We start from the raw sequence: 144,179 nt of genomic DNA on the forward strand, positions 1-144,179 counted from the left end.
ATCTGATCCTAAGCTATTTATGAATATAAATCCATGTCTTTGTGTAGTTTTCTTCTTCTGTGATCTTACAGGAACTTGGTGAAGCTGGGCAAGTAAGGGAGCAGGTAGCTGGAAGCTGTCAAAGAGGAGAGAGATTGGATCAAAAGACTAGCGCAAGACACAGGTTGGTTCATCCTATTCCTCTTCGTTTATAGTTCATAAAGAAGAATACAAAAGTAGTTTTCCTTGTTTGTTTCTAAGGTACTGTCACACCTTAGTGGGATAGGGTCGTTCTGAATAAACACTTTTCCCGTTAACAAAATGGCGACTCCGCTGGGGATCGTGTCTAGTTAGTTTGTTTGTGTTTCTCTTGTTGTTTGTTTCATAAACATAGAAGTAGCAATCGAACTGCGTTTGCCATTAACAAATGCAAAGTAGACATCTGCTACTTCAATCCATTCACTGGATCTGTTTATGATTTGAACAGCTGATTCACAAATGATCTGATTTCCCTTTGTGATAGCTCTTAGACCTCTTTTAAATCTACCCTCTGATTGTGCATTACTGATTGCTTTTACTCAGCCAAAAACCATAGATTAAACTGCAAACCGTGACCCAGAACCCGGATAGAATTCTTGTTTCTGCCCCAGTGCAGGCTCTGTGAAGAGATTCTGCATTTCAACGCAGTTCCCGAGAGGGCTACCTGCGCTGCAATCCAGTTTCTCTGTGTAACAGGTGCGCTGATCAGCCTAGCCCTGTGCAGCTGAGGTTCTTTGCTTCATTTTTTCAGTTTTGTCTCTGATTTTTGCAGCCTGTGATCAGTGTGTGTCTGTTTAAAAACCCATTTTCTTTGCCTTAATTCCGCCTCCTTTGTACAAAAAGATTGTAGATGTTCTTTGTGTGTTTGTTACATCATTTACAGTTTTCCATTGAAAAGTAGAATAGTCATACTGTCGTCCTTTGATTTAGATCTGTCGCAAGTGTCGATTTTGATCATAGGAGAAAGTTTATTTGCTGTTGACAGTCGATTATGCTTTTACTTTTGCCTTTGGTTTGAATTTGTCACTTTCTAGTGTCGAAACGAGTGTTTATTTCAAAATCATAAAGTGTCGTAATCATCTCTACCTTTTGATTTCGAAAAGAAGCTTGTTTGTGTTTTTCACTTGAAAGCGAATTCAGATTTGTACAACAACTTTCTTTTTAGGCATCAATATTAAGAAAGTGAAAAACAAAACACATGCATGTGCATTTGCATATTGACAGTATGTTTGGCTTGATTTAGGAAAAGTGCATTTACAGTGTGCTCTTTGCTCTTTGCGAAAAGATTGTGTCTTTCTTTTCCCTTGTAGCTAGGATTTTCATTGCTGAAAAGAGATAAAAGCTTGTTTATCATCTTTAGATTGCATTTTAGGAATTACATCTACATCTCGTGGTGAACCCAAAAAGGCAAACTTCTAAGAAAGATCAACTTAAAATAAATTGAATGAATCTAACAACGCTTTGGAACTTAACGCACAACATTTAGAGGTCTAGGCTAGAGACGTATTCCAGCGTCGTAAAGCCTGGTAACTGTTGTCCTCACTGATGGTTGGGTGATTCCTCCACTTTGAGACGATAAGTGCCAGTACGGACTTGTGCTCCCACGTACCGTCGAGTATATGTTGGGAGACCCCTATAGGCTTAAAACCTTTTATCCATAGGAAGCCGTGTCGGCCGCCCTACTGATCGCAATGCACCGAACACAGCATTCGGGAAGATTGACTGCCGTACCATAAAAAGTATTCTGCAGTTTTGCGATTGGTTTGGTACTCCCTCTACCTAGATCTCCAGAGCAGTCCCTTTCGTTCCTTTTCAGACTCCTTAACAGAAAAGGTCCATATGAGCACTTGTCACTTCAGGCTCATTAAAAATCGAAGGAGACTAGAGTCATCTTTTGTTTTTTCTCGACTCTTAAAAACTGAAAAAACAAGTTGTGTCAAAAGCGTCTAAAATTCATTTAATTCGGAAACATACTTCCCCTTTTTATTTTAGTTGATCGAGTAATCTGCAATCGTGGAAGAAAGTCAATTGAAACCCCGTCGTTCGCGGAGGCTTACAAGTCAACCGTCTTTGTCTCCGGAATCGAAACCAGTACGGACAAAGCGAACTCGTTTAACCAGTTCAAAATCTCCTATTAAAGTTAGAACAAGTGTTCCAACAACATCCGAGATTCCGGTTACTCCAAACATTTCTGGAATCCCTGCCTCTACAGAAGAAGTTCAACAGCCACAGAAGGACAGTGATACTGATCCTGATCTGAGAGTAAACACTCGTGTTACCGAACCAGTTCCATCTACAACCGGTTCGGAGAGTCTTACTCTTCAAACATCTGTCGCTGTCGATTCCAAACCTTCTTCGGCACCAGAAATATTTTACGGACCTGATGGTCTTCCCCTTCCACCTGGTCTAATTGCAATTGAAGAAATTGTAGAAGATCCTCAAACAAGTACTCCAACGCACTTTGGAGTCGGGATCACTCTATCAGAAGTTAGTCTACCACCAGCGAAAGTTCCTGTAGAATCGCTAGGTAATCTTTTGGATAGACTCCAAATGTCTGAACAACCGTCAACATCTAGGACTGTGTCGTCTGACACAGCGACAGCAGAACTCCCTGCTGTCACTCCGACAATGTTCGCCGGCATACCATCTGTCCCAACTAGCTCTCAACCGCTAGAAGGAGCCCACCCAGGGGCTATTACGACAGTATGGTCTGTTCCTGTTTGTTCATCCGGAATAATACCCGGAAACTCTTATGTTGAGTCTCAACAAATTGATCCATTTGGAGGTCAATTTGGGCAGTCTGGTCCCCAAGGGCAAATAATTCCCTTGAGTTCTGGGTTACCACCGTATGGGGGGCAGTATGCCCTTTCATTATCCCCTCCGGGAGGATATCCATACGGGAGTTCGCAACAATATTCAGGTTATACTGGAATTACCTCAAGTGGTTGGGTACCTATACTACCTCAACAACCAAGGGTTGTGTATTCGATGCAACAATGTGTACCTATGTCGAATATCCCGACTACACCGGCTATTGTGACGGTGTCACAAGTTCAAACGTTGCCTGTTGTATGCCAACCTCAGATTTCTCAGGTTGTAATGCAACAGCCCCTTGACCCTGCGACTCAACCACAATCGCCAACTAGTGGGGCGACACAGGTCCAGACGGGTACAATTACCCCACACCTTGGTCCAACGGTTAGTATAGCGCAACAGCATATGGCTTCACAACCATGGCTGGTGCAATACCAACAACCACAATTCCAACAAGTATACCAAGGTTCTAAGCAGCAAATCTTTGCGAACAGTGGACAGCCGTACATTCAAAATGGTCAAAATCAACCATTTTACAATGGTCATGTCCACCAACCTTATCAGTCATACCAGCATCAAATGCATTATGCTGGCATGCAAAGACCAACTGCTCAGGCAATCCCATCTTACCCTGGGTATGCTTCACCTAATCTGAATCAGCAGTTACCATTCGTGGCAACTTTAGAGTTACCTGATTTAAACCGGTTAACAAACGATCCAATTGCTTACGCCCCTTGGTGGCCAGCAATTCCACATAAACTTCCATCAGATATTCCTAAATTTAATGGAAATCCGGGTGAAGATCCATCGAATCACGTGATGACATTTCATCTATGGTGTTCATCAAACACCCTAAATGATGATTTGATAAGGCTTCGCCTCTTTCAGAGGACGTTAACGGGTCCAGCGGCAAAATGGTACATTGAATTGCCTAGAGCTTCGTTCGACAACTTCAGTACCTTAGCCACAACCTTTTTAACCCATTTTCAATTACCAATAAGGTATGAAACGGGAACAGAACTCCTTACCAACTTCAAACAGACAACGACCACTCACATATCTGATCATATACATTAGTGGCGACGTCGTCGTAGGATGGTAAAAACATACGTTCCCGATCAGCTATTAGCTGAATGGTTTATCAAGTCATTACTACCTTCCATCACGGAAGATGTGGCAAAGGGGGGAGTCGTAACGGAAGAGCGAGTTATCGCTCGTGCACAATATCTGGACTTGATCTATACTCAGTCTGGCACGCTCTACGACAAAATACCTAACGCCCCTAGACCGGAATTCTCAATTCCTCCTCCTCCTAAATCGAACAATGACTCTCACGCCGGCGATGGCGTGATTGGCAAAACAGACACGAAATCGACAAAGGCTACATCCAAGAAGGCCCGTAAGATTTCAGATCAAAATGCAAAAGATGAACTTCTTGCTTCGGAAGTAAATGCCGTGTCGACAGATAAGGGCAAAGAAACCAAACAACCAGGAAGCAAGAAGAAAGGCAAAGGGAAAAAGAAGAAACAGGATGAGTCATCTCCTGAAAAATCTTCTTCAAACCCTCCTGGAAATAGGAAACCCCCTGCAGGGTGTCATATATGCGATGAGGATCATCGGACGAGAGAATGTCCCTACAAAGCTGAGCTTAAAAGATTCTTTAAAAGTTCGAAAACCTCAGCAGTGTTAACTGATTCGTTTCCAAATCCAGGAACAAATATGGTTGAAAGTGGAAATGCTTCCTCGTCTCAAGTGCTAATGTTGTCGATTTCAAAACAACAGAATGATGCTTTGATTTCGACAAGGAACAAAGATTACGGGAATCCGCAACTGTCGAACGACAAGGATAAAGATCAACCAAGTAGTTCGACAACAACTTCGACAGAAGTTTTACCACCCACCATTCCTGAATTGACAATAAAACCGCCGAAGGGAGTAGTACACAAGTCGACATTTAATCCCCGCGCTAGAGCGGCGCAACATTATAACATAGTGGAAGATTTGGCCCAATCGCCATCCGCTATGTCGACTCTTGAATTACTACAAAATTGCCCATCCCAAAGGCAGGTTTTATTATCGGCCATTGGTGGGATTGATCCAAAGGATTCCAATCTTGTATCCTTCGACCACAAAGGATACGATCCTCAGTTACCAGCTCAACTAGCTTTCCTTATTCAAGTGAAAACCCTCAACAAAATTGTGCATCGAACAATAATTGATGAGGGGGCATCTACATGTATCATGTCGATGAGTTGCTAGAAAAATTTAGGGTCACCACCCTTGTCGAGATCGTCAACGACATTAAAAGCATTTGATGGACGATCATACACTCCATATGGGATTTTAAGTAACTTGCAAGTTGAACTGGGGGGCAAAACAGTAGAAATTGATGTTGAAGTAATCGACGGAAACCTCGATTACAACATCCTACTGGGAAGACCATGGATATATGCTATGGTTGTTGTTGTGTCGACCTATTTTAGAAAGATTGCATTTCCCTTCCAAGGAGGAATTACAATCGTCGACCAACAAACATTTATCCCCAACAGTTCACAAGTTACGGGAAGCATTCCAATGATCCATGGAAGCAATCATTCGCTTCAAAATATTGGAGTACGCCTCCTAAAAGACCCTGCCTTAATGGGTACTTTTGCCCTACCGCCTCCGAGCAATTTGGCGGAAGTGGCCACAATGGAAACCTGCAATATGAAATCTTCTATATCTAATGGATTCGGAAGATTCCTAAACAGTTTGTCAGCATGGACCATCGCCATTTTAGAAATATTGTAACAATCAATTTTCTTGGCTTGGGTGGAAAACCCAAATCAACACTCATCGAGTGTTTGGATAGATAGGTCTAAGGAATATGGCACCTCTTCAGATCCTTGGTCGCATGTACATTCTACAGATGAAGGAATCATTCAATCAATGATGATAGGAGAGGCACCATGGGAAGATTACCACCATCCCTCCCATCTTCCGAATTACCACGAAGATTATTCCAGCAACCTTAATCATCCATCAGTTTTTTATTTTCTATCAAATACTGTAAATACGGTGGACTTCGAGGATGGTTCTTATCTCGTGTCGACCTCGTTAAAAAATGAAACAAGGATTCATGAGGATAGTTCTTTTACTGTGTCAACCTCATTAAAAAATGAAACAAATCCCCTTTCCAAATCTCAAAGGTAAACCTTCATTCCAACCACCGAGTTGAATATAATGAAGCTTGGGGGGCATGCACCTCGATTTGCGTTATTATGCTGGGGGCATGCAAACTTATCACGAGCAGTGTTACTGTAGGGTTCAAGCTCGTTAAAAAATAAACCCGCCACGAGCAGTGTTACTGCAGGGTTCAAGCTCATTAAAAAATAAACCCGCATCGAGCAGTTTTAGCGCATAGTTCAAGCTCGTTAAAAAATAAACATAAGGCATGAGCAAATGTTTCCACCCACGTTTAAGCTCGTTAAAAAATGAACTATTCCCCGGTAAATAACCACCGTGAATGAAGCATTTCAACCATTAAAGCCTTGGTCGTGTTTGCACCGTCACCTCCACTTTTCCATTGGCCGATCATTCACCTCCATTTGATTGTTTACCCATTTTGAGGAACAGTTGCGAAGAGTGATTCCACTAGCCATCCTTGTGACACTGCCGTGATTAGAAAATTCCAACCCTTACTTGGAATCAGCTGCTACCCATTTTATCACTCGTTCCTCAAAAGACGAGTCTTCTTTAAGCTCTTTTCAACTGACTCGTAAAATATGAAAAGATTGCCGAGTTTTGGCCTTCCAGCTCGTTAAAGCGACCGGAAGCGCTATCCCTCCTCTAGATTTTAATCTTTTTGGACCTGAGGGATTATTGCACAAAAAGATCGAGCGCTTGTTTTGTTCGGCTCGTTAAAACTATCGAAAATTCATCCCTTTTGTATTGTTTTATACTTTTTCGGACTTAAGGGATTAGATGATGAAAAAGGAATTTCGGAGTTACCTTTACGTACCTTTTCAGACTCTCTAAAAATGAAAAGGACCGAGTTATCTTTGTCGTTAGACTCGTTAAAAAGATTAATAGCGACAAACTTGTCTTTAGACGAAAACGAGCTTCACTATCGCTAGGCTCGTTAAAACATAGCGATGGGTTTGCCCGAAGGGCAAATTATAGAACAAGCATATGTTATCCTCCTCAAGCTTGACAAAAATAAAGAGGTACTGGTCAGCAATGACTGGGGAAAAATTGGGAAGAAAACTCAAAGAAGCTTTGATGGTAGCAAGTCGCTCTTGAACATGACACTTCCACTCCGTGCCTGAATCGGGTTGGGTTGTTTCATTCACCGGTCACATCACCATGGTCACGCCATACCATCCACATTTTGGGTAAATGCTACCAATCCATCACATAAGTGTCGCCGACATGTTCAAGAGAAGTCATCCAGAGAAGTCACCCGTGTCCCATCCACTACCATACATTATACTTCATTCTTTCATGACCGCCATCCTGAACCGTATATCATCAGATTGTTTTCACCTCCATCAAAATCATTTGCTCTGTTCCGTGTCATTGATGTGGGATTCATTAAGGCCCTCCTTTGACGGATCGCTTCTTGTCGACACCAGCTCATTATCCAAGAAGTTGATCTAGGAACACCCCCTTCAGTACTTTGAAGCTTGCATGCCTCAATGGCAAGTTTCTCACTTCCGGCGATAGGTATACATCAATGACCTTCGACCGAAAGATTTTGCGTGGTGTTCGACGCCAAGTCCTTTATTCACACCACGTGAATTGTACTGCAGTACCTTGAGGGTCATCATCATTATCGGTGATTCCTCTCGCACTTGTTAACAGTTTACATCATTCAATGGTAATCAAGCGATGTCTTTCCATGTTCGACTTCAAAACATTTCTCACATGGATCGACTTGTACTTCGAGTGAAGATCAGACGAGATTGAAGACCCCGGATCTAGTTTCATCCATCCGGGCTGCGATATATATTCAGGAAAATAAAGACATGGAAATGTACAGCATTGCAGCACAGATAATCATCCTACCAAAAGGATGATGGCTCTATCAGAATCATCAGTCTACCATCAGACGATTGTCTGTCCTATGTACGTGAAAATGAATTTATAAAGCTGAGCATGGGAATTCCCGCCTCAGCTAGACCATGAAAATAGTATGAAGATAATGTATTGTATTGTATCTTATTACAGGTCTCCTCCCAGCATTGAAAGAACTTCGGATCCTCCTAATAAAGCATTTCACCCGATAAACGGCCTCATACTTTAGGGGGAAACTGTTATAGACATTTTTGTGCCTTACAGCTCTAAGCATGAAATGTCCATAAACCAAGGGATCCTAAGTCCTTAAAAGTGTTGTTATTACTCCTAAAGGAACAAGGTCAACAAATTACAGCTTCTCCCAGAAGTTCTCCACCAGAAACTGCTCAGAACTGGTCAAATCAGGATCATTTCAGCTGCTCCACTAGCTAGCTGCGTTGCAAAGCACCCAAATACACTAGCTAGGTGTGGTGCAACACACCTAAATGCACTACTAGGGTGCGTTGAGCGGGAAATGACAAGTGGCAGAGTCATTCCACGAGGTGGAGAGACAATAGAAGCTTCCAGAATCTTCTCCAATGACACTTGCCTCACTGAATTCGACCAGCGATGAGTAAGAGGCTCTCAGTCTCCAAGTGGAAGCAAGAAATGACAGAGAGAAGCCACTAATCAATTCATGAGCTGACTCATCCTCTTTGCATACATCTATATATGGATCCCTCATCCCAGAGATCCGGGGGCTGGAATTTTGTACATTGCAGAGAATTGCTGTTGGTTTTGAGATAGATATCAGAGTATTGGGTGATTTATGCTTTGTTAGAGGTGAAGAGGGGACTTCTATGCTGGGAGGTTGATGCTGGATCAGGAATCATCGGTTGTAACTCCTCCTGGACCTTCTTGTTATATCAATAAAACTATTTGAGTTTCTCCTACATGCTTGTGTATCATTGATGTTTATTACATTTGTATGTTTAGCTTAAATCTGATCCTAAGCTATTTATGAATATAAATCCATGTCTTTGTGTAGTTTTCTTCTTCTGTGATCTTACAGGAACTTGGTGAAGCTGGGCAAGTAAGGGAGCAGGTAGCTGGAAGCTGTCAAAGAGGAGAGAGATTGGATCAAAAGACTAGCTCAAGACACAGGTTGGTTCATCCTATTCCTCTTCGTTTATAGTTCATAAAGAAGAATACGAAAGTAGTTTTCCTTGTTTGTTTCTAAGGTATTGTCACACCTTAGTGGGATAGGGTCGTTCTGAATAGACACTTTTCCCGTTAACAATGGCCCATTTGCAACTAACTGTGGTCCCTTCTTTAAATGCAGGTCAACCACTTACAATTATTAATATGGGCTTTATTGACTATTTAACTAACTATAACTATGACTCGACCTTATTACATAAATAAGGGGGTTAAGGTTGGACCCTAACATTCTGACCATATTGCAAGCATGGGCAAAAGTTTGCAGCATACAAGGCTCCTAGAATTGGAAGAGATGAATTCATCTCTTCAAGTGGAGAACATGGAATTAAGAAAATTGCTAGAAGCAGTAGAGGATGAGCAGAAGAAGTTTCTCTTGATGTTGCAGAATGTCATTGAAGAGAAAATTGGGGAATGTTTAGCTACCGAAGCTTCCCCCAAGACTCGACAAGTTTGTGGTCATGGGATGACTGATGTTTGTACCCTTTGTCAGTTGAAGAACATTACTTATATTTTAAATCACAAGAGTGGTTTTCTTGAATCTTCATCTACCACTTCATCTACAAAAGAGAAGAAGGAGGAGATGGCTAAGCTTTAGGAAGAGGACCAAGAGTCGCAAGCAGAAAAGGAGGTAAAAGATACTTCATGTTCAATTCATTCTCTTAACAATGATAATGCTTCTTTTGCATCATTTGAGAAACATACCAAGGGTATTGGTATGAAATTGTTGACCAAAATGGGATACAATGGTAAGGGTCTTGGAATTCATAGCCACAATATCATTAATCCTATTGATGTGAAAACACAACCTCGCCATGAAGGATTGGGATATGTTCAAGAAGAAGTTTGAGAATACTCCAAAACTGCAAAGTTAAGGAATTCTTCAAGTGTGAAATTCGTGAAGAAGGAACTCCTACAAGTTGAAGGAGTATCATATCATGATGATGGCGATGATGGCAAAACATCTCCAAAGAGAGATGAGCATTTCAAAGGAAGAACTAAGTCAAGTTCTCCTCGTTGGACTCATAATTCAAAGGACAATCATAAAAGGTATAAACGTCCTGATTATTCAACAGCCTTCTATGACTATAAGCGACATGATGATTTGAATAAAATTTTGTGGAATGTGTTTCCTTGTACTTTTTGTCATGCACCTAACCATTCTGTAGCCAAGTGCCAAAAAAGGAAAGCATTGGTTGAGAAAGTGAATATGTCAATTAGAAGTGAGACCATGAAGGAAGATCATCTTCCAAGTTGAAAGACATTTTTGCCAAGAAATGCTCACAAAAACTTTCATACTCATTGCAATATAAGTGGGCATTAGATCGAGAAATGTTGGAAGTTGCATCCACATCTTCATCCAAAGAAGAAAAAACCAGTTATGAAATCACTCGAGGAAGAAAAGTCAGATGAAATTGGTAGGCACATTGTACCCATCCTTGAAGCAACTCCAGAAGAAAGGGAAATGCAAAAAGAAAACTCCCTAGCCTGGTTGGGTAAGAAATGGCTAGACTATTTGTCCAGTTAAATACTGCATTTCTTTTGTATTGCACATGACTCATATCCCAACAGCTGGGTATTTTGTAAAAGTGATGTTATGAATAAATAACTTATATGCAGTAATGTTTACTTTGGCATTTTATACTATTTTGGCTTGTTGTTGAGTCAATTTGTATGGGAATTCGAGAGTCAAATTTATTACATATTGTAAAAAAAATGCATCTCCTTTGTGGATATTGTGGTAAGCATCCTAAACTTTGAGATGCGCATTTGCATTACATCCATCATGCCTACAATCGTGCCAAGCACTCATCTACACAAGTATCTCCATTTGAAGCTTGTTTGGGTTATTTTCCAAAGTCTCCTTTGGATTTCATATTTGGCAAAAAAATTGCAATAGATGTACATAGTGATGTGGACTGATCTAGGAGGATTCCGTTGATTCAATTGTACAGGTGTTCAAGTGTCATCATCAGTGTTCAGTGTCGTCATCGCTTCAGTTCAGCTTCGACAAATCGACAGTGTTGGTTGTGGATCAGGTTGTTCAGGTAATGTTCATAGTTTTCATGGCATTCAGTTGATACGGGTTATACCTGGCTGTCGACTTGAGTTCATCAACAGTTCCGCCAGGAATGGTCGACAACATGTGTTTTGTCGTTCGACTCGCAGGATTAGTGTCGACATGGGTGTCGTCGTGGAAAAGGATCGATATCGTCGTTTGTCAATGATAGGCATATGGTTTCATGTCGCTTTGTGACAATGATGGAGAAGGGTGTTTTACACCTAATGTAAAATCTCAAATCCTAATGCTAAAACCTAACCCTAAAGACCTAAATCCTTTACGTATCACATTCAAAAAATGTAATAAACATGTATTAATCCTATGTTCCAAACTTATTGCATTTAACCTAAGTCTTAACCAAAGCTATGTGTTAAATAAACCTAAAACCTAGCTCTAATAACCCTCGGCCTATATTAATACAATGCAAAACATTATAATATAATACACAATCCCCTAACTGCCAACTGCTAATCCATGTCGGGGCTGTGTCATGTGAGCGGGCAGAGTCAACAGGTGGAGGCTAGCAGTTAACCGCAGTCAACCTTCACCGCGCGGGGAGTTAACCGGGGACTGTGACATGTGACAGAGGTTATGTAGCCGCCAGAGTCTTAGTTGAAACCGCAACCGTGACGGAAATTCAACATGTGAACAGGAAGTGGTTAGGTCAGTGGATAACCGTCGGCAGGTCTAGCAGATGGCAGTTCACATGTGAACACTCAAACCGGAATCGTCAACTGTAACCGCCGGGGTAGACCGTGGAGGTGGCAACTGGTGGTTAGGCCGTTGCCTATTCACATGGGTGGTCAACCTCCTCCGCCCGGTCAGTAAAACCGCCAACGGTTTGCTGTTTAATATATGGTCGAATTTGGGTTTTGTATTAAAATTTTGGATATTTAATTACACCTAGTTGCCTAATGTCACAATGTGACATAAATTCTTCAACTAAACCCTAAATTTAACCCTACACATCAGCACAAACATTCTAAAGGTGGGCAGCAAAGGTTAGGATGCATTTGCAAGCTTATAAAAGGAAAATTGGCCTTCATGGATAAAGGAGGAGTGGTTTTTTACTTTTGTATGCAAATTTTGGAGGACAAAGGCGGTTTTTGTTTTCAGTGTTATGGGAGCATCCAGGGTCGGTTTTGGAAACTATAAGAAGCGTTGGAAAGCTGGTTCAGAGGGCTATCTTATGACAGTGATCAGAAGTGCCCACATGCACATTCAGTCTGGTCTTTTCTCTGTGTAATCAACACTTTCTTCTCATTCCTAATAAAAACGGTCGCCCATCTTGAAAGCGGACCTGGAGACGTAGTCCATCAGGGACGAACTCCGTCATCAATTTGTTGTCTGGTATCATTGTGTTTTTATTGTTTTCACTTCTGTTATGCATCGATTTTATGTTTAATCAGTTGTCATAAAGTGTTCTATTCAAGCAGTTTTTCCTCGGTTTGCGTGCTTCAGCTAACATTCAAATCACTAATGGTTAATCAATTCTACATCAATTTTTAGCTTATGGTAATTTCAGATCATATAATTTGGTATCAAAGCAGGTTGCATTTGTAGAATGTGCCATTGAATGTTAACAAGGTCAAAGTCGCAACGAGGAGAAGGAATCCTTGAGCAGATCAATCCAGAGATTGGAAAGCGATGAGTCGTTCAGAAATCGACCATGTCAGGACCTTATGCAGGTGAAAACACTGAAACCTAGATGAGTTAAGAACAGTTTCAGCAGGCGTTCTTAACCATGCAGTAGATGTTGGGAGAATTGTACGAAGACAATAAGGCAAGAGATGCAGCTTCTCCTTCAAAACCATCGAAGAAGGACAAAGGTAAAGGGAAGACTGATAAACCACCTTCACCTCCATCATCTCCATCATCCTCTTCTTCTTCTTCTAGTGTAGAATCTCAATCGGAAAAGAAACCTAAGTAAACATCTCTTTTGAAACTTGATGTTAAATTTGAGTTACATGTTTATGATGGCGAAGTGAATCTTGAAAAACTAGATAACTGGATAAAGTAGTTAGAAGTGTATTGTCGCATTCAGAACATTTCTAGCGATAAAACTAAAATTCAGTTAGATACACTTAGAATGGGGGGGACAACTTTAATCTGGTGGGAAAGTAAAACTTAGCTAGATGTAAAGCGTAAAGGAAAAGTCATCTCTTCATGGTCTAAGTTTTTAAAATCTCTTAGGAAACAGTTCTATCCTTTCGGATACATGCAACAAGCTATTATTGATTGGTAGCATCTGAGGCAAGGTAAAGGGCAGAGTATTCAGGAGTTTACTTAGGAGTTCAGAAAGAAAGCATTTGCGCTTGGTATTTCATTGGATACACATGAAACTTTGTTAAAATACATCAGTAGTTTACATTCATATTTGCAACATACTTTATTGATGTTTAATCCCGATGATTTTGATGAGGTGTGTGTTCAGGCCATACATATTGAATCAGGTGGCATAACATTCAAGTTTTCATCGCAGTCATCCAAAGAGTTGGAAACCAAAGATTCCAGTGACAGTAAGGGAAAGAACAATATGAAGAGAAAGAAATCAGCTATCGTTCAGAAGGAAAGACCTACTTGTTCTCATTGCCAGAGAATCAGTCATGATGAATTGAAGTGTTGGAAACTTCATCTAGAACTTAAGCCCAAAAAGTTCCAGAAGGCGAAGGACGAAAAGAAGGCCATTGCGGTAGTCCAGCAAGATCTGGGTTCAGATTCAGGTGATGAAAGGAGAATAACCACCATGGTTACGACTGGTAAAACTTCTGATACTGGTTCAAGCTCGAAAACTATTGTATCTTCTTCAAACATAAATCCTTCACATGAGGATAAAAGAGTTGAACTCTTCCACATAAGGATAACTTCTAAGCATACAAAGATAGACACAATGTTTGACAGTGGATCACAGGAAAATTTAATATCTGAACATATAGTTAATCAATTGGGATTGGAGACACAGAATCATCCAAGACCATACCCATTAGGTTGGATTAATAAATCAACTCAGATACATGTCACAAAGTAGTGTCGGTTAAAATTTGTAATTACATCTAAGTACATTGATGAAGTGGAGTTAGATGTGGTCCCAGTAGACATATGTGGAGTTGTCTTAGGAAGTCCTTATCTTTATGATAGAGATGCAATGTTTTACAGAAGAGAACATAAATATCACCTAAAGAAAGAAGGGGCTGAATTTATTGTTAGGGCACATAAAGTCAAAACAAAATTGGATTTAATTGTTACAAATCAAGTTAAGAAGTTAATAAGTTCAAGTAAATATGTACTCATGTTTATTAAGGAACAACATAAGGATGATTGTTTGAAATGCGAGATTCAGTTTATAGATCAATTGGTCAAGGTGGTTAATTCTTTTCCAAGAAATCTTATTCATAAATGGGATAAGAAACATGAGATACATTTAATGTCCTATGAACATCTTCTTAAAGAGAGAATGACTCTCAACTCATTCATTCAACTGAATTCTAGAAACTATCATCATCAGTAGTGTATTGCAGGGAATGGTACATGTGAGTCTAATCAGAGACTTGTTTCAGATGGTATGTTTATTTTCAGTTTCAGGGGTGCAGGTTAGTATTGGGGAAAGTCAAAGTTACATTTCTTTGGTATTGCATCATCATTTCATGATTTAAAAAGTAATGAAGCCTCTTTTCAAGTGGAGAGGAAGTCTATAAGTTTTCATGACAAAGCATTTCGAAAGCATATCTAAAGTTTCCTTATCATGATTTGAAAAATGCATTAAGTGAAAGTGTTAGTCAATGGAGATATCAGTTGATAAATGAAGAAATAGTGATTCAAGTAAATCAACAATTACTTAGATACTTTAAAATTCAAACTAAGTTGCAGCAGTCTTTACATCACAGCTAGATGAGTTCTGTGCAGCAAGTTCACTTAGTAATCAGTCAACAGGAAAGTAAAGCAAGTCAAGTAATTGATATGAAGTCAAACTCAAAGGAGTCTTTGAATATTTAAGTTATTCCAGAAAGTAGATTGTTAATACCCATCAGATGTATTGAACAAAGTTCTACAAATACTATTTTCAAAGATTGTGAATCACTAACTCATGATTCATGGAAAGAATTCAATTGCCATGTTGATAACAGGTTGTTTTCCCATTGTCGCAAGTTGTTCATACTACAGATGGAAGAAACAGGTCACCGAATCAAAAAGTGCCATGGTCAGCATCATCAGGGTCATCACTTACAGGTGATTGATCGAATGTATTGGTACATCGTCAGGTCAAGGTGGAAAGAGAGGGAGTTCTACCCTCATCGACTAATTGTTTAGTCAAACTTTTGTGGTCCAAAAGCTTTCAAGTGGAGAGGAATGATCCAGGAGGATTCCATTGATTCAATTGTACAGGTGTTCAAGTGTCGTCATTAGTGTTCAGTGTCATCATTGCTTCAGTTCAGCTTCGATAGATCGACATTGTTGGTTGTGGATCAGGTTGTTCAGGTAATGTTCATAGTTTTCATGGCGTTCAGTTGATATGGGTTGTACCTGGCTGTCAACTTGAGTTCATCGACGGTTCCTCCAGGAATGGTCGACGACATGTGTTTTTTTGTTCAACTCACAGGATTAGTGTCGACATGGTTGTCATTATGGCAAAGGATCGATATCGTCGTTAGTTAACGATAGGCATATGGTTTCATGTCACTTTGTGACAACGATGGAGAAGGGTGTTTTACACCTAATGTAAAATCTCAAATCCTAATGCTAAAACCTAACCCTAAAGACCTAAATCCTTTACCTATCACATTCAAAAAATGTAAGAAACATGTATTAATCCCATGTTCCAAACCTATTGCATTTAACCTAATTCCTAACCAAAGCTATGTGCTAAATAAACCTAAAACCTAGCTCTAACAACCCTCGACCTATATTAATACAATGCAAAACATTATAATATAATACACAGTCCCCTAACCGCCAACTGCTAAACCGTGTCAGGGCTGTGTCATGTGAGCGGGCAAAGTCAACAGGAGGAGGCTAGCAGTTAACCACAGTCAGCCTTCACTGCGCAAAGAGTTAAACGGGGACTGTGCCATGTGACAGAGGTTCTGTAGCTGCCGAAGTCTTAGCCAGAACCGCAACTGTGACATAAATTCAACATGTGAATAGGAAGCGGTTAGGTCAGTGGATAACCGTCGGCGGGTCCAGAGGATGGCAATTCACATGTGAACACTCAAACCGGAACCATCAACCGTAACCGCTGGGGTAGACCGCGGAGGTGGCAACTAGTGGTTAGGCCGCCACCTATTCACATGGGTGGTCAACCTCCTCCGCCCGGTCAGTAAAACTGCTAACGGTTTACTATTTAATATATGGTCGAATTTGGGTTTTGTATTAAAATTCTGGATATTTAATTACACCCAGTTGCCTAATATCACAATGTGAAATAAATTCTTCAACTAAACATTAAATTTAACTCTAAACATCAACTCAAACATTCTAAAGGTGGGCAGTAGAGGTTAGGATGTATTTGCAGGCTTATAAAAAGCGGATTGGCCTTCATAGATAAAGGAGGAGTGGTTTTTTACTTTTGTATGCAGATTCTAGAGGACGTAGGCAACTTTTGTTTTCAGTGTTATGGGAGCATCAAGGGTCGGTTTTGGAAACCATAAGAAGCGTTGGAAAGCTGGTTCAGACGGCTATCTGATGACAGTGATCAGAAGTGCCTGCATGCACATTCAGTCTGGTATTTTCTCTGTGTAATCAACACTTTATTCTCATTCCTACTAAAAATGGTCGCCCATTTTGAAAGCAAACCCAGAGACGTAGTCCATCAGGGACGAACTCCGTCATCAATTTGTTGTCTGGTATCATTGTGTTTTTACTATTTTCTCTTCTGTTATGCATCGATTTTATGTTTAATCAGTTGTCATAAAGTGTTATATTCAAATAGTTTGTCCTCAGTTTGTGTGTTTCAACTAACATTCAAACCATTAATGGTTAATCAATTCTACATCAGTTTTTAGTTTATGGTCATTTTAGATCATGGACAAAGCCAATAATTTCTTTGAAAAAACTCAGCTAGTGCATCAAAGAGTACAAGAGTAGTTTGAGAAAAGAAAAGCCAACTACAAAGCAAGGCATGACAAGCATCAAATTGATCATGATTTCCAAGTGGTAGATCAAGTTTGGTTGTATATCAGCAAGGAAAGACTTCAAGGCGAAGGTAAAAAGATCAAGCCAATCATATACAATCCTTTCAAAATTTTGGAGAAGATTGGTAGCAAAGATTTTTTATTAGATTCGCCACCTTATATGCAAATTTATTTTATTGTGAATGTGGAAAACTTGAGATTTTATGAGCCTCCAATGATTGATGATCATGAAGAGAATGTTCAGATTCTATCTATTGAATATTTTGCTCATGAATATTTAGATGAGTTGCAGGAAGACTCAATTCTTGACACGATGATTAGGCCTTCACATAGAGACAATGTGGAGTATCTTCAAGTGGGGCTTAAAGGTACCAATCCAAGTAAATCAAAGTGTATTGAGATCGGGAAGGTGAGGGAGTTGTACCCTCACTTACTTGATGAGTAAAAGCAAAATTTTGGTGGTCCAAAAGGTTCCAGTTGGGAGGAATGATCTAGGGGATAAAAAAATAGGCTCAAAAATTAGAGTGCTCAAAATTTCCCGAAACCAATGCCAAATTGTATATCTCGTTGTTCTGAATCCAACAACGCTTGAATTGCCTCAATCTGGCATTGTATGTGAAAGTTATCGCGTTCTAGAGTTTTGGGCAAACAACTAAAAAGTCAGCATGCAGGGTTGATTCGGCAAGCCATTCAATGACATATCGGTGACGTCAACAGGTTGAATGGGTAGGTACAATGGTCAGACAAGTCAATCCCATGTTGACACGTAGCAGGTCGTATAGGCATGGGGAGTGACATTTTATTTATTATTGATCTTTGGGTGGACCAATCAGGCGGCGCCACGTGGCCCTCGGGTCTCGTGCAAAATTTGGTTTGGGGTTCGACCCCCCGATCTCTGTTTGAACGACACATCATCTTACTTCCATACCACTTCATTGGTTCTTGTTATATTATGAGTGTCATTTATATTTGACGTGAAGTGGTCGACGCATTTGGGGGGAGACTGGTGGGCTAGCCCAATCGGACTAGCCCTGGGTCATATCACACAAAACGTGACCACAACGCGGAGGAAAGGCAGAGGGGGTGGCAGGCATGTGGCCCTAGCCCCGAGCCACATGATATACCCATGACCACAGTTAATGTAACACCCTCCTCCCACATCTACCCAAGCAACCGGCCAGCCAGGGTAAACATGCGACAAGAGGCCACGATGATATGATTCGACCTCCTAAGTCATGTTAAGGAAGTGGAACCAACGGAAAAACACCATATAGAGATTCAACATTAGCTACAGGACCCTCAGGAACCAATCCAATACTTTAGACAACTTTCCCTTGTGTCCCACTTAACTTTTGTACAACTTAAGCCTCAGTCGCTCTCGTGCCATAGGCATGACAGCATACAAAAACCCAATGTCACTCTCACAGGCTTGCCTGCCAGCGCCTAGAGACTAAATTGTCAGTGCTATGTCAGCATCCTTGGGATTTTATCCACTTTTTCAGGCCCATTGCCTAGGTCATTGCCAAAAATTGAACCATCTCTTCAGAACAGTAAAATAACATGGAAATAACAATACTAAATCAAATGCTTGAATGAAACCTTGACTGCACCCCTACTAGCCATGACAGACATTTTGTCAAACATATCACGAATATGTAATCTATAGGTATAAATAACATTTCTGAACATAGGGGTCTCATACTTAGCTAAGAATCGCTAAGAACCATTGATGTCTCAACACATCAACTGTCATTCCATCGATTAGGTCATAGATACATTGATCATTCAATTACAAGTAAAAACATGATGAAACCATACATGGTTGTTGTCATAAAACACATACATAACCAACATAATAACAACAGAAATACTCATGAAAGTACAACCATATATACCACATATAATCCATAAAAATGCTCATAGAAATACAAGGAGAAATAACCTTTCATTAATGATGTAAAATCCAAACCCGGGATGGGACTTCCACATTCCACCTGACTATAGAATGGTTGAGCCAAATCTCTCTTCAGCCATTTACCCATGTGCCATATTCCAAGCATGAATGTGGGATCTCATAGAACACAACAATCAAAACTGATGCAGGAGCATTAGCTCGGGAAAAATACCTTGTATTTTTATTAAACCTAGGGGTCTCATATTTTTGAGAATTTATTAATTTCATGTAAATATTAATATTATTTTTGAGTGATTAATTATGTTTTTAATTAATTATATGTGAGAATTTGTAAATGTTTCCAAACAACTGGAAACATGAGAGAAATTAGCCTTGAGATAATTTAGAATTAATGATGGAGCCTAAGTTAGATTTAGTTTCAAGATTTTAGGGATAAAATCTAGATTGTAGGGGTGTTGAGATATTCGAGGACTTTGTTGAGTGATTAAAGGGATTTGAACCTAAATTGGTTCAATTCAATTTGTATAAATTTATGAGCCTCAAAGGCAAATTAGAGTAGGTAGAATAGAACAGAGAGGAGAGGTGAGGCTTGGACAGCCAAAGTTTGTAAGCCTCCGGGTAATTGGAAGGGCCATGACTATTGAATATCTGGCCAAAGACAAAGTTTGTAAGTATTTTCCTTGTTAATATGAAAAGTGTGTTTTTAGAACTACATTGGTTGATTTAGAAATTGTGTATTTAATTTCTGTAACTGGGGCTTGAATTGTAAACCCATGTGAACGAATGAGAGATCAAAGAGCGATGGATAAATCGTTGATTTAAACCTCTGTTTTCCGAATTGATGGAATTAAAAGGGCGCAGAGTTGTTTTTAAGCTCTGTCTATTTTGAATAAGATCGATTCATATTTCATATTACTGAGCAGTGATATAATTCTGGTTTGAAAAGTGCAAGTTCTCTGTAGGAAGAGAGTTTTGCAATCAATGCTTGAATAGAGGTTAAATCTCTGTTGCTGGAGTAATGAAATTGAATGTAGTTGATTTATTATTGAAGAGAGAATCGATTTGAATTAACATCGATTCATGTTTTGAAGTGAATTAAATCTGCAATTGTGAAAAGGACGCAGATCGATCATCCTAAAGGAGGACTGGATCGAATTGATATGTCGGCTTTGGAAGTCGATTTCAAGGTTGGCGCAGTTCAATTGAAACGCAGAAGAACTTATTTAAAGATCGATGCAGAGGAAGAGCACTGAGTTGTAGCATACATGAGGAGTTACAGCGTTAAAGGCAGAATGTTAATGGAATCGATTTATTATAGTTGCAGCTGAGGTGGTTTAAATTCTGTCTATTTGAATCGATGGAATAGTAATCGATCAATACCGGAGGTGCATAGGGAAGGTTTAAAAGTCGACCTGTGTGTTAATAGAAATGCCGGGGATGTGTGTGAAGTTTTGGAGCGGAAATTAAGGAAAGGCAGAGTTTGGGAAGAAACGCACAATCCAAATAATTAATGGTTTGGAATCGAATCAGTGGCAATATTGCAGTGGGTTAACCAAAGCAAAGCGCGTGGAGTTCCTTCAGTTGAATCCTGGTCGTGGTCGAATTTTGCAGAGTCGTGCTGTGCGATTGACATAAATTAAAGTCGATTTTAAATTGCAGATAGGTGCTCGGCTTTGGAAGGGTAGGCGTTGCATTGAGTAGCGGACTGGACGGATGGTGATCAGTTGAAGAACGAAGAACATTGAATGCATGAATCGATATGGATCCGGGGTCAACCTCCAAACAGAAGTGCGATGAACCAGCGAATTGGGAAAAGTTTATGGCGGCATTGTAGTATGTGAAAACTGTTTGAATTAAAACAGAAATTAAACGACAATAAACGGATGGAGAATGCACATATGGTGTAGCGCTGGAACGAAGGCGCGGAGGAATGGTAAGCATGGGCACATTGTTTTTATAGAATTCTGATTGAAAAATACGATATTAAAAGCCATATATGAATGTTGAGATTTAAATGGAATTTTTAAAATGAGAGGTATTGGGTTTGGTTTATGGGAGCATTCGAATGTTGATTTGATTGAGAGTTTGATATATGATTTTGTTGTGCAATGGTTTTATAACCATAATGAGGGATTTAAAAAGAAGCTTCCGCATATGATAATGATGAAATTGCCAGACTTCGAGTCATAAATGGGATTTTGAATATGGAGATGCATTTTATATATGCATGAGAGGGAAAGATTCTGGGGTTGCAGGGTTTTCCTGTGTCAAAAACTCATACAGGGCTTCCAGATGCCATGCACCTCAACCCATCAAACATTGATTCCACCACCCTGTCAGACATCACCAAAACCATTATCAGATTGGTCTCCATCCAAGCCTTCCAGGGCTTCTAGAGTGTTTGTCCAACTAAGGCTTCCAGGACTAGTATCTCAACCCACAACTTATACAGGGCTTCCAGAGCATTTGTCCAACCAAGGCTTTGAGGACTAGTAACTCAACCCACAAAGGACTTCCAGAGCGTTTGTCCAACAAAGGCTTCAAGGACTAGTAACTCAATCGAAGTTGTTACAGGGCTTCTAGAGCGTTTGTCCAACCAGGGCTTCTAGGACTAGTAACTCAACCCAAGCTAAGGAAACATGAGAACTAACCAAAACAAAAAATGAAAGTAAACCCACAATCACCATGGCTATCCAGGAAATGGAAAGGCTAGGAAATCCACTGCCAATCCCGGCCATCCTCCATGCCAATGATAGATCACAACAAAAAATCCACATGCATATGTCATGCATACAAAAATTAGTGTAGGAAACATACATGCAACTCGATACCTGCAAGAAAATCTGATGTAGTTGCTGATCCTGATGCCTTCTTGCACTTTCTTGCTCTTCCTTTTCCTTCTTGCTACAATAATCCAAGTATGCCACACCCTCCAAGAGTGCTCCAAGAAAACTCCAAGTCTCCAAGAGTATGAGAGAGAGGAAGAGAATAATGAGAGAGCTCCAAAGCTGAACTCACAAAAGGTTACCAACTGATCCTCATAATCCTTTTTATGAATGAGGCCTCTACTTCCTTCATTTTCCACTATTTTCCTTCAATTTCCTCCTCACATGAAACCTATGACCTTTCACCTCTCTTTTCTCCTAATTTCCATTATTTTCATAAATAAATGTGTCAAAAATTCCATTTTGCCTTTCCAAAGCCTTAGCCATTACCTTTGTGAATTTCCTTAGCCATTAATCAACCACAAGTGAACCCCATCACTAGGATTTGCCCAACATTCAGCTTGGAATAAGTGTCCCGTAATCCATGGTTATTATTTTTCCTTTATTTACTTTTATTACATGGAATTTTCACTAGGACTGTTACAAAACCCTCCCCCTTGGCGGAACACCGTCCTCGGTGTTCAACAACACCTATAACCACAAAACTTTTGTAAGAAAAATATATTGTCGATGGAGCTTTATAACTTAGCTTGATGTAGTATTTACAATGATCAACCTACTGAGAAGCAAACCAACATGAAACATAACAAGCATAACATCATAATGACATGACACCCGTACCGCTTATTGGAGCTTTATAACAGAGCTCATGGCAATATTTACATCCATATACATATGTACATAAACCAAAATCACCAAACATATATCGAAACATATACCAGAGCATTTACCAAAACCACACCAAAAACAACAATCCAAAACTTTTTGCACAAAAAATTGTCACCTTGACATTTTGCAATCTGTGTGAGTCCATTACCACTCATACTTTCCTCCTTTGCAAGTCTTAAGCCTCGATTCTTCATATCAAGCCTTGAAAATAAGAGAAAGTCCTCAAAACTCTCTAAAACTCTAGTTCCACACTTTCTCTTAGCATTACTTGTGGTCCAGCACCTAAAGGTCATGTCTCCTGCGCATCTAACCGCTCTGTATCTGTGTTATGGGTGCAGACCCCTGTAAAAGTTAAAAAGGCGCAAGTATTTCTTAAAAACTCACTTTAAGTCATTTCTAGAAGCTTCTGAAAGGAATCTTGAGGTGGCAAGTTCGCTCCCTTAAGGTTCATGCATCCCATACCTTAAGGAGCTAACCCCTTGATGTGAGGAGCTTATCCCTTTGAAGGAGGACTCTATCCCTTCATAGTTGGACCTGTAACCTCCTTCCTCTACACTATAAAATGAAGCATTGGGCTAGTTACTGAAGAGGTTGAAAGCTGAATATTTTTGAGGTGAAATGTTGTTGGAACTTAGTCTTCTTAATTGAGCTTTTATGAGGAGAGATTACATACCTCTTTGATCTCATTTGGAAGAGTGTAAGGCTTGTCAAAGTAAAGGAGATTCCTGTTTCGGACCCTGGGAAGAGCTTGTTCAACATCAAGGCTGAAAAGGTTGTAAGGTTCTTCTACTTCAAAGTTAATACAAATAAGTTTGTTTTTCTCAATAAGCTGTGTTTTATGGTTTATTTTATGGATTCCTTGATCACCATAATGAACATGATTTATGATATTAGCTATGCAGGTGTTATTTGATGTTTGCTTGTTTGTGATTGCAGGTTCTCAAAAGGAAACTCTTTCGGACGGTTGAAGGATGGCTGCTACAAACTAGCGTTGGACTTAAGGTAGGGTCTAAACACCTCTATAGTTTTTATTTATGAATCGTATATGTTTAGAGAAAGATAGATTTGTTTGTCTGCTTGTTGCTAGATATCTTTAGATACTAGGGAGATCGGCCTTGTCCGCAAGATCGATTTATCCGGCCAACAAATTGGCAACTCCACTGAAGATTTGAATTTGATTTTTGGTTTTCATTTGTCTTTGACTTGAGAAACTTGTTCTCGTTTCTGGTTTTTGCTTGATGTGTGTGGGATTGGGTAGTTTTTAGGATCTGGATTATTTTTTATTTTTTCGAAGTTTTCAGGGGACCGCACTTTCTCTTTATAGACAGTGCAGGCATCTCCGCACTTTTCCTTTAGTACACAGAGCGGTACCGCACATGTTTCTTCTGGAAGCCTGTGGACCCTGTAATTTTTTTTTGAAAAACCGAAAATGTTTTCTTCCAGTTAAGTTTAGGTTCCATTTAGGGTTTTTAGTGTCTACCCAGATCTGCATTCTTTTTGTCAAAAATCTCTTGTGAGTAAGTTCCATTGGCATTTTTGTTTTAGATGATTTTCTAGAAGTTTTGCATGCCTGGAATGGTTTTCGCTTGGTCTTTATAGTGACTCAAAGATCGAAAGCTTGAGAAAACTTAGATTACCCTGGTGTCTTTTTGTCTTCTTGATGAGTTTGACTGGGTTGTGAAATCTGTCCTTTGTGAGAAACACATTTAGTTTTCTCCTTGCAAATCTTTGAACGAACTTGGTTATAAGTTTTGAATTTCATTTTAAAAAAAGAAAACATATCTAGATGTTTTTTGATTGATTTGTTATTCTGAACGAATGAATCCTTAGTTTACTGAACAACTAAGTAAAACATCCTCAAAAAGAATTGAAGCTTTTATTCAATTAGATTTTTTCAAGTTTTTAGATCTCAAAATTAGTTTTTGTAGTTTTGAGTGTTTTCTAGAACTTGTAGATCTCTTTTGAAAGAAATTGTTTTTTGTAGTTTTGAGTTTTGGAAAAGAAAGGGATTTATTGTGAGCATAATTAGTAGTCTCGTTTTGAGTTCTTATTGAAAAATACAAAAAAGTTTTTCTTTCCATTTACATGTTGAAAGAAAGATTTGTTTCTCAAAGAATTGCATTCTCGAACTCTTTCTTTTAGCCAGGAATACATTGAAAGAAAACGAATTGTTTATCATTTTAGGTGCATCTTTTTAGTGTTTGGAGTCAAGTCTTCACACCATCAAATTTTCATTTCCATACCTATTGACTTAAAGAATAACCCATAAAAGCAACGCTTAATCAAAATTGATCTAGTAATCTTTTTTATTCTAGGGCTCTTATCACCAATATAGCTTAGGCTAGTATCTTGGAGTAGGGAGTAATTAACTCTCCAAGATAGTTAAAACAAACAAGTAGCTATATCTTGTGGTAGGAAATAAATCCAATTGTAATTGATACATTTTGGGAAGCTTCTCTTAAAGGAGTCAATCACGAGATCATGTCCGAACCTTTGAGACAATCAAGTCTGTTTCATTGGGAAACATAGAAGATTTGCGCGTATTAAAAATGGTAAACCTCATATTAACCATTGTCGAGGAGCCTGGGGTCACTTGTTGGTAAACCTCAAATTGATCATGTCGAGGAGCCTTCAAGGGGATTGAGCTTTGTTACTCTGCCCTTGCGCATAGATCGGATCGTAGACTGTTCCCCCAGTTGTATTTGTTGTTGTTGGTAACCTTAGTGTCCATATACTTAAGATTATTTCCTAAGGTGACGATGAAGGACGGGTCTCACTGTACCTAGAGCAGACGTCAACTAGACTCACTTGGACTCTCTGGGGGTTCTCTTCACTCGAGATGGTTTTGTGAAGAAACTTGTGCCAATCTGTTTCATTAAGTAGGTTGTCGGGGTAACTGTTTCAACCGCCCTTTCTGTATTAAAATTCTACGACGTTGGATTTCATCACCAACTAGTGTTTTTAGTACGGGAAGTTACTCTTTGTGTGTGGTTTGAACTCTTATATTTTTTAGGCGTGTGATTCAGTTGTTTGTTTCTTTAGAGACTTTAGGTGCTTTTATTGAAATTTTCTTTGTTTGCGTGTGATTACTTTCACCCTACACCTAAAGGTTATTATCCTTGATCGATCATGTCGAGACAGTCATCTATGTTCTCCCAATCACCGGAAACAATTTTATATGGCGGTCCTACTGTTCCTTTGGGGTACCAGTCACTTTCTGGTACTTTTTCAGGAGCAACTCCTCGACCAACTAAACATCAGTTATCACTTGGTAATAATGGAACTAAAACGTTGAACACAGAGCCGATTTTTATGATGTCTGGTAGTATTCCAAACCCTCAACCTCAAGGTAATCAGTTACTGCCTAGGGGGCAAGGTAGTCAGTTACCGCCTGGGGGGCAAGGTAGTCAGTTACCGCCTGGGGGGCAACCTCAAGGTAGTCAGTTATCGCCTCGGGGCAACCCCAAGGTAGTCAGTTTCCACCTGGAGGGATACCTCAAGGTTTTCAACCTTCAGGACAGTACATACCCCAAGGTCAACCCCAAACTCAGTATATTCCTCAGGATGCTTATCAACCCTAGATTCAGTACGTGCCTCAGGGTTATCAACCTCAAGGTCAGTACCCAACTCAAGGTTTCCAACCGCCTTCTGGTTAGTCATTTTTACAAGGAGCTGGAAATGTACCTCCTAATTATCAGCCCTACGTTCAACCAAGTTATGGTTCTCCATACGTACAACCTTTTATGGGTCTCGGAATGGATATGGTGTGGGATCCATCTCAAACTCAACAGATTTTGCAACCTAATGTGCAGTTACCTTATCAAGCTGGACAGCCTTTGGTTTCTAGTCCAATCCAGCAACCTGTCCAACCTACGGTTCAAACCTCTGCACCTGGTTTAGTTCAGCAGCCTGGGCCTAGCTCACCTCAGACTCCGCCTCGAACTGCTGCTGCAACTACTGCATTTTCTATTCAACCTACCACACCTGTTTCTGGAGTATCTGTAGCTCCGGTTTCTACTATCCCTGCATCAGTGCAAACTCCTCAAGTCTCTGTGCCCCAGTCAGGACCTACAGTTCAGACTTCGGTCCAGATGCCTATAGGACAAGCTGGTCCAAGTACAATTGCCACGAGTCAACCGTACCAGGGACAGTATCAATCCGGTCCTACTGTACAAAACCCAGTTTATCATAATCAACCGTATCCCGACTATACTTATCAACAGCCTCATCAACCCCAGTTTGGTCCGGTTAATCCTTTCTAGGAGGTTATAACATTCCTAATGCAAATCCGATTCCCAGTTATCCTGGATATCCTCCTCTTGGAGCTGGTCTCATTACACAAGGTTTTCGCGAACCTAACCGTCAGTTACCATTTATTGCAACTTTGGATTTACCTGATTTGTCGCGCCTTACGAACGATCCAATTTACTATCTTCCGTATTGGCCGCCAATGCCTAATAAGTTGCCCAGTGATATCCCGAAATTCGAGGGTAAGTCAGGTGAGGATTCATAAAATCATGTTATGACTTATCACCTTTGGTGTGCATCTAATTCAATCATTGATGATTCAATTCGATTACGTCTTTTTCAAAGAACTCTTATTGGTCTTGCTGCCAAATGGTACATTGAGTTACCATGAGGCTCTTTTTATAATTTCAGTCAGTTATCCACCTATTTCTTAACTCATTTTCAGTTGCCTGTCAGATACGACAATGGCACGGAATTGTTAACTTCACTAAAACAATCCACGTCCACACATATTTCTAATCATATTCATGAATGGCGACGTAGAAGGTGTTTAGTGAAAGTTTTCATTTCGGATCAAATTTTAGCGGAATGGTTCGTTAAATCATTGTTACCTAAAATCACTGAAGATGTAGCTAAGGCAGGAGTTGTCATTGAAGAGCAAGTCATTGCTCAGGCTCAGTACCTTGACCTCATTTATACGCAGTCAGGTACTTTACACGAAAAAATCCCTAATCTTCCAAAAACTACAACTCCTTCAGGGTCTCATGCTGCTGATGGTATGATTGGTTCAGTTAGTATTAAAAGCAAGAAGAAATCTTCAAAGAATTCTTCTCCTACAATAACTTTACCTGATTCCCCGAAAGGAGATTCTTCCGCTGAAGTTTCTGTCGACGTCCATGTCGTAGATTCATCTACGACCAAATCCAGTAGTAAAGAGAAGGGGAAGAACAAAAACAATCAAAATTCAAAAGATAAAACAAATAAAAATGAATCTATTGACGAAAAACGAAAACCTCGCTATCCTTGTTTCATTTGCGATGAGGATCATTTTACCAAAGAATGCCCATATCGAGCAGAGTTTTCAAAATTTGTTAAAGGTTCTCAAACGCCTGTTATCTTGAAGGATCCTTCTCCTACTCAAGATAGTAAGGTGGTTGCTTCTTCCTCAAATACCTCAGAAGAACCCATTATGATGATGTCTCATGTCAGGATTGCGACGCGATCGCAAGATTATGGTAGTAAAAATCCTGTTGATGGTAAAGAAGCAGAATCTTCTAATTCAAACACATCAACGACACCTCCTCCTGGGTCTGCTCCACTACAGATTGAGAAACCCAACCCAGACTTAGTAACCAAACCGCCTACTAAAGGTATATTTCGGAAATCAGCTTTCAATCCACATGCGAGAGCTGCTCAGAATTATAACATTGTTGAAGACTTAGCCGTTGCCCCTTCAGCAATGTCGGCTTTGGAAGTGCTGCAATCATGCCCAGCATAGCGTAAACTACTATTGTTTGCTATAGGAGCTATTGATATTCAGGATTCGAACCTAATAATCTTCGATTTAGAGGATAGTACATCTCGCCTTCCTCATCAAATGGCTTTCCAAATTCCAGTGTTAGTAAAAAACAGACCTTGCTTTCGGACTGTGATTGATGAAGGGGATTCTATGAGTATTATGTCAATCCAGTGTTGGAAATCGCTTGGTTCTCCCAAACTCAATCAGTCTCCGACAATTCTAAAGGCTTTTGATGGTTGGGTTCCATCCTTTTGGTATTTTGGAAGATTTACCTATAGGGGTCGAAGGCAAAACCGTTAATCTAGATGTGGAAGTGGTTGATACCCCTCTAGATTACAACCTTCTCCTGGGTCTCAATTGGACTTATGCTATGACTGCTATTGTTTCATCGATCTTTCGGCTTATTAAGTTTCCTCATAACGGAAAGATCGTTACGATAGACCAACTGAGTTATTTCTCATCCGACCCAACCTCTACTGATAGTGTTCAGCACGTCGGTAAAACAACTATCCCTTACAAGGATGTTGGGGTAGGTTTGATTAAAGATTCTGGTTTACTAGGAACTTTTTCCTTCCCTCCTCCTGACGTGTCGCCTTCTATTGCAACTATTCATATGATTTCATCGAACACTATTGCTTTTGATGATCCTAGGATCGTACCTTCCGATTATGAGGTGGATTCATTTGATGGCGTGATGCCTTTAAGTCCCTTTGAAATTGCATATCAGGCTGTACAGTCATTTTTTGATTCCTGACCTATCGCGAGGATAGTTTCTTCCTATCTCAACCTCGTTAAAAAATGAAACTAGATGTTTCGAGGACAATTTTCTTCCTGTCTCAACCTCGTTAAAAAATGAAACTGGATGTTGCGAGGACAGTTTCTTCCTGTATCAACCTCGTTAAAAAATGAAACCGGATATCTCGAGGATAGTTTGTTCATGTCTCAACCTCGTTAAAAAATGAAACCGGATGTATGGAGCATAGTTCCTTGTCTTGTGTCAAGCTCGTTAAAAAATGAAACAAGGAACTGAGAGCATAGTTCCTTGTCTTGTGTCAAGCTCATTAAAAAATGAAACAAGGAGTTTCGAGGATAGTTTGTTCCCGTGTCAACCTCGTTAAAAAATGAAACCGGATGTCTGGAGCATAGTTCTTTGTCTTGTGTCAAGCTCGTTAAAAAATGAAACAAGGAGTCGTGAGCATAGTTCCTTGTCTTATGTCAAGATCATTAAAAAATGAAACAAGGGTTATGAGGATAGTTCTTTTACTGTGTCAACCTCATTAAAAAATGAAACAACTTCCTCGAAAGTGAACCTTCATTCCATCCACCTCGTTGAATGCAATGAAGCTTGGGGGGCATGTACCTCGATTTGCGTCATTATGCTGGGGGCATGCGAACTTATAACAAGCATAGTTTTTTGTTTCAAGCTTGTGTAAAAATGAACCTATACCCAATTTACATCTCGTGATTGCCGTTTTTATCCGCTAAATTCTGTTAGATGAGACTTGGTTGTTTTCATTCCATCGCCACCATCTCTTTGGCCGATCATATGCTTTCACTTGCTTGTTTTTCCTTTCTTGAGGGGCTGCAGCTATGAGTGGTTTTATTAGCCAGCCTCTTAACCATTACATGTTTTGAGCAGTTCCACCATTGCCGGAACCAGTTGCTACCCTTTATACCACTCGTTCCTCTAGGACGAGTCTTCTTTAAGCTCTTTTCTAACTCGTAAAATATGAAAAGATTGCCGAGTTTTTCCCTTTTAACTCGTTAAACAGAATAAAAAGGTGGTCCACTTTCAACTCTTTTCTGACCGTATAAACATGAAAAGATCGCCGAACTTTTGTCGTTTCGAGTTCGATACTGGTTATGAAACAACGTGTCTTCGATCACTTTTTTACTTTTTCAGATCGAGGCCACTAATTATGAAAAGTACTCCTTGATCGTAATGGTCAAGCGGTTCTCTCAAGTATTATTTTATACTTTTTCGAGCTTGGGGGACACAAATTTACGAAAAAGGACACCCATGGAGTTTTCTTAAGTTTTTCTTCTGACTCCCTAAAATTGAAAAACACCGAGTTTCTCCTATACTGGACTCGTTAAAATTTAACAGTAAAGGACCTATTCAATTTTAAACAGGAACGAACCACTCCTTCTTAGGGTTCGAATTTTAAACTAAGTTGGACTCATCCGAAGGATGAGCTTATAAACAAGCAAATGTTATCCTCCTCAAGCTTGTCAAAAATAAAGAGGTACTTGCCAGAAATGGTGGGGGAAAAGAGAGAAAAATGAACTTGTTTGTTACACTTTGTGTTTTAGAAAAGTAGTTAACCACTCTTGAACACGACACTTTTTGTTCACCTCGGTTGGGAAATCCTTTTCCTAACAGTTAATCAAACCATATTGAAAGTCTTCAGCCGGTTTCTGGGTATTAGATTTGGGTCAATTGTCACCAAACCATCTGCAATGTCGTTATGTGTTCAAGAGATCAAGTCAAACAAACCATTCATCTGCAAAATATCTGTCATCCATTTTTACCATCCCTGAGTTAGTCCTTGCCAAATATATTTCTTCAAAACTTGATCTATGATTTCGTGTTGTGGGCTTGCCTACGACAGATTGCTTTCTATCGACTTCAGCTCATTATCTAGAAAGATGATCTAGAAATCGTCAGTACCTTGGAATCTGCATGCCCTAATGGCAGGTTTCTTGCCTTCGACGATAGGTTGCATCATTGACCTTCGATCAAAGGACTCTATGACATGTTCGACATCAGCTCATTTATTCACATTTCATGGATTGTACTGAGTACTTTGACAGCCATTGACATTACTGATGGTTCCTCTCACACTTGTTAACAGTTCACATCATTGACTGGTAATCAAGTGGTTTCTACCATGTTCGACTTCAACACATTCATTCACATGGATAGAATCGTACTAGTTCGGGAAGCAGAAATCAAGACCCTGGATCTAGTTTCTACCATCCAGGCTGCGAGGAATTTTGTTATTCATTATACAGTGGACTATTCATAAATAGATGGTTGCGCCCATACTGTGTCTACATATGTCTATACTCTTGATGTATTACAAAATCATTCCTGTATCAGAACAGTTTAGTCAGTTTTCTAGTTAGTTTTATTTTGAGTATGGGAATGCCTACCTCAGCAATGATATGTTCACATATATATATATTTTTCATTGAATGTTTTTATAGGTTTCAACTGGGGTGTCCACAAAATGATCCTTGAAATGATAAAGTACTTCACTCTTCATACATGAAAGACTTCATCTTCATCTATTACAGACTTCGCACTTTAGGGGGAAATCTATTGCACAAAAAATTGTCACCTTGACATTCAGCAATCTATGTGAGTCCATTACCACTCATGCTTTCCTCCTTTGCAAGTCTTAAGCCTCAGTTCTTCATATCAAGCCTTGAAAATAAGAGAAAGTCCTCAAAAGTCTCTAAAACTCTGGTTCCGCACTTTCTCTTAGCATTACCTGCGGTCCCGCACCTAAAGGTCATGTCTCCTGCACACATGAACTCTGCTACATCCCTCTTCAAATTTGACCAATAGTAAAATTTCTTCACTGTTGTTAGTGTCTTCTGGTAGCCTGGGTGACCTGAATAAGGTTTCACATGGAACTCTCTCAAGATCATCTTCTTGAGCTCACTGTTGTTTGACACATATGTCTTATCTCTGAATCTAACTCTAATCGATTTGTTGTAAGACAATAATCCATATCCTGTGCACCTGCACCTGTGCCATCACATGTACATGTACTATCACTTGTACCTATAAATGTACCAGCATTTGTACCTATACATGTACCTGTACCTATGCTCTGTTGCAACCTATTCACAATATCCATATATCTAACATCCTACTGACTTGCCCGCAAGATCCTATCCTGTAGATCTGTCCCATAGGAGCTCATAGTTGCTAAGTGATTTACCTATACCCGCCTGCTAAGAGAACTTGCCACTTTGTTATCTTTACCTTTGATATATCTTATCTCGAAATCAAACTCACTAATCGTAGCCAACCACTGAGCCTGCCTACCATTCAAATTTGGTTGATCAAATAGATATCGCAAACCATTGTGATTACCCATCAATGTAAATCTACTACCCAGAGGATAGTGTCTCAACATCTTCAACGCATGTATAATCATTGTTAGCTCAAGCTCATGTGTGGGATAGTTCTATTCATTCTCATTCAGTTTCCGCAACTCATAGCATGCCACCTGTCCATCCTACATAAGGACTCCACCAAGTCCCTTCTTGTAAGCATTTGTGCATACTACAAATTCTTTGTCTGGATCTGCAATATTTAGCACTCGTGCATGTGTCAACAACTACTTAAGCTACTCAAAACTAGCCTCACACTCCTTTGTCCATTCGAACTTCTTACCTTTCCTCTGCAATGATGTGATAGGATAAGCAATCTGTGAGAAGTTCCTTATGAACCTCCTATAATAGCCTGCCAACCCCATGAAAGATCTCACCTCATTCACATTCTTAGGAGCTACCCACTCCATGATGGCTCTTATCTTTTCTGGATCTACTGCAATGCCTTCCTTGGAGACAACATGCCCCAAGTAGTGTACCTCAATCTGAAAGAAACTACACTTGTTGAGCTTAGCATACAACTGATGCTCTATCAATAACCGCAACACTGTTGCTAAATGCTCATCATGACCTTCCTCATTTTTAGAATATACCAGTATGTCATCAATGAACACAATAACAAACTTATCCAAGTATGGACGCAACACACTATTCATCAAACAAATAAATGTAGCTATAGAATTAGTTAAGCCAAATGGAACTACAACAAACTCATAATGCCCATACCTGGTCCTGAATGTGGTCTTGTAAATGTCCTCCTCTTTGATGCGTACTTGATGATATCTGAATCTCAAGTTGATCATAGAGAACACTACTGCTCTTCAGCTGATCGAACAAGTCATTAATCCTCAACAACCTATACCTATTCTTGATGGTCACTTTGTTCAACTACTTATAATCAATGCATAATCTGAGAGTACTAACTTTCTTCTTCACAAACAATGCTGGTGTGCCCCATGGTGATACACTTGGACTAATGTATCACTTATCCAACATTTCCTTCAGCTGCAACTTTAACTCAACCAACTCAGGTGTGCTCATCCTGTAAGGCACTTTTGATGCTGGAGTTTCCCCTGACACTAACTCAATAGAAAAGTATACCTTCGTGTGAGGTGGAAACTTTGTAATGTCCCCAGGAAATACATCCTTAAATTGTTGTAAAATTGGGTACCTGCTCAACACATCTGCATCCTCAACTTCCTTACCTTTATCACTAGAAATGTGCACTGCAAATATCTTACACCATTTTCTGCGACTACACTTTGATTGCATAGCTATCACCATCCTAACTGATGTAGCTTTCTTCTTATCCTATAAGACTTTTGGTTATCCATTGTCATCAACACACTCAATGGGTTTTTCATAACAGTCTACCTTGGTTCTATGAAGATACAACCAATCCATGCCCAACAACATATTGTATGATCCCATTGGTAATACATTCAAATGTGTTGCGGTAGGCATACCATTCAAATCAAATGCACAAGCTCTTACCCAATGATGAACTCGCTTCTTCGTACTTGTAGCCAACTGTACTAACCAAGACTCTACATGCAATTCCTTACTCAAACCACGCTTATCCACCAAGTCAGGGCTAACATATCTATAATTAGATACAAGGCCAATCAAAATAGAAATAACTTATCACAAATCTTACCGTCCATCTCAATGATAGATGCCTGATGATCTACCTGTTTGTTATCCAATGTTGCATAGATATGTGGAAACTATGACCAACATAACCAACAGTTTGTGCCTCCTACACACTGTATATCTAAGGTCTACCACCCTGATTATGCGGACAATCTCTCCTACGATGATCCTTGCCACAAATCCAACACTCTATGGGCTTCCAACCTGTCTCCTTGTTTTGTTCCCCTGATCGGAATCCCTGTCCTCTATCTGATGTATTGAACTTCTTAGGTGGTGCAACATTCTCCTTGTTACCTGTATCTTGTGGTCTTACTCACTTCTTGTCCCATTTTCCTTTGTTCTTTGCATTACCCCTCCAGTCTGGCTTAGTCTCAGTTTTGCGCTTCGATTGTTCATAGCAATGCTTCAACTTCTGGATGGCCTCCTCCAATGATCTAGGTTCATCGAACTTGATCCTCTCTTTGAATGCAACCGGTAATCCACTAACGAATCTATGAATCTTAGCCTTCTCCTCCTTGAGGTAAGGCACATACCTCAACAACTCCAAGAATCTGCTAGTGTACTCATCATCTATCACGGATCCCATCTTTAACTCATAAAATTATTTTGCTCTAACATCAAAGTATCTCTCTGATAAGTACTTCTTCTTGAATATTCACTCAAACTCACTCCAAGTCAAGTCTTCCTCATTTATACCTCTAACACTCTTCATGTCTTCCCACCAAATGTTTGCCTTTCCTTTAAGACTGAATGTAGCCACTCTATCTTTCATGTTCTCTGAATAGTCATGCAATCTGAAGAACTTCTTCATGCCTAGCAACCATGCCTCTGCATATTGTGATTTCTTTACCTCTCCATCAAAAGTAGGTGGCTTTGATTTCTTAAACTCATCTGGAAAATACCCCTTATCACTCCTCCTGTAAGGATGATACCGATGATGATCATAGTGATTATCTGAATCAGAACTATAACCATACCTGTGTCTATCCCCTCTCCTATCTGAAGTGTCCAACAATCTTCCATCTCGATTGTGTCATCTCTATATGATTGTTGACCACCAAGAGATCTACTACCATATGCCCAATTAGTTATATCCCCCTGCACATGGCTGATCCAAAGCGGTCCCTGTCGTTGCAAATCTGACAAGCTCTGAAGTATGACTGCATTTACCTTTATTAAATTTTCCTATGCCTGTATGATTATGTCGTTATCTACCTTACAACTCCTTATTTATTCCTTTAAACTTCTAAGTGTCACTACCAAGTCGGAAGAGTTCCCAACACCATACTGCTCTTTTGATTCATAGGGAGAGTATTTGTAGTCAACCATCTTGCTAGTCATTTGATATTTCTTCCTGCAGGGTCTATCATGTCAGCTAAACCAAATCACAATAAACCAACGTACCTTAGTATAGCTTGGGAAGTATACCTTGTCTACAAGAACAACAAATCAGCGTCATACATGGATAACATAATCATGACAACATATAGAAACATAAAACATAAGCATATGACCATGCAACCGTCATTCTAGCTAGGGTCCAGTCATCAATGCGCGACCTCATGCATGACAACAACCATCATTACGTCACTATACACATGACCACATACAAACATGAACATGCATAAGTGATGCATAACCATCCACACATATGCATATACACATATGACCAAGCATGATTGAATAATACTTGAAATCAAACCTGCAAGAATGATACATGCAACCAAGCATACTACAACGATACATGTAAGCGACATAAGTCGACAAGTAACCATTTATACATTAACTACGTTGCACCCCACAACAACAACTTCAAGTTTCACATGATGACATCACTCCAATCATGATCAACATCATGCAAATGCAATAAACACATAGAATGCAAGTGTGAGAGACACACATGAAACTGACATGCATGCATGACCAACACATAGCTCATCTAGTCCGAGGGGTGAACCATGCTCTGATACCACTCTGTTACACCCTCCTCCCACATCTACCCAAGCAAATGGCCAGCTGGGCTAAACATGTGACGAGAGGCCACTATGATATGATTCGACCTCCTAAGTCACGTTAAGGAAGTGGAACCTACAGAAACACATCGTACATACATTCAACATAAGCTACAAGACCCTCAGGAACCAATACAATACTTTAGACAACTTTCCCTTGGGTCCCACTGAACTTTTGGACAACTTAAGCCTCAGTCGCTCTCACAGGCTTTCCTACCAGCGTTCAGAGACTAAATTTTTCAGTGCTATGCAAGGGTCCTGAGATTTGAGCCACTTTTTTAGGCCCATAGCCTAGGTCACTTCCCATAATTGAACCATATCTTCATAACAGTAAAATAACATGGAAATAACAATATTAAAGTAAATGATTGAATGAAACCTTGATTGGACCCCTACTTGCCATGACAGGGATTTCATCAAACATATCACGAGTTTGTAATCTACAGGTATAAATAATAGTTATGAGCATAGGGGTCTCATACTTAGCTGAGAATCGCTAAGAACCATTGATGCCTCAACACATCAACTACCATTCCATCCATTAGGCCATAGATACATTGATCATTCAATTACAAGTAAAAACACAATGAAATCCATACATGGATGTTGTCATAAAACACATACATAACCAACATACTAGCAACAGAAATACTCATGAAAGTATAGCCATATAGACCACATATAATCCATCAAAATGCTCATAGAAATACAACAAGAAATAACCTTTCATTAATGATGCAAAATCCAAACCCGAGATGGGACTTTCACATTCCACCCGACCGTAGAATCGCTGAGCCAAATATCTCTTTAGCTATTCACCCTTGTTCCATATTCCAAGCATGAATGTGGGATCTCATAGAACACATCAATCAAAAATCATCGAGGGCTTCTAGAGGCCATACACATCAACCCATCAAACAATGATTCCACAACCCAATCGGACATCACCAAAACCATCATCAGATTGGTCTCCATCCAAGCCTTCCAGGGCTTCAAGAGCATTTGTCCAACCAAGGCTTCCAGGACTAGTAACTCAACCCACAAGTTATACAGGGCTTCCACAGTGTTTGTCCAATCAGGGCTTCTAGGACTATTAACTCAACCCACTAAGAGCTTCCAGAGCATTTTTCCAACCAAGGCTTCCAGGACTAGTAACTCAACCCAAGTTGTTACAGGGCTTCCAGAGCATTTGTCCAACTAAGGCTTCCAAGACTAGTAACTCAAACCAAGCTAAGGAAACATGAGAACCAACCAAAACAAACAATGAGAGTAAACCCACAATCACCATGGCTATCTAGGAAATGGCAAGGCTAGGCAATCCGTTGTCAATCCAAACCATCCTCCATGCCAATGACAGATCACAACAAAAAATGCACATGCATATGCCATGCATGCCAAAACTAGTGAAGGAAACATACATGCAACTCTGTACCTACAAGAAAATCTGATGTAGTTGTTGATCTTGATGCCTTCATGTGCTTTCTTACTCTTCCCTTGCCTTCTTGCTCCAAGAATCCAAGTATGCCACGCCCTTTAAGAGTGCTCCAAGAAAACTCTAAGTCTCCAAGTGTACGAGAGAGGGAGAGCTCCCAAACTGAACTAACAAAAGGTTACCAACTGGTCCTCAGAAGAATTTTTATGAACGAGGCCTCTATTTCCTTCATTTTCCATTATTTTCCTTCAATTTCCTCCTCACATGCAACCTGTGACCTTTCACCTCCCTTTTCTCCTAATTTCCATTATTTTCATAAATAAATGCGTAAAAAATGACATTTTTCCTTTCCAAAGCCTTAGTCATTGCCTTTGCCAAGTTCCTTAGCCATTAATCAATCACAAGTGACCCCCGTCACTAGGATTTGCCGAACATTCAGCTTGGAATAAGTGTCCTGTCATCCATGGTTATTATTTTGCCTTTATTTACTTTTATTACATGGAATTTTCACTAGGGCTGTAACAAAACCCTCCCCCTTGGGGGAACACCGTCCTCGGTATTCAACAACACCTATAACCACAAAACTGTTGTAAGCAAAATATATTTCCAATGGAGCTTTATAACTTAGCTCAATGCCGTATTTACAATGATCAACCTATTGAGAAGCAAACCAACATGAAACATAACAAACATAACATCATAATGACATGACACCTATACCGCTTATTGGAGCTTTATAAGATAGCTCATGGCGGTATTTACATCCATATACATATGTACATAAACCAACATCACCAATCATATATCGAAACATATGCCAAAGCATATACCAAAATCACACCAAAAACACCAATCCAACACTGCTTTGTCTCAACCGGCAAACAAGGAAGGATACATAGCCCGCATCTGGTCTTCCATCTCTCATGTAGCTTCATCGGGCCCAAAGTCCTTCCATTGCACTTTAACTTTCTCGATTGCTCAGTTATGGAGCATGAGAACCTTTTTTTGCAATATACACTGAGGCTCCGACTGGAATTCTCCATTTGGCTCCACTTGCAATATAGACCAATCAATCACATTATCAACATCCTAACATACTTCTTAAGCAATGATACATGGAAAACATCATGGAATTTCACTGTCAGAGGCAGTGCAATTCGACAGTCTACTGGCCCAATCCTCTCAATAATTCTGAAGGGTCCACAAAACTGTGGTGCCATCTTGGCACATGATCCAATCTACAAGGAGCTCTTCTTCAGTTTGATGAACAAGTACACCCGTTCCCCAACCTGGAACTCCTTAAACCACTTATTCCTGTCTGCATAACTTTTCTGCCTATCCTGTGTTGCCTTTAGATTCTTCTTGATCACTTGCATTTCCTGTTCCATGTCTGCCAACATATCTGGTCCAATCAACATGATGTTAACGGATCATTATAACTGATGGGAATGTTGCAACTCCTCCCATACAATGCCCCAAAAGGACTCATCCTCAAATATTCCTGATACCCATTGTTGTACATGAACTCTACCAGTGGAAGACACTCTTCCCACTTTCAATGTTGATGCATCACATACATCCTCAAAATGTCCTCCAATATCATGTTGACCCTCTCTGTCTATACACATGTCTGTAGAAATTTTGAATAATTTAACACATATTCAATGGAGATTATCCTGATCATGTACTATTGCGGAATACATACACAATACATAAGCTCCTCTACATTGATCATCAATATAGCAGCATCAATAACAATAAAACATCAAGAGCATTCACACATTAACACAGTATGTAACCCGGGGAAAGCATCTCGTTAAAAACCCCACACTATCTGTATATTAATGATTGAGAACATGTAACATTACAAAGTACAATGCTTATCACAAGCAATCCAGTACCATCTCCACCTATTACACACAATACAGCTCAGATCTGATCTGCAAATCTATTCCACTGCTTGCCTGCCTCTCCAGCTCAATACCTGCTCAAGAACTGATGAGAATGGTTTACCAAACTCGTATTTCACCTGCAAAGAATCACTCACACTCTGTTGGACATGAGCACAGGCTACAATTCTTGATATTGGCCAATTCATTGGCATACTCAATCCCTCTGATTGTGCAAATCGTCATGCACAACTATAGTCACAACTGATAGCAATCTGATCCTCTAACACCTGTCCCTGCTGAACTGAACATGCACTGACATGCAACTGAGTTAACTGATGTATTCTATAGTTGCATTATGAGTTAATAACTTGTGAATTAATTAATAACTAATTCACCCAACTCATCTCTAGTCTATTTTCCAATTAGACTAAATACAACCAGTTTAACAAAGCTAAACTGAACACAACTCCATCAACTACACCTCCAGTCCACTAAACTCAACTCACTTGAGTTCTAACTGAAGTCCTGCATGCAAATATTAGTCATCCCATAGGTAACCACGTATTTCCCTCTGGGATCTGCATGTACCACATCCGTAGCTCATCCTGAAGTGCTCCAAGAGAATAAGATCAAGTTTATAGTCCAAATATTATTATGAGACAATAATATTTGACTTTTCTATTTTTGACAGCCAATCTAAAAATAGACTTTGATCACTCATACTGTGATCACTCACACTATGGTCACCCACACTGTGATCACTCATACTGTGGTCACCCACACTGTGATCACTCATACTGTGGTCACCCACACTGTGATCATCCCTGATGGGATCAAAAATAGAACTTGCGCCATAATTTGCCTGCGAGCCCACTTAATGAAGGCGACTCTTTTCACTAAGCTCCATCATCTTGTTGCAATCTCAACACTCCCTCTCGACAAGATATGGATTATCAACAACCCCTATCCTGCCTCGGTGGTACTCGAATTTGCTCCTGGTGAGAGCCTTCGTCAGAATATCAGCATCCTGATCCTCCGTTGGAATGTATGAAAGCAACATGATCCTCCGCTGCACACAATCTCTGATATGATGGTACCTGATGTCGTCCATTGAGCTCCCTGCCCAATCTGCATCCTCCTGTCTGTACCAATCTCCATATCCCGATGTGCCTCTCAAGTAGCACAATACATGCTTGCCCGCCTTCCAGAAGAGCTTGGTAGGCTTAACCATAGCTTGCGAAAGCTGGTTAACTGCATAGCATATATCAGGTCGTGTATTGACCAAATACATCAGCGACCCCACCAACTGTCGATAAACAGTGTGATCCAGGTGGATGTTGGTGGCCACCCACCTATCCCATTTGGACCCCCACAACCGTCTCTTTCAGCTCTTTCAGTTTCCTAAATTGTAGCACATTTTACTATTTTTAACAGTTTTTCGGGTCCTAAACTTCCGGAGCCATTTTGAGGCCCTAAACGACGTTTTTTTGGGAATCTGGGGCAACATGGGTCCATGGATCGATGTTGCCTCCCAAAGTGGTAGTACTCGGATAGATCTTTCTAATGAGCTATTGTGCGCGTCAAACGGAGATCGTATGCCAAAGTTACGACCCCGGGAAATTGATGTACCAATTTACCCAAACGGGGCCCACAATTTGGCGTTTCATCTTCTAGAGTTAGGTTTTGGAATGTGAAGGGTTTTCCATTGTTTCTCAACAATAAATAGGCCTTCGAGCCTCATTGTAACTCAGTTCGGAACAGTTCAGAGGCATGTAGCCGCAACATCTCTTCTCAGAGATAAGCTACCATCGCCCTAGCTGGTTTCTTTCCATTTCTGTTTGTAAGCAGATTTCAGTATTTTCCATTAATGAAATGAAGTATTATTTCCGCTGCATCTCAGTATTTATGGTTATCTCATCTCTGTATTTATGGTTATCTCTGTAATTTGTTGCGTTCCTGTCTAAATCTGGATGAGTGGTATCAGAGCGGTCTGTTTTTTCTCTGTTTTTCTTTGCATGTCCCCAACGAGGTCGGGATATAAGGAGTTAGGGCTTGAACTGGTCGAACCTTTGCAAGACCAGCCTCGCAAATCCCGACGGCCTCCCATGGCGGATGAGAAGAAAGACGAGGGGGCAGGAGATCCTATCAAAATCTTGCTCGAAGAAGCGCTCGAGCGGCAAAGGAACGCGATGATGGATAGCTTTGCGCAGATCCTTCAGCGGCTACCCAGAGGCGACGCATCGGCTTCCAACAGCGACTCTGGAAATGCCACACCATTTAAGGTACAAGTTAATTTTGAAATCCCCATCTTCGAGGGTCAAATAGACGCAGATGCCGTAGATAAATGGTTAAATCTACTAGATGGGTATTTTTCTGTTCATGAATTTTCAAGTCGGGAAAATTTTGTTTTCGCTCTTCTCAAAGCAGCCCCCCACGTCAAGGACTGGTGGGAAACCTACTGCGAGCAGAAGGATGAAAGTACATGCTCACTATTTTCAGCCGCACCCACTTGGAATGACTTCCGGATGCCATCAAGGAGCAGTACTACCCTGTCGGAAGCTATGAGGACAAATACATCAAATGGACCACACTACGGCAGGGACGAGACTAAGATGTGCCAGAGTTCACAAACATTTTTCATACCCTTCGCACGCAGTTGGGTATCAAAGATTCTGAGTTTCATCTGGTACTCAAATACCGCGGTTGCCTACATAGATACATTCAGGAAGAGATGGGGTTCTTGAACATCTCCTCACTCGGCACGGCATACCGATATGCTGTCAAAATCGAGCAAAAGTTCAAACAGAAGAAGCGAGACTTTGGATCTGCAAATCCGAAACCCAAAGGACAAAGCCAAGGCGGGGTGACCCAAGACAACCCGTCGAAGCCACAAGAAAAGAACAACACCACGAAGCCGAAGAAGGACACAGGAAAGTGGTGTGAGTTCCACAAGAGTCCCACTCATAACACAAGTGAGTGTCGGACCAAGCAGTCGCTGGTGGCTGAGTTGAAGGCTTCTGAATCAGATGCATGTTCCGATCCTGAGCCAAAACCCGACAAGGGGAATGGCAAAGGAAAGAAGATCATTGATGCGGAGCCCAGTGCCATTGTTGCCACCGCCAAGATCAAGAAAAATGAGCCCGAAGATCCAGAGGAGGGGGAGCGTCTTTTCCACTCACAGATGTGGGTGAAGGGTTCGCCGCTACAATTCATTGTCGACAGTGGCAGCCAAAAGAACCTTGTTTCAGCAGAGGTTGTGAAGCGGTTGGGCCTACCGATTACAACACACCCACAGCCGTACAGTATCAGGTGGCTTCATGAAGGACGAGATCTCAAAGTTCGCCAGCAGTGTCGCCTTCCCTACAGCATCAAGCCCTTCACAGATGAGGTATTGTGTGATGTTACACCTCTGGATGTTTGTGATGTATTATTAGGCCAGCCATACTTGTGGAGGCGACATGCTGTGTATGAGTCAAGGCCTCGTGCTGTCATTATTTCTTTGAATAATTCATTATACAGGATACCGAAGGTAGCCCCACCTACCGCCACATCTTTGATTACTACCAAGAAAGGCAGCAAGCTCATATCACAGACCAGGAAATTCATTTGTCTGGTTCACTCCCAAAGTAAGGGGAAGATCGTTGCTACATCCATGACCCCTGCAAAGGGTTCCTCCACGCAACAGCAGCAGCAAAGGGATACGGTCACGACAGAACACAGGAACAACTTCTCCTCACCCACAGGGGTACCACACAAGTTTCAGGTGGGCGACAAAGTTTGGTTACATCTGCAGAGAGAACGCCTTACCAGAACCCATCAGAAACTTAGGCAACTCCGACATGGTCCTTACACCAGTACCAAGGCTACGGGCAACAATGCTTCGAAGCACAACATTCCTCCATTCCTTGGCTTGCACCGAGTGTTCAATGTGGACCGTCGTCGACCATGCTTCCCACCATTTCTGGTCACATCAGAGAGTGCAGAACAGCTCACCAGAGACCCAGCTCAACAGAAGCTTCCTCATCTCAAGGAGGAACTCAACGCAATGGGGACCATTGCTTCCTAAGGGGGGAGGAATGATCCAGGTGGATGTTGGTGGCCACCCACCTATCCCATTTGGACCCCCACAACCGTCTCTTTCAGCTCTTTCAGTTTCCTAAATTGTAGCACATTTTACTATTTTTAGCAGTTTTTCGGGTCCTGAACTTCCGGAGCCATTTTGAGGCCCTAAACGACGTTTTTTTGGGAATTTGGGGCAACATGGGTCCATGGACCCATGTTGCCACCCAAAGTGGTAGTACTCGGATAGATCTTTCTAACAAGCTATCGTGCACGTCAAACGGAGATCGTATGCCAAAGTTACGACCCCGGGAAATTGATGTACAATTTACCCAAACGGGGCCCACAATTTGGCGTTTCATCTTCTAGAGTTAGGTTTTGGAATGTGAAGGGTTTTCCATTGTTTCTCAACAATAAATAGGCCTTCGAGCCTCATTGTAACTCAGTTCGGAACAGTTCAGAGGCATGTAGCCGCCACATCTCTTCTCAGAGATAAGCTACCATCGCCCTAGCTGGTTTCTTTCCATTTCTGTTTGTAAGCAGATTTCAGTATTTTCCATTAATGAAATGAAGTATTATTTCCGCTGCATCTCAGTATTTATGGTTATCTCATCTCTGTATTTATGGTTATCTCTGTAATTTGTTGCGTTCCTGTCTAAATCCCGATCACAGTGGCATCCACTTCTTCTCCCGAAGTGTCATCCTCCTTCCTCCAACCTCCAGGAAGAGGAGTATCAACAGGCTTGCAGCCATGCATGTTGAACTTCTCCAGTATCTCCCGAGCATACTTGCCCTGAGAAACAAACAGTCCACCACTGCGCTGCCATATTTCCAATCCTAGGAAATAGTGAAGGAGGCCCAAATCCTTCATCTCAAACTCTGTAGCAAGATCCTTCTTGCATGACAGTATCAACAGCTCATCACCCGTTAGAATCAAATCATCAACATACAGTACAATGATAAGCAACTTACCCTCCACCACAATCTGGTATAGGTTAGGATCCGCCTCGCTCTTGGAGAATCCAAGTCCTGTGAAATAGCTGTCTATCCGTGTGTACCAAGCACGTGGTGCTTGCTTCAACCCATACAACGCTCTCTTGAGCCTGCACACATGCGACTCGCTGCTGAAGACCTCAAAGCCTTCGGGCTGCTCAATGTACACCTCCTCCTTAATGACTCCGTTGAGGAACGCAGTCTTCACATCCATCTGATGAATGTGCCATCCCATCTACGCTGAGAGAGCAAGAATCATCCGTATGGAAGAATACCTTGCGACAGGTGCAAAGGTCTCCTCATAATCAATCCCCTCTATCTGTGAAAAGCCTCGGGCAACAAATCTTGCCTTGTACTTCTCCACACTCCCGTCAGCTGCCTGCTTAACTTTGTAGATCCATCTCGAACCCACCACTGATTTCCCTTCCGGTCTAGGAACAATCTCCCATGCACTGTTTCTGACAATAGAATCATACTCTTCCACCATGGCGTCTACCCATGCGGGATCCTCCACAGCTTCCTCGAAAGAGGATGGCTCAGTCACAACACACTTGCTCATAAGAGCCATGTATCCAGTGTACCGATCAGGTGACTGTCTCTGCCTGCATTGGGTTCTAGGTGGTCCTACAACTTTCTCTGCATCTTGAGCCAGTCGCTCAGCTTCTGTCAAGCACTTTCGCCCTCTGATGGTTGGCGTTGCATGAGTGGTCTCTTCCACTCCATGAACCTCGTCCTGTGGTTGATCCACGTCTTGAAGCTCATCCTTAGGAACTAATAGCTCCTCATCTGCATGCAAGTGTAGCTCCCTCTCAAGCAAACACTTCATGGTTTTCTCCTCCTGAAATTTTATATCTCGTCGCACGACAATTTTACCACTGTCTGGCAAATACACACGATAGTTGTGGGGTGTATCAATGTACCCCACAAATATCCCAACCTCTGCGGTCGGCTCCAACTTCTTCCTGGCATCCTTCGTCACATGCATGTAAAGTTAGCACCAAAAATCTTCAAATGAGAAAGATCAGGCTTCTTACCAGAATAAGCCTCCTCGGGTGTACTCATGCCAAGTATCCTATGAGGACAACGGTTCTGCACATAAACTGTTGTATTGCATGCTTCCACCCACAAGTGAAGGGGTAGGCCCTGATCATGCAACATTGCCCGTGTAGCACCCACAATCGTTCTGTTCTTCTGCTCAGCTATCCCGTTCTGCTGTGGGTTATGGGGAGCTATGAGCTCTCTTCGAATCCCTTCTGCCTTGCAGAAATCCTTGAACTCGTCCGAGATGTATTCACCACCATTATCGCTCCTAAGAGCCTTCACCTTCTTCCCCGACTCCTTCTCGACCAGTGCTTTGAATTCACAGAACTTTGAATATGTCTCACTCTTCTTCTGCATGAAGAAGATCCAGCACTTACGAGAGAAATCATCAACAAAAATCACATAATACCTGTGTTTTGTTGTCGAAGCAACTGAGAAAGGTCCACACACGTCTGTGTGAATTCTCTCAAGGATCGTCGTGGCGCGACTATCCTTCTCGTGAAAGGTGGCTTTCACAAACTTCCCCAAAGTACACCCCTTGCATTGATCTGACTGCGCAAGTGTGCCTTTAGGAAGCCCTGTAGTCATCTGCTGCAGTATCTTCAAGGCTCCATGGTGAAGGTGACCCAATCTCCTGTGCCACAACTCGCCATCATCCCGGCTCACCAATCCTTCTGCCTTGCCCGCCATTGCTGCACATCCATCTACATGCAACTGATAAAGGTTCCTCCTCGAACCCCTATCTTCTGGGTCTCACCAATTGTCTTGCTGCGCAGGAAAGCCTTTCCCTCGCTGAAAACAACATCATATCCCTTGTCTTCTAACATTGCCACTGAGATAAGATTCTTCTTCAATCCTAGAACATGCATGACTTCCTTCAATACGAAGGGTTTACCAGACTCCCTCTCAAAGGAAATGGTACCGATACCGGTCGCACTGTATCTACCATCATCGCCCATCTCGATGTGCACTCCAAGATCTTTGTCCTCCAGATCAGAGAACAAATCTCTATCTCCCGTCATGTGAAAAGACGCACCACTGTCCAAGAACCACACTGATCCCATCACACTTGAAACCAAGCATGCGATCAATGAAAAATCAAGCTCAAACTGTGAGGCTAGAGCCTCTCCTACTGAAGATCCAGCAGCCTGCTTGTTCTTCTTCTTCTGCGGACAATTAGTGGCATAGTGTCCGTGCTGGTGACAGTGAAAACACTTCACCTTGGACATTTCCTGCTTCTTGCCTTTCGCACCAGACTGAGAAGCTTTCTTGTTCTTCCCCTTCTTTGCTTTGGCAGCCAAAGTGCAATTCTCTTCATCAGATACCTTTGATGAAGAACCATTCTCACCTTTATTGTTTCTGAGTTTATCCTTGAGCGCCAGGTCGCTCTTGCTTTGGAATAACATTTGCAATCCGTTGAAAGACATTTCAATAACATAGCTGCAAATTCGATTTCCACCAGCTCAAACTCAACCGCCTCAGATCTAAGATTCATGAGAACACAATATTTCTCGTACAGAGATTGACTGTATGGGCATTCACCGGATATCTCACCTTCCAAAGGAAGGATGAATCCAGAGGCTACCTGGCCCGATTACAGACTCTGCCTGAAGAAATAGAATGTAAACACTTCCTGAATAGTAGATCTGATGATCAATAGCTCTGATACCATGTAGAAATTTTGAATAATTTAACACATATTCAATGGAGATTATCCTAATCATGTACTATTGCGGAATACATACACAATACATAAGCTCCTCTACGTTGATCATCAATATAGCAGCATCAATAACAATAAAACATCAAGAGCATTCACACATTAACACAGTATGTAACTCGGGGAAAGCATCTCGCTAAAAAGCCCACACTATCTGTATATTAATGATTGAGAACATGTAACATTACAAAGTACAATGCTTATCACAAGCAATCCAGTACCAGCTCCACCTGTTACACACAATATAGCTCAGATCTGATCTCCAAATCTATTCCACTGCTTGCCTGCCTCTCAAGCTCAATACCTGCTCAAGAACTGATGAGAATGGTTTACCAAACTCGTATTTCACCTGCAAAGAATCACTCACACTTTGTTGGACGTGAGCACAGGCTACAATTATTGATATTGGCCAATTCATTGGCATACTCAATCCCTCTGATTGTGCAAATCATCATGCACAACTATAGTCACAACTGATAGCAATCTGATCCTCTAACACCTGTCCCTGCTGAACTGAACATGCACTGACATGCAACTGAGTTAACTGATGTATTCTATAGTTGCATTATGAGTTAATAACTTGTGAATTAATTAATAACTAATTCACCCAACTCATCTCTAGTCTATTTGCCAGTTATACTAAATACAACCAGTTTAACAAAGCTAAACTGAACACAACTCCATCAACTGCACCTCCAGTCCACTAAACTCAACTCACTTGAGTTCTAACTGAAGTCCTGCATGCAAATATTAGTCATCCCATAGGTAACCACGTATTTCCCTCTGGGATCTGCATGTACCACATCCGTAGCTCATCCTGAAGTGCTCCAAGAGAATAAGATTAAGTTTATAGTCCAAATATTATTATGAGACAATAATATTTGACTTTTCTATTTTTGACAGCCAATCTAAAAATAGACTTTGATCACTCATAATGTGATCACTCACACTGTGGTCACCCACACTGTGATCACTCATATTGTGGTCACCCACACTGTGATCATCCTTGCTGGGATCAAAAATAGAACTTGCGCCATAATTTGCCTGCGGGCCCACTTAGTGAAGGCGACTCTTTTCACTAAGCTCCATCATCTTGTTGCAATCTCAACAATGTCTACTGATGATAAGTTGTACTGAAGGCCAACTCTGTGCCCAAACCTACAAACAACTCCTTCCAAAACTTGGAAGTAAACTTTGCATCCTTGTTTGACACAATCTTCTTCGGAACACTGTGCAGTCTGACCACATCTCTAATGAACACCTGTGCTACATCACTAGCTGAGAATTTAGACTTCACCAGAATGAAATGTGCAACCTTTCTCAACCTGTCCACAATAACCACGATGGAATCATGTTGTCTCGCTGTCTTCGGTTGTAGTAGTCCACTTGGATACTTACATTCTTCTTTCACTCACTGACAATCAAAACATCTAGCCACAAACTCTGCTACATCCCTCTTCAAATTTGATCAATAGTAAAATATCTTCACTGATGTCAGTGTCTTCTGGTAGCCAGGGTGACCTGAATAAGGTTTCACATGAAACTCTCTCAAGATCATCTTCTTGATCTCACCGTTATCCGACACATATATCCTATCTCTGAATCTAACCAATCCATATGCGGTAAGACAATAATCCATATCCTGTGCACCTACACCTGTATCTGTACCACTACCTGTACCATCACCTGTACCTATACTTGTGCTCTGCTGTAACCTGTCCACAATATCCATATATCTGACATCCTGCTGACCTGCCCACGAGATCCTATCCTGTAGATCTATCCCATAGGATCTTATAGCTACTAAGTGATTCACTTGTACCCACCTGCTAAGAGCATCTGCCACTCTATTTTCTTTTCCTTTGATATATCTTATCTCGAAATCAAACTCACTGATCGTAGCCAACCACCGAGCCTGCCTACCATTCAGATTCGGTTGGTCAAATAGATATCGCAAACCACTGTGATCACTCATTAATGTAAATCTACTACCCAAAAGATAATGTCTCCACATCTTCAATGCATGTATAATCGTTGTTATCTCAAGATCATGTGTGGGATAGTTCTGCTCGTGCTCATTCAGTTTCCACGACTCATAGCATACCACTTGTCCATCCCGCATAAGGACTCCACCAAGTCCCTTCATGCAAGCATATGTGCATAGTACAAATTCTTTGTCTGGATCTGCAATCTTTAGCACTATTGCATGCGTCACCAACTGCTTAAGCTGCTCAAAACTAGCCTCACACTCCTTTGTCCACTCAAACTTCTTACCTTTCTTCTACAATGATGTGATAGGATAAGCAATCTGTGAGAAGTTCTTGATGAAACTCCTATAATGGCCTGCCAACCCCATGAAAGATCTCACCTCATCCACATTCTTATGAGCTACCCACTCCATGATGGCTCTTATCTTTTCTCAATCTACTGCAATGCCTTCCTTGGAGACAACATGCCCCAAGTAGTGTACCTCAATCTGAAAGATGCTACACTTGCTAAGCTTAGCATACGACTGATGCTCTCTCAACAATCGCAACACTGCTGCTAAATGCTCAACATTCTCTTCCTCATTTTTAGAATATACCAGTATATCATCAATGAACACAATAACAAACTTATCCAAATACTAACGGCGCAACACACTATTCATCAAACACATAAATGTAGCTGGAGCATTAGTTAAGCCAAATGGAACTACAACAAACTCATAATGCCCATACCTGGTCCTTAATGCGGTCTTGTAAATGTCCTCCTCTTTGATGCGTACCTGGTGATATCCAGATCTCAAGTCGATCTTAGAGAACATTTTTGCTTCCTTTAGCTGATTGAACAAGTCATCAATCCTCGACAACGTATACCTGTTCTTCGTGGTCACTTTGTTCAACTTCCTATAGTTAATGCATAATCTAATAGTACCATCTTTCTTCCTCACAAACAATACCGATGTGCCCCATGGTGATACACTCGGCCTAATGTATCCCTTATCCAACATTTCCTTCAACTGCAGCTTTAACTCAACTAACTCAGGTTTGCTCACCTTGTAAGGTGATTTTGATGCTGGAGTTGCCCCTGGCACTAACTCAATAGAAAAGTATACCTCCCTATGAGGTGGCAACTTTGTAATGTCCCTAAGAAATAAATCCTTAAACTACTGTAAAATTGGGTACCTGCTCAACACATCTGCATCCTCAACTTCCTTACCTTTATCACTAGAAATGTGCACTGCAAATATCTTACACCCTTTTCTACAACTACACTTTGCTTGCATAGTTGTCACCATCCTAACTGATGTAGCTTTCTTCTTACCCTCTAAGTCTCTTGGTTCTCCATTGTCATCAACACACTCAATGAATTTGTCATAACAGTCTACCTTGGTTCTATGAAGATACAACCCATTCATGCCCAACAACATATTGTATGATCCCAACGATAATACATTCAAATGTGTTGCGGTAGGCATACCATTCAAATCAAATGCACAAGCTCTTACCCAATGATGGACTCGCTTCTTCGTACCTGTTTCCAACTGTACTATCCAAGACTTTGCCTACAATTCCTTAATCAAACCACACTTATTCACCAAATCAGGGCTAACATAGCTATAATTTGATATAGGGTCAATCAAAATAGAAATAACTTTATCACAAATCTTACCATCCATCTCACTGAGAGATGCCTGTTGATCTACCTGTTTTTTATCCAATGCTGCATAGATACATGGAATACTCTGACCAACATCACCAACAATCTGTGCCTCATGCACACTGTATATCTGATGTCTACATCCATGATTCTAAGGATAATCTCTCCTATGATGATCCTTGCCACAAATCCAACACTCTATGGGCTTCCAACCCATCTCCTTGTTCTGTTCCCTTGATCAAAATCCTTGTCCTCTATCTGATGTATTGAACTTCTTAGGTGGTGCAACATTCTCCTTGTTACTTGTATGCTGTGGTCTTACTCGCTTCTTGTCCCATTTGCCTTTGTTCTTTGCATTACCTCTCCATTCTGGCTTAATCTCAATTTTGCGCTTCGATTATTCATAGCAATTCTTCAGCTTCCTGATGGCCTCCTCCAATGATCTAGGCTCATCGAACTCGATCCTATATTTGAATGCAACCAATAATCCACTAACAATTCTCTGAATCTTAGCCTTCTCCTCCTTGAGGTAAGGCACATACTTCAACAACTCCAAGAATATGCTAGTGTACTCATCATCTATCATGGATCCCATCTTTAGCTCATGAAAATTTTCCTTTGTCATCAAAATATCTCTCTGATATGCACTTCTTCTTGAATAGCCGCTCAAACTCACTCCAAGTCAAGTCTTTCTTATTTATACCTCTAACATTCTTCACGTCTTCCCGCCAAATGTTTGCCTTTCCTTTGAGACTGAATGTAGCCACTCTAGCTTTAATGTTCTCTGAATAGTCATGCAATCTAAAGAACTTCTTCATGCCTAGCAACCATGCCTCCACACCTTGTGATTTCTTTGCCTCTCCATCAAAAGTAGGTGACTTTTATTTCCTAAAATCATCTGGTAAATACCCCTTATCACTCCTCTTGTAAGGATGATATCGACGACAATCATTGGGCTTATTTGAATCATAACTAGAATCATAATTGTGTCTATCCCCTTTCCTATCCAAAGTTTCCAACAATATGTCATCTCTATTTGATTTGTGACCACCATATGATCTACTACCATATGCCCCATTAGTTATATCCTCCTACTCATGGCTGATCCAAAGCGGTCCCTGTCACTACAAATCTGACAAGCTCTGAAGTATGACTACATTTACCTCTGCTAACTTTTCATGTGCTTGTATGATTCTTTTGTTATCTGCCTTACAACTCCTTATTTCTTCCTTTAAACTTCTCAGTGTCACTGCCAAGTCGGAAGAGTTCCCAACACCATACTTCTCTTCTGATTCATAGGGAGAGTCTTTGTAGTCAACCATCTTGCTAGCCATTTGATATTTCTTCCTGCAAGGTATATCATGTCAGCTAAACCAAATCACAATAAACCAATGTACCTTAGTATAGCTCGAGGAGGATACCTTGTCTGCAAGATCAACAAATCAACGTGATACATGTATAACATAATCATGACAGCATATAGAAACATAAAACATAAGCATATGACCATGCAACTATCATTCTAGCTAGGGTCCAGTCATCAATGCATGACCTCAACAACAACACACACCATGACCTCATGCATGACAACCACCATCATTACGTCACTATACACTTGACCACATGCAAACATGAACATGCATAAGCGATGCATAACCATCCACACATATGCATAAACACATATGACCAAGCATGATTGAACAATACTTGAAATAAAACCTACAAGAATGATACATGCAACCAAGCATACAAGAATCTAACAAAACATACTACAACAGTACATGTAAGCAACATAAGTCGACATGTAACCAGTCATACACTCACTACGCTGCATCCCACAATAACAACTTCAAGTTTCACATGACGACATCACTCCAACCATGATCAACATCATGCAAATGCAACAAACACATCGAATGCAAGTGTGAGAGACACACATGCAACTTACATGCATGCATGACCAACACACAACCCATCCAGTCCGAGGGATGAACCATGCTCTGATACCACTATGTAACACCCTCCTCCCACATCTACCCAAGCAACCTGCTAGCTGGGGTAAACATGCGACGAGAGGGCACTATGATATGATTCAACCTCCTAAGTCACGTTAAGGAAGTGGAACCTACAGAAACACATAGTATGGACATTCAACATCAGCTACAAGACCCTGAGGAACCAATCCAATACTTTAGACAACTTGCCCTCGGGTCCCACTGAACTTTTGAACAACTTCAGCCTCAATCGCTTTCATGCTATAGGCATGACATCGTCCAAAAACCCGAAGTCGGTCTCACAGGCTTGCTTGCTAGCGTCCAGAGACTAAATTTGTCAGTGTTATGTCAATGTCCCTGGGATTTGAGCCACTTTTTCAGGCCCATAGCCCATGTCACTGCCCAGAATTTAATCATCTCTTCAGAACAGTAAAATAACATGGAAATAACAATACTAAAGCAAATGCTTCAGTGAAACCTTGACTAGACTCCTACTAGCCATGACAGGGATCTCGTCAAACATATCACGAATATGTAATCTACAGGTAAAAATAATAGTTCTGAGCATAGGGGTCTCATACTTAGTTGAGAATCGCTAAGAACCATTGATGTCTCAACATATCAACTGTCATTCCATCCATTAGGCCATAGATACATTTATCATTCAATTACAAGTAAAAACATTATGAAAGCCATACATGGTTGTTGTCATAAAACACATACATAACCAACATAATAGCAGTAGAAATACTCATGAAAGTATAACCATATAGACCACATTTAATCCATCAAAATGGTCATAGAAATACAAGGAGAAATAACCTTTCATTAATGATGTAAAATCCAAACCTGGGATGGGACTTCCACATTCCACTAGATCGTAGAATGGCTGAGCCAAATCTCTCTTCATCCATTTACCCCCATGCCATATTCCAAGCATGAATGTGGGATCTCATAGGAAACATCAATTAAAACTCATCCAGGGCTTCCAGAGGCCATCCACTTCAACCCATCAAACAATGATTCCACCACCCGGTCAAACATCACCAAAACCATCACCATATTGGTCTCCATCCAAGCCTTCCAGGGCTTCCAAAGCATTTGTCCAACCAAGGCTTCTAGGACTAGTAACTCAACCTACAACGTATACATGGCTTCCGGAGCGTTTGTCCAGCCAGGGCTTCCGGGACTAGTAACTCAACCCACCAAGGGCTTCGAGAGCATTTGTCCAACCAAGGCTTCTAGGACTAGTAACTCAATTGAAGTTGTTACATGGCTTCCAAAGCCTTTATCCAACCAGGGCTTCCAAGACTAGTAACTCAACCCAAGCTAAGGAAACATGAGAACCAACTAAAACAAATAATGAAAGTAAACCCCTAATCACCATGGATATCTAGGAAATGGTAAGGCTAGGCAATCCACTATCAATCTCAACCATCCTCCATGCCAATGACAGATCACAACCAAAAATCCACATGCATATGCCATGCATGCCAAAACTAGTGAAGGAAACATACATGCAACTTGGTGCCTGCATGCAAATCTGATGTAGCTATTGATCCCGATGCCTTCATGCACTTTCCTACTCTTCCTTTGCCTTCTTGCTTGAAGAATCCAAGTATGCCACACCCTCCAAGAGTACTCCAAGAAAACTCTAAGTCTCCAAGAGTATGAGAGAGAGAGAGAGAATAATGAGAGAGATCCAAAATTGAACTGACAAAAGGTTACCAACTGATCCTCAGAATCCTTTTTATGAATGAGGCCTCTATTTCCTTCATTTTCCATTATTTTCCTCCAATTTCATCCTCACATGCAACTTGTGACCTTTCACCTCCCTTTTCACCTCATTTGCATTATTTTCATAAATAAATGTGCCAAAAATGCCACTTTGCCTTTAAACTTGTTTCAACTTGGATTCACATACAAATGTGGGTGATCCAAACACTGGAGTTGACCATGCATGTTTTATAAGATCGACCACTCCATCTTCCTGGATCCATCCTGGACTATACAAAAAGGAATTGGACCCAAACCTTTAAGTTTCTATTTCCAAGCCAATAGGCCAATGGTCTGAATCACCCTGGGCTAAATCGAAGAGATGCAATGAATGCCTTTAATTAGCTAATTACTATGTAATAAAAATCAATCCAACCTAGCCGCTATATGAGCATCTCCGCTTCTGCGATTTGTCCAAGTATATTTCCCACTTTTTGGAACAATATCTATGAGGTCCCAATCATTCACCAAGTCCTCCATTCACTCTCAAAAGGGATCTCAGACTATTTTACCCCCACACTTTTCTAAAGAGAATAGAATGGTATTAAAATCACCACCTATTTGCAATCCAGATTCCATTGATCCTCCTTTCAGTAGATTAGTGAGTCCTAGAATTCACTTTTATCGCTGTAGTTGACACAAGCATAAACATTCACAATTGTGAATTTTTCTTTGGTGTCCTTCTTTTCAATGAGGGTTACCACCAAGAATCTAGTTTTTACACATTAGTTCAATGTGATATCCAAGTCTAACTAAAGGTGCCCAATCCACTCGATGCTCCTTGCGAGCTTCGTAACACACCTAAGTGTTCTCTCAAAAATCTCCTTGTGAGGTTCAACATCCCACTTTCTTCAAACTTTATTTATTGCAGGAAAAGAACCTGCAATTTTATTTTTTTTAATTATATCATTTAAAAATTGGGATTTTGCGAGGTTTCCAATTCCCCATATATTCCAAGAGATAACTTTCATTTAGCTTTGGGGGCAGTGGGCTTATCTCCTCCTATCTTGGTGCTCCCTTGCTCTTTACTTGCTGTTGATTTAAAGGCCTCTGAGAATTGAGGTTGATTGCTTAGCTTTTTGTTTAGCTTCGCCTCTACCTCTCTTTCCACTTTTTTGGAAGGCCGACCTACATTTCTGAGATTTTATGATTCCAAACTGGTTGATTTGTCCCCTTAACTTATTTTTTTCATGGCATTTATTGTCAAAACTTTCCCAACACCTACATTTGTTTCCTTTTGTGATGCGGGCGTCCCTTCTACCATTTGTCCATGTCTGTCTAGAACGTGTGGGTTTTCATTGGTATTTTGATTCAGAGTTGCCTCCTTTTAATTAAGGTTTGAATCCTTTGTGAGATATGTGTCACACATTTCCCCCTCAACCTCTTCAAAAATATCCTCCTCCACCTTTGGAACCTCATATCTCTTCTTTGGATCTTCATGACCTACCCCCTCATGATATTGAAGCACATTAAAGGGGTTAGATGAAGTGGTGGCTTCGTTTCCCTTTTGACCTAGTGGGTTTTTGTTTTGGCCCTGACTTTCCTTTGTTTGTACCCTTACATTGGGTCTGTCGTTATTGTTCCTGCATTACGACTGCACCATCCCCTTTTTTCCAGCTGGGATTTTTTGCAATCCCTTGCAAAATGTCCATACTCATGACATACCATGCATTTGAATGGAAATTGTTCATAATCCATAATCTGGCTATGAAACCCATTCCCTTTGTGTCAACTTAATCTCAAAGGGAGATCCCTTTTCTAGGTAAACTTCTACACAAATTTTTGCTCAGGCAAACTTGTGACCTTTTGGTTAAGCTCGATCCAAATATCTTCCTAGTGCATTCCCTATTGCCTGAAACAATCATTACTCCTACATGATAAAGGAAGTCTCAGAAGTTTAACCCAAATTGGCACTGCATTCAGAATTTATTTTTCCAGATCAAAGTCTAGAGACCATGAAAGCAGATACATTCCCCTGTTCCCGAAAAAGTAAGGACCGTTTCTAAAGGTCACATCTCTATCCTCATTATATTAAATAAGAAAAGTGAAAAAGCCAGTGCCTACTGCATATATGTTGATGTTACCTTTCATCTTGGGTCTCCAGGTTTATTCAGTCCATTGCTCCATTGACTTTGGGGAGGACCACATACCTACAAACTCACCTACGAGGGCTCTGTCAGAGTAAGTCAAAGTAGTTCTGCGAAACCCTGTAGGGATGGAAATGGAGGGAATATTTTTAGCCTTCTTTACAAACCTAGTTGTACCTCTTTAGTGTGTGGCTTCTTTCGAAGGGAGGAAACTAATGCTTGAAAGGTCATCTTCCTCTTTTGGAGGGGAAGAGTCCCCCTCGGGTTTGTAGCCATCGAACTAGCAAAAAAATCGCCAACGAAACTAATGCGAGGGTTCAAAGCTTATATTTAAAATTAAATTTAAAAAAACATAATGATAAACAATATAAATTTCTATTGAAAATATGCATCATAATACAATAATAAATCAATTCAATTGAGTTTGCTATATTGTAATTTTCTTTTTATTCATAAAATTTAAAACAATTTTTTCGAGAAAAAAATTATAATGTACATATCACATTAAAAAATTTAAATAAGAATGATTCATATTTATAATCATGATATTTCAAAAATTCATATTTAAATTTAATTAATAAATATATGAAAACTTAGTACTTACACTAACTTCTCTCTATATAAAATGTCAATGTCACGCTTATCATATTAAACATTAAAAATATAAATACTATTAAAGAAAAGTGTTAACAGCATATATATATATATATATATATATATATATATATATATATATATATATATATATATATATATATATATATATATATAAGTAACTATATGTATCATCAAAGTTTTAATAAAATTAAAAAAAATAAAATTTCTATATACAAAGATATGAAATTTATAAAAATATAAATAATATTATTAAGAACCAACACAGATCCATCTTAATTCCATATCTATTAAGCATTGAGAGGAATCAAATATCTGGAGGTGCGAACTTTTTCTCAAGTTTTGCACTCAAAAAGATGTTTACATCTTGAAAGACTTGATCCCTCTTGGCGCTTGGTAGATTTGAAGTTAAGATGGATCCATGTTGGTTTGAATGTCAACAACATGACCTACATTTTGATTGTTACATAATTCATCAAGTGACTAATCTCATTGTTACATTAGTTTGTTACCTTGAAGTAACAAATTATTTAACAGAAAAGTCCTACGGTTTAGCTCAATTAGTTGAGTCTTCATAGTTAGGTACCTCTGCGATTGAGAGGTCGCGGGTTCAAATTCTCTCAACACTCTTGGGGTCAAGCTCCATGTTTGAGCCAACGAGAAGTGATCCCTTCAGGTGGATCTGTGTGGAACAATATTTTGTGGATGTGGCATTTCACCGATCTCTGGAGATCGTGAACCACATGGAAAAAAAAATCTCATATCTTTGGACAGTTTTTTTGTATGAAAAAATATAAAATGACAAAGAATACCTAAAATTTATGGTTGAATAATTTTAAATAAAGAAGAATTTAAGTTAAATTGAGGTTGTACTTGATACCTCTTGGATACTTGATAGGCATGGAGCATAGAGAATGTTGGTTATTTTGGGGATAGTATAGGGTCTTGAAACCATCGTTTGGCCTTGAAGTAAGCCCTAAAATTGCTTTCAATTGTTTAAGAGCTTATCTTTATCAAACATAAAGAAATTAGTTAATGTCCCAACACCTAGAGGCTTTTGACAAGTGTCTTATGGACAACTAATGGGTCATTTCACGTGGCATGGTTTTCCTTAAATAATGATATTAAGTTAACCAATATTCACATAGAATATCAAGTGATGACTATCTTCACTATCTTCTTTATCACTAAATGGCGTTGTCTAATGAGGTGACAATTTTGCCCGGATGATGAATTTCTCGTTGGAATATGACGATTATTTTTTTCAATAAATCCAACCGTGGGAGTGTTTGAATCATTTCTTTGATGGTGGAAATGGATTTAGTACCATAAAAAATCCCCAGGGCACCCAAAATTATGAAGCTTGATAGATGTAACCTGGATTTCTAAAAAATTCCGCCAAATTTCGTCAAAATCATGCTAAATTTTCCATTCTTTTTCCAGGTGAAAACATCATCTTTGTAGATTGCTCTAACACTAAATTAGTGTAAATAAATAAGAAATGGAGCTAAATTGAGGTGGATACTTGATACCTCATGAAATTTTCCTAGCCTCAACAATGATGGAATATAGAGGCTATTGGGTATCTTAGAAATACTTTAGGGCATTAAAACGACCCTTTTGTTCTTAGAGTAAGAACTAAAACTACTTCTAATCGCTCAAAAACTTGTTTTCCTAGGATATAAGGAAACATGTTAACATCCCCAGATTCAGAGGCATTTGGTGATAATGGAAGTTTGCCTCCTTATGAACCACCAATAAGTCATTTCAAGTGGCATGGTTTTTCTTGAATAATGCTGATGAATCAACTTGTATTCACAGAGAGAAGCAAATGAAGGGTGCCTTCGCTATTTGCTTTATGCTTGAATAAGTTTAAATAAAGAAGGAATGAAACTACATTGATGTGGATGCTTGATATCTCATGATTTCTACCTAGCCTCAATGATGATGAAGTGCAAAGGATATTGGATATTTTTGGGATACATAGGATGACTGGAACCATCATTTTGGATTGGAATAAGATTGTCTAAAAACTTATCATTTTTGAACATAAGGAAATCAAATAACATCTTAGAACTAATATGTATATGGTAAGAGTAAAAGTTTACATCTTTTATGGATCACCAATAACACGGTTTTCCTTAAATATTAAGGATCACTCTTAGTAAGATTATCTAAACACTTATCATTCTTAAATACAAGGAAATAAGTTAACATCTGAAGACTAATATGTATATGGTAAAAATAAAAATTTACATCTTTATGGATCACCAATAACATAATTTTCTTTAAACAATAAGGATATCTGTTTTCTCTTTTGTGTTAAGAGCTTAACTCTGCTATAATAGAGTTTAATTTTTACCATTTTAAATAAAAATTTCAATTAAAAAAATTGGAGACAATTTATATATATTTTCTAATAACTCAAGTAATAGCTGTCCCACTATTAGTTATCAAGTAATAGCTGTTCCACTAAATTATAAGAGGTATTCCCACTATTTGAAATGATCACAATTTCAAAATAGAAATAAGATAAATGTATTTTTATTTTTAATAACCTTCGTTTACCGAGATCGTTATAATTTAGTGGCTATATGTATTTAGGCGTATATTAGGCTTTTCACTGCAACGCTGTAAAATATACACAGTTTTTGTGCAGAGTATAAAACCTCGAGTGTTTTTGTGAAAACTTCAGCCTTGCTATGGCGTCGGAGAAGAAGAAAGGTTTAACAGACAAAGTCTTTTCCGTGTTGCAGCCCCCTCTATCAGAGGCCACTCTGAAGGTGTTGGAGGACGGCGGCTTCCATTACTGTACGCCTGTACAGGCCGCCACCATCCCTCTTTTATGCTCTTTCAAGGACGTCGCGGTCGATGCCGCCACCGGCTCCGGGAAGACTCTCGCCTTCGTCGTTCCGCTCGTGGAAATCCTCAGGCGCCTCACAGACCCTCTCAATTCTCACCAGGTCCTTTCCTTGCTTCCCTTGCGTTTCTTTTTCTGTTATTCCAAGGATGCACACGCGTTGAATATCTCGAAAGAGCAATTGCAGAATGCTCACAAATTCAAATGTTAGGAATTAGACTTTGCTTTTGTGTGCTGGTGATTAACTGCGCGTTACTCCCTGCCAGTTATCGGTGTGCGTTGCAGCGAGTTGTGAATAAAAACTTGTTCAAAACCTAAGCGTTAATCTAATCTTAGAAGGAAAGAAATCAGGGGTCTGTGCGTGATAAGATCTTTCGGCACATATACAGTAAGTTGCAATAAAATTCCGGCAAAAGTGCGATTGATGGAAAAACAACTGGAATTCCCCCATTGCAAATAAAACACAGGTTTTCTAATTTGATATATTCAGAAAATAAAAAACATACAAAAATTGTTGTAACACTTCTTATAGCATTGAAAAATATAACTGTCAAGAACGATGGGTTGTTGGGTTAGTGAAAGCGGGGTGTTGTGATTAGGGCCGCTATGGTTCACATATGTCCAGTGACGTTTGTGCTCGTGTATGTTGCGTGCCTATAATTACAATGGTAGCTGAGGCCAGTTGCAAGTCCTTGATGTTTGTGCCCGTGCATGTTGTGTGCCTATATTTGCAATAGTAGTTGAGGTCAGTTGCAAGTCCTTGACGATGTGGGTAAAATAGACACCTCCCATTTGCAGCTTCTTAGCCAAATGACTCTAATTTGAATGTTGACACTTGGTTATGGTACTTGCAAACTTCCCAGATTGCCGGATTGGGATAGGTGAAATGGCCACATCACAATAATTGGGTGGCGATGAGAGAGAGGATGTACCCTTCGAAGGGAAAGCGACACCTCACCCCGTGCATGCAAGCCTCGATCTACCCTCTTACTGCTATTAAAAGAACATTAGATGAGAAAAGGGTTAATGTACATGAGGCAAGAGTCACGCTAGATGATGAATTTCTGCTGGACAATCAGTGCATTCGGTTCTCTCACGAATCTTCGCTATGTAATTAGTAGTGTTATCAGAACTGGATAAGAACTGGTTGAATCAGGTTTGGCCGTTTTGAGGCTCTAACTGGTCTGACTAGTGGCACATAATTGGAAATGCTGGTTTGGTATTGCACTGGCAAGTTTTTGTATGGAACCAACTTATTTTGTACAATGCGACTAAGAACCTATTGATCGGCAAAAATGTCCTCTGTCAACATTAGGGGAGACCACCTGGTCGGAAACTTAAAGCAACTCCTTTTTCGTTGAAGATGGTGGTTCCAACTGGTTATGGGTCCAGTTACCCTGTTATCTAATACTAACCTAAAACTAATCTAATCTAAAACTAATATAACCTAAACTAATAATTATTCTATTTACACCTATATTACATCATGTTACCTTTCCTTTGCATCGATTTTTAAGATGTGGGTTAAAGAAGTAAAATGACACAAAGGTTTGATCGATTTAAAACGCTGATCAAACTACAATTAAATGATTTATTTGCCTCTTTAAGAGAGGACTTGATGCAAACTAAGATGTAAATGCAGAACTAATCTAAAACACAAAAAACTTATCTCGAATTAGAATGGGATAGCCCTTCTCCTAATCTGAGAGCAAGTTAACTAAAACAGGGGGAAGGACTGGTATAATTCATCATGTGATTTTGTATTACTTAAGGAAGTAGTTCACATTAACTAATACAAGTGAAAGCAAAATAAGCCTGCAAATGAATAATAAATAGTTATCAATCACCGTAGGAATACTTCAATGAATTAAGATTGATTTCGATCTTATTCTACCTTGCAAAGATAGCTTTAACAAAGTTTCAAAAGCAAAATGTCAATGACACAACAATAGTGCATAATATCAAAGAAACATAATACTATTTGGAATAAAGATCAGAACCAAAAATGAAACTTTAACAGTGAGACAATAATCCTGTATTCCGCTAATAGTACACAAGAACAAAAATTAAGTAAACAGTGTCAAAATTTTATTGCAAAATATGTAGTCCTTGGAGTAGCTCAGACCCATAATAAAACTGTCTGCAATAGTGCAAAGCAATTATAATAGAGCCAGAAACCCCCTTTTTTCTCTATAACCCCCTGTAGTGCTATTGCACAAATCGAACAACTACAGAGAATCCCCCTGGAGAGGATCGCGACCTCCCCCTGTTTTCTCTATTGAAGAGACAAGTATTTATATAGAGTTTCAAAGTTAACGGATCCCTTCAGTTTCTCAACAAACAAGAAATAAAAAGTAAATGAATCTGGAGGTTTTGTATTTTGTTGAATCACAAGTTGAACTTAGAAGATCTCGGAAGCTTCATTTGGATCGGATTCGAACAATCTTCGAATGAGCGGAAGGGTAGTTTCCAACAAATTCTCCGAATAACCTTTTTCAACAACCTCTGTCTTTCTTTAGCGCTATAGTGGTTCAACTGTTCAATTAAAATCGGAAGAGAAAGTTCTTCCAGAATCGACCCTACAATCCAAATACAACAAAGCAATCAACGTTTTACAAATAATTTGAATCTAAACTAATCCCAATGAAAAACCAATGATAAATAGCTTGAGACCATTAACAGTGACTTATTCAAAACTTAATAGTAACGACCAAACCAAAGTGTGACAAGCGACGAACGCAGATGGATATCAGAGGTTGGAGTATCGGAGTTTTAACATGACACACTCTGCAAAACTTGCAATATATGGAAAGTTTCGATGAGGAGCAAATGCGATATTATATTAAATCGTTGTGATAAAGCCCATCGGATCTGCAACCAAATCGGCAATCGGAAGATTAAGTCATATCAGCTATTTTAAATATGTGCCATTTCAAAAGTTCCGATATGAGAGAGGATGCGTTTTTATAATTAATCCAAAACTTAAATCAAATCGGGTCCGACATATCGGATATTAAAACATATGAGAGGTTGGAGGTTATATCCAATGTTGCACGAAGCGGGGGCGAAGCGGAAGCGTTTTTTGGAAGTGGGGACGCGGAAGCGTCATTTTCCAAAAATCTAGGAAGCGAAGCGTCCGCGGAAGCGTCTGCTATATATATATATTTTTATATTTTTTTGCATTTATACTCAAAACAAACATCCCAACTAGCAAATTAATTGTAGAAGACATGAAAACATGCATATTTTTGCATAAATCAAGATAGATATAACATCCATTGTACATTAATGATTAATTATTCGAGCATCAACCATCTAGAATCTAGATTCGTCTCCTCTTGTCTAGCCTTTGCCCCTACCTCGATTGTCTAGGGATATTAGTCAACATTGCCCAATTTTGATCAAACTACCTAATTCAAGACTTAAAATATGGTAGAAAAAGCTTAACATGCTTGATCGATGATTTTGACTTGATTGAAAGGTAATTTTTTGCTAAGGGCGTGCCGCGTGACAAAGGAGTTCAACAATTAACACCACCAACACTAGGGTACATATAGGGCTTGGTGCTCTTGATTAAATGCTAATCACATACCTTCATACTTGATATAATCTAATGAAATGCCACAATCCCATTGATCCTGAATTCCTGAACAGTGAAAACTGTTAAGTCTGCTAAATTTTGAATAGGATATGAAATTCTATTTTCTCCATATGAAGTCCAATGAGGCTGGAACCACTCTCAAACATCCTGAGTCATTTCATGGTAATGTTAAAAATTTAAGTAAAAGGATGAAAATGAAAAATAAAGGATAATGTCACTTTTACTTTAAGAATTTAACATTACCATGAGGGAGCATCTGCTATATTTATATTTTTTTTTGCCTTCATTTGTCACCCTAACCCAAGGTGGACCCACCCCCAACAAGCAAACTCACCTAAATGAAAAAAAAAAAACGATTTTCTAAACGTTTTTCCAGAAGCTTTTCCGGAAGCGTACGCTTCCTCCTTTGAAGCGCACGCTTCCGACACCCGAAGCGCACGCTTCCGACACCCGAAGCGCCGTATGAAGCGCGCTTCGGCACTTCCGTACCACGCTTCCGAATTTCCAGGAAGCGGCAAAAAATTCGGAAGCGCCGCTTCCGAATTTCGGAAGCGCGCTTCCGGCCAAGCTTCCTAGGCGCTTCTGTACGGGACGCGCTTCGGGGCTTGGAACCATGGGGGGGGGCGCTTCGTGCAACATTGGTTATATCGCATATCGAAGATCGGAGGTTATATGATATCAGAAGTCGGAGGTCGGAGGCGCATTGGGATATCTGAGCATTGGCATATCAAAACTTTTAAGAGGTGACACATAACAAAAACTCCGATATGGGATTCTCCAATATAAGGGAGTGGGGGAAGGTTACGTGGGAGCCACTTTATAATATATATCACCAAAACCTATATTCGTTTGTTTGTATTAAAGCCATTTGTCATATGGTTTGAAGTTTACATTTGTATGTTTATTAAAAAGGGCTAAGCCACTTACTACATTATAATATGGTTAATTGTTAATTTTAGATAACAATGGTATGTTCTATGCTTAGCACGTTTTACTTCAATGTTCCTTTAGCAGCTCAATGATAATTTCCAGTAGCAATCACATTAACTTAATCACATTGACAGTAAATGTAGATAGAACATAAAAACATATGCAGAAAACAAGGCAAGACAAGAGGACACCAGATTTGGTGGATGCCAGGGAAAATCCCCAATGTGGGGAAAACCCTTCAGTCAAATCTTCTTATTATTATTCAATAGTTCAGCAGAGATAGAGAGTACAAAAATCAAATTCACTTGCTCAATACATAGTGAAATCAACTCTGTCAAATTTTGCAGTCAACTGTAGTCAAATCAACCCTAACTTGAAAGTTAACGCTGGTCAAAGCAACAATAAAATGTCCTCAAAACAACTTGATCTTCTCCAATCAAACTCGACCTGATCAAGTCAAAATCAACCCAAAACAGTCCAGTCAAACTCAATCAAAGGAGAGAGAAAATTGCTGTAATTTTCTACGCTCAACTTGCAATTTGGTCTATGGTCAAAGTGCTAAGAAAACCTCGGTTTTTGTGCCAAAGTTGCAGCTTGCTGAGATAGAAATTTCCCCAAAAGATCGAAGTCAAATGATGCCTGGAACGTCTCGGTCAACGCTGGTCAACAATCTGAAATTTCTTCAACTTCGATTCTGTGATTTAGCCCAAAAATTCTTGGTTTTGTGCCCAGTTGCAAAAATCGAACTTTTCCACCCAAAATCGAAGTCAAACTTGGTCAAGAACACCTTGGTCAATGCTGGTCAAACTGTCCCTAAACTCTGAAATTTTCGACCTGCAATCTGTCCCAGAAAACTCGTCCTCCAACCACACGTGTGAGAGAGAGAGGGGCAGCCCAATAGTTGTACGGCCCAATCAGAAGAAGAGAGAGAAGAATGTGTGAGTGAATGATGTCCAAATGAGGAGAGAGGTCACTCCTATCTATACAATTCGTTGAGTGTGAAAGAACACATCTATTGGGCTTCTTGAGCCTACATTAAGTTGAGGCCGACCTTAACAATTTGTGCATGAGAGAGAATAAATTCAAAATTCCACTTCTGCTTGTCCGAATAAGATGATCTTTATATCAAATTTGAACCTCTCAAAAAGATGAATCCAATGCAATAATCATCTCCATCATACGAGCTGTCCCAAGGTGGAATTTGGCCCTAGTTGCTAATTTTAACATTAATGTATGAATCTTGGTCTCGGGGGCTATGTTTTATTAATTAATCTAATTAAAACAAAAGAATAATTACAAGTTTATTAACTTTAGAAAAATGAATATTTTAATTAACTTAAAAGTCTAAATAGTAAAACTAAGGCTAAATTTGCAAACCATAAGGGAAGATGAAACAAGCGTTAATGAAAAATATGACTAGGCTAAACTGAAGCAATAAACACTCAAAGCCTAAATGGATGCAAAAGGGTCCCCATGTCTATTATGATAGAATAAAATGGGGGTGTTGTGTTTTCACTACAACAATGGTGACACACTGGGGAGAAGCAGTTATCTCTGTCGTAAAGATACAGAACCTAGTTTAAAAATGAAGGAATTATAATCAGATAATTTGAAATGCTCAAATTTATACTGGTCTATAATTGTTTCTATCTTGTGGCCATGTCTTGGTTACATTCGCGTTTAATCTATTCATCTAAGTTAATCAAGACTCATTTACAATTCATCAAGTTGTTCATCCTTAAAATCTCCTAGAGCCTGTGTTCCACAGGCTATCCTCATCCATTAACCTTAGGGACTACCCCCCTTGACTTGTCTAGGAGAGAGTCTAAACGGAGTAAGGATTAGAGTGACAACCCTTACTCTGAGCGTTGTCACGGTGCTTAGACACTTTGTGCGACAACAAAGTCGACTTATGGTGAAGTCATCCTTCATTTTCCAGCGATAGAGCCGACTTACGTTGAAGCCGTCCTTCATTTTCTAGCGATACTAATGTGGTCCCATGACATGTAACATCTTGGAATTTAGTTGTGTAATAATTTCAATTGTTTATGCACAGGGTAGACTTTATATAAAGGTTGCACTTTTGAAAATTTAATAATTTGTTATAATAGAGTTAAGGAATGGTGAATCAAAGGAGTTTCGAGGCTTTTTAAGATAATAATTTTTTTATGAATATCTTTTAGGGTTTTTAGGATTAGTGTTTTAGGACTTAGGACTAGGATGTATATTTGTTATAACAAGTTAGGGTTTGCATGGTTAGGATTTAGCTCTTCAAATTGTTAGGATTAGGGTATCATTAGGAGCAATATTTTAGGGTTAGGGTTTCATAGTCTAGGGTTAAGGTTCCAACAAAAGATTAGGTCAAAGGGTTTGCTCATGTATTTAGGATCTAGGGTTTGCACAACATCACAAAAGAGTTATTCATGCATCACAAGAATGTGTGCCATCTCCAATAATGCCATATTGACATCAATGACAACTTTGATTAACACGTTTATGAACGGTCATGTCCTTAGGGACATGCCTCTTCAGTAACTAATCTATTATTATGAATCTATGATTATTATTTATTTATTTATATTATTTTATATAAATTATATTTATAACACAAACCCCCCAGTTTATGATTAGGCACAGAGCTTTGAATGCTCGGCCTGACGGATTGGACAAACAAACCCGCAAAGCCCCTTCTAGATCCGTTGCTGCCCATACCCTTGAATGACCCACGACTTGTTTGTAGACATACCAAACTTGTTGATAAAAGGGACAATTCATAAAGATGTGAATCGCAGATTCCTCATCTTTTTTGCATAAGGAGTACCAACCTGGCCCAACCATGAATCTTTTCTGGAGTATGTCCCACGTGGGAACTTTGTTTTCCAGCATACACCACATGAGGAGTTTGGATTTGGCTAGACATTTAGCCTTCCACAGAACCTTCCACCACCACTTGATATCAACGTCTTCTCTCATGGCCATGAGGGAGATGTAACCAAGTTGAGGGGTATAGGAGCCAAAAGGAGAAGCACTCCAGACTAATTCATCTTCTGTTTCTGTCAATCTGATGTGACCAACTGATAAGGCATTCAAAAACCATTCCATGCCTCCCTGAAATCCCTCTCAAGGCGCAAATCGTCAGCAATAAGCTAGCCTTGATTCCAAATCAAAGTAGTAGCTGGGTTGGCTATGTGAGCGAGTTTTGATAAACCTCTGTCTTGCAGGAGATCAATTAAAGAGGGGGGGGGGAGAATGTGATTCTGTCCGCTGCTTGGCCAAGGGTTGAGACCTAATCTCAACCAATGTTAGAAAATCAGAAAGGCAGAAATAATTTCTTATACCCGATAATTGCTTGTGATGTTATTGATTTCTTATTAGATTCCTTTTGATAATTACTTGTGATGTTCTTGATTTCTTATTAGATTCCTTTATATCTTCTTTCTTTTAGTTCATCAAGCAATTACCAAAGCACTAGCACATAAATCAATGGACACTAGATATAGGCTCATAGCCAAGGCAAAACCCCTCTCTAGGGGAAAACCCAGTCAGTAATTCTTCCTTCAATAGTTTCCCTAAGATATTCCAAGACTCTAGACCTTGACACAAATTTTCCTCCACACCAAGTAAGCCTTCTTCTTCCTTTGCAGATGATTCTACTTGACCTGGCATCAACAACAGCAGTAGCAACACTTTCTTCCACCCAATAACTTCGACCTTGCCTTAGAGACTTTGATCTTCACTGAAAGACTTTGATCCTCACTTAGAAACTTCGATCTTGGCCCAATACAACTTCTTGAGGTAGCAGCATCCAGCACCAACAACTTCGACCTATGGCAGCAACAACATGCAACAACTGGCTACGACATCAACTAGAGAAATTCAATCTTCCAAACCAGGGCATGAGAGAGAGAGAGAGATAGATGGACCAAAACTTTGATTTTCCTTCTTTCCTTCACGTAGACCAAACTCACACTATTGCCTTTCTTCCTCTATTTCACACTTTTTCCCAGCTTCAAGAGATATCGAACTAGCTTGTTGTGTGTGTGCTTCAAATGGAATTCAAACTGCTTCATTTATAGTCCTTTGGTGAGGTCGAATAGCCCTCTTTGAGGCCGACTTGGTGTGGAGGCAACATAATTCATATTTGACTCAATACTTAACCTTTTTACATGATTCAAAAGCCCAAGAAGGGTCTCTTTAAAAGTACAATGATTCTATTAACTCAGAATAAATCCTAGAAGTCCTCAATGGGGACTTTGACCTAAAACATGATCACCCAAGCATAAAACCTATGCTTTAATAAATCATAATAATAATAATAAAAATTCTTTTCTTTATTCTTTTGACAAGTACATTACATGATGACTCAAATACATTTAATGAAGACCGAACCTAGTTACTTTTTCCCACAGCCAATCCCCTTTGCTTATTTTCCAAGTCAGTTTGCTACCAATAAGCTCAAAAGAGTTAAGAACCTTCCAAAAGCTTTGTAGTGGCTACTTTAGTCCATCTCACCCAAGGGAGGACTCCCCGTTCTTGCTTCCCTGACCAAAGAAAGGTATTCTTCGAATTTTTTCCAAGACGCCTTTTGGAATCCATGTGAGGGACACCCAATAAACAGGGATAGTTTCTACAACCGATTTGATCATCAAAAGCTGGCCAGCTCACGACAGCCATCGAAATGACCAGCTCTTCAGCCGTTTCTCAACATTTGCAATGAGCCATGACCAGTCCTTGTTGTAGCTGTTGGGTTTGAGGAAAAATCCCAGATATTTCAGACGTTTGTCCAGCGGTCTGGATGCAAAGGGAAGAGTGTGAATAAGATGGCAGATCTCACCTTCTTCCAGATTCTGCATGGATATGGAGGATTTACTGTTGTTAATCGCCATTCCTGTGGCTTTCCTGTACAGAGAGAGAATACCTGCCAGCAAACTCTCCTCTCTTGGGGAACCGTTGCAGAATATGAGGATGCTATCAACAAAGAGGAGGTGAGTAAGAGCCAAGGTTTGAGTGATAATGGTGCCATGGAAATCACTCCGTCTTTTTGACTCAGCCAGTAACCGACTTAATCCTTCAGCAACCAAAAGAAACACACGGGGGGGGATAGATATTGTATTCATATATTCTTAAGTTATCACAAAATTCCAGCCATTCACATTCTTATTCCTAATGGAAAATTTACTTTGAAAATATCAGGATCATAAATCATAAATGTTCACTATTTAGTTTAAAAATAATAAATTAGGTCAAACACATGAGCTTCATTTTGGATTTTTGGCATGACATACATTGCATAAATCTTTACAGGAGGATGAGGTTTAGGTCTCTGCTTTGCATTTACCTTGAACACTCAAAATGCTGCAAAATTGAAATTCTATCTTCCCTGTGTGAGGTCCGATGGACCTCATTCAACTACCAAATCTCTTGAAATGTGTTACTGCTTTTACTTTTGATGTTAAAATTCAAGTTAATGAAATCAAAGATTATAAAATTAGCAATTAACATTCAAAGTTCTCCCAAAGAAAACTCCAAACACCTAGCAGAAGCCTCTGTGTTCGTTTTTGAAATGTAATGCATCTCTAGAGAAATGCATATTGTTTCTTGAAAAATGTATTTCTTGTCTAGGAATGGGAAACCCCTTTTATCACTCAAAATTGTCCCCTGAGAAATCAGCGTCGAGGGTTTCCAAATGGACAATTTAGAAGCATTGCCCACACTAACACTGCACCTTTTCCTTCAAAGCTGATGCTTACTGATTCTAAGGGGTATCTCTATCAGATATGCATTCAAATATTCAAAATTCATAACAATAAGACCTTAGATCTATATATAAAGCTTGCTGATCTGTGGCGAACAGCTCTAAATCTGTGTTTGAATTTTAAATCAGCAACAAAGAAATTCTTATCTGCAATTAATGTTTGCAGTTCTAAAATCAGATTCTCAAAATTTGGGAATAAATTGTTCAAAATCAATGCCAAAATTCAAAATTCAGTGATGATTAAGTCTGATTTTTAAGTCACTGGTGCCTTAGTGTGTGCTTTTGGAGTAAGAGAAGAAGAAAACATGAACAATAAATAATACCAACAAGTATAACACTGAATCTTGGTGATAGACTACTTTAAAATCTGAATCTGTAAACATGTAAAACAATCAAAATGAAAGAATTCTGATACAATCAAGTATTCATCTTTGACCAAAGAGAAAGGATGAATTATTTTCTTCAATAAGCAGGATGGTTCAGTACAAGGTCTGGATTATTTCAAAGCATAACAGTGCCTAGCCAGATGATCGAAAGGGGTTGAATTATGGCTTAGAATCCCTTTCTCTACACGATTCCCAGAGATACAATCCAGAGAAAATTTATACAAGAGATTTCATCTAGGAAACACTTGAATGATGCTTGTTCAGACATGAAAGGAATAAGAAAATAGGGATTAGCTGAAGGAAGAAACACTGAAGATGCACCTATGGGTTGAACTGCCTGCTTACTCTTCATATAGCTGAAATATGGCTGTAAATCTGAAGTCACGATCTAAATTTGGTGTGCTTTTTCCATTAAAAATAAAAGTTCTAAATAAACATCATTCCCTGGGATAAAATCAATTCTAACTCTGATACTTTTTCCAAGAGAAGATCACTTCCAAAGACCATGTCCATTTAGCATCACTTGCAAGAATACGGCAAGTGTGATCCTCAAGAATAGGACCCTTTTGCACAAGAATAGCAGAAAATCCAGGAGAAGGCCAGCTCCCTCATGCATATACATTCTAGTGACAGCAAGTGCATTGAGGTTGGACAATGAGTCTGTCTTTTAGCTCCACAAAATGCTTTACCTAAAGGCCAATCTTTAGGCACAAATTGTTTGGTGGATTTGTCCAAGTGATTTGAGTGTATTGGCCATAGACGTTGTCTCGAATGATCCTATCTAGCCATAGTAATGGACTGTGAATAACAACAGACCAAGTGTGGGTGTTCAACATGTTGGTGAGTCAACATAACCCTAGATAAGATGGAGTGAAATCAAACTGTAAAAATTATCAAGGCAGAAGGGGTGGATTTTGAACTTAGCAAGGATGATGGGTGTGGAAATTTGTCTATCTGCATCTGATGAAGCATTCAAGGAGAAGAGTTTGCACCCTCTCAATTGTAGCCTAATCAGACTCTAACAAACAAGGCTTTCAAGTCTTTGAACTGTGAGAACTATGGGCTGTTTAATGGAATCCACGAGACACATTTTGGACGAGATGCTCTAGAAATGATGTTGGAAGCATTGTTTCTCAAGTAGATATAAGAAACTAGCCCGTGTTGACCTTGGGTTGAAGAGCATTCCTTAGGTTGCAATGACGATTGTTGCTGCACAAACTAGCATGCCCTGTAAGGAGGCAAAAGCTAGAGGGAACAACAACACTTGGGACAGAGGCCCATTGTCACCACAGCCTAATTCCCCTTCTCTTTTCGCGTTTTCACTGATGGAAGGAGTCCCAATATCTCTCACTTGTGATTAATGTGTCTGTAATAGGTTCCAGAGTGACTCAAGGATGGCTCATTCAATGGAAAGGTTCAATTAAGGTGTGAGCTTTGGGAGAAGCTAGCAAGACTTTCCATGAAAAACCCCTTGAAAGAAATACTATACGACACCTAGGGTTGAGATATTTGTCAAGATAAGAGTTCGTCCACGGTCAAGAGAGTCAAGAGAAAAGGTTTCAAATGATATACTACTAAAGTACAAACCTTCAAGAAATCCCTAAGTTGAAGGGCAGCTTCAAGGGTTCCCACTTGGTGCAATAGCTAGGGCATTGGTTTTCTTGAAGTTCCACTATTGAAACTTGTTCAAAATTTGCAGATGCCTAGAGGAGATACTAAGGAAGAGGTCTATCCAATCAGAATTCAAAACACACTCCTTTAGAGAAATTCACACCAATCCCTAGTGAGGCTTCCTTAGCCTTAAAGGGACAAAGAAAGAAATATAAAAGAAGGTGAATAAAGATGGTTTTTTTTTAAGTATAATGTGATCACCAAGGATCTAGGGCTAGTGCCTAGCAATTGGGAGGATTGGAGTAAAAAATGATCTTGATTTGAGAACTTTGTTCTTCAAGGAGACCTAAAGGCAACTTCACTAGCCCTAATGTAGGCAACTTCACAACTACTCTAGGAATTTATACTTCATTTGCAAGAATAAATGGAGTTTCAAGGATGCAGTGTACAAACCAACCTCTAGGAACATTCATTCATTCATTATCCCTGAGTATACATACAAAATTTCCAATAGCTTCAATGTTCTAACAAAATTAGGGCACATTAAAAACCATAGACAATATTCCATTCATTAGACATTTATTAGATCAGAATTATAGCATTAAACAACACTTACAAGATAATGAAGGGTATATCCGGTGGACCATTGAAGTACATTTGAAGACTCCATGGCCAAGGATATGTCAGAGGATTCCTACACCTACGGAGTTCCAGAGATCATTAGGGCTTCTAAGCCCCTTCTTCTCTCTCTTCTTCTCTATTGTACTCAAATTCCGCAACCCTATGGGGATATTGTAAAGTGATGCTAGCATGATGAAATAGAGTCATGTAACAGACCTAGGTAGCTTAAGACTTTGTTATCAAGTGAGTTCACTCTAGGGAGTTTTTTTTACTTGGTTAATTATTTGTGCTTTTGAGTGCTTAATAATTAATTGAATTAATTGAGTTTTTTCTCCCAGTAATAACCCTAAAGATGGAGTGCGGCTTGATAGCGAGGCCTTAAGTGAGTCCTAAGTCTAGAGTCAATGTATATTACCATGTTAGGTCTTTCTCGAAATTTGATTAGATATAGGTGTCATTTTTTAAATTATTAAAATTTCCCGCTAGATGAGATTTTTAATAATTTTTTTTATACAAATTGTAATAAGTGATGTCTATAGAAGTTGTAGGGGGTATGAGTAGTCAAAATTGGACCTCTATTCCTTAACTTTCTACTAAGACACACTTTGAGGGGTGAAAAATCATTTTAAACCCCCGAAACCCACTTTTTACTAAGTTTACTGGGAAAATGAGAAATAAAAAATCGAGAAAATAAAAAAATGGAGAAAATTAAAAATGCCCACATGCCAAAATGATGTGGAAATGACTTGGAAATTAATCTCAAGTCAAAGGCAAGTCAAGGTGACAAGTTTGGGTGAGTTGGCAACCACATGACACAAAGAATTTTGCACATGAGACAATCGATTTGTTGGAGGATTCATGCACTATGGAAGATTGACAGAAATATTTCATGAGAGATTTTTGTGGGATATTTCCCACCAAACTATTGTCCATGCATCCCACTTGTACGCAACTCCTCTCCCAGTTACATGCATATCAAATTTGGAACTCAACGCACAACAATCTACACAGTGCGGGCAACTTCAACGCACCACAGTTTGGGTAAATGATCCGAGGTGTCTTTCTACAACAGTTTTGTTGAAAAATTTGTGGGATTGCTCTCCCATTCCACCCACCATTCATCACACATGGCAACCAAAAAAAGAAAAACGAATTTTGCAGGTGGGTTGAAGAAATATAGTGTGCCACATCTCAAATTTGGTTTCTACACTTGGCATTTGGAGCTCCAATCAGCAAATTCGAATTTGCCTTGAGATTTCCTCCTTCCTCACTTGGCATTAGGGGTTTCTCCATTGAGATTTGCTCCCATTCTTCTATTTAAATGAGCCATTGGCTCCTATTCTCCCATGAAAAAACGAGCTCTTGTGCTTGGGGAGATTATCTTGCCTTCTATACTTAGATTTTTGGTGCAATAACAAGACTTTGGGGTTCATATGTGGTGTCTTGCTTCCATTTTCATGGTATGATTTCTGGCTATGTGCTTATGTTCTATGTGCTATAATTTCCATTGTTATTTCCATATGTTCTATAGATCTACTAGTGTCTAGTTACCTTGCACTAGTATTTGGATTGGAGAATTATTCTAGAATTGGACATTTTAATTGATTTTCGGTTAAATTGTTAAGATTTCTTTTTCATTATATTATCTAATCCCAAATGGATCTAACAATTCATCTTGATTATGTGTAGAACTTCTTGTGAACCAGATAAAGCGTGAGGGGACGTTCTTGGTTGGACTATCCCACTCTTTAGGAAAGAAGTGGAAGAACTCACATATTTGTTTTTCCTGAAGTCTTTTCATTTGATTTATTGTGCAGGGGTCTCTTTAGCCTTGACTTGTGGCAAAAGATCTACTTCAAAACTATTTTCTCAAATTTATATTGTGTTTATATTGAATCAATTTGCTAATATAGAGCAATGCTACTGGCTAGGCTAGGAGAGGGGTTATACTCTAATTCTTGATCTAGTTCCTTGTAGATTATTTGTATATATTTTCTAACATTACTCTTTTGTATCTACTATCATCTATTAACCCTTGGAGTGCTTTTTGCAGAAAACAATCAGATTTATTTAGGAGTTTACTCATCTATCTTTTGGTAGGGATTTAGACTCTCAAGGCTGGAATTTACTTTGAATTTTTTTAGCAGGCCATAACCACCTTTGGGAGCAAAAGTTTCTCAAGGCCGTAGGCCTTGGAAGCTGCTGATACCTCTGTTAAAACAGTGAGAAAAGAAGGCTGTCCTATCTCTGTTATAAAGTGAACAAACAGTCCCACTTTCCCCCCTTTTTGGGCAGACTTCATCACTTTTAAGAGCTGGATCTGTTTGGAACAGTTTCCCTTTTGACAATTTTCAGAGTTACATCAGGGAGTTCCTTGGTATATCATTGCCAAAATTCTTGTAAAATTTCTTCACTATTTTCGTGGGGAGGGATTCTATTGTTTCAAAGCTAAATTTTCATTGTAAAACCCTCCTTGAAGCTTGAGCCCTTCTTCACTAACAAAGAGGCTCTTATCTTGTAACATCATAATAATAAAAGTGACATTTTTCTCTTGGAGCTTGGGGAACCATCCCCTTGGCATCCATTCCCTTTCTTTCTTTTGGGAGAAGGCCCTCTACTGTGTACTGTTTCATTAGCTTTTTATTTCTCTTTTGAAGTTAGTTTTGGTGTTGTTAATGCTCTCTTATTCTCATTTGACAAACCAATACTACATGGTCATTGGCTAATTGTTGATTTTCATTTTACGCCATCTAATTTCAACTTCATTCATTTAATTCATAGTTTCATGCTCAATTCGGTCTAGTTTACTTGCAACTTGTTTCAATTTGGAATCTCACTTTGAGCACATATTAAAACTTGAGGAAACTTTTTGCAAGTTTCTAGCTTGAACAATCTAATTGTGCATTTTTTGGATCAAACTATATCCCGTTTACTTTTTGGAGCGACTTTTTAGCCTATGCTCTCTTGTGCTTTATGATACAATTTTCACTTGGGCAATTTTCACAATATGTTATAGTGAAGATACATTTTCTTTTCAAGGCACTTGAGTTGGTATTCTAAACACTGAGTTAATTTTCATTCATTGTTTCCATTGATTTATTGATACATGTTTTAGTGAGCATCAATACAAGCTTATGCCATGTTGTTCTTCTAGTTTTTAAAACCGGAATCGGTTACTGGACCGGTCCACCTAATAAATTGGGTTTCAAGCCTGAACCAGTCAAACCGGGACTGGTCATATCTCAATGAACTGGTTTAAAAAAAATACATTAAATAATTAATTTTTAATGAAAAAACTATTTTTAAGATTTAAAATCATGATTCCAAGCCAATAGTGACAAAATATGCAAAGTTTGCTCATCATACCATGTAAAGGTGAATATATCAAAATGGCACTGAGTGTAATACATAGCATCAACAAAATACATAAGCAATGAGGCTCTGAATGACCTATGAAGTCCAAAAACAATGCTACAAGCTATGAGGCCATTGGCCTACTACAAGATTACAAGTCTATACATGATCAATCATCAAATTCATCACCACTACTAGACACAGGATCATCAACAAGAGCTACATAGACATCATCTGGATCAGAGTCTGAGGATGCCTCAGCCTCATCTGCAACCTCAGTAGTAACACTTCCACCAATAACAATAGAAGTGGACCTAATGGAAGCACGAGTTGGTCGAGCTGCACGACTAGTGCCTTCCATTGGTTGTTTGCCTTTGCTTGATGTGACTACTAATCCTGGTTCTGATGGCACTACAAAATCTGCTTCATCCCCCCCTAATGCCACGTCAATATCAAAATCAACATCAAACTCAAGATCTTCAGTCTCCTCCTCCTCCACTCACAAAAACTCCAAATGAGATGTGTGAGGCAAATGAGGGGGGTGAGCTCCTTTTAAAGGCTTGGAGAGGGTGTTTTTGGAGGGAAACAACCCTTACTTTCCCTCCAAAACACCTAGGAAGCTTCCAAAAAGGGTCTGTGTGGTTCCGTCGCCATCCATCGCGGCCTTGGCAATGAATCAACCGGTTTATGATGGAACCGACCAGTTTGACCATAAATTGACCGTTTTCGTCATAAACCGGTTGGTTTGGTCCAATTTTTGTAATTTTTTTGCGAAGTCAACCCTTAAACCGGGTTTTTTGCCCGGTTCGAGCTGGTTGCCTATTGAACCGACTAGTTTGACTGGTTTCGGGTTCATGCTGACCGTTTTTTAAAACTATGATTGTGCTTAATGTAATCTTGGTCACAAATCTCATTAGCCATCTCTTTATTTGAAGCATATTGTTATCAATACATCTCTTTGAAGGTATTTCATTAACATGTAGGCATTTCACTTGCATATAAATTTTAGATTTGCATCTTTAAAATCTACCTCCAAGCATAAACTTGGTTGAATAGAAAATTTAGGACAAATCTTTCTGATTTTCTTTCACTTGTGTACAGAGTAAGGTTAAAACACGTGACCTCGTAGTTCTCTTGTGGCTGAGCCCTTGTAGTGTTGAAGGAAATGTAACTAGGTTCGGTCTTCGTAAATGTACTTTTGATATTTGTACTTATTCAAGAAAAGAAATATTATTTTTATAATATATGTCAATGAGTTTCTTGCTCATTGAAATAGGTCTAGCACTAGTTAAAGTGCTATAGGTGAGTCAAATAGTCAAAAGGAAATGTTGAAGGCCTTAAGGGCATGCTACACCTTTTATGTGTATGTATTATGGTCAAGAGAATACCTCCAAGCAAAGTCACAAGCATCCTCCAAGCAACGACATCTTAAAAAGAAGAAATCCGAAGCATAAAAGTCAAGTCAACCTCAAGTTATCTAGTCGGCCTCAAGTCTGCCTAAAAGGAGCAGACACCTATATATTAGGGTCATTACACCACTCAAATAGAATGCATTCATAGCTTTGAAATTAGTGCAGAAAACGAGGAAGAAAAAGGGTGATCAAGTGACAAGAAAGGGAGCCTCTAGTGCAACGTACAAGGAATCTAGGCCGAAGTTGAGAGGATTGTTTTCTAGGGTAGAAAACAGTCACACGTGCGAGAAACAGAGCCTCTTCCTGCGGTCATTGTAGCACTATCATCATAGTCACATAACATCATTGGTTGGGCAATCTAAGCAGGCCTATAAGGCCCCTCACTCAAGCATAGAAGGAGCCCTCTCAAGCGAAGAAGGAAGATGTCTAAATCACAAAGAAAACAGTCACACGTGTGAAGGTAAAGAGGCTGTCCCTGCTATCATAACAACCCTTCCATTACAGTCATACAAGTTCATTGATTCGTGAAGACAAGAAAGGAATCATCATAGGAAAAGGGTCTCATCAAAGGTATCTCCTCTAGAGCAAGTGCAACAAGCTTTACTAACAAGTTGAAAGAAGAACGAAGTGCCGAAAGGAGGAGGATGAAGTGTCGGGAACAAAGTGCTAGAAGAAGGAAGCCTATGTGCCGGGAAACAAAGTGCAGAAAGGAGAAAGGGCTTGACTTGTGCTTGGAGGATATTCTAGTCAAGGGTCTAGGGTTTGGCATTGATCAATAGGAGCTTCAATAAGAGAAATTCACTGAAGGGCTTTTTCAATAAGAGAAATTCACTAAAGGGTTTTCCTCTCAAGAGAAGAGAGGTTTTGGCCCTAGTAGAGAGCCAACATCTTGTGTTCTTGTTTTTATGTTTTGGTAGTAGTTTGATGAAGTACACACATATGCACTAATAATAAGAAGAAGAAGAATAAGCTAATAAGGAAAAGTAAAAATACTCCACAAACTGTTATCAAGTAATGAAGAATCACACTACACTACTTTGCCCTAGATTCTTCAACATGTAGGAACAAAGGCATGTGGATTGCAAGGATCTTGGGAAGGGTATCGTTAACAGAGGATTTGTGCCTCCTTAGCCCATCTTCCTTGCAACTCACCACAATCTTTACCTTTTAAGAAATTGAAGGTCGATTTCTCACCATAGATTAGACATTTAATCAAAATCAACCAAGATAACTTGCATTTCACATAGTCTAATTTGGCATCATCTCATTTTGCATCAATTTGATTTTTGAGCATTCCATCTTACTTGCAATATTATTGTACTTGTTATCTAACTTTTGCTCATGGCCATTTGATGTTGTCCTATTTTAGTTAAGCATTTCTTGCAAAGTACAGTTTCATTTATTTTGAAAGTTGTATCTTACCGCTCATTATTTCAATATCTCTTGTACTAACACTTGTCTTTCAACATTGCTTGTCATTGTAACTTGAAATGTTATTTCCATTTTGCAAGTATCTAACCTTTACTTGGGCATTGTTTTATAAGGCACTGGTTTCTCATTTTTACTTTTGTTGAATGGCATATTGATCTTAATCAAATTTATCTTTTACATTGCTCATTAACTCTTGTACTTGCTAATTTTAAATCAATCTGCATTGAAGTGATTACCTTGTCCTTAGTCTCTTAGAACTTATTGTTTTCATCAAGTCTTTTCTTTAGAAACCAACCTTAGAGTCCACCCCCTTTGGCTTTAACTAGGAGAGAGCCTAGACAGAGAGAGTTGGGATTACGTGACAAGCCCTTCTCTGAGCTTTGCCACCAAGGCCACACTTAGTGGGGTTGAGGATTTTTCCCATATTAACATAGGTGTGTAAGCGAGGCGACAACATATCCATCCATCAAATTGCCAAAGAGAAGCTCCAAGAGAAAAAAAAAACATTTTTTTCGCAAATGTCAAAATGCATTAGATTCATCCAAATCACTCCACAAAGTTGCAGGCTGAAAATCTCTAATGAGGTTAGTCGAAAATCCCAAGTGTGATAAGTTCGACTGGGAGAGAGACTCTCCAATTTATACAAGTGCTAATACTTCAAATTTCTAAAGAAGAAGCCCTTATCATAACAAATGATGTGAGATACCCTTGGTTAAAAGCGAATGAAGATAGATTAAACATTAATTATTATTTAATTTGTCTTTTAGCCCATATAATTTATGCGAAGTGCTCTCCAAGGCTAGTGTTGAGGCCTCATGTGCTGGGGATGAGGGCCTCAAAAATGATGAATAAAAGCGGGTGCCCTCCAATTGTTGCAAAACATCTCTAAACCCCAAGTTGGGCTCAGTGGGGTCCAAATGGGTCTCCAAATGGCTCAAGATCAAGTCGATGCTCCATCAATGAGGGCTAGAAGTTGACACATGCCCTCCCATGTCTCTCTTGGTGAGAGAAAACCTCCTCGAGGCCTTGGATCAACTGCCAAGTGTCGGGTGCAATGTGTAGCCAGTTTGGCAACGTGGTCCAAGTGCATCATCATCTTTGTATAACTGGGGCACAAACAAATAATGGGGTGATGCTGAAGAAGCCCATGGTGTGGAAATCAATGCTTTGCATGGTTGGAGGCCCATGGCTCTCAACGCTCACCCTACAAGTGCCATAATGACCCTCTGGAGGGCTTGGATCCCATATAGGGAGGCCAAGTCCAAGATGAAGACCCACTTGCAATTCTGTATAAGATCCAATGCGTTTCCTCACCTTCTAGTACAACAATTCATTAGTGCAATTAAGTAAATAAGCTAGCTAATTAAGGGAAAAAGTGGACACTTGATGATGGCATGCCGTTCCAAATGGGCTTTGAACATGTACTATTGTTACCTTCCTTGACAAGAGAGGTTAAAGAAGGACCCTATTAGGTGGTTTCAACTTGTAAGGGAGTGACAAGTCCATGGTACATCCATCAAATGGTAGGGGTCATGTGAAATAATAATGGAACAAAGTGGTACAAGGGTATCTATGATGGAGGCCCACACCTTGGGTGTATGAATGTAGGAGGGAGCAATCGTGGTACATGAGTTCCTTATATGCCTTTTTGTTTTTATTGATTTTTCTTCATTTTACTATTCAGGCCTAGAGGGGATGAGAGCATGATGTTGAAAAGTGTAACTAGGTTCGGTCTCCATAATGACATGTAATTATGATTTTATGTAATGAGATGTAAAGAAGAAAAATAAATTGTATTGCTTGCATCATGGGTTTCATGAGCAAGATATTATATTTTTGAGTCAAGACTCCCATTGAGAGTCTTTAGGAATTATTTGTCATTTAGTCATAAAATGATAGAGTCATTTTCATGTAATGAAGTGATGTTACACTTTGTAAAAGGTCAAACTTGTCTATGTAAAGTATCCTCCAAAACCTTGTCACTTATCCTCTTCAAGTCGGCCTACATCGAAGAAAGAACTTGCTAGAAGAAGTCGGCCTCCCTACTTGAGATCATGTCGGCCTAAGGGACAATAGAAGATGTGTATAAGTAGCCACACTCGGCCTCACTTAGTGGAAAGCAACTCGACAAGCATTCAGTCAAGAAGAAGTTTGAAGAAGAGCCCAACAACAGAAGTGCGAAGAAAGGATAGCGAAGGAAGGATTCTTCTGGGTATAGCGAACGTGAAAAGAGATTAAAGTGAACGTAAAATTCACTTTTTTCATTTTTTTTTAAAAATGAACTTTTTAATGGGAGTTTTTTAAAAGTAATGGAGGGATAAGGAGTATTTCTAATGGAGTAATAAGTGATTTTGTGGAGTCATAAGATGCCTATTTTGTAAATTTGGAGCGATAAGTGAATTTGTTTGAGTGAAAGTCATTATTGTAATCCAAAGTAATGTTTTACTTTGAGAGCGATTCAGTCAGTGCAGGTAGTTTTTTGAAGACAATTTGCTTCCAAAGTTTGCAAGTGTGACATTCTCATTGAGAAGTTTTCACGACAAAGTTGTGACATTGAAGAATGATGTAGTCCAATAATTAATAAAATCATAATTTTTGTGGTGCTTGTGTCCTAGATCCGCCTGAAATTGAATAAGGGGATCTTAGGTACACCGTGTGTAATGAATGCATGTGCATGACTTGTGTTCAAATTATCTCTTTGTATTATGCTTAAACAACTACATGCACATAAGCAAGCTTAAGTATAAGAACACTTAATCAAGCTCCTATAATCAAGCTTAAAGTACACAAGCACAAAGCGTCACATCATCAACTTGATAAGATGATCTTCCAAGCAAGCACATTTCACATCATGTAATCAAAGCAATCAAGTTAAGGACGCTACAAAAATCAAGCATTTCAAGCCAAGACGACATCAACATCATCAACACTCTTTGTATCACTTGAAAATAAACATTTTTTAACTGAATTGTACGGGTGCATTCTCGGTTGTAACCAACACCCTAATTTGAATTGTTAAGGTGAATACATTAAGTCAAGTAAGTCTTCAACTTAGTCATCAAGATTGAACTTGTCATTTGTCTCTTGGGTGCATTTTCGACAGTGTTCGACACCCTTCCTTTTTTAAAAATCAGCACATTCAGTGAGTACATTCAAGAAAGCACAAAGTGTCAGTAATCAATCAAGCAAGTTCAAGCAAGCCATCTAGAAAGCAGTCATCATTCAAACAACAAAGCAAGCGAGCGTGTCAAAATCAAGTGCGAAAGTTCACAACACGACATCTACCACAAACGAGCTAGTGTGAAGTTGATTGAAGCATTCACAAAGTGTGAGTGAAGCATTCAAGCAAAGCGATCGTCATCAAGCGAGCGTGAAATCAAGAATTCAAGCAACCAAGCTATAAAACTCTAGCAAGTATTTAAAGCATCAACAATAAGCAACAGTACAAGCGAGCCTGAATTCAAAGTGAGCAAGCTAACATGGCGACACACATTCAATTGTCCCAAATTCTTAACAATTTGATTTTATCATCAGCTGGCGACATGGTGAACATCAACGAAACAACTCTTGCTGATATTCAAGTGCGTCTTCAACATGCACATGAAATGATCGAGTTTTTTCAACTAGAGTCTCAACTTCAAAGAGATGAGTTGCAACTGAAGAGTGATGTTTCCAAATCTTTCATTCGTACAGATGAAGATAAAGATGTTAATTCCAAGTCACTGATCCAACCAACTTCAAGTGTCGAAGTGGTCCCTGATCTAGTTCAACTTTCTTCCAAACCAATCATCAAGCCATGGGAAGAACTTCAAAGTAAGAAAAATTGACGAGGATTAGGATATGACAAAGATGAAAACAACTTGCATATCCCCGATTATTCTAAGACGATCAAGTTCATTAGTGCAGGATTTCTTGATCCAATAACATCAACAAGCCATGAGACAGTTGCAGACAAACAGAAATACACGCAAACTGAAGTTGCAGTCAAACCAAACTGCCTTCATTGTCAAAGAACCGGTCATCTGGAAGATCAGTGTTTTGATCTCCATCCTTGTCACCATTGTGGCAAGTCAAATCATTCATCAACACAATGCAACAAACAACAACAATCAAGCAGATTGAAGATCGATTATTCATGGATTAATCCCTGGGAATGGTCATCCACAGTCAGAAGATTGTATAAGGTTTACAATCGAATTCACTCACACATATTGCAGCGAACAGTAAAAATGAAGATGGTACTCTCGTGCAGTTGAACAGGGGAATACACCAGTGAAACACTCCTACACCTGAAGGGGGGGAGTTCAGAATTCAGAAATCAAGTGAAAGATTGTCTCTTCTTTCAGCTGACAAAGGGGGGGAAATGTCAATGAAATTAACAGTGGTTGTTAGATTGAAAGTCTCGACAACATCAACGAAGCAGCTAGTGGGCATTTTCATCAGCGAGTGAGCATCAACAAATTCGCCAGTGGGTGATCAACAACAAAGTCAGCAATGAGCAGTTTTCCAACACAGCAAAAGCAACAGTGAGTTGTTTTTCAGCGTCATCAGCCAATGGGCGTTCTCTATATTTTGTCAGTGGACAAAGGATGCTGATTGCAAGCAAAGGACATATGGATCCTTTTGCAACTTGGCACATTATGGAGTTGTCAAGCGACATTTAGAGATGAATCAGACATGCAGCTGACTCGTGGTCTCTTCATATTGCAGTTTCTTCAGCATCCAGCTTTGGCAGTTTTTCAGGCAAATGTTTTTGAGGATCAACAGTTTCAGCATGAGAACTTGAAAGATGGTTCCTGGTTCTTAATTTGGACTTATCATTGAGGGGGGGAATGTTAGCCTTCACTCTCACATTAAAAACAATTCTAAGTCCAAATAATTAAATTAATTAAAATCATGAAATTTAGGATTTAATCCTACCTTTGTAGATTGAGTTTGTTCCTCATGGTTAGGAGTCAGTTTAGTCTTAGTTGGTTGAGAGATTCTCTCCAACTAGTTAGGCTCCTAGATTAGTGTGTTGTTGAGATATTTTCTCAACCATAGTGTCCAAGATAGATGTACTATCTTGAGACCAACTTCCTCATGTATTTATTTGTACTATTATCATTCTTTGTACATTGGATTGATTAATAATGAGAATGTGAGGAATGCTGTAAGGTTGAGGCCTTTTCCGCCATGTCTAGGTTTTCTATATGTTTGATATTTATTTTAGGAGTGTGAGTGTGTATTATTTGTTTATTAGTTTTCTTCATTCTTCTGGGGATAGCGAAGAAAGGATTCTTCTGGGATCAACGAAGGAAGGATTCTTCTGGGGTTTGTCTTGGGTTATATACTCTCCCACAAGCGAAGGAAGAAGGAACGAAGGCATCACAAGAAGATCGAAGGAAGAACCTGTTGTATCTCTGAGATGATAATGGTCAATTGATCATGCCAGAGCATCTAAGATATTTGTTTTGGGGGTTTTGGTTTTGGTTTTTTATGGAGGACCAATACATAGACAAACTGTAAGAATGATGTATTAACTCTTTTAGATAGTACTAATAGATAATCAAAGGGCTGCTTTTTAACTTCACACAGTGATTTGAATTTATAAGGTGTGTAGAAAGAATTGTAAGGAGATATGATTAATTTAGATTTCAGACAGAAAGATAAATTATCATAAGTGGAAAACCTTTGTCCAATGTTCAAAAGTTAAACAAACTATGCTTAAGATTACATAAGATGCTGACAATTTTATGATTTAGAGGGAGCCTTTCAGACAGACAGTCCAATATCTCAGTCTCTTTATGATAATAACTTCAGAAAGGAATTTTAAGAATAATTGTAACACATTTATTCTCACCTGATATCTTTGTAAAATTTAAACACATGAAGAATAAACAAAATGAATGAAACACATGAAAAACTTACAGAAGAAAACGAAACTGTATGAGACTAAATTCAGAATCCTTTGCTTTATTATCAGTGATCTAGAAACAGCTTGTACATCAATGCTTTTACAAAATTGCTTATGAAAGGTACCACCTTTGATAACTCATAGAAGAGAGTTATTTATACAAGTTGAGTGTTAAGAAAATATCTTAAACAAATTTACAAAAATAACTTAATACAAAATTAGGAAAAATGAACTGATAGTCAATCTGTCACTATTTTGCTGATGAACTGTTGATGATTGTTCCTCAAAATTCTAAATGTTGTTGACCTGTTGATGACTGTTCCCCAAAATGCTGAATGTTGTTGATCTTTCTTTCAGTCAAGTAAATCAGTTAACTGTTCCCAACGTTTATTATCTGGGATAGATAACTTAGTTACCCTTCGATAAACCTCATCCATTTCTGTATATTTAGTAAAAGTAGGTTTTACTAAAAATATGTGTTCTATTTCATTAAGGATGAAAAAGGTATCGTGGAGGGCATTCAACACAAGCCTTGGTGTTGCTGTACCCTTTATATTTGAAATTGTAGTTGCACTGGTCTTGACCTCTGTGAGCTTGCGGACATAGTCTTCAATAGGCATTAACTTATCCTTTATCACAAATATGGAGGGCAAACCCTTGCTGGTCAAGGGTTCCAACTTGCTGAAGAAACGTTGAACTATGACATTAACATTGCTGCACTTCTCCTCCAATTGAAGAATGATATTTTTCTTTGTAATAATTTTCTTCACTTCCAGTATGGCTGCTGTCTTGTCATCAATACCCAATTCTTGAAGCTCATAGCTGTCTTTAGAATTTAGAAACTTGATTATATCAGTGGCTATTTCTGGCTTGTCCTCATGTTCATTTGAGATAGTTTCAATAGCTTCTTGAGCTTTTTCCAACAAGTCTTTTTGATAAAAAATTATTCTGATATAAGGCTAGATATCTTTGATTGATTCGATGAGCTCTTCCCATATAATCTCCTTTACTAAACCCAGTGTATTTGCGAGGTAAGAGTATTTGATTTCTTTCTACAATACCTCAATTTGACCTCTTGCCTTCTGCAACTCAATTGCATTTGAGCTGTCTGCAACTGCTTTCATGTGTTGTAGTGTCTTCAGTTGATCCTGCAATTTCTTGATTTCCTCTATCTAAATAGACAGGTTTTGAACAGCTTCAGCAAGCTGTTCAACTCCTTCTACTGTACCTGTGGTTGCTGCTGTGCCTGAGGTAGAAACTTTAGTTATAGGGACTGCTGCAAGAGGAACTACATTCATTTGAATATTGGCCTTTTTCATAGCTTTCTCTTTCTCTTTGACAAGTTTTTCCATTTGTTCCTCCATCTGTTTTATTTGTAGATTTTGTTCCATGATGAGCTTCATCATGTCAGATTTCTGAGCCTCAGTTTCTTCAATTTCTTTAGTCATTGGGTTCTCTGATGCTGGCAATTTGAGCTGCTTCCTTAATGCTGAAACCTCAACATTTTCTTCTTGACAATTTCTTCTGCAGCATTTATATTGGAGGGATCATATCCCATCTTCAACTCCAAATCTTCCAAAGATTTGATCTTGGTGTCTTTTGCCAATGAGGAAACTTTCTCAATCTTAAGTTGTGACTGTGTATTAGCCAAGGTAACCTGCAACTTTGACAGATTCATGGCAATATTAGTTAAAGTAGAAGAAATCATTTGGCCAGTCTGTTTGTGCATCTCAATTTGGTCAATTGGATGTACATCTTTAACATTAATTTCAAAGGAGGTTTGCTTCTGGTAATGTGCAATAGTTCTGGGTTGTGGAATCTGAGCTTGTAAGAAAGCCATCTGCATTTTACCCTTTTCAGAGTCAAAGACTGAAAGAAGTCTGGCTTGAGAACTGGAAGAATGTTTCCAGAATTGAGTATAAGTGTTTAACTTTAATTCCTCATTCTTCTTCTTAATTTCACTGAAAACATGAAAAATATCATCTTCTTTATCCTTCTGATTGCCTTCACTGGTCTGAATCACTTGCTGTTCATGAGATGTGGTGGAATGAGTGGGAGACTGAGTAGACTATCCACCAGACTGTGTGAAAAGAGATGTCTCTCCAAGTCCATCAAATGTTGTTTGTTGTGACTCATTAGTTGCATTGACCTTCAAAGAGATCTTCGACCTCTTCTTTCTGTGTACAATTCTAAAGCCTTTACTTGATGCTTCTTCTGTAGGGGATGTCTGTTCTTCCCTTCCTCGTTTGGCTGTCTTTTCTTGTGCAAGTGGAGTCTGTATATTTGAAGTAGAGACTGCCTGTTCTTCAGCTTTTTGAAGGGTGTTTTCCTTCCATTCTAACAGATTTTTGTATTGTTCAATCTCAGGCCGGCGGTGTGTTGATATGGAGTAAATTTATTTTCTACTCTGAGTTTTGAAATCACTCCCATTGGTTCATAAGACCAAGTAAAGCTGAGGCCAAACTTCATCTCTTTCAATAACCTGTCTGCTTCTTCTCCTGTTTCTCTAGTGTTACAAATGAATGGACCAACTTGAGATTTTAGCTTAAACTGTGATTTCTTCTTTGCAGCCACAAAATGCACTTCATCTGCATTGAGCCTTTGCCTAATATATTCTAATGCAGAAATTCTCATAGGGAGGTACTTAGGCAGCTTGTAAGGTGGAAGCTCACAGCCAAAGACTCTGATCTCTGTATAATTTTGATAAAGATACTAGTCTCCTGTTGTGGCTTGATCAACTAGCTGCAAAACTTTTACAATTTCATCACTAATCCTTGGTTCTGGAGTACTGCTCAGAAGATTAATGGCTGGATGAGCAAACAATTCTATGAACTGTTTTTATGAAAATTCTTCTTTCTCATTCATTCCCATAGAAGTCCAAAAGATAACTGATTGCTGGTTCCCTTCTTTATCTAGCTTCTGCAAAGTGAATGGAAACTTGTCTCCCTGAAAATAGATAAAAAAATATACAAGTACTGAAGCATACTTGAATACTTCTTCAGTATTGAATTGGACAAATTGTTCATGAATGGCCTCAGCTAGAAATTGACTAAAGTTAAAAAGAACAGTGGGTTTGGAACCAATAGAAAAGATAGACAAGAAACCAATGATGGCTTCATCTACATATTGATCAGAATAGTAACCAAGGAGATAAGAGAGAATGGTGGTAATTTGCTTGGTTCTGTCTGGGAATATAGATGAATCATAGGGAGGGTTTCTTTTAGGCAGAGGGCTATCTACAGTTAGGAAAAGTTATAGGGTTTGAGCTCTTTTAGTGAAATCCATCTTCTGATAGGCTTCTATTAGGTTTTCATGAGAAAAAGGAGTGGTTGGCACAATAGTTGGGGCCTGCAACATCTGGTCAATGGACTGGGCATTAATGGAGCACAGGATTTCCCTTGTAGGTGAGATAATAGCTCTTTGACTGGGGTCATAGGATGCATGACATTTTTTGACAAATTCAGGTGCTCTATGGATCTGAGGGAAGATGTAATGAGGAAGATGGGAATCCCAAAGTCCAATTTCGTCAGTTTGATCGACGAATTGGTCCTCCATCCAGCAATAGATCTCAAACAAGTCAAATTCAAATAAGGACTCATGGATTTTACAGTCTCTGTCAACCAAGGGAGTATGATGGAAATCAACTTGAGGATGAATGAGAGGATTTTGGGTTTCTGCAACTTCCTTTCCCTTGGGAGGCATTCTGTTGATTGGATTACAAACTGAAAGTGACAGAAATGGGAAGGATTTGGCTGAAACATAGTGATAACAAAAAAACAGTGTAATTGAAAAAGATTGAGTGAACCTGGATGCTGGCTTGCTTGTGAACAGGACAGAAAATTGGCTTGAATGGTGAACTTGTTGTTTTGACTGTAAGCTGCAAGTATCTAGTGATCAATTGAGTTATGGGAATGCACTGTGTAATGGTTTTTATGAAAGAACAGGGTTTATAAGGCATAAAATGGAGCAGGTTTGTTAATCAACGGATAAATTCGTATTAACTCTCCAACGAGACTGAGAAACGGATTGATGGAATATTCATTTGCAGGTGTGGCGAATTAAATGGATAACAGGCAGACAGGCGGAAGATTGGTCCATGTAGGATGATGGGACAGAGGACGTGACAGGGTGTTGTCGTAGACGATGACATGGGAACGACTGTGATGGAGGAGGTCAAAAACTGCATTCAGGAGTGAGTTCGGGTGGTAAGTGGTTTGGGATTTTAAGTCCCGATTAACTAGGAGTGGGGGTTGGCAGTTTCTAAAACTGCCGACTTCAGACCCCCCTCTGCTGATAATGTTCGGACGGCAAGGGAGGGCCGAGGAGCAATGTTAGCTGTCCGATCGGAGGGAGATGCGTTGGATGAAAAGAAAATTGGGGGGGGGGTTTAATTAAGTGAGGCAGAAGGTGATGGTGGGGTCGAAAAGATATGATGGATGTGACAGGTGTGGGGTCCGAAGGGAATCAATGGATAAAGCTGAATAACATTGAGGTTTAGCAAATAATGGTTAATTAAAACCATTCGTTATATGCACATATATCCAATGATTTGTCTTAGGATAAAAATCCTATCATGCTCCAATTTTATTTCATTTCTCTACCTACCCTTAACTCTCCTAACATTTTTTTGCAATCTTAATCACCCAACTGCATTTAGACTAGCAACTCAACATTTTCCTTTTAATGATTAATCTATTTCTATCCCTTATTGCTTCCATTGGCTCAGATTAAACTGTTGAGCCAATTTTATTTGCTACCTATTAACAAACAATTTAAATCTAATCCAATCATGATTAAACTTTACGATTGGATTGTATGAACTAGTGTGGCATTTAAACAATCTGCACACAACTTTATTTGCAAAAGTAAAATTGACTAAGAGTAGTGGCATTAGGATGTGCAACACTTTCAGAGTTTATTATTTTTTCTTTTATTTCTAAATTAACATTTTATTTTTTGCCTTCCTTTTTTAGGGCATCTATTCTAACATTTTATTTGATATGGACTTATTCATCAAAATATTCCTAACATTTTATTTCTTTATTCTTTTTGTCCATATCCTAACTTAACATTTTATTAAAATATATTTTCATTTTTTGCTGACTTACCAAAATAAAAAAATGCTACAACAAAACCTATTGTTGTATTAAAGTAACTTTAGATTGGATATCTCACAGAAGGAGGCCGAAGAGAAGCAATATAGGTCTCTCTTTTGGAGACCAGGGTTTTTGATCTAGGGTAAACCTAAGAGACCAAGATTTTCTCTAGGTGACCGAGATAAAGATAGAGATAGAGACCGAGATTCCCTAGAGGAAACTAGTAAGAGCCTAGAGACCGAGATTCTCTAAGGGAAGCCGAGAAGAAGCAGTGTGAAGGATAGAGACCGAGTTTCTCTAGAAAGCCGAGGAAAGCAGTTCAAGATCAAGAAGGAAGTCTAGACAAGGAAGAGGCAAAACATCAAGGGTAGTGACAAGGTTCTTGGGAGGATACTAGAGTCAAGGGTCTTTGTCATGGTCTTGGTATTTGTCAATTGAAGATCTATAAGAAGAATTTTTGGTCAGGTTTTCCTCTCAAGAGGTGAGAGGTTTTGGCCCTGGCTGACAAGCCTACACACTGTGTCACCTGTATTCTATTGTGCATATTGGTAATTGTCTTGATGAAAAGAACACAATAATAATATAACAAAGAGAAGACTATAAGCTAAAAGGTAAAAGTATATCACAAGCAATTATCAAGCAGAGAAATCTTTTAACTCCTTATGCCCTAGAATTCTCAACACATGATGTGTAAAATATAGTAGTGAATACTCCCTTAAGGTGAGGCAGTTCATCGCCCACTAGGGTTTGGGACAATCATGGGTTCCTTAATGATGAAAGGGGCACTCATAGGGGCCCTAGGAATCAGGGTGATGACCATAATGGTAGGGGGTAGAGCTCATGTTTGGATTCTTGCCCACGCGCTAAAGTTTATTGTCTCGGCTATCTTTTGCATTTTATGGTACATTTTCTGTTGCATGTGGCCATATTATGCTTTTATCTTTCTTTTTAGTTGATTAAACCTTTGGGCATCGTTCCAAGCTCGATCTAAGGCGTGGACAAGGCGAGGGGGAGGCTGACACCTTGTGGACCCAATGGACAAATGTGGACCCAAATTGGGAAAATGTGGAAAGGGGTTGAGTGAGATATGTGGAGTCAGGAAGCAAGACCATGCGACCAAAATCAATGTTTCCCATGTAGTGCCACTCCTAAAGCTAGTAGCAAATAAAGGAGATCCCACAGGACTAGGATACAAGATTAACCCCCAAGTTGAGGTAAGGGAACATGAGTATAGTCAAAGCTCGTTCTTTTCGACGGATTCCCCCACTAATCCATGCCCCCTCTAATCCATGAGCGTTTTGCTTCCTCATTGTTGGCTTCATAGTTGCGGGGGAGCGCCCCCCCCCCTCGAACCCGCTCCCAAATCGCGCTCCGGGCGGGAGCGGCTCGGGAGCGCGCTCCCAAAATCGCTCCCAAAAAAAATTTGCGCTCCCTGCCATTTTCGGGAGCGTTGCAGGGAGCGATCGCTTCGTCGCTCCCGGAGCGATTTTTAACGCCCGAGAGCGATCGGCTCCCGATCGCTCCCGGGCATTAAAAAATCGCTCCGGGAGCGTTTCGACGGGCGCCGGGAGCGATCTGGCGGAAAAAAATTCTGCGGACGCAAAAAAAAATCGATTTTTTTTTTGTTTTGTTTTAAAAGCCCAATGGGCCTAAAAAAATTTCATTATCACTTCATTGAGCAAGAGCTTGGAGCAAGAGCAAGAGCAAAGGAGCGAGGAGCAAGTGCTGAGGAGCGAGGAGCAAGTGCCGAGGAGCGAGGAGCAAGCCTGCAGAGGTAAGTAACTTAGTAATTTAGTTAGTTTAGTTAGTTTAATTTAGTTAGGTAGTAATTTAGTTAATTTAATTTAGTTTATTGAGTTTAAAAATCATGAATTTAAATTAAATTAATTAATCCCAATAAATTAAATTAATTTGCAGATTCAAGAATCAAAACCCTACAAACATCAAACACCATGGACCTGGCTATATTTCTTGGCATTTTCCTCTTCCTGGTCCCTTTTATGGTTATTATGGTGCTGGAGAGTAGGAAACGGAGGGGCCAAATTGAAGAGGGGGATGAAAAAGCTGGAGAAAGTCAAATTGGTGGAAACCCCGATGAGGAGGAGCTGGAGGAGGGTGAACATGACCCTCAAAAAACTAAACAAGACCAAACTCCATTGTGGAAATATGTTAACAGGGCTGAAACAGGGAGGGGGTGGAACCACTAAATTTCATTGCAACACTGATTACACAGGTTCATACACTTGTGCTAGAAGACACCTCTGCGGGAAAAGGCCATGGGATGGAGACAAATAAATAGGAATCAAAACTTGTACAGCGGTGTCAGCAGTGGATAGAGCCAAATACATAAGGGAAGAGGAGGAAGTCCAATACAGATCAAAAAAATCAAGGGGTTTCTTTGAACCAAGCTCACAATCACAAAGAACTCCTTCAGCATCTTCCCCAGGCAGTGGATATGGAGGCACAGGGTCATCATCTTTAAGGCGTAGAACCATATCAGATTTCCTTGATGAGGGGTGTAGGAATGATGTGGATTCAAAGGTTTACAGGTTTCTCTATGCATGTGGGATACCATTCAATGTTCTTTGCTCAACTTATTGGCACGAAATGGTTTCTGCCATAAATGATGCCCCTAAAGGATACAAGAGCCCTGGGTATGACAAGGCAAGAACCATTGGCCTTGATCATGAAAAAGCAAAAATATCACATTCTTTGAATAGAATGACAAGTTCTTGGACTGACCATGGGGTGTCCATTGTATCTGATGGATGGACAAATGTAAAAGGCAAGCCACTGATAAGTGTTCTTGCTGTGTCCGTTAGTGGTCCCATCTTTCTAACTGCACCTGATTACTCAGACAAGTTCAAGACCGCCATCAACATTGCAGAAGCATTACTTGAAACAATTGAGCGTATTGGCCCATACAATGTCATCCAAGTCATCACTGATAATGCTCCTAATTGTAAGGCAGCGGGAGCAATTATTGAGGATAAATACCCCAACATATTTTGGTCTGGATGTTTGGTTCACACATTGAACCTTCTGTTGCATGATATTGTCAAGAACAAAAATGAACAACACCAATGGATTGGTGATTTGTACAAGAAAGGCAAACAAATGATAAAATTTATTACAAATCATAGCAATACCCATGGCCTTTTCCGCAGTCACTCGAGATTGGAGTTGTTGAAGATTGCGAAGACCAGATTTGATAGCTATTACCTCACCTTCAGGCGCCTTTTGAAGGTAAGAGAGGCATTAGCTAGCATGGTATCAAGTCCACATTGGCAGGTATTAAAGGAAAGGGCTACAAATGCAGCTGACATGGGAGGTTTTGAAATGGTGGAGGAGGCCGCTTTTGATGGGCAGTTTTGGACAAGTGTGAGGCAGGTATTGGATTTCACCAAGCCAATTTATCACATGATTCGGTTTGCAGATACAGACAAACCAGTGATTGGCGAGGTGTATGAGCAAATGGATACCATGTTGGGGGAAATAAAAGATATTGTTCATAATAGAGATCCCAACTTGTACAAACTGATTCATGATTGTGTGTGTGAACGGTGGAATAGGCTTAATCTTCCACTACATTGCTTGGCGTATATCCTTACGCAAACCTGCAGCAGGGGTGGGTTAGGACCAAACCCCATTTAGATCCAGAGGTAACTAAAGGATATTTGGAAGCTAGAAAAGTTGGTACTTGACAGGGAGGAATGTGCAGCTGTGCGCCTTGAAATAGGCACATACTTCAGTGGCACTGGTTTGTATGGTAACTTCCATGCAATGGACGACAGAGATAGATTTGATACTCTCACATGGTGGGAAACATATGGCGGCCACGGACTTTTGCCAAAATCGGCAAAAAAAGTTCTTTCACAGGTTGTAAATACTTCTTCTGCAGAGAGGTGTTGGAGCACCTACAGCTACATACATAATGTGAAAAGAAACAGACTCAATGAAAATCGAGCAAAAAGCTTGGTTTATGTGCACTACAACTTGAGGTTGTTGAGTCATTACTGTGATCGGGCTTATGAGGATCCCACATATAAAATTTGGGACAATCACCCAGAGGATGACAATTTGGAGGATGGCATTGTACATATTGAAGAACTGGAAGAGGAACTTGTAAGGGATGAAGATGAAGCAGCCATGCCACCTCCACCTCCACCTCCACCATCCAGTAGCAGTGCTCGAGGTCCGAGTCTTGTTCCTTTGCTGTCGCCACCTCCATCTACACCCTCACGTGGAGGTTCTAGTTCTGGTCGTCGGTCTGTGCGGGAGACTCCTAGAAGACCACCACGACCTGCTTATACTCCTGGAGACTCTCGTGGCAAGGGCCACATGTAGATTTACAGTTTACTTGTCTTTTTTAGTTCCATTAGACTTTAGTTTTCATAACTGTTGAGTTTTGAGTCCTTGACTCTTGACTCTTTCATATCATAATGATATTTTTTGTAAACAATATATCACTGTGACAATGAAAATTTGAAGTTTGAAGTTGGGCCTTGGCAATTATAACTCATTGGTAATGATTGTGAATTATGAATATGATGCTTCATGAAAGACTAAAGTTGTTTCATTTCATTTCATTATTCATGTTTCATTTTATAAATTTATAACATTTCATATCATGTTAACAGTTAGAAGTTAGGACTTAGAAATATCTTAGATATTACTTCTTGTAATGGTTAAACTTAGCTTACAAGTACAACTTTGGTGATCAATGATGATAAATGTTATTGAATTTTCAATTTTGAAAGCTTGAAGTTGAAACTTTAAGATTGAATTTGATGAATCATGATTCATGAGACTCAATATGTTGCAGTTGTAATATGTATTTTACTAACTTGTGGACATGGTTGATGACGATTATAATTTCTAGATGATTGATGTGATATGGTTCAATGTTCAATCTATGTTTTTTTATGTTTTTTATGTCTAATTAATCATTCTACATGTTTTTGTTGACATATATGTATCAAAAATTAAAAAATATAAAAAATATATATATTTTTAAAAAATCGCTCTCGGATTCGCTCCCAAATCGGGAGCTTCTGAAAATGGTCGCTCCTGCTCCCGTTTTCGCTCCCGCTCCCCGCTCCCGCTCCTGCACCCACAACCCCTCACATTTTGGAGCCCATGGAAAAATCTATAAATAGAAAAGAGTTGAGATCAAATCAATTGTCATCAATTGTGGATCAAATCATCTATTTTCTTGAGCTGTGGCTTCGAGGGTTTTAAGACCCCTTTCCTCTACTAATTTATGCAGTGAAAGATTCCGCCCTAGTCAGTAAATCTCCTTTCTATCTTCTGTTTTGTTTTGGGAGGCAAGGAATCTATCTATCTAAAGTATCAAGGTTGGAGGTAAGTCAGGGCAAGAATTCAACTCGCGGGACCATTTAAAAGCTGTTTTTGGTGCATTCATCCTCTGTGACAGTTCAATCTTTGTAGCAAAATTGCAGGGGACTCTTGCAATTACGGTGAGGCCTCTCTGAGGTGCATTTGACTCTCCTAAAAGTATTATCCGTCATCCATCACTGAGGTAGCTCGGACCCCCTGAGCCCCATCTCTGTAGCAGCTTGAGGCAGCTCGCCCCCTTGAGGCCATTTTTGTAGTAGCTCTGAAGTGCATTCGGCCTCCCTGAGGCTCAACTCTGTACCCTTCTTGAGGAAACTTGACCCCCTTGGGCAGAACTTGGAGCCTCCCTTCTTGAAGCAAGATAGACAATTTCTAAGGCAACGTTGATCTGAGGTTAGCTAGCGATATCTTCCGAAGGAGTTCGGCCTTTTCTACAGTCCTCTTGAAGCAGTTCGACTACATTCTGAGGCAGCTAGGGTACCATGGGATCAAAGCTCAGTAGGGTCTTTCCAAAGGGATTTTCTGTGGTATTCTAGAAGCAGGAATCTTCTACGAATTTGTAGGCTAAGCAAGGAAGAACTCAAATTCTGTACGTTGTTAGTAGGAATCTAGATTATTTTACAAGCTTAATTTAATTGGTTGAGTACTTGGTTTTTCTTGGACAAATTAGCCTTGTTTATTGTGGAATTGCATATTGTCATAAATTGATTCGAACTATCTGTTATCGTTATTTGCAGGCTAGTATATTTTATGAAGAGATGTTTGCATTTGTGTGAATGTATGAAAACATATTGATGTTTTGCTGAAAGCCCTAGTTGGAAAAAAAGAAGCCCCAGGAAGAAAATTTCCCCTAGGACACCACAACATGATTACAATAGATCGACAATGCGACCAATGAGGCTTAGGGGAAACGAGGGGCAAGTCACTCCATGTTTGTATGGGGGGAGTGCCCTAAAATCTTCTAATTTAGCCTCAAGTGGGACAGTGGGTATGGTGACAATAGGTTGAAGAGAAAATTTGTCTTGAGTAAATGTTAAGTTGAGATGTCTTAGCTTGTCTATGCATAGCAAGTTAGTGAGAGGTAAGGACTTGGGTTGGGGTGATCGTGAGCCTTACTTGGAAGAGGAGTGCTTCCATGTGTACTGAGTGTTACATTTATGATACTTGCACCACTCGTCTGAGCTAGCACAAGGGTTAGAGTCCGAGTCTTTGTGATTAGTTACAAGTGCTTGTTTCAGATGAGGGCACCTCATGCTCCCCACATTGCATGGATGGAGGTTTGTAAGGCTCTGAAAGAGTGGGGATTTAAGGTAAGGATGGAGGTTTGTCTTGCTCAACCTATTGAAGGGGAATTTTTTTAAGGGAGTTTTAGGGTTTAAAAATCTTTGAGGATACTTTTTTCAAATTGTTGCATGTAGAGCATGTGTTGGGAGTGTTACATTTATGATACTTGCACCACTTGTCTGAGCTAGGGCAAGGGTTAAAGCTCGAGTCTTTGTGATTAGTTACATGAGTGCTTGTTTCAGATGAGGGCATCTCATGCTCCCCACATTGCATGGATGGATGTCTGTAGGGCTCTAAAAGAGGGGGCCTTTGAGGTAAGGATGGAGGTTTGGCTTGCTCAACTTACTGAAGGGGAAATGTTTTCTAAGAGAGATTTTAGGGTTTGCAAATTCTACGAGGATACATTTTTTTCAAATTGTTGCATGTAGGGCATGAGTTTGTCACATGTACTACATGGGGTAGATGTTTGTATGTTTGCTTGGTTGAGGGGTAAGTTGTATGAAAATCTTGGTAAGGAACAATGCAGGATGTCATGTTAGGAGGAAGTGATGGGTATCTTCCATGGGTTAACATGGTTCACATAATATGGGGTAGGTTCTCCTATGTCACAAGCTATGTTGGAATTGTTGTATGAATGCTTGGATAACTATTGTGAGGCATGTTATGGATACTTATTTGGGTGAAGTTAGATACATTAGATAGAGTCTTAAGGATAGAGTTGGTTGAACCCCAAATGAACAGAGCTAGGGAAAATGGAATTGGAAAGAGGACAAGAAGAGGACTTCAAAGTCTAAGGGACAAAGCAAGATATGGAAGCAAGCTGTAAAAGGGGAGGAGAGGCCTTCATGTAGAGGAGGACAGGGTTGATGGAAACTCTCCAACGAAGTTGCCAAAATTTAGTGGATGAATGAATTCTACCACATGGAACATGAGGGCAAGGATGTAAGATCAACCAAGTGTACACAATACTACAAGGGAAAGAAAGGAGCCTGGAGTTGCCACTTGGTTTTAGGGCCAAATTGAAAAACCCTGGGGTAAGAGAAATGGGAAAGGAAACAAGAGGGTAAGCTACTAGATTAATTAGATCCTTAAGACCTTGCTGATAATAATCTGGGGCTATAGATGATTAGGGTAATTAGATTAGGCTTTACCGACAAATTTAGCAAACGAAAACAAGCCAAGTAACTAGGGTTAATTAATCGATATTCTTTTAGTGAGCTACAAACTCTAATGATAAAAAAGGAAAGAGAAGGAAGTTAACTCCATCAAATCTTATTGTTTTAGATGATGAAGCTTCCTGGGTTGAAGTGGAGAGTTGTGATAGTTCTCCAAGAGTGATCCACATCTTGATATCCTTGCACAATCGACTCCAAATCCTTGCTACAGAGGACTGGTCCTGATCTCTAATACAAGATATGTATGCAATAAGACCAGTAAAACCCTAGATCTACTGTTGTAAAGATAAATCAATGAAGCATGTAGAATAGATAAGTTTGGTGTCCTTAGAGGGGATGATACCTCCTTTTCCCTAGCTTTGATGGAACCTCTCTCTTGAGCTTTTAGGTTCAAAACTTCCAAGGAATTAGTGGAGTTGTGCCAATAGAGATGCCCTAGGATGTGTAAATAAAACTTGTAAGATTGAAACCAAGATGGTTAAAAGAGTCTTAGTAGAGTTGTCGGAGATGATTGATGCAAGCAACCTAAGGGGCTTGAGGAAGGAGATCAATAATTAACCCAAGTGATGCTTGAAAATTAGGGCTTTTCCAAAGATGAAGAGAAGAGGAATTCAAGAGTTGAAGAGCAAGGGAGTAGAAGGGTATTTATAGACAAGGATGACCTCAAGGAGGATGCTGGATTCGCTGTTAGGGTACTTGAGTTGTATCCAATCATCATACTGCACTTTTCGGTTGCATACCATATGTTTGGTTACAATGGTACCATGAAGTTTTAGGCCCAAATTGACCCTCTATCACGTGACTTGTGGATTCATAGTTGTGATACCAAAAGGGAATTTGTGGTTTAGTCAACCACAAGAGATCAAGAGGATTTAGGGATTTGAAGTTGCCATTGTAAATAGCAGGTCCCAAATGGATTTGGGTGGATTTCGACCTAATTTAAGTCATCCTAGGTGACCATGGACCTAGATTGGCGAGTTTGTGCCCCTAATTGCACCCATGAAGTTAGGAAGGGGTAGCATCGAATGTGCTCTAGCCACGAAATTTGGTGGAGAGGTTGGGGCACATGAGATCTCCAATACCCAGAAAGGAATTGGGCAAATTCTAAACAGATCAGGAGATATTAAAATAATTAATATTTTTAATGGAGTCCCTAAGTCTAAACTTAGGGAAAATAAAATATTAATGTATTAATATGAATCTGTGTTAGAGTGGTCCAAAAGACATGGATCAAGCCAGATCTAATCTTAGCCATTGATTAGGACTTAATCTCGGCCGTTGATATGTCAACAGGAAAAGTATAAGAGGAGGCTTCAGGGTCACTTGGAGAACACACCAGAGTGATCAGTCATTCTATTCTCTAGAGCGGGGTTTGCTAAGAGAGATAGAATCAGTGATTGGGAGAGCAACTGAGGGGCATTGAGTACAGAGAGATAGAGAGGCAGAGATAATACGGGATAGCAACAGAGCAGCCAGAGAAAGAGACGTAGGAGCAGCTAGTGCTCATGCAGGGCTACGCAGAGGCAACTAAGTGCTGCGCAGAGCACCAAAGGGGCCAGCGTAGCTGACGCAAAGGCTCAGAGAGCTGACGCAGGGCCTCCTGGGGCTGACACAGGGCCAACGCTAGGCTATGAGAGGTTGACGCAGTCCAGATTGGGCAGACGCTGGGGTTTCAGGGGCAGATTGGTGCTGAGTAGCTGCTGGAAGGATTATCCGGGGTTTTAGCCAATATATTTGTCTGAAACGGAGAGGTATTACTGCTAAGGAAATTCTCTGTTGGGTAGGCCAGTTTCGGCACCCAAATTGTACTCTGATATTGCTTAATAAGAAAACCCTTAGATAGCTGCACTGGTTTTCCCGCACTGGGTTTTTCCGGGGACATTAGACCAAAAATAATGGTGTCAAATGGTGTGTTTGTTTTTGTTTCTTTTAGTTGTTGATCTATAATATGTTGAGTATGCACTAGTGTTTATTTTCAGTATTTACATTGTAAATAACTTGTTTAGGAAAATAACAAGTAGGTAGGAATAAATCAGATAAAGCGCATGGAGGGTTTCTAACTAAGTAAACTTAGAAACTTCAACAGGAAATGCTAGAAGTGGGTGCCCCAAGCAGGCAAAGTGAAACTAATAACCAAGGTTAGGAGACCAAGGTGGTATAGGGACATAATGAACCCTCCTTGACAGTAGACATCTTAGTGATGTCTTGGTGAGGTCCCACGTCTAGGCTATAGGATGAGAGAGTGTCTAGGAAGGTGATCTATAACACAAGAAAGTGACTGAGAGGTATCATATGATCATAGGGTGGGTTACATATGAGTCGTGTACAGGAGTGGACTAACTGCACAAGGGAACCCTTGGGAGGTAGGCATATCTCTATATTGAACTGTAAATTTCATATGCGACAAGAGGCGTCTTGTATTTATCCACAACTCAAGTAGGGTACTACCCACAAGATGGAGTTAATGAGTCTACGTATACAAGTTTGACTAGGTTGGCATTAGCCACTCCATGGTACTAAAATAAAGGATTCCTGGTTACAAATATATATATTTTGATGATCGCAGTATCTACAAGATATCGGTGAGGGTCCAAAAAACATTTTATCGGCAATATCGACGAAAATATCGGCAAATATCGGCAAGCATAAAAAATGCATAATATATTCATTTGTTTTTCCAGATTTTTAAACATATAAAGCAATAACAACATGAAATAAACACATTGGCACATAAATATGAAGAAAGAACTGATATATATGATGTAAAAAAGAAATGATACATCAAAGGCGATACCAAATCCTGCTGATCCCTGATAATTGTCCAATCAAGGACTAAAATGTGGAGAACCAATACAAAATAACATCACATATATAAAAGTATCTCATCATCATGAGTTATATGTGCAAAACAAATAAAACTAGTAGCTATCTATCGGAAATCAGTGCCCTCTCTCGCTTTTATGGGAAAACATGATGGGCTGTTTGCCAGGCTTGCCCCTAGCAATAGAAGGCCCCGCCTGTACACCTAATGTCAAATAAGGAGTGCTAGGTATGGAGCTGTGCTCTCCTATATCTATAACAGATGGTGCTGATGCTGATGCTCTCACAACCTCCTCCCCCTCCTCTTGTTTCTCCCCCCCCTCCTCCCCCTCCTCTTGTTGCCTCTGTTCTAATGGATCTGGCTCTAACCATGAAGGTGGCTCCTACAAGATGGGCACCTCAGACTCCACCCTCCACTGAGACAATACATCAATATTGTCTAAGGATATGCCATCTGGATCCATTGGTGATTCTATTTGCTTTACTCGAAGTCGGATATTGTAATGCACATACATTAAATCATTGAGGCATGAGAACTCCAACCTGTAAGAGTGTCAAAAAAGCTAATGAGTCCTGAGCTTTGACTCGAGTCTTGACACTTGAGGGTCATAAATTAAAATTTAAAATTACAATAAATGTAATTGCTCAACTGAAGGCTGAAGCTCAAAGTTATACCTGTTGCGCTTTTTTGAGTGTATTTTCTCAAATACACTCCAATTGCGCTCACACCCTGAAGAGCTACATGTTTGACTCAAGATTCTTATGGCCAATTTATGCAAATTTGGTGCCCTTGCACCATAGCTTCGCCACCAAATATCTACAACAAAATAAAGAAATAAAAAAGTCAAAAACTTAAAACATAATTAAACTTTCAAATAAAAGTTACTTAATTGAATTTTAAAATCTAGAATTATCTAAGTTGCAGGAGTTTCCAGTACGTGGGTGCTTTGGATACATGGGAACGATTATCCGGTACGGTTAGAAGCTTTGCCCAAATTTATAGGAAACGTCAAGTTGGGAGCGACAATAATATATATATATTTTAAAGTGTAAAGATTAAATGTACATATCAAATTAAATTTTTAAATGATTCATCATTCAAGAGACAACCATACAAAGTTAAAACAAAAACTAAAAGCCACATAAAATCATATTGATGTTCATACTATAGCTTCGTCACCAAATATCTACAACAAAATAAAGAAATAAAAAAGTCAAAAACTTAAAACATAATTAAACTTTCAAATAAAAGTTACATAATTGAATTTTAAAATCTAGAATTATCTAAGTTGCAGGAGTTTCCAGTATGTGGGTGCTTTGGATACATGGGAACGATTATCTGGTACGGATAGAAGCTTTGCCCAAATTTACAAGAAACGTCAAGTTGGGAGCAGCAATAATATATATATATATATATATGAAAGTGTAAAGATTAAATGTACATATCAAATTAAATTTTTAAATGATTCATCATTCAAGAGACAACCATACAAAGTTAAAACAAAAACTAAAAGCCACATAAAATCATATTGATGTTCATACTAAAAAAAATTTAAAAGCCAAAGCCTAAAGTAGTACATAATTCAAAATGCCCAATAGCCAAAATATAGCAACAAAAATACAAAGCTTATGATCATATAGCACGATTTTCAGCATCAAGGAGAACCATATAAGCTTGAGCCTCACTGGGTATTGGATCAACGCCATCATCATCATCATCAGATGCAACAATGTCATCTAAAGGTATGCCAACCAATCCTGCATTTGGTAAAGGATTGTCATCATTATCATCAATTTGGGCAGCATTTTCAACGTTCACATCCCATCGTGCAACAGGTCCTTCTAAATATTCAGGTAGCTTCCTTGAACAAAGTCTAAGACTACTATGCACATAAACAAGTTTCTCTGCTCTCTTAGAGTTAAGTCTATTCCTCTTGACAGAGTGTATGAAACTATAAGTGGACCAATTCGTTTCAGCAGTTGAGGAACTAGCAACCTGATATATCAAACGTGAAGCAAGGTTTCGGAGCTCTGGGACCTGGCCCCCATACATTCTCCACCATCCAAGGGGTTTCTTCTGAGCATAATGCTTGATGTCCCTCTTTGCATCTTGGATGAATGAAGGAGGGCTTAATGTACCAAAATCAATAAATTGCTCCCGTATCACACTTGCTTCATCAACAGTATACATCTTAGTTATAGCATCAAGAAGCCCTTGTTTTACCTCTTCATTATCAATAGGAAGAATTCTATTTGGTCTTTCCATATACCACTTTGGATTAAGGGCATATGCAGCCATGTGAAGGGAGGTATTGAGTTTAAGCCATCTTTTCGCTATCAAATTGTGGATTTCATGGAAAAACTCCAAAGAAGGGTTTCTTTGGCAAATGATGTGTTTTACCTTGCCCACCATGGTATCAATACATTCATATATTTCTCCAAGAGGAGAATCTGAAACAACATACGTGATCAACTCCACAATTGGAGCTGTGAAAGAGACAACATATCTACAATCAGCCCACCAATCCTCATTAAGAAGCATTTTTCTTATCTTCTTTGCTTGAGGTGACTTAGACTTAGTACATGCATTCCACTCTGAAGAAACAACAGTGGCTTGTAAAGATACATAGACTTCAACCATGCACTCAAGCAAAATAAAATATGTGGCATATCTTGTTTCTGCAAGTTTTAAAAAATGCTTCTTTGAATACACTTGTAAATTGCCAAGGAAGCATGGTGGTTGCAGATGAACATTTGTGCTTCCCTCGCATCTGAAATGATTTTTGTAATCCACTGTAGTTTACCAATGTCTTTTAAGAGATTGTTAAGGCAATGTACACAACAAGGAGTCCAAAAGACATGCCTATATCGACTTTGGATCATCAATCCCGCTGCTTCACAAACAGGTGCTGCATCTGTGATAACATGTACAACATTTGAAGGACCAACCTCATCAATTGCATCCTTCAACATTTCAAACATGAAAGTAGCATCCTTAGTTCTACTACTACAATCAATTGCTTTTAAAAAATAAGGCCCTTCTGGTGATGTGACAATAACATTCAACAAAGGTCTTTGTTGAATATCTGTCCAACCATCCATGACAATTGAACAACCTGAATGAACCCAAGACTGTTTGAGGTCCTCCATAAGTCCATGCATTCTTGTCACCCCTCTATCTAATAATGAAGTCCTCATTTTGTTGTACCCCGGGGGTGCATATCCTGCCCCTGCAGCTATGATTTTCCCCTATTCAAAACATTGTACATCTTTTGAATGGAGTCACTTACAGTAGTCCTCTTAGTGCTAGAACTTCATTGATTAGTCTCAATTTGGATGTGACTTTGTTCATTGATACATTGGGATGAATCTTCATGTCTGCCTCTCTTATTATTAGGAAATACAATGCTACTATCACATTCATTGTTTCCATTTGCTTTCATGTGAAGCTTACTCACCTCCATTCTTTGTTCAAAGTTACATGTGCAACTCTTCACCCCTAACCCAGGTATGCCCAAAAGATGATGCCATACTCTTGTATAGCTACCCTTACAAACATGGGTATACAAATTGCATTGCTATTCCTCACAGCCCCATTGTTTTTTGTCTTGTTTTGTGTTAGTTTTTTCATGAACTTCATTAACGGCTTCTTAGAAATGTTGCTTGATTGCTTGTGGGTACCTATTGTTGCCTCTACATTCTCTTGTTGAACTTGTGGAGGTAGTGGGGGTCTCATCTTGCTGTTGTTGTTACCACATTTATTGCTCAAATCTCTATCCATGGTATCAATACTGAAAATTTACATTAAAATACAAAAAAAAACATTAGAAGTGGAACAAATAAATATATTTTACAATGTACATAAATAACAAAAAAATAAAAATCACAATACTTGTATTTAATATGTATATTCTGAGTTCTCATAAACTAATAAACTAGTCAATGATAATTTGCATACTCAATTAACTAATAAACTAGTCAATTGCTATTAGTGATTTATCATTTTAGTCTGATGGATGTACTTTATGGATAAAGTACATGATTATCTACTTAATGAGCAAACTTATAAAGTGAATGATTGTAATAACATAATACTAAAATAAATTAATAATTAACTTTTATCTAGGTGTAATAATCTCATTACACCTTAATGTAATTTTAATTTAATGTTGCACCTTAGATTTGAATGTAATTTTTAAATTTTATATTGAGCAAGGGCTTTGCCAGCTCAAAATTAAAAAACTAACATTATAAAAGTTTAAAACACAGTAAACAGAAACTGGAAATTCCAATGTTCAAAGCCTGAATCCTTTAAGCAACTATACATTTATGATTTAAGTAACTGTTTGAATGAAGATCTGCAGCTTTTCTTTATTTCTGGTTGGTTTGAAAGTCTTGTTTGCAAATGCCAAAATATTAAATATTAAATAATAACCTACCAATATAAGAAAATAAATAGTAAAAATTTAAATCCCAACATAGACAAATGATCCACCAACAACTGACTTTTACGTTTTCTTCAAATTTTACATTCAAACTATTCTTTTATCTATGCGATTGACATGTTCAAATATAGAGGCACGCCATGAAGAGACAAACCAACTACAAAAAAAGTTAAACATGTTGCACTTGCGTATGCAAAGCTTGGTCTTTATGTTCATCTTATAGTTTAATTTTCAGCTATATGAGATAAATAAAAAACAAAAGGATATGAGATAAAATGAATAAAGCATTGACATTAGTGTTTATAAAATCTTATGAATTTTATTGCTTTCCATATTGAATCTGTTCCCAAAGTGCTTTGATATACATTCATTTTAATATAAAAAATCTTGACTTTAATGAACCTTCACCTTACTTCAAGAAGATGACATACATTTCAACATTAGCCCAGAATTATTGAAAAACAGAAGTTGAAATGTTACTTAATATTCTCAATATCATGTTAAGAAGCCATGCCATGAAGAGACAAACCAACTACAAAAAAGATTAAAAATGTTGCACCTGCATACGCAAAGCTTGGTCTTTATGTTCATCTTACAGTCTAATTTTCAGCCATTATTTGGCATTTGCAAATGATAAAACTTAAAGGTTTTGCAGTATATATATATTTTTGAATTTTAATTTTTTCCCCTTTTCTTTGGGAAGGAGAATGCTTCATACCCCCACCTGAATGGGGCGCAAAGAGCAGACATCCTGCAACTTATATGCCATGTGACAGAGTAAACCACATCGTTGACTTATTAAGTTTCTGGAGCTTTTATTTTAAAATTTAAAACAAGTAAAAATCTCCTCTGAACAGTTTGTGTGAGAGGAATCCCAAGAAGAAAATCTGAAAATCCCTCCCATAATGAAATTTCAAATAACCTATTTTTCCATTCGGAATAATTTTGCCAATTGTAAACTTATTTTAAATGGAAAGAATAATTGTAAACTTTTAAGTTTTTTTAAATGGAAAGAATATAAGTCAGAGAACCCTCTCTATTGAATTAAAAAAAAAAAAACCATAAACAAATCAAATTGCAACCAATGAAGTTTGAGTGTTTGCAAAAATTCTTAAATGGAATATGAAACATTAAACATAAATTCCTGCTTGCCTTCAAACATACTATACGAAAGGTGAACTGTGGCTAACTGAATTTGTATCCTGCTTGCTGAAATTTTATCCACTGGTGTGACAATCTGATAGTCTAGTTCACGGATAGTTTTGCACAAAAGGACTTTTATTTGGAAGTGTGGAGGAAGCAAACAATTTTGAGGACAATCCAACCAATTACACATTCAAAGGAGAAAAAATTTAATAAAATGAGCAATTTCCAACATAACCGAAGTGGCCGAATTCTAAAGCAAGACATCAAACCATTCTAAAGCAAGACATCAAACCAAGTAGACTTTTTGAACCAACCACACAGAGTGTAATAAAGCTATCTTTGGCAAAACCCAATTAGGAGATGCACTATAATTTTCAATTCGAGAAGCATATGTAAACAATTGAGGGAAAAACGTAGCATTTCCGGTAATTTCTAATTACAAAAAGGATTGTTGCCCAGAGAAAGCTGGTTTAAGCAATGTTTGTGGGGTGGCGAAAATTAAAAATACACAATGTAAATAAATTCTCCAAATGCATACCAAAAGAAACATAAGCCCATTGCAACGCATTATCAAATATAACAAAAATTCACGACAAACTCGACCTTTGTTTATGATAAATCCAAATCAATTACGACCCATAAAAGCATACCAAGCCCATTTTGGGGATCTATATCTTAAGCAGATGCGAGCAAAATAGGGTCACAGGGCTATATCTAAGTTTAAGCTCGGATACGATGTACATCCATAAATTAGAATGCAAACAAAGTTCAAACACTTATAGGCAGGGGAACACAGGGAAAGCATGATAGGCGAACAGGCAATGAACATAGCAACTTACTCCTCAACGAACAGAGTTGAATAGTTGATGAACTAAGAGCTGATGAGGGACAATTATATAGAAAAAGATCAGTCACTTTTGCTGCCAATTCTAAGTAAGTTTACCGCCAAAAAATTGTGCGGGCTTTTTGGGTATGCATGGATCAGGAGCCCATAGGAGCTCCGATCCAAGCTCCCACTTGAAACCCGCTTTAGAAACTACGATTTTGGTTGAGACAAGCTCCCAAAAATCTCCAAAGCTCCAACCACGGTTTCCTCCCATTTTGGAGCGTTTTGTACCAGCTCCTAAGCTCCCAGGAGTGCCGGAGCTTGGGGTACTTGCTCTCCAATGACCGGGAGCAGTACCCGTGCAACATTGAGAATTATAAATAAGTAAATTCTAAATTGAAAATTCTAATGAGTGATGACTTGTCACTTACGTCGCATGAAGAGGGTCCTTTCCCTAATAGCATCATCAAAGCCAAATAGGCCAACACAAACCTGATAAAACAGTATCTCGCGATTCATTTTGCTACGAAGCTCAAGATCAGGTACCATCCTCTGAATACAAGAATGGAGCCCTTCCATCACCTCGCCATCAAAATCAAAGACACATTTGTATGAAAATGCGGGGTTGAAGAAGAGTGCTGCTGCATGAATGGGTCAATGAAGAATCCCTGTCCACCGACTATCAATCACATCCCATAACATCATATGCATATCAAGCCCAACAGAGCCCTTGTCTGCATAATAAGAATGAATGGCCTCCTTGGCAATATCCATGGCCTCCTTGGCAATATCCATGGCCTCATACAAATAAGCCATTGCAGGCTTGTCCCTATATACCAATCTCAGAACCTTTACTATAGGTTCACTAACTGAGCACGCTTCTTCTCTTCTCTGCCAAAACGTGCCAGTGTACACCATTTTTGCAATGACTCTTCCGTCTTGTCTCTTGCTGTATCTACAATCACACCACTCATAAGAAACAAACATTTGCTTCAACTCGAACTTGCATCGAAGCAAAGGCTGAAGAGTAATAAAGTTGGTGGAAAAACGTGTGATTGCATGACGCTGCAACTCCTTGTTTCTAATGTATCTCCTCATGAGGCTAAGAACAAAAGCATGGTTATAAATAAAGTTGGGGACGCTCCTAGCCATATCAATCACCTCCTTGGTGAAGGAGAGTTTCCCCATATCCTCAAGTAGCAAATCAATACAATGTGCTGCACAGGAGTCCAGAACAATGTGCGGTGTCTCTCCATAAGCATCCCGCTGACAGATACATAATTAGCTGCATTGTCTGTTATGACTTGCACCACATTCTGCACACCAATCTCTCGGATGAACCCATCTAACAACTCACATATCATTGCTGCATCTGTTATATGTGATGATGCATCCACTGATTTAATAAACATGTTAGCTTTAGGACAATGTACCAAGAAATTTAGAAGGGTCCTACTCTTCCTATCTGTCCAGCCATCAGACATCACTGTGCATCCAGATACTTCCCATGTTTGTTTCAACTCCGCCAATCTAGAGTTGATGTCCTGCTTTTTTGCTTGAAGAATTGGCCCTCGCAACTCCTCATATGTAGCACTTTTGTACTCTGGGCCCACAACAGCAATAGCATCACACATTGGCTGCCAAAATGGATTGGTTTTGGTGATGTTGAGAGGTAAGTCACTCCAAAAAAGACACTTCCCCATAACTCTATCTGCTTCTTGCTTCTCCCTTTTTTTAACAATTGATTTTATGGAAGGTTGTGCTCTATTTCTTGTTCATGGAACAAAAAATGATGACCTCACACTCCCAATAACATTAGCACTAGCAGTAGCAGGTGATGCTGTGGAGCCCCTCCCACTACCCTCAACCTCAAAATCAGAGGAAGATATCTCGAAAGATCTACCTGCACGTTCAACCTTGTTTCTTTCTATCTTTTTCATCAATTGCTTCAAGAGCTTTTTGTATAAGCTCCGCATTAGAAACTGTACAAAGCCCAACAACATGTCCAGGGAGTCTAGCCAGATGGTATTTCAATCGCATAACCCCTCCTGTCATCCTGGTCCCACACAATTTGCATGATAGATATGCCCAATTTGTCCCACCATCAGGCTCCCCATACTCCCAAAAATGGGTCCAAGGCTTTTGGCATAGTTGTAGTGAGCTAATTCAAACATAGGGCACAAAAATAAAATAAAATTGGAATTGATGAATAAAGTTACTCCACCCATATACACAAAAAATAATAAGTAATAACCACCTCATTTTAAAAAATAATTTTTTTGCTACATTATTTGCAATGTGAATTCAATGAAAATGGCAATAAGAGGGTGCATTTGAAAGTTTAAAAAAGAAATGGAGTTTGCTGTCCAAATATGGAGAAAACCCTTGAATTGACTCATGGGCATGAAAATCATAGCAAATGGAAAAAAAAAAGAAGCAAAATGTTGGTAGGGAAAGAGGCAAAAGCAAGAATAACCCTAAATATATGAAAAAAATCATTAACATAGGGGTTTTTAAGAACATACCTGTTAATGGAAGAAATGAAGTTTGTCTCACTGTTCTTCAATCTTTAATCCACAAAAAATTCTTAGTTGGTGGTGATAATGGATATTTGATCCGCAATTTCTCCTTGACAACCACCACAAAGCTCTTCCCCTTCCTTCTCCAACAATTAGAAATCAAAATGAGGAAAAAAAAGGCAAATTTCCCTTTTCCAGCCGCGACCCAGCTGGCCCGATGATATTTTATATCGTCGCACGATATTTGTCCTAGATATCAGCAATATCTCGGAAATATCGCGATATTTTCGAGAGCCAAAATATCGTGATATTTTCTCTGCGATATTTCGGCTCGCCGAAAATATCGCGATATTTCCGATATTCGCTGATATATCGATGATATTGTCATCATTGATATGAGCATTACTATAGCCACATGTGAAGATTAAACTCATAATTTCAACATCTAGAAGTCAAATCTCTTGGAGAACAGTGGATTTGATGGTTTTTCTGAAAGAAAAAATGATTCTCGAAGCCCAAGGATCCAGGGGGGGCTTTAACTTTGAAGCAAACAATGGTAAGGCACACTGACTGCATACTGTTTAATTTTTTAACTTCTATGAGAGAATCACAAGTATGGATGATAATGGTAGAAGCAGTTTCAAACTTTAGTAGAGACGAAGAAAAAGGTAACGTGCTGCTGAGAAGATGGATGGTTCTCTTGGGCTGCTGTGATCCTCCTAGAAGCCTATGGTCGAATTTTAGAGGGAGCTCAGGTGGTGCGAGTCAAAGATAAAATAATGATACATTTAAACTCAAGCTGTTGGTGGCTGATTTTTGATCCACACGAACACCTGATTTATTGACTTGTGTTGCTATATACTACAAGAATGTTGAATATTTTATGAAGAAACCTAAATTTTTATTTGTGAAATTCTTGTACTGATAGTTTTTGGTTCATATTTATTTATCAACAGTGTTTATCATGTCTTCTGTGCACTTTACCATCTGTATTATAATTTGTGTATATTCTGATCTTATCTTTGTTGACAAATGTAACTAGTATCAGTCTTCATAATGTAATAAAAAAAATGTACTATTGAAATATTCATTATATTCATTTATTACATTCATTATTCTTGATTTTATTCTAGTCCAAGCATGTTCTTCATGCTTCTAGGGTTTATTAAGTCAAAAGAAAATTTGTCACTAGTCAAACAATGTAAAGTTCCATTTGGACTATTTGAAAGAAAAAGAAAAATTATTTTGTTTGAGTCAAAAAGTCAATTTTGTCACCACAAGACCAAGTTGGTCTTGCCTAGATAAGTCGGCCTCGAAGAGGCACCTATTTGACCTCCTGGACAATTATAAATAGGAGACACTTCGACCTCATTTGCTCACTCATCACAATCATCGATTTCTGTGCCAAGAAGAAGAAAATCAACAAAAGTCAAAGGAGAAAGAAGAAGTCAAAGGAGAGAAAAAAAGATCGAATTTTTGCCTATTTCTGCTCACACGTGCAAAGGTGGTGGGGCAACTCTACGAATTACAAGTTTGAAGTTGCAGGTCTGAATTTCTGTGTTTGACCATATTTGAAGAGCATTGACCAACGTTGACTATTGTTGACTTTGAGTTGGTTGGGGAAGTTTTGAAGGAGGGCTGTCTTGGGTCTTTGTGGAGGTCTTGGTCTTGGTCTAAAGTCTTGGATATCTTACTTTGATCTGATTCTATAAGAAGAGGATTGGTTGGGTATTCCCCTTTGTGGGGTTTGCCTTGGCTTGGAGCCTACATCTTGTGTTCTTTGTCTCTTGTGATCTTCATGTTTTGAATATTTTGGTAATTGCTTTATGAAAAGAACATAATTAAAATAATAAAAGCCAACTACACTCACAAGTAATTATCAAGTTAAGAGGAATCAACCCTAATCTACTAGCACTTTGATTTCTCAACAACCTTGTGGGAAGGGTCAATCAAAGAAGGATTAGAAAATTAGGCTCATGAGTGGATTCTTCTGACCAAACAAATTTATCCAGCGAAAGACTAAAGTAGTTTCCATTGATAGCCTCACACGAGAATGAATACATTTTGATAATGTTTTTCAGATTAATCACATCACAAGTTGTTGGTCGACGTTTCGAACCATCTAATGTGGTTCATTCTCAGGACAAAGGTGAAAAATTCAATCCATCAGAATGTTAAAAGAACAGAGATGCATCCGGTTCCAGAGTTAGCCATTAGGAAATAACTATTAGGAACTAGCCGTTAAAAATTAGTTATTGAATAAATTTATGTATTTATTATCATTTTATTTTATTTTTAATTAAAATAGTATTGAATTCAAATCACTTAAATTAAATTAATAATAATAGAATAGGAAATGAATATTTGTAAATGTATAATCATAATTAAAAATAAGTTTAATATATTTTTAACAAATAGTTTTTAAATAAAATTAATAATATTTAACCATTACTTTCAAATGTTATTATATTAAAATATTGGAGAATATTTTAAGAGGAAAGTCAAAGAGGATATATATATGTATGTATGTATGTATATAAGAAAATTAATACATAAATAAATAAATTAATTAATTAAAAAAAAATAAAAATATTTTTTTACAAAGAGAGGGCAGGGATCCAACTTCTACTTAACTTCCAACCATCGTCCATGTTAAGATTAATAGCGTGCTTTTCAATTTCAATGGCCTCTCTAAGCTTCCTATGATGGAAGTGATCAACCCTAGCGATGACCCGAGAATCCTCAGTGTAGACATGGTGTTTGGATTTCACCGCATGTTCAACTAAGGTTGCGGAATGAGAACTGTTGTGCTTAATATCTGCTGCATGTTCTTCAATTCTTTGGTTAATGGAGCGACCGGTTTCTCCAATGTAGGGAATCCCACATGAACATGGGATGGAGTAGACCCCTTTCATGTCTTTAGGGTTTATAGGGTCTTTAATAAATCTAAGAGAATTTCTAATGGTATTAAGGGGTTTGAAGGTAGTAGAAACTTTGTTCTTTTTGAGAATATGAGTTATCAGTGGTCCCCTGGATAAAGGGAAGATGAACACTGGAGATTATATCATCTCGAGAAGGTTTAACCCTTGATTCTTTACTAGCCCTTTGAAAAGCTCTGAGGCCCTGTTGCCTGCTATAGCCATTATTTTCAAAAACTTTCAGAAGATGAGATTTTTCCTCTTCTAAGTGATTCTCATCATAAATTCTTAGAGCACGGGTGGCAAGGGTGTTGAGAACCCCGAGTTTTTGTGTCGGAAAATGATGAGAACTAGCATGAAGATATTGTTCTGTGTGCGTTTTTTTGTGAAAAACTTGGTGAGAAACGGAACCATCATTCATTCTAGAGAGGAGAATGTCAAGAAAAGGAAGGCATCCATCTACTTCGATTTCCATTGTGAATTTGATGGAGTTAGATTGGGAATTAAGATGGTTGAGAAACAAATTTAAATTTTCACGACCATGGGGCCAAATGATGCAAGTATCGTCAACAAACCTCTTCCACCGCTTGAGGCAAAGTTTGAGCAGAGGCCAAAGCTTTGGACTCAAAATCTTCCATGAATAAGTTGGCAACTATAGGGGAACATTCATTTAGAATTTGCAATAAATATGGTTAAGTTTTATTGATTATCTGGGTAAAATTCCCCATCCTTCAGTGTGTGGGTTATAATATGATATCCTAGGGCTTAGATTCAAGTAAGATTGTCAGTGGGTCATGATTTCTACTCTGAAAGATATAAACACTGGGTTCTTTTATGATACAGTTAAAAAATGAGGCTGGACTCTATTCAAATAAGCAACAAAACCAGATCCAATTATACATCCATAGAGTTGGTGCAGACAGTGGGTGATATTCAGTTTGAATTTTTATGTTGACCACTGTGACTCTTGAGTAGAAGTTCTAGGAAACAATAATATAGTTTAATTCCTTTCAGATACAGTTCAGTTTGAAGTTGAGAGCATTTATATTCACAGTTCTGTTTGAAGTTTTATGTTGACCTCTACTGCATGACTAGAAGCCCTAAGGAAACAAAAATATGGTTTAGTCCCTTTCTACTACAGCTTCTGGCTATGTTTAAGCTTGCTGAGAAAAATCAAGGCAAAATCTTTCTTTCAACCGTTCTGATTGGTTTTTGATGTTTTAGCAAAATTTTTATAACATTACTGATAAGATACAGGTCATCAGGTTGCAGGGATTATAATTTCTCCAACAAGAGAATTGGCATCCCAAATATACCATGTGATAGAGCCATTTGTTTCTACTCTTCCCAATCTCAGGTGCATGCTTGTCGTTGGTGGGACAGATGTGGCAGCAGATTTAAAGAAGCTAAAAGAGAACGGGGTGAACATAATTGTAGGTACACCTGGGCGCTTAGATGATATCATGGAGCGAATAAACATTCTAGACTTTCGGCGCTTTGAGGTACTATCCACTACTTAAAGCACATGTTGAAGGCTGAGTTAATAGTCAGTTTGATGGTTTGAGCTGGAAGCATACAACTTGTTTGTTATGTATGGATTTAAAAAATTATAAATCTTTCTCCATTTCGCTGTAGCCTGTACTCATAATTATAGAGGCAAGGTACAGCTTGGATGGCAGAGTGTTCCATCATAATCAAATTTCAATAATATGAGTTTGGAAAAAGTTTGCAAGAAATTTTATGTACTTGATAATATGATAGAGTAAAACATGAAATTGAAGGTAAAGTTTCAAAGCTTATTTGGAACAGGTTCTTATTTTAGATGAGGCAGATAGGCTATTGGATATGGGTTTTCAGAAACAGTTGTCATCCATTATAGGCCGTTTACCAAAGCAACGGCGAACAGGACTTTTTTCTGCTACCCAGACTGAGGCAGTTGAAGAGCTTTCAAGAGCTGGGCTTAGGAACCCAGTGAGGGTTGAAGTCAGAGTAGAAGCAAAATCTAAGATTCGATCATCCACTATGACTGATATGGTTTGCTCGAGGACACCTGAAGGGCTTCACATTGAGGTATATTCTGAAGCAATTATTATGCAATATTTTTGTTACAAACTTCCTTTTCTATAGACATAGATACTTCCTTGATATATTTTAAATTTTATTCATCATGATTTCTTTCGAACAGTTGCTTTACATATTCAACATGATCTCCACTTTATTAATATAGACGAATGCTTATTTGCTAGTATGCTATTTGTTTATAGTGCGCCTAGTATGTTTGGTTCATTAGGATCTGCACTCTTTGAATGTAGTTGATTCATTGCATGATGGTGAATCAACAGCATATCCCTTCTATAAAGAAAAGACAATGGAAAGAGTAACAGACCTGCAGATATTCGTTATCGCTTTGGTGTTGTTTTTCTCAAGTTAAGAGGGGTTTTATGGCCTGAGGTGGATTTTGAAAGGGTCGTTTCAGTTTCTTTTTTAATGTGAGAGGTTATTATTCTAAGGTTCATAGGCAATTTTTCAAGGATTTTGTCTTTTTTTTTGTGAAAATTCCTCAATCTAACACATCAGAAACCCCTACTGCAATTACTGGTTTACAATCTCCTATTTGTTCGTTTCATTAACAAGTTATTTAATTGCATAAACATTGAAGTAAACACTATTGCAGCCTTCACAAATATACAGATCATGCATTGAAATAAACTGAGACAATAACACAAGGGACACCGTTATTTTTGGACAATCGTCCCCGGAAAAACCCAATTCGGGAAAACCGGTGCAACATATAGAGGGTTTGTATTATTAAGTAGATTTCATGAATACAACTAGGGTGCCAGAAATGGCTCACCCAACAGAGAATATCCTTGGCAGTAGTACCTCTATTCGGAGATAGATATTTCGACAAATCAACAATCGGATGATCAAACCCCACAGTGACTTTGGCTGTTCCCTATGCTGGACAGCGAAAGCTGCTCTAATCACTGCTTTGGAAGTGCGTCAATCCTTTAGGAGCTGCGTTACCCTCTCCTGGCTTAGAATCTGTTGATCTGCTCCCAGTCTGCCCCACAGAATCTCCCCAGCGCTGCCTCTGAGGCCCAGCGTCAGCGTTTGCGGTTTCTGCGTCTCACTGCGTTAGCCCTTTGCGTCCTCTGCGTCAACGTTATGGCATTTGCGTCAGCCCTTTTTGGGCCTGCGTTGCCTCTCCCAGCACTGCGCTGCCTCTTTGCCATGTATTCTTAAGCCTCGGAGGAAAATCCCTTGCTGAATTGCCCCTCGCTGCAACTCTGATCACTAGCTCGATTTCCTTAGCAAACCTTGCCCCAGAAATTCGAATTCTTTGATCACTTGGTGTATCTCCAACTGACCCTCAAGCCTCCTCATATACTTTTCCTGTTGACGAATCAACGGCCGAGATTAAGTCCCTAATTAACGACTAAGATTAGAACTAGCTTGATCCTCATCACTTAGAACTTTCGCACCCATATTTTATTAATACACATTAATATTTTTATTTTTTCTACGTTTAGACTTAGGGACCCATTAAAAATATTAATTATTTTAATAACTCCTCATCCGGGTGGAATTTCTCCAAATGATTTTTGGGTCTTGGAGATCTCATGTGCCTTAGCCTCTCCAGCAATTTTCAAGGCTAGAGCACATCCGATGCTACCCAAAATCAACACTCCCTCTTAGCGAGGAATGTGCTCTAATAATGCTTCAACATAGAAGCATCACACTGATTCTCCGCATTGGTCCTCTGTGCTGATGCTTGGCCTGCTGCCCTACATCCACTGCACTGTTGCTTCCTGTACTGCTGCCCATGACACTACCACTGCCACTACTACATTTGTACTGCAGCTCCCTCTCAACATGCTGCATCATGCTGTCCATAGCATTGCCATTGCTAACTGTTGCATTGCAACTCAGTTACAGAGAAGTAAGTAACTGACTTCACCCAAACATCGACATCTTGGTCAGTCTGGAAGCCTCGTGACGCTGAAGCTACCTCTGTTGCTATCTTGTGCTCCCTCTGCTGTCACTGTGCTGCTGCAACCTCTTCTGTGCCTCTTGCACTGCTACAACCTCCACTGCGCTGCTACAGACTTCTGCACTCTAGTCACACCTTGCTCCACCTAACACCTGTCATCATGTTACTGTCTTTAAGGGCTCCTGTAGCCGTATGTGATCCAAGAGTTTGGGCACCTCAAGGATCCTGCCCCCCTTCTGTAGTCATCTTGACTACAGCTCCAAGTCTCCCCACCTCTTCTCTAGAGGTGCATGAGCACTCATGGCACAATCGTCATCAATCTCGACATCCTTCTCTGCCTTTGCTGGAGTAGCCTTTGAGTCAGAAGCTTCTCCCTTGCCTTTCTTCCTGGGGCACTGAGAGGCATAATGTCCCAGCTCCCCACAGTTGAAGCACTTGACCTTGGAGATGTCTTTCTTCTTCCTCTTCTGTAGCCCCTGCTGTCCCGCTGATGCGAGAGCTGCATCCTCCTCCTCCTCCTTGATTCGAACTCCCTTACCGCTACTCCTTGCCTTGGTCAATCTCCTGAGCTCTTCCTATCGAAGAGCTGCCCACATCTCCTCCCAACTGGGGAGAGTTGCTCTGCCCAAAATGCTTTGGACAAACGTCTCCCACTCCTCAGAGACTGCATTCAGGGCAGTCCTGACCATGAACTCTGGATCCGGTGTAGACCCCACGGAAGAGCTGGCCACATCTCCTCCTAATTGGGAGAGTTTCTCCCCCAAAATACTTTGGACAAACGTCTCCCACTCCTCAGAGACTGCATTTAGGGCAGTCCTGACCATGAACTCTGGATTCGGTGTAGACCCCACGAAAGTAAGCTGGTTGCAAATCCCTTGCAACCTGAGAAGGAAGGGATCTATCTCCTCTCCTTTCTGCATCTGATACTGTCTCAGTTGATTTTCTAATAGCATCTTCCGTTGCACGGAAGAGCCCTGATACAAGGTGGTTAGGGTCTCCCACATCTCCCTTGCTGTGTTCTTCTCAGCAATGTGTGGTACTACATGATCTTTGACTCCGTCTAGGATCATGCACTTGGCCTTAGCCTGGGCCTCCTCGTATTTCTTCAATGGATCAGCGTCGACCGGTTCGGCAACAACCTTCAAGGCATAGTCCTTGATGCGATTTTTGTCTAGGATTGCCAGGATCCTGCCAAATGACAACATTGGATGCTCCATACAATCTGTCCTGATCCCTCAACCCATTCATTGCCATCTTTGCTCCTCTTCTTTGGACTCCCTTTGAGGCCTGATTTCCCTCTCGGAAATCCTCTGGCCAACCGTCGAGTCACTCCTCTCCAATCCTCCTTTGTCGCCGCAACCCGGATCTAGATTTCCTGGCTAGAAATCTATCGAGGTAGTGCTTCCCTCTACTTTGGTTCAGTATCCTTAGACACTGTTCTGCACCGACAGAATCAACGTCCCACCAGCTCCTCAAATCAAAATTTGCACAGCTCCCTTAGCCCTGGCAACTTGAAGAATCTGAGCCCTTTAGGATCTGCGCAATCTCTGCGTGGTCTGAATCTGCTCCTCCCGGCCAACTGTGTCAATCTTCCCTAGCTTAGAAGGATGACGTGGCTCTGCGTGAGCTTGATCTGCCCTCCTTTGCCTCTGCGCTGGCCCTTCTCTTGGCTCAGAGTGCTGATGCAGGTACTGCGTGAGCCTCTGCGTCACACTCTCTGCAATTTGTCACTCCTCTTGCCTCTTCAGTTCTGGAACAACGCTGTCTCTCCGGACAGCTGCTTCTCTGCTGCAAATTCTTAGATTTTCTCGGTTGGTGTCCTTAGTCGCCTATGATCTGCAATCATTCTGATACCATGTGAAAATTCCTGAATCTAACACGTTATAAACCCCTACTGCAATTACTGGTTTACAATCTCCTACTTGTTCTTTTCATTAACAAGTTATTTAATTTCATAAACATCGAAGTAAACACTATTGTAGCCTTCGCAAATATACAGGTCATGCACTGAAATAAACTGAGACAATAACACAAGGGACACCGTTATTTTTGGACAATCGTGCCCGGAAAAACCCAATTCGGGAAAACCGGTGCACCATATAGAGGGTTTGTATTATTAAGTAGATTTCATGAATACAACTAGGGTGCCAGAAATGGCTCACCCAATAGAGAATATTCTTGGCAGTAGTACCTCTATCCAAAGACATATATTCTAGCAAATCAACAATCAGATGATCAATCCCCACAGTGACTCTGGCTGTTACCTATGCTGGACAGCGAAAGCTGCTCCAAGCACTGCTCTGGAACCGCGTCCCTCCTTTAAGAGCTGCGTCACCCTCTCCTAGCTCAGAATGTACTGATCTGCTCCCAGTCTGCCCTACAGAATCTCCCCAATGCTGCCTTTGAGGCCTAGCATTAGCCTCTGCGGATTCTGCGTCTTAGTGCGTCAGCGCTCTGCGTCCTCTGTGTCAGCTCTTCTAGGGCCTGCGCTCTCTCCCGGCACTGTGCTACCTCTCTACTATGTATTCTTCAGCCTCGAATGAAAATCCCTTGCTGAACTGCGCCTCGTTGCAACTCTGATCACTAACTCGATTTCCTCAGCAAACCTCGCCCCAGAAAATCGAATTCTTTGATCACTTGGTGTATCTCCAACTGACCCTCAAGCCTCCTCTTATACTTTTCTTGTTGACGAATCAACGGCTGAGATTAAGTGCCTAATCAACGACTAAGATTAGAGCTAGCTTGATCCTCATCACTTAGAACTTTCGCACCCATATTTTATTAATACACATTAATATTTTTATTTTTCTATGTTTAGACTTAGGAACCCATTAAAAATATTAATTATTTTAATAACTCCTCATTTGGGTGGAATTTCTCCAAACGATTTCTGGGTCTTGGAGATTTCATGTGTCTTAGCTTCTCCACCAATTTTCAAAGCTAGAGCACATCCGATTCTACCCAAAATCAACACTCCCTCTTAGCGAGGAATGTGCTCTAGCAATGCTTCACCATAGAAGCATCATACTGATTCTCCGCATCGGTCCTTTGTGATGATGCTTGGCCTGCTACCCCACATCCATTGCACTACTGCCCATGACACTGCCACTGCCACTGCTACATCTGTACTGCAACTCCCTCTCAACATGTTGCATCATGCTGCCCATAGCACTGCCACTGCTAACCGCTGCACTGCAACTCAGTTACTGAGAAGTAAGTAACTACTTCACCCAAACACTGACATCCTAGTCAGTCTGGAAGCCTCGTGATGCTGAAGCTACCTCTGCTGCTATCATGTGCTCCCTCTGCTGCCACTGCGCTGCTGCAACCTCTTTTGTGCCTCTCACATTGCTGCAACCTCCACTGCGCTGCTACAGACTTCTGCACTCTAGCACTACCTTGCCGCTCCATCACACCTTGCTCCACTCGACACCTGTCATCATGCTACTGTCTTTAAGGGCTCCCGTAGCCGTATGTGATCCAAGAGTTTGGGCACCTCAAGGATCCTGCCCCCCCTTCTGTAGTCATCTCGACTACTGCTCCAAGTCTCCCAACCTCTTCTCTATAGGCGCATGAGCACTCATGGCACGATCGTCATCAATCTCTTGAAAGGACCCTCCTTGTACCCAGGGCCTTTTCGAGATATGAGACAAAGTGTGCTATGAATGTACCCTAAGTTCTGACTTCTTTGAGCCCAACCTATTTCTCTTTACTGAATGGATAAAGGCATAAGTACTCTAATTCCTCTCGCAAGATGAAGAACTAGCTACCTAGAATATTAGGGGAAACCCATTAAATTAATTAAAAATTTAAACATAAAAACTAAAATGAACCCCAAAGAACCCGATTTTGGGGTTCCAGGTACCCATCATCAGGGTTCTCTGTACCCGTCAAGACAAAAGAACCCAATTTTTTTAATGGAGAACCTGGTTCTTCATAGAAGAACCCGGTTCTTATGGGTTCCTCTCAGAAGCACCCATACCCGAATCTGGTACTTGGGGACGAGAACCTGGGACGGGTTCAAGAACCCCACCCTTGGGTTTGCGAACCCGTGCAACATAGTTATTAACTTATTTGACCTTAATGATCTATAAATAAAAAATTGATGAAGAAATATTGTATATCAGCAAATGAAATCACTCAAACTTTAAGGTTTTTACCTTTAAATTAACAGAGAGTGATAAATACTCTTACCAACCAGATGATGTTTCCCTTGTTCTGTCCTTGGGTAAGTGGCTTGAAATTTGCAGAAAACAACAAGTTAATTGCCCTCCTAGGGCCACCCACAAAGTGTAATATTCCTAATTGGAACTGACCCAAAATACCACTGGGTTTTATGAATATAATGGTGTTTTCTAGTGAGTGCTTTTGTCAAATAGTTTGTGAATAGGCTGCTGAAGGTGTTTTTCTTGTCATGTCACATTAATATTGACGAACAGTGCTAAATAAAGACTTGGGAAAACAGCCCAGTTCAGAAATGATAATCATATGGGTACCAATGTGATATTTAACACTGGAAAGTAAATGCTACAACCATCAAAAGTCATTGAACTTTCTGATATATAAGCCCAGAAATATATATATTCGAATTATGCACATCTTACACAGTCATTAGACATGAATACAAGGAAGAAGACTTATAGAGGAACCTAGTTGTTTAATTACTGCAGACATATAACCAACTTCAGCCCTCATATAACAAGTGAATCTGCTACAGAAGAGATACTACAGCAATAGTATGTCCTGGTGATGTCACTTTCTGCTCCACTGAAACACACAATTCGGCTTGGTGGTGAGATGAACTCAGCCCTCAGGTAGTGAGAAATTAGGCCTCCTCCAAACTGATAAGAGACCACTCTACTGTGCCAATAATTTGCTGCTCCTTCTGTGGCATTAATTTTAGACTTGGATCAGTGTGTATGTCTCCCTCCTTAGGATTATTGGGCTGCCTTCTAATGAATTCAGCCTCCTTTTTTCTTGACCCAAACTCAGCCCCAATATGCAGTGGAAAATCGACCGTCTCTTGCCACCAAAATTCGGCCTCCCTTATAGCAGAAATTGATCTTTGTAAAATGCTGATCACACCTAGGAGAAACGATGAGAGGTTCGTCACTGAAATCAGACTCCCTTTGACACCTAGAAATCTGAAGATGACCAAAGTGTTTTTAGGTATGTTCTATGCTTAGAGCAATTTATTTCAATTTTCACAGTTAGCTCCATATTTTTTCCAGATTAGCAATCGCATCAGCATTAAAGTAAACTGCAGATAGAACATAAACGTAAATCGCAGAAGACAAGCCAAGAAAAGAGGACACAAGATGTGGCGCTAGCCAGGGAAATACCCCAATGTGGGGAAACCCTTGATCAATTCTTCTTATATGTTCTTCAATAGTTCAGCAAAGAGAAAGAGAGATAGTATGTTTACAACAGAAGTCAACACTTTGACTTATCTAGATAAGAGCATAGATCATCTCTAAGAAGATGATACATGAGATCAGTTGAAGACATGTTGCTTCAACTGATTCTCCAAGGTGACTCCTTCGCCTATCATTGAGCTGCATTTCGTCATCATGCTGCACCTCACTGCGCTGCACCATGCTGCACCCATCATCACTATGCTGCATCTCATCACGCTTCATTAATCATGACTGTACCCATCACTGTACTGCATTATGTGCCATTGCTGCACCATGTTGCCATCCTGACCTATGTGTTGGTTGCACCTTGCATGCTTGTTGTCCCTAATATGCTTGTTGTCCTTAGCATGCTTGCTGTTGCATGCTAGTTGTCCCTTGCATGCTAGCTATAATATTGCATGCTTGGTGTATTCGTTGTTAAGTACCATACAACTGTCCCAATGTTAGTTAGTTGTCCCTTGCATGCTGCTCTCCTTCGGAGACAGATGCTCCGGCTGTTCCGGTTGTTCCCGGCAGTTTTGGCAGTTGTGGCTGTTCTCGGCAGTTCCGGCTGTTCCCGGCAGTTCCGGCAATTCCAGCAGTTCCGGCTTTTCCGGTAATTCCGTCTTTTCTGGCTTTTCCGGCAGTTCTAGCTTTTTCGGCAGTTCCGGCTTTTCTGGCAGTTCCGGCTTTTTTGGCTTTTCCGGCAGTTCTGACTTTTCTGGCAGTTCCGGCTTACTGCACTCTGGATTAGGGGCAGCGTTATCCCTTAGGATCTCTCCTCCTACTAAAATCCAATGACAAGTAGAGAGAGGAAGAGATCCCAAGTGTGTGTTGAAATGAGTTGAAGGCCACCTTTATTTATACTAAAACATTGAGCACATGTGGGGTTTATTTGGTTGCTGGCCGACCTTGACGAATTGTCTTATAACACAAATAAATTCATAACTCCATGAATACTTATCGGAATTGGATGATCTTTAGATCAATCCTACACCTCTCGATGAGAGGGATCCAAGAAAAATATCAGCTGCCATAAATAAGATGACCCACATGGAGTTTGGCCCTAGTTGCCAACTTTAACACTCCTTCTCAACTAGGGAGAACTCTATCCGCTGATCCATATGTTCGACTGTACTATCTCTGCCATCAGTGCCCTGCACTGCTCTGCTTTGCTCTACTGAACCATGAAGAAAAAGAATTGATCGAGAATGTCTCATACCACTCTTACTGACCCGAAGTCAGTTTCATCTGAAGAGAGTGTGTCACATCACTCTTACTGACCCGAAGTCAATTTTATTGATCCCCGATCAATATCACAAGAGAGTGTCTCAAACCACTCATACTGATCCCAGATCAGTTTCATTGATCCCAGATCAATGTCACAAGAGAGTGTCTCAAACCACTCATACTGATCCCAGATCAGTGTCATTGATCCCAGATCAATGTCACAGGAGTGTGTCTCAAACCACTCATACTGATCCCAGATCAGTTTCATTGATCCCAGATCAATGTCACAAGAGAGTGTCTCAAACCACTCATACTGATCCTAGATCAGTTTCATTGATCCCAGATCAATGGAGGTCATTCTAGCATAGGGAGTGTGGTAGATACAACGATGCGTCCATTGGTAGAACTACTATGGTCCCTATCCTCATTTCCCTTCTCATTGATCAGATGAGAGGTACTTCCCATGAGTCCTAGATTGCATGGGTAGGATGCCTCGACAGGAGAACTAATCATCCTGTCCACAGGAGAACGAATCATCCTGTCTAGTGGATGCCACAAAGAACTAATCATCCTGGCCTACAGGAGAACTAATCTTCTTGTTCCACAGTTGCCACGGGAGAACTAATCATCTCGGCCCACAGGAGAACTAATCATCCTGTTTCACAGTTGCCACGGAGAACTAATCATCGTGGCCCATAGGAGAACTAATCATCCTGTTCCACAGTTGCCACGAGAGAACTAATCATCCCGGCCCACAGGAGAACTAATCATCCTGTTCCACAGTTGCCACGGGAGAACTAATCATCCAACCCACAGGAGAACTAATCATCTTGTTCCACAATCGCCATGGGGTATCACAGGGGAAGGTTGAACTTGTCATCCTATACATAGTGCACCACCAGGGGAGGGTGAGTCGCCTTGTGGTCGTATGTTGCTCCAGTAAGTACCCCAAGCCCCCCAGAGCTCCTAGAGCTCAATGCATGCAACATGCAGGACCCTTATAAGAAGGTCTCTCAACGACTCCAAGTCGTTCGGGAAAGTCACAGATTTGACCTTTCCTCGGGGTTTTGACAAAATGTCTGCGACCTATACATCAGTCTCAATGCGATGGAGCCTCCTTGCTCATCGACTTACCATATCCCAAATAAGGCAGTATTTGATGTCTATCTGCTGGAGCAATCATCGAATACTGGATTCCTCAATAATCGAATCCCACCTCTGGTTGTCACAGAGAATCACAGTGGTATTCATCATGTGTATAAACAGCTCACTTAAGAGCTTCTGCAACCATGCAGCTTCACACGAGATCATACTCATAGCTATGTATTCAGTCTCGGCGATGCTTATAGCAACTGACTTCTGCTTCCTGCTTATCCATGATATCGAAGCAAAATCCAAAGAGAACCAGCACTGAGAAGGACTCTAGTGATCGTCCACACTGCCTACCCAGTCAGCATTCGAATAATCATGCAGTTTCATATTTCCGGCAGTGTATCTCAATCCATGAGAGATTGTGCCTCGAAGATATCTCAGAAGATTCTTGGCACCAATCCAGTGAGGCTCAACCAAATATGAGCTCACCATGCTAACTACAAAACATATGTCCGGAGGGAAGTTCACCAAGAACATCAATGCAAATGAGTCTATGAAACTCAGAGGCATTTCCCAAATTTGGTCTGACATCACTACCATATAACTTCTGAAAGTTAAGATCCTTGACGTAGTCACAGGCTTGCAGTTTATCATTCCACATCCGGAATCCAACTCCCTCTTACTTCTGCAAATGAGAGGGTCTGCCCCTGTTAGAAATAGGTCGTCCTCATAAGGTGCCGGTATGAGAGGTCTATCATCCACAACCTTCGGGTAATGGTTTGGATCGGTTTCACTCCTAGTGAATCTCAGCTTCACTAGACAGCTATCAATCCTCTCATACTACACCCGGGGTGTTTTGCTTCAAGCCATAGAGGGCTTTCTTCCACCTGTATACATGAGATTCCCGATCATGAATCTCAAACTCCTCGGGTTGTTCCAAACTTGTGGACCTGCTACATGAGGGGAATGGTCCCCTTATAAGATTTTCCTTTGGTACATCTCAGACATGTACCTTCATGCTCTACTTGAATTCGGACATCCCTATCACCATCTGACTCACCTCGGGTAGGGCCCCATAGGTTGACCTCCAGTGTTATAGATGCGATATTTCAATTGACATGATCCCCAATGGACCATCCTGCAACTTGACACAAATTGCCAACCCAAAACCCATGAGAAAAAGCATCTTTGAAAATTCTATTTTTTTTAACACGTACCTTTCCATTGATGAATGCCACCCTGAAACCTTTGACTTCCATTTCCGAGATGGACACCAGGTTCTTCTTGCGATCAGGTACATAAAAGAGATTCTATAAATGAATCAAGTTACCTTCATTCAATTGAGGGTTAACATTCCCTACACCCTTTCTGGGATAGGTGGCATTGGCTCCAAGTATAATCCCACGATTGTTTCCATCTCTACCAAATTAGAGAGTACACCCATCTATCTGATGAAGTTCCTTGAAGCACCACAATCAATAACCCAGATTCCCAAAGAATCTGAAGGAGAGGGCCAATACAAGATAATGCTTCTTTATCTTATCAGAAACAACATTTGATTCTTCATACCTGGGGTTCCTTGCTTTCTTTGAAGAGTAGGCCATTTCCTTGATGACCTGCATTACCTGTCATTCCTTTGATCATTGAAGATGTCCCTGGAATGGTTGTTATCATCATCAAGTGATGTGTCCCTGCCATTCAGACACTCCTTCGCATAATGGCCGAACTACTTATTTGCCTTTCCTTCCACCCTGAGATCTGGTCTTCCAATGAAGTGATCTTTAGGTAGGCCATATTCCACTGTGCCATTTTGGTAATATTCTCTGCTTTGACTTCACCCTTGGTGAATTTGAAGAGGGATGAGGAATCCATTGATCCTTTTTTTTTTCCCAACTGTCTTCGGTGATTGCTCTTTCACTCTTGAAGAGTAGGCCATTTCCTTGATGACCTGCATTACCTGTCATTCCTTTGATCATTGAAGATGTCCCTGGAATGGTTGTTATCATCATCAAGTGATGTGTCCCTGCCATTCAGACACTCCTTCGCATAATGGCCGAACTACTTATTTGCCTTTCCTTCCACCCTGAGATCTGGTCTTCCAATGAAGTGATCTTTAGGTAGGCCATATTCCACTGTGCCATTTTGGTAATATTCTCTGCTTTGACTTCACCCTTGGTGAATTTGAAGAGGGATGAGGAATCCATTGATCCTTTTTTTTTCCCAACTGTCTTCGGTGATTGCTCTTTCACTCTTGCTTGGGCATTGCCTTCACCTCAGCTCTGATACCATGTTAATTTTAGGTATGTTCTATGCTTACAGCAATTTATTTCAATTTTCACAGTTAGCTCCATATCTTTTCCAGATTAGCAATCACATTAGCATTAAAGTAAACTACAGATAGAACATAAACATAAATCACAGAAGACAAGCCAAGACAAGAGGACATAAGATGTGGCGCTAGCCAGGGAAAAACCCCAATGTGGGGAAACCCTTGATCAATTCTTCTTATATGTTCTTCAATAGTTCAGCAGAGAGAGAGAGAGATAGTATGTTTACAACGGAAGTCAACACTTTGATTTATCTAGATAAGAGCATAGTTCATCTCTAAGAAGATGATACATGAGATCAGTTGAAGACATATTGCTTCAATTGATTCTCCAACTTGACTCCACCTATCGTTGAGCTGCATTTCGTCACCACGCTGCACCTCACCGCGCTGCACCATGCTGCACCTATCATCACTATGCTGCATCTCATCACGCTTCATTAATCATGACTGTACCCATCACTGTATTGCATTATGTGCCATTGCTGCACCATGTTGCCATCCTGACCTATGTGTTGGTTGCACCTTGCTTGCTTGTTGTCCCTTGCTTGCTTGTTGTCCCTAGCATGCTTGTTGTCCTTAGCATGCTTGCTGTTGCATGCTAGTTGTCCCTTGCATGCTAGCTGTAACATTGCATGCTTGGTGTATTTGCTGCTAAGTACCATACAACTGTCCCAATGTTAGTTAGTTGTCCCTTGCATGCTGCTCTCCTTCGGAGATAGATGCTCCGGCTATTCGACTGTTTCGGTAGTTCCCGGCAGTTCTGGCAGTTTTGGTTGTTCCTGGCAGTTTCGATAGTTCTTGGCAGTTTCGGTAGTTCCGGCTTTTCTGGCTTTTCCGGTTTTTCTAGCAGTTTCGGCTTTTCTGGCTTTTCCGGCAGTTCCGGCTTTTCCGGTAGTTCCGGCTTTTCCAACAGTTCCAGCTTTTCCGGCTTTTCTTGCAGTTCCGACAGTTCCGACTTTTCAGGCAGTTCCAGCTTATTGGCAGTTCCGACTTTTCTGGTAGTTCCGGCTTTTCCATCAGTTCCAGCTTTTTCGGCTTTTCCCGCAGTTCCGGCTTTTCCGGCAGTTCCGGCTTTTCCAGCAGTTCGGCAGTTTTGGCTTTTCCGGACAGTTCCGGCTTTTCCGGCAGTTTTGGCTTTCTGCGCTTTGGATCAGGGCAGCGTTATCCTTAGGATCTCACCTCCTACTAAAACCCGAAGACAAGTAGAGAGAGGAAGAGATCCCAAGTGTGTGTTGAAATGACTTGAAGGCCACCTCTATTTATACTAAAACGTTGAGCACATGTGGGGTTTATTTGGTTGCTGGCTGACCTTGACGAATTGTCGTATAACACAAATAAATTCATAACTCCATGAATACTTATCAGAATCGGATAATCTTTAGATCAATCCTACACCTCTCGATGAGAGGGATCCAAGAAAAATATCAGCTGCCATAAATAAGATGACCCACATCGAGTTTGGCCCTAGTTGCCAATTTTAACAAACATGCACTATAACAACAACTACAAAAATCAACACATACACAGAAAATCAAAACACAAGAGGGAATGCACCAAAACTTTGAGCCATTTTATTCATTTATGAGCAAAATGGAGTACAAATGAGTATGGAAAGAGGAACTCGGGTTTCCTACAACAAGCTAAGCAAAACCCAGGTTGGAATTGTGATGCCCAAGAGTTGGAATGACTTGACCACAAACCTTTGCATTGACCTAGAAAATAACTGCCACTACTACTGTGGGTGCACTAAGATTTCTGCCCCCAAATCTACTACAAAAATTCTGCAAAATTAAATGTAGGCTCTCCACACTAACTCCAACAAAACCCAGAAATATCTTATAGACCGAAGTGGTGGAAACGGTCCTAGAGTGAACTACACCCTCCTCTAGTAATTTTTGCTGTTAGTTGCCGTCTGGAACACTAAGTTTTGTCATAAATACTGCCCAAAAAATTCTGCGAAATTAACCCCTGACTCCTCTCACCAAACCCACAAAAACCCAGAAAGGGTTTGGGCGAATTTTACCGACCACCCGGGACCCCAATTTTAAGTTTACTCCTCTCAGTTGGCTACGAAAAAACCACAAAATTTTTCTGTTGTAATAGAGTTGAAATCCACCTCCAAATTCTCCCAACTCCCAAGGGAAATTTTCCCTCATCACCCAATGAATTTCCAGCTCCCAAACTCCCAACAGAAGCAACTCCCAATCTAGTGCAGAAATGCCCAAATTGCCACTGTGCAGGCCCTAAATTTCAGCTGCTTGTCTCTCCCAAAATGTGGTTGAACTGACCTTGGAAATTTTTCCTAAAATTTCTACTCTGTTCGATGATGGACTGGCTACAAATTTCCTCCTTTCGACTCCCTAATTCACTGCTCCAATTCAGCCCCACTAGTTGCCTCTGCGCCCTTGGAGAAAGCATGCCTTGGATGAAGAAAACTTTGCGGTTCTGCTCCTCCAAATACTTGAAAACAATCACCAATTGCTCTCATAGGGTGACACTCAAGGTTAACCGAAGGAAGAGTTGGAATCTCCGTCCAAAAACTCCTTGTGCTAAGCAACACTGGTATTCTTGGCTAAGCAGCTCAAGAGTACTCTAATTCAGAAATTCAATTTGTCAAAAGCCCCAAAATGAAGCCTCTTCCTTCTATTTATCTCTGCTGCCCCTCTCTCTCCTTGTGGGTCCCCTAAGTTGACCTCCTTCCTTGACTTTTCCTCCCCAACGAATTTCCTTCCAAGGGGCTCGAGTTTCCCTCTTTTAAGTGCCCCCCACACTCGACCAATGAATTAATTTTCCCTTTCCTCTAATGTTTTGCAATCTTTTCTCTCCAAAATCAAAAAGTGTCTTCACAACCCACCTTTCCTAAGTTTTGATGCCAAAATTATTTCCTTGTGCCAAAATTGCAAAAATGGGGAAGCTTACTTAACAAATTAATTTGTGGAGAGATTACATGTAATTTCTCCTATTCTCCTAAGTTGTCAAGTCTCCCATACCAAAATTGCCTCCAGAGTTTGAATTGCAAAATTGTGCTATGCTTAGCACCACCCCAAGAATCCTGCTGACCTCCTCAGATGAAAAATAAAAATTGGGATAATATAATATGAGCCTTTTAACACCTATGGGAAACGAAGCTAAGTTGTAGGAAACACCCCTGCCCCGCCACCCCCCACTAAGCGTGTTTGGGAACGAAAATGCTAAAATGCATTTCAAGGGGTGAAACACGTTTCACCCCTTTATACGCATTTCAAGTGTTGTACAATACATTTCCCCACCCATACAACACTGTTAATTTTAGGTATGTTCTATGCTTAGAGCAATTTATTTCCATTTTCATAGTTAGCTCAATATATTGTCCAGATTAGCAATCACATAAGCATTAAAGTAAATTGCAGATAGAACATAAACATAGATCACAGAAGACAAGCCAAGACAAGAGGACACAAGATGTGGCACTAGCCCCCCAATGTGGGGAAACCCTTAATCAATTCTTTTTATATGTTCTTCAATAGTTCAGCAGAGAGAGAGAGAGAGAGATAGTCCATTTACAACAGAAGTCAACACATTGACTTATCTTAAATAAGAGCATAGATCATCTCTAAGAGGATGATACATGAGGTAGTTGAACTTAGTTGAAGACACGCTGCTTCAACTGATTCTCCCAGGTGACTCCATCTCCCATCATAGTGCTGCACCTCGTCATCATGTTGCACTTCACTGTGCTGCATCGTGCTGCACCCATCATCACTATGATGGACCTCATTACCATGCTGCACACATCATACTGCTGCATCTTCCTGTACTGCAACATCTTGCTGTACCTTATCATCTTGCTGCACTCACCAGTGTTGCCTCATACTGTACCTCACTGTACTGCATCATGTACCATAGCTGTCTTATGTGCTATTGCTGCACCATGTTGCCACACTGCTATCCCATGTGGTTGCAGCATGATGCTTGCCACCATGTGCTTGCTGTACCTTTCTTACCGTATTGTTTTCCTAATTCGCTGTTGCTGCACCATGTCATGCTGCTGTCCCATTTGTTAGCATGCCATTGCTACTGTCCCAATTGTTAGCATTGTTGTGCCATGTCATAGCTTGCTGTCCCAATTGTTAGCATTGTTGTGCCATGTCATAGCTTGCCGTCCTAAGTACCAAGCTCCAACAAGCACCATGTCCAGCTGTACCACTTACCATACTGCTGCCCCATCTACCTTTGCTGCACCATGTAACCTTGCTGCCCCATCTTCCTTTGTTGCACCATGTGACCTTGCTGTCCCATGTATCTTGCTGCCAACACACCATACAAATGCTGCTGTTTGTCACTTCATTACTGCTGTAATTTCTAGGACTGGTTAGGGCACACAACAGTCCCTAACCGTCCTCAAATCTGGCCTAGAATTGCCCTTATGAAATGCGGCCTATGCTAGTGTAAACCCTCTGCCTCCACGTTGAAGATGAGGGTATAACATGACCCCAAAACAGCCCATGTTGTCCCATGTATCTTTGTTGTAGCTTACGGCCCACACATCAAACCCAAACAACCCTCCTCTGCCTCGGCCCTCTAGGAAGATATCTCGGCCCTCCTAACAGCAACTCGACCTTCACATATGACCCTGAAACAACCTCCAAAAACCCACGTTGTTCGGTCTTCCTTACTGCAGCTAGGGCAGGATAGATCTGCGTATTTGGGCAGCGTGAATAGGTCTTCTTCACCATGCTATGTCTCTCCTTTAGGCAGCGTAGAGGGCAGGTTGGGCAGCGTATAGAATCAGGGGTCTTCTCCCTTGGACTGCGGCTAGATCATCCTTTAGGACTACGGCTAGGGCATCCTTCTCCTAGATTTCTTTTCCACTAAAACCCAAAGCGAGTGGAGAGAAAATCAAGAGAGAAGTGTGTGTGAAATGACTCTCAAGTCATCTCCTTTTATAATAAAACGTTGAACACATGTGGCGGTTATTTGGTTGCTGGCTGACCTTGACGAATTGTCTTATAACACAAATAAATTCATAACTTCATGAATACTTATTGGAATCGGATGATCTTTAGATCAATCCTACACCTCTCTATGAGAGGGATCCAAGAAAAATATCAGCTGCCATAAATAAGATGACCCACATGGAGTTTGGCCTTAGTTTAGCAAACACATATCAACATTCCCTTCTACGTCTTGTACAATATACATCTTGCTCCCCTCTTTCTACAACCAATTCTATAACTTCGCTGTGGCATTGCATGAAATTGATTATGCTTGATATCACCACATCGATCTTCTACCCAATCTTTTGGGGTGTTGGTCTATGTGCAAGGCTAACTATTTGTGGTCCATGAATACTCTATATATCAACAAGTAACCTTCTTTCCTATATTGTTTTACTCTATCATTCTTCCTACAACGAGAACAACAATTCACTGACCGTAACCCCATGTAGATTAAATTGGTAACAATGCCCAAGATGAGACTAGTGGGAGCAAGGTTCGGATGTGTTGAGAAATCTAGGGCATAGACAAGAGGTGATTTCTCTAGCAATGATAACTGCTTTTGAAGTCTTTTTACTTTTCTTAATTATGTTCTTCTTGTCTTGATTATTATTATGTGATCTTCTTCATCAAACGACAACCAAATCATAAAGAACAATGAGACAAAGGACACAAGATATAGGCGATCAGCCAGGGCCAAAACTTCTCCAACTTGAGACGAAAACCCAAACGATTTTTTCTTCTTATAGAATCTTCAAGTGACACATTCCAAGACCAAGACCCTTGACCTATTAACCTCTCCAAGACTAAGTCACAAGGCTTCTTTTAGCAAGTTCTTCTTCCTTGAGTCAATGATGGTCAAACTGCGTGCTTCAACTATGATCTTGGTTATCCTCTAGATTTCGACTTCTTGATTCAGACCTGCAATCCTCAGCCTCTTCAAAACCCTAGTTGCAGCACATGTGAGAGATTTATTCCTTGATTTCCTTCACTTAGATTGAGACTCCTTCTGCAATTCGGCTTGAGAACCAACTTGTCTCTCTTCCTTAATTTGACCTTCTAGTGTGATTGTGATAGCTCGGTATCCGCAATAGATAGCACCAATTCTCCTCGCACATGTGAAGTATATTTTCCCAAAAGCAGATCAAAACTAGCTTGGGTTCCTTTCCTCCTTTCTTCGCTTGATGATGAGCTTCTTCTTTATGTCTCTCACACTTCTTTCTCTATCTTGGATGCTTGACTGAATTGTGCTTCAAGTGATGCTGAGTGCTCCTATATATAGTGGTCTGTCCATGCAAAATAGACTGACTTGACCTTGTGACTAGGCCGACATGCTATTCTAGAAGCATCTTCATCTTCTTTTGAAGGTTGACTTGAAGGAGTGCTTGTGACAAGGTCTTGGAGGGTTAATGACTCAAGAAAGCTCTCCTTTTACAATATGTTGTTGAAAAGTGTAACTAGGTGCGGTCTTCATAATGACAAGTAATTGTGACTTTTGTAATTGATGTAATAAAGGAAATAAAATTATTTTTGTAAGCCTTGCTTCATGGGTTTCATGAGCAAGTGATTTTAGTTTAGGCGGCTCCCATTGAGAGCCTTAGGATTTGTCTTTAAGGTCAAAGAGTCTATGTCATGTATGAAGAACCCTTCTTGGGCATGTAACAAATGTATTTGAGTTAATAGGATTGTCTAGAAGCTCTCCAACGACAAGCACTACCTCTCTTCCTCATGTCAGCCTTACCTTATGGAGTCACAACGATTCACATGGCTCATGTCGGCTCATTTATGTAGACCAACCACTATATATACCAGGTAAAGGCACCTCGCAGAAACACAATTTAGAACTCGGGTACCTTTGAGATTTTCGGTGATAGTTACAGTCAACAAGTTCGGATATTTTCGATGGAGAGTACAGTGTTCAGATCTCTGTGTTGAGGAACATTTTCGGGTGTCATATCACAATATGCAGTTCGGACAAAAGAGAAGAGACAGTGAAGGTTTTTCAAGGATACAGTTTGGATCTCCATAGTAAAGAAGCTCGGATATGTCTCTTTGTAATCTCGGACAGTATGAAGTTCAAATCTCTGGGTAAAAGGTCTCATTGCTATAGCAGAAAGATGGAGTTCGAATGAAGGTATCTATACCACAACTAAATGATGTATAGAAGCCACGGTTTGGTGATGTGAAGGAGCTGCCATTAAGAGAAATATTACAACGTCTTGCTAAAGTTGTAGTAAGAACCGTTTGGTGAAAAAATAGTGATATGGTAAAGTGCCATCTCAAGTGTGTTATGCTCAGAAAGGAGATGATCTCAATATGTAAGAGGAACCGAAAGGAGGAAGGAGAAGACAGTCAAGAGAGCTAGTGTCTTGATCTTGGAAGTGGCTAATAGGTCAAGGGTCTCGGTCTTGGTATTCGTCAATTGGAATCTCTAGAAGAAGAATTTGTGTGGTTTTTTCTCTCAAAGAGTGAGAGGTTTTGGCCCTGGCTCATAGCCTACATGTTGTGTCTCTTGTCTATCTATGTTCATGCATTGGTTACTGTTTGATGAAGAACACTAAGAATCTAACGTAAAGAAGATCTTAATCTAAATAAGTAAAAAGCATTCACAAGCAGTCACTAATGGAAGAGAAATCAACTAATACTAATGCCCTCGATTTCTCAACATATGTAACATGCCCACATGGGCCTTTAATACATGACATTGACTTACTAGTCTTTATGACTTGACGACCAAACCTAATAGTTCACAATGGGAGCTTGATCTAAAAAATAAAATCCCTTGAGTATGAAACCCATGCCTCAAGCATAACAAAATAATTTTATTTCTCTTCTTTTCATCAATTACATAAAATCATGATTACACATGTCAGTATGAAGATCGAACCTAGTTACATATTTCAACATGATGTTTTGATATTTCGTTTCCAAATGCAATTTCTATTCTCTTCAACAACTTTGTTTGCACATCATTCCTCTCAATTCCTTGTCAGTACACTTGGGATAAAGTGTTCTCTAGTGCTTTCTCGCTTTTTGGAGATAATGCTTTTGTTCTAGAACATGCAAGCCATATAAATTCTCCCCATGATGTGTCCTCTGCGGCAGTTCATGGCATATGACTTATACACTCATGTGGAAAAACAATCAACGCAACAATTCATGGCCTTGGGCCTTGTCACTTGCGCATTTATTCTTGAATTTGTATCTATATTCTAAATTATAATGTTAAAACTTAAAACATAAATGCTTTCTTTCAAAGTTTTGGTATAATTTTTTGATATATATATATATATATATATATATATATATATAGATATTGCGTATTCCTGTTTCCTAATTTTGGGGGGGGGTCACATTTCCACCACATTCCTATTTTAGAAGTGTTTTCATTTTCTCGTACCATGTGACTTATGAGAAGCAATTCATCCATGCATAGCATGAAGTTGAGTGTGGATCATCTCCAACAAGTATGAAGTACTAGTTGGGATTTGCCTCACTCTTGGTGAAGCCCATGCTTGGTAAATAGCCATCAATACTAGAGTACCATGACCCGGGTGCTTGATTGATTTTGTATAAGGCCTTCTTGAGTTTACACACATCAGACTCCCTCCCATGTACCTCAAAACCTTGAGGTTGCTCTATATACACCTCCTTAATCACCTTGTTGAGGAACACCATCTTCATATCTACCTGATATATCCTTCACCTCATGACTGAAGCAATAGATAGGAAAACTCGAATGGAAGTATATCTGGGGACTGGAGTAATTGTCTCGTCATAGTCCACTCCCTCTTTCTGGGAGAGCCCTCTTGCCACAAACCTCGCTTTGTACTTCACTATGCTACCATTTGCATCATGCTTGATTTTGAATAACCCCCCAAAACTTACCACTGACTCGCACTTCATTCTCGACACTATATCCCATACATCGTTTCTCATATTGGAGTTATACTCCTCCGTTATGGCATATTGCGAAACCTGTTGGTTCGTTGCTTCGTGAAAACTAGAAAGTTCAGAACCAATAATGCTACTCACATGTGCCTGAATTTGCTCTTAGGTGCCTTCACATGCTCATGAGAATCCCTTAGCGTCTTATCAAACCATCGAGCTCTCTCGAAAAAACTGGTAGGAGGCGCTGTTTACTCCTCGTCACCACTTGAAGGCGAACTCCCTAAACTGGAAGTAGTTGATGAACACTGCTCATCCTTCGAAGCCTCCTACTTCTAGTCCGCTATCACCAAAAGTGGTTCATGAGACTTCCTGGATGTTAGGTCCTCCTCGAACTTGACATCCCTGCTAACAACTGTCTTCTTATGTGTTGGAATGTAGATTTTGTATGCCTTCAAAGTTTCGCTGTACCCCATAATGGTGCTCTTATCTCCTAAGGGTTGCAGCTTTGTCCTCTTCTCCACAAGAACATGGATGTACACTGGACAACCGACGATCCTCAATTGCCCTATCTTTGGCTTTACCCTTGTAAATGCTTCCTCACGATTCTTGTCCCTCAAGATCCTATGAGGACTCCTGTTCTAAACATACACCACTGTGTTAAATGCCTCCGTCCCAAGACACATAGGCAAATATTGGTCATGTATCATTGCCTTGGTAGCTCCAATGATGGGTTGATTCTTTCTTTTTGCATCTCCGTTTTGCTGAGGGTTGTAGGAGACTGTCATATCCCTCTTGATCCCTGCCTCCTTGCAGAAATCCTTGAAGTCATTTGAGGTATATTCATCCCCATTATCTAATGTAAAGGCCTTGATCCTTTTCTCTGTCTGGTTCTCCACCTGGGTCTTAAACTTCGGGAACCTATTGAGGACCTTATACTTGGTCTTCATGAAGAAGATATAGGATTTTCTAGAATAATCATTAATGAATGTGACATAATATAGTGCTCCCTACATTGACGCCATTGACATTTGTCCACACACATCCTTGGCATTCTTGCCAAGCGCACACCCTCTGCACACACCTTGTTGCTCAACACTAAAATCTGGGAGACCACTGACAATCTCCCTTAAGATTGACATTGGCATGTAGTGCAAGTGTCCCATTGTCTTATGCCACAACTCACACAAGTTGTCACTACTGTGTATCAAGGCCTGTATTGGCTTCCTTTGCAACATGTAAAGATTGTTCTCTCTAATCTCGATGACCTCTATCGTGTCAGGATTAGTTTTCTTTGGACATATGAGTACTTGTCCTTTTGAAACATGATGACAAATCGTCTGTCTTTCATAATTGAGACCAAGAACAAGTTATTTCTTAGTCTTGGTACATAAAGCACATCCTTGGCTTCTAGCAATGCTCTAGACATGAGTTGGAACATGATGGTTCCAACACCCATCACTGCATCCTTTGCATCATTGCCAAACTCCACATGAAGATCTATATCCTTCTTTGTCAAATTGCTAAATAACTCTCATGTTGCTATCATGTGGCGTGATGCACCATTTTCCAAGTACCAAGTAGTCCTAATGATGGTGCTAGTAGATAGATATGTGACCAATGAAAATTCCTTTGTGAACTTTGTTGCAAACTCATCAAGCTATACCTGTGCTGATGTTGTTATTTGTTTTGAGTCTTGACTTCCTCTTCCCCTTCTTCTTCGGACACTATGATGCACAATCCACATTCTTGTGGCAAATGTAGCTCTTGATTTTACAAGTCCTTCTTCTTGCCCGACTGTGATGCTGACATCTTGCTCTTAACCTTCTTGCCAAAACCCTTTCCTTTGCCTTTTTTGTCCCGAGTGATCAAAGCCAGGTTTTGCTCTCCACCTTCTTGCCTACTGGCCTTAGACTCTTTTCGAGGCTCTTCCTAAATGCAATCATCCCAAAGCCTATACCATTTGGGAAGATTTTCCTAAGCCTAGATTCCCTTGAAAAATGGTTCCCATGACCCAGTGAATCCATTCACTACCACATTTACTAATTCTGTGTCCTCCATTGTCTCCACTGTCTCCACGTATTTAGGTGATTTTCATGAGGTAGTTGGTAGCATTGTCAGATCTCAACATCTGGATTGATCTAGGCTTGTTCTTTAAAATCATCTTGTTCACATTGTTGCTTAGGAATAATCCAATAGAGCCTTGAACATCCCCTTGGCCATCTTCTTTTTTGCTAAGTGAGGGATCAAGTTGTTGAAGAAAGTGTAACTAGGTTCGGTATTTACAAATGTAATTTTGATCTTTGTACTTATCAAGAAAAAGAAATATTATTTTTGTAAATTATAAGAATGAGTTTCTTGCTCATTTCATAGGTCTAGGAAAGTCAAAGAGTCAAAGTCATATATAAGGAGCTCTTCTTGAGCCTTCATGTAATGTATATGGGTCAACCGAATGTCTAAGAACAACCCTCTAAGACCAGCACAATCCTCTTAAAGACAAGCAAGCAAAACAATGAAAAGCACAGTCATGTCGGCCAACAAAATGAATTTAAAGTCATGGCGGCTTGCAAAGGAGACACATTAGTTCACTTGGTAATGTCAGCTTGATATGGAGACATAACACCTATAAATAGGTAGCTAGAGTCACCGCAAAAGGGCAGGAGAGAATCTCGCATATCTTTGAAGAAGCTCGAATGGGTACAAGGTCTGTAACCTTGCATACTTTGAAGGAATACACTCTCGGATGGATACAATAAGGATACTCCTCCTTAGTACATGTTTTGGTGCATTGCTAATGCAGTCTACTCCTCGGTGGAAAGAGATGATACAAATCTCATTGCTATGATAAATGCAGTCACAAGTGTCTACACCGTCGGCAAGAAGGATCTACATCAAACTCTGTCTCGGCTTACATATATCATAGACACAGTCACTATCTTGATGATCACTGTCTCACAGTCTCGGTGTATTTGAACTGAAGAGGATCTCTGTGATCTCTGTAATGATGCAACAACAGTGAAGCTCATAGCTATGATGAGTCTTTCAGTGGAAGCACAATAATATTCTCAGTGATGTTGCAGCAGTAATGAATGTCTCCGTGGTGCAATAATGATGATGATCTAACAGTATGAAGAAGAGGATCGATGTCTTGGTCTTGGAGTGGCTCAGTTAGTCAAGGGTCATGGTCTTGGTGTTTGTCAATTGGAATCTCTATAAGAAGAATTTTGTGCGGGTTTTCCTTTCCAAGAGGGAGAGGTTTTGGCCCTAGCAGAAAACCAACATCTTGTGTTCTTGTCTCTTTGTTATGATAGCTATTTAATGAACTAAAGAAGACACACTAATGTTAAAGAATATGCTAATAAGCTAAACATTAATGGTTATCATGCTAAGAAGAATCTCATGAAATCACGACCCTAGATTCTTCAACACAAGTGATCATTCACTGCATTCATAATGCCTTCTTTTCAGGGGCTATCAACTGTGTTGCATTTGTTAGTGGTTGAATTTCCTTATCAACTATCTTCCAGTTGTCATTTTCTTTCAGTAGCAAAGTAATCCTTGCCTTCCAAGGTAGGGAGTTTGAAACCTCGTCCCACTTGTGTTCAAACCTGAGACTTCTTGTTGCCATTTTTGGGTACGAACAAAAAATTTGTTCCTTCTGGCAGCCACAAGAATTTACTATTGGGTTTTTGTTGTGGAAACTAGAAAGTTGACTCTTCCTCTTCAAAGAAGCTCTGATACCATGTTGATTTTGTAACCCTAGTAAATGAAAAAATTAAAAATTATTTCCTAATAATTTTCTTGCTGATTTTTTCCTTATCTTTTAGCTTACTGATAAAATGTACTATTGGGATTTAAACTAGTAAATAAAAAAAATATTTCAGTGGAAGCAAATTAAACTAATCTCCACAAATACATAAAAATTTTACTCCCCTTCAAAATCTGCTTTTCATTAGTTAATCTCAAAGCATACAAGGGCTCCCTTACTGGTAAAGTGGTCCTCTCAGAAAACATAATAAGATACAACAAATTTTTGGAAATTAACTAGGTAGCTATACAACTTGTACGACCCTCCAAAAAATTCCGAATCACCCATGAATCTCTTGCTGGTTGCGAGTGCAAATTGTATGACTTGTACGACCATGCTGGTCTCCTGTATGTTTTATGTTGCTCGCTGAAATTGTACCTTGGTTGGTTGTACCACTGTTGTAAACCCTGATCTGTGCCCCAAACTTTCGATGTTGATTTTTGGTAGCATCGGATGTGCTCTAGCCATGAAAATTGGTGGAGAGGCTAAGGCACATGAGATCTCCAAGACCCAGAATTGTTTGGAGAAATTCCACCCGGATGAAGAGATATTAAAATAATTAATATTTTAATGGGTTCCTAAGTCTAAACTTAGGAAAATAAAAATATTAATGTGTATTAATATAAAATGGGTGAGAAAGTTCTAAGTGATGAGGATCAAGCCAGATCTAATCTTAGTCGTTGATTAGGGACTTAATCTCGGCCGTTGAATCGTCAATAGGAAAGGTATAATAGGAATCGTCGATTTTCTGGGGTGAGGTTTGCTGAGGAAATTGAGTTACTGATTAGTTGCAGCGAGGGGCAGTTCAACAAGGGATTTTCATCCAAGGCTGAAGAATACGTAGCAGAGAGGCAGTGAAGTGCCGGGAGAGACAGCGTAGGCCCAAGAAGGGCTGACGCAGAGGCCGAAGGAGGCAGCGCAAAGGACGTAGAGGGCCATAGAGGTTGACGCAGAGGACGCAGTTGGCTTCAGAGGCAGCGCTGGGAAGATTCTGTGGGGCAGACTGAGAGCAGATCAACTGGGAGAGGGTGACGCAGTTCCTGAAGAGTGACGCAGTTCCAGAGCAGTGCTTGGAGCAACTTTCGTTGTCCAGCACAAGGAACAGTAGAGTCACTCAGAGTCACTGTGGGGTTGATCATTCGGTTGCTGATTTGCCGGAATATCTATCTCTGGAGAGAGGTACTACTTCCAAGGATATTTTTTGAAGGGTGATCTATTTCTGGCACCCTAGTTCTATTCACGAAATTGCTTAATAATGCAAACCCTCTATATGATGCACTGGTTTTCCCGAATTGGGTTTTTCCAGGGACGATTGTCCAAAAATAACGGTGTCCCTTGTGTTATTGTTTCTGTTTACTTCAGTGCATGATTTGTATATCTGTGAAGGCTGCATTTGTGTTTACTTCGATGTTTATGTAATTAAATAACTTGTTAATATAGAGAACAAGTAGGAGATAGTAAACCAGAAATTGCAGTAGGGGTTTCTGATGTGTTAGATTCAAGAATTTTCACACTCGATATGTCTTGCATGGTTTTTTCTCCACTTTGCACTTGGGTGGAGCATGAATGTTCTGCTTCACCCAATCACCGAGATCTCCTCTCTAGTGTTCATTGTGTATCTTTTCCCTTAGCCTAGCCTTCTTTTTATATGTTTGAATTATTGACTAAATCCACAATACTAATCTCCAAAGTGATTGAAGGTTGAGATTAAATCTCAACTTCACTTGAGATCAATGTTTGAGATTCATCCAATTTAGTAATGCAAATAACCTTTGCATTTCATTAGATTGACACTTTTTCTCATAAAAGCAATTACTTTAATAGTTAAAGTAATTCCAAGGTTAAATGACCTGTTACCACTCCTTTTAGCAGGGTTGTTGAAGATTCTTACAACCTGCTAGGTTGGCACACACATAAAAAAGGCCCATTGTCACCTCAGCCTAAGTTCCCACTTTTTAAGTCCAACTAAAATGACAATGGGAGGCTTCTCTTGAATTACTCCAACCAACCAATACAAGACAAATGCCTTGTAATGGGATGAAATGGCTAAAGTGGAGGAGTTTACTTTGCTGTCTTGCTTGCCTATTGTGTAAAATTCGCAATACAAATATGCCGACCAAGAATAAAGACACTCGAATCTAACCAAATATAGCGTACGAGTAGTCAAATTGAGTGTACACTAAATATACTTACAAAACATATAATCATTTTTGTGATTAAATGCTTGGTTAGGGGGTTGTTGTGTAAATCAGCTTGCTGTCCTGTTTTTATAAGTCTGTAACTTCTGCAAAATATTGCAGAAAGCAACAATATAATCGCTTAAAAGATCACCCAACATTACATATATACTTTGAAATTCAGTGTGTAAGGGTGGGGAGGCTAGAAGGTAAAAGATTGGTCAATTTAGACCACTTCCAACCCTTGGACCTAAAACGAGATTGAATTTCCAACAAGCTGGAAATTCACTTTTGGAGGTATAAGTGTTAAAAATCCCTGGGTACACAACCCAAAAATTATTTCAATGAAAAATAAGAAGATTTAGTGGTTGAAATTACTAAATTTAAGCTATACAGTTAAAGATATAAAATTACAAAACAAATATAAGCTAAAACAAGGTGACTTTAAAATACTTACTTGTAGAAATGGCACCTTGCAGAGTGAAGAATTTGCAGAAACTAATTTGCTACAATAACGCCTTAATGCAGATCTGCAAAATAAATCTAAATACACCCAAGAAATATATGGAAAATGTGCTCAAAATCAGATGTATTTTTTTGGTTAAAATCCAATATATATATAATCAGACTCCAGAGAAAATTTTTGTATTAAAATCCGCACCAGCGATGCAGCTGAATTACTCGGAGATACAATGCTTATGCTTTCAATTTTGCCTAGTGTTCATTTCTTACTACTAGTATTTCTACCATAGCTTCATATACTATTAAAAAAAAGGGTGGTTTGTAGGTAAAAACCTTACAGAACCAACCTCCCACTGACAAAATTTACATGCCATATATCCTTTAATCTGTGACGATAATAAGGCTACCCATGCATTGGGCTGGCTCAGTTAAGTCAAAGGACTTAACTGGCATTGGAGTGTTGGAGCTTGTCGAGGCTAACAGTCAGTCTTCCATATTCCTCATCTAGGTCTTTAAATCCTCAATGTGCTTCTTCAAGTCCTCATCTTGCTGTCGCAAAGCATCCAATTCATCCTCTTGCAAATACTTTGGAGTTATTTTGACTTGTATGAGATTCAATATGTTTTAAGGGATTTGTGCATACCTGGATTGCTCATTGACCACCAGGGTGCCCAATTCTAGTTGGTAACCTTCATTGGCACATTTGTCTACCATTTTATTGAGTTATCGAAGCACAGAAAAAAGGAGACTTCGTCCAGTCTTTCATTGCTGCCTTGATTCTTTTCAGAAGGTGACCCAATGCTTTGTCTCTTGGATTAGAATTCACCAACTGTTGTATCAAGAGGAGAGAGTCTGCTATCACAGTGAGGGTTGAGATCTGGTTTGCTTTGGCTAACTGGATTCCTTGAAGGAGAGCATGAGTTTCAGCAAGATTATTGGTCATTTTGCTAAGTCACCATAAATATTCTACTTCCTTTTGGCCATCAAGGCCATAAAGGACCCCTCCCCCTCCTGCGATCTTTCGATTTCCTTTGGAGGCTCTGTCAAACTGGAGGATCCACCCTGTTTTTTGATTCTTCCAACTTTTGAATTCTTCTTCTGCCATTTTTAGCATCCAATCTACTTGCAGAGGTTGCTAAATTCCCGTTACAAGTAGGGAGGGACTACTTACCATTTTCATTTAAGGTACTATTGCTGCTCTTGTTTATCTAATCCCTGGAGGGAAGAGACTTGGAGAAATTTTGAGGCCCCAAATTTCGAGCAAAGAGTTGAATCTTTCATTGCAGTAATTTGTGGGTACACTTCAATATTGTTGAAAATAACATTATTACAGACGAGCCACACCTTCCAGCAAACAAATTTCAGAAGTGCTTCTCATAAATATTTAAACATAGTGCCTTGGAAATTGCCCTGTGTACTTCCTCCTCCAAGTGGAAAAATATTCATTCAAAATTTTAGGCCAGATCAGCCTCCCTGAGAGTGGTTTTATGGCTTCTAATCAGACTGCATGAATATATGGGCAGTCTAGGAAGAGTTGCTGAATGGAATCCTCATTTTGCTTACATAACAGACATCTGTATGTACCCTTAATGCCTGTCTTACTCAGGTTTTCAGTAGTTAAAATTTTCCTATGCGCTAGTAGCCAACATAAAGCATTCACTTTTGGGTTAGCATTGGCTTTCCAAATTTTTGTCCAGATCCTAGATTTCGGAGGAGGAGGGTGTGTGAAGAGGAGGGAGGCATACCCTTCATTGATTGAATAATTGGAG

At 39.7% G+C, this 144,179-nt stretch overlaps 1 pseudogene across 1 annotated transcript; it reads left to right on the forward strand.

The window, feature by feature from the left end:
- The first annotated feature begins 60,219 nt into the window (after positions 1–60,219).
- LOC149229310 (DEAD-box ATP-dependent RNA helicase 18 pseudogene) lies at positions 60,220–115,185 on the forward strand (annotated as a pseudogene). The gene is made up of 3 exons (XR_016248379.1): positions 60,220–60,577; positions 114,324–114,560; positions 114,868–115,185. The product of XR_016248379.1 is annotated as a DEAD-box ATP-dependent RNA helicase 18 pseudogene (transcript).
- The last annotated feature ends 28,994 nt before the right edge of the window (positions 115,186–144,179 follow it).

This window comes from Pinus tabuliformis, chromosome J (genome assembly GCF_031772625.1).
Source record: "Pinus tabuliformis cultivar Carrire ecotype Pingquan chromosome J, CPIR1, whole genome shotgun sequence".
Lineage (NCBI taxonomy): Eukaryota > Viridiplantae > Streptophyta > Pinopsida > Pinales > Pinaceae > Pinus > Pinus tabuliformis.